Raw genomic sequence first — 117567 nt, 5'->3', positions numbered from 1 at the left:
GATGATAAGTATGGTTAAACTGGTTTGTTTAGTTTAAGAAAATGTTGTATGTTTTAATCAAGTGATTAAACTTAAATTGTTAATGAACTTTATTTAAAGATTAATCATTCAAAATACCCTATTTTACTTAAATTGATTAAACTTAAATTTGATGCAAACATAAAATAATCATCGATCAAATTTTACTTATTTTTTCGCTTAACTTCAAGTTACTAAGATACCCTATTTTTTTTTTACTTTTATTTTTATATTTGTTTTTTGTTAAAAATAATTGACTTAATTGCACTTTTCCCTCCATCTTTTGCTAATTGTGCGATTTTGCACCCCTTTTTTTTTTTAGCGATTTTGCACCTCATCTTTTGCTAATTGTGTTTTGTTCAAAATCATCATTAAAAGAGGGGAAATGAGGCAAAAAATGGGGTGCAAAATTACTCAAAAAAAAGAAGAGAAAGTGCAAAATCGCACAATTGACAAAAAGATAGGGGACAAAAGTGCAATTAAACACAAAGATGTGGTGCAAAATCAGAAAGGGGGCAAAAAGATGGGGTGCAAAATCGCTAAAAAAAAAGAGGGGGTGCAAAATCGCACAATTAGCAAAAGATAGAAAAAAAGTACAATTAAGCTAAAATAATTACACCAAAAAACAATAATTTTGTTTCGACCAGATGAATGAATGATAGGAGAAAAGAAACCCTGCACTTCACCGCAAAATGAAAGTGATGTTGTTGAACAACCTTAAACGACATTTCTGTTCCAACATCACAACAACCTTAAACTCCTCAAAAAAGGAAATTCCTTGTCGCTACAAGAAACTTGTAGTGTCACAAGCTCAAAAAGCACTCACTGAATATCTCCACTCCACAAGATCCATCCCTTATGCTTTTGCGGATCAGATTTCCAAAAACTCATTTCATTCTCTCTCTAATCTCATTTCAAAGTTGGGTTCCTTTTCACCAAAAAAATTGGATTCTTTCACCAAAAAAATTGAAAAGTTCTTAAGGTAATGTTATTAGATTTTCTGGATTTGTATGTTTCATTTCACGTTCTAGAGGTGTAAAATAGATTCCAAAATGGTTTGCTCTCTAGTAGAATTGAATTTTCCTCCAAAATTGATTTACTTAAGCTAAAATTAGTAGCTTTTGATCCTAGAATTGATTTTTAGGCACCCAATTGATTTACAAAATCAATTCAATTCTTGTCACTGCAGAACCAAGTTTCAATTTTGGAAGGGCCAAAATTGATTCTAGAAGAGTATAATTGATTTTGATACGTTTTGATGTTTTACAGTAGAATTGATTATACACGAAGCTAAAGTTTGTAGCTTTTGGCTTCTGCAATTATTTTTCTTTTGCCTCAATTTAACACCTATTTTTGAAGACTCAACAATTAGGCCATTCTATTTTATGTCAGGTCACCTCATAAATTGCCACACCATCAAATTGGATGGTCAATGTCATGTATTGATAATTTTTTTTGAAATGGAGGACCAAAATTGTGTAATTATAAATAGGGGGACCAAAACTGCATTATTGTCTTGAGTTTATTATAATTAGGTTGTGAGTAGGCTAGTCTTTTTATGTTTCTGATTCTCTGTATTGTTAACAGGTACAACCCCATCAATGAGTTTGAGTTTTTCTTTGAAAGCATCGGAATTCATCATACACATATTTCTAGTTTGTTGCCGAATGATAAGTTCTTTTTTTGCGATGATGGATCACTTCTTGATTCTGCTTGTGTGCTTTGTGAATTTGGGTTTCCTTGGGATAAGCTTGGTGTGATTTATACGGAGAGTGGTTTTATGTTTAGGAAAAGTGGTTCTGAGATAAAGGGTAGGCTTTGTTTGTTGAAAAGATATGGTTTTTGTAATGTGCAAATTGTTGCGATTTGTTTGACTTTTCCTTTTGTTTTTGGTGTGGAGGAAAGGGAATTTGTCGATGATGAGGTTGATAGGTTGCTTTCTGATTTGAGGTTGGTGTTTTTGGATTTTGATTTGGTAGGGTGTGTTGAAGGGAATGTGGATGTTTGGTATGATGTTTGTAGGAAAATTAAAGTGTTTTATGATTTGAGTGATGGTAAGGGAAAGATAGGTGAACTCATTGGAAGGAATAAACATTTGATTCTTGAGTATGGAGAAGAGGAGCTGATTGAAAAGGTTGAGTTTTTTTGTAGATTCAGTGTCGAGAAGGAGGAAGTAGCTCGGTTGATTCTACAAGGTTTGGAGTTGTTGAGTCTCAATTTGGAAGCGACGATTAACGTGTTGAAGCTGTTGAAACACATTGGAGTGGATTCTACAGGTCTTGGTGATGTGAAGAAGAACTATGCTTATGCGTTGGGAACAATAAAAATGGCGAATCTTCCCAATGTGATGAGGGCTATGGGTTTACGTGAATGGTTTTTCGATAAAATCAAGGATGGGAATCATAAGCTTTTAGTGGATTTTATCACAAGCTATCCCAATGAAGAGCCTGATAAAGGTTATCAAAGTGGTTTTAAGGCAATTCATGATGCAAGGTTACCGTCTCACAATATGAGTAAATTAAATTTCATGCATACTATTGGCTTTGGTGAAAATGCTATGACCATGGATATCTTAACTCACATGCATGGAACAAGTGAAGAGTTACATAAAAGATTTGATTGCCTTCTACATTTAGGGATTGAATTCTCAAAACTGTGTAAGATAATCACAAAGCTACCAAAGATTCTAAGCCAAAACCCTGAAACTCTAGAGAAAAAGATTAATTTCCTATGTCAGGATATGGGACACTCCTTAGAGCTTTTGGACACTTTTCCGGCGTTTATATCTTTTGACTTAGAGAACCGAATTAAGCCAAGGTTCAGATTCCATATGTGGGCTTTAGAAAAGGGATTGTATTCAAAAAACTATTCCATTGCAAGCTTGGTTGCGACTAGTGACAAGGGTTTTGTTGGCCGTGTTTTTAAAATTCACCCAGCTGCTCCAAAACATTGGTTTGAGCAATTCTATCCCAATAAATTTCGAGCTTCATGATCGTATCACTGTTGTGCATGAACTCTACCATTGTTTTCCAATTCAATTTGCACAGATCTCACACTAACCTATTCTTTGCTCTCTGATAAAAGTGACAAATTTACCTAAAAATATTTATCTTGCTTTACTTCATTTTCTAAAATCAGATGTTAGTTTGCAGACAAAGAAACTTCAAATTCTGTTAGTTAATACCTATGCTTATTCGAAGTGATTATATTAGAGGTATGATAGGTAGATAATCCTACTTTTTTGCATGATTTATTTCATTGTTTTGGTATTCTCAAATGAACTTGTTTTTTTTCCCTTTTTTATTCTAAAATTGTATATAAGACAGAAAGAAGTTACCGAGTTCTGTCATGATGTATAGGATAAAATTCCTTGGAATCTATACGACTTTTTGTAAGATAGTAATAGCCAAAGGTTGACTTATAATCTGGTACTAAGCGGGTAGGTAAATGACAAGAGCCCTACACACTTGTGCGTGCACACACATTCTACAGGCTTCTTATACATCGCCAATTGGGGTTGGGTTTCAGGGTTGATCTTCTTACTTCTATTCATTACAACTATATGTAACATTAATGATAGGTGCAGTTCAAATGGATTATATTTTACACTAAAACAGTCCAATGTTGTCAAGTAGTGGCTATAGCGCAGTGGAATTCAAACAAATTATTGTTGTTCTGCGATACGCTATCTAGTACAAAGTGTTGTCAAGTAGTGGCTACAGTAGCCCTATAGCACTGCATTGTGACAGAATTTGAACAAACTACTCCCTCCGTCTATTAATCATTGTCACATATGACAATTTCACATAAATTAGGAAAGCCTGATAAATAAAAGAGAATGGAGATTTTACTAATTTATCCTTATAAACTATTGGTTGTATTCACATAACAATAAAGTTGCATTTGAAACCAAAAAAGAGAATCTTTTTGGGACAAATATTCTTTGCAAATGTGACAATTATTATGGCACAGAGGGAGTACTATTTTCCGCGATTTGCAATTTACAACAATGAAGCAGTCTCATAAGTGATAGTTGCTCTATATATACTCTAAAATCCTTGGATGAACCATGTTAAGTGGTCATTATGCAAAGATACATAAAATGTTTGAATGGAGTAATTATTTCTTATGGTTTTCCTTTCAAGAGGTTATCTAGCATTCTTTAAATAGTGAATGGGTTACTATTTATGACTAGCATTCCTGAGTGTTGCTGTTCTAACCATATCTTTTGATGTTTGTTTTTTCTTCTTTTTCGGTTTACTTGGTTATTCGTATGTTTTTGCATATTACACTCACTCTTCTTGAGGTGTTAGAGAGTTATGCCCCTTTTTTACTTTAAAAAAAACAATTCACTTTGGTACTCTCTTCGTACCTTTTTAGTTGTCGTTTTAACGTTATTTACACATAAAAAAACAATTTTGTTACTTTTGATGGAATTATTTGCTTTTTTTTTTGCAGTACTCTTAACTATTTATTATCTCATTTCATCTGTTTATCTCATGTGATAAATAAGTAAGGGTTGCAGAGATGAGGATGTTGCAGTGGATGTGTGGTAACTGGTAAGACTAGACGGGATAGGATTAGAAACAACAACATTAGAGAGAGCATTCGGGTAACACCTACAGTAGAAATGATGGTAGAAATTACTAGGCTTAGGTGGTTTGGGCATGTATAGAGAAGACCTGTAGATTTTGTAGTAAGGAGGGTAGTCAAATCACTAGAAGCAGAGGAAGGCTTAGAAACACTATAAGAGAAACTATTAAGAAAGATCTAGAGATTAATGAGCTGGATAGAAATATGGCCTGTGATAGAACATAATGGCGTCGTTTGATCCATGTACCCGACCCCACTTAGTGTACTAAGGCTTGTTGTTGTTGTTGACAAAACAATAGTTCATGCTGCAGTGAGCTTTGAAAACCACAATTAAACAGAAACATGTTTTTCTACAAAAAAGACCATTGGAAAGAAACAGAGGGAACAATAATTTAGTTAAAGAGCCTGTAACTTGGGCTTTGTTTGCGAGTTTGGAGGGGAGGGGAAGGGAAGGCTTTGAGGAGTGGAAAATATGAGGGAAAATGGAGAAATCTTTCAATTTTTTTTAAAAGAGTAGAGTCTTTTAGAGAATGATAAATTAATGCATATGATTACTATATTTTTAATTTTTAAAATAATAGAACAACATAGATTAAATTTGAAGAGTTCATATAAACCGTCCAAAACCCTCCTCCAATACAATTTTTTAGTTCCCCCAAATGAGGAGGGTTTAGTATTATGAAGAAAACGTAACCCCCCAAAGCCCTCCCCTCCCATTTTCCTCTATTTCTTCCACTTGCTCGTTCCTTTTTTTCCCAAGCCTTCCCCTCCCTTCCCCTCCAAACTCGCAAACAAAGCCTTGGTGGTTCGATATTATCATACTAACCTTATTGCATAACTGAAACTGCAGTCCTTGGTTAACGCATACACTGAATGCAGCATATGTGTTATTGTTCAAAAGAGAAGATTGGCCTCCAAAAGTTTTCTTCGGCAGTCTCTCCTTCCTCCGTTAACAGATTCTGAGCTCGGTGCTGGCAAACCAAATTCCTCATATTTTTTAGCTCATTCATTTTCTATTCCTACATTCTTGCATCTGAATCAGTTCAGTCATTTTTTCTTTCTTCACTTTTTCTATAGTGTTGTTCTAACGATCTGCAGAATCAAGGCACTCATTGGCAACCTCTATGTTCCTACAAACCCTCAAGTTGAACCGTCGAGGTAGAAGACGATCCTTTGTTTTTGATCCATTACTATTGCAGCTCCATGTGCAGTGCAATATTGTGAGGTACATGTGCATTTCTAAACTTCTTTTGTTTTTGTGTTTAGGGTGCGCGCTTATGTTTTTGTAGATGAATGGAAATTGTTTTTGGAAATTCATATCTGCTGAGGTTTGAATGTTTAAATAAAATTTGAAGGCAGGCAGTTTAAGGATCGATATTTGTCTTAAGCTCTGATTGAAGTAGCAGTTTTTTTATTTTCTTCGAATTAAGAAAAAAAAGTGTGTTAAATATTTGTGAAACAACTGCCACTGGAATTTCGAAAATATTGAAGTTGTTTGAGCTTGTTGATTTGAGACACGTGATCAAATAACTCTGGCCTTAAAATTGATTGTTAAACTAACTGAGAAACATACAAGTGTATAAATCTAGGTACAGGTATCAAAGTTGAGCTACCTTGCTTATGGAACCGTTTTACTGTAAACTCTATTAGATTTAGACATATAGAATCATGAGTTTTAGGATATGACTGAATGAGTCTATACCATAATGGTCATTTTCTTGGGACATGCCAATAATGACAATGATTTACATGTTTTTTATAAAACTCAAAATGCAAAAGCTGAATGTTAAGGTTTCTTAAATGCGTAAACATAAATCTCATATTTGTAGCATTGAGCTCCACCGATGCATCTAATATGTGCTTATGGTGCTCTAGCTTTGTTTCTCACTCTATTATGCACCATCCTTATAATATAATGCAAAACCTCTAGGCTTATTCTTGGTTGGCCCAAGTTGGTTTTCTGAATTGCACAGAAAAATTGCTTTTCGCTTGAGTTTACGGTGCTCATTAAAGAAGCCTTGCAAAGTTTCACACATGCTTAATTATTTTTGAACTCTTAAGATTGATAAAATGCATTAAGTGCAGAATTTGAATTGCATAAAGTAAACCATGTCGGATCCATTCTACATCTCGAGTTGAGCCGCCTTGATAATTTCTTTGAGATCCTAATTGCTTCAAGTTGTATTATCTCACTATTGAGTGTTATCTCTCTTTTGTTATTGTGGTTTTTCTGTAGAGGGTGATCGGTGTGGTATCCATTTTTATTGGGTAGGTTGAGGTATCCCTATTTCCGTGTGATTTTTAGGATGAAATATACTTGAGGTTGTACTCGAGCGTGCTGTAATATGTTAGTTATAGTCGTAGGAAATCTTAGACGTTGTTTGGGGACAGGACGTAGGTCTCAAGTGTTTGGTGATTGAACTAGGATAAATCAAACTGCACTATGCTCTAACATTTATCTCTTATTTACTAAATTCTTGTTTTGAATTTTACGTATATATTTGTTTGTGAAAGTTGTGGTTTTTTGAGTACCTATTGTTATCATTAGTTCAGTCATTTCTTCAAATTAATAGTTTTTAATTTTCTAACACGAGTATCCTTCACATATTTTGGGAATACAGCATTGAGAGAAATTGACTAAAATGAAGATAAACAGAACATGCTATAAATAATAAAAATGTGGAGAAGGTGATTGATGTTGTGCTTGTTAGTTGTTACTATATTCCTGATGAGTGATAACATTGGTATCCTTTGATACACGTGATCAAATAATTTCTGCCTTGAACTTCGTTGTCAAACTCACTGAGAATCGTATGAGTATATAAATTTAGGTAATATGTATCAAAATTGACGTAAGTTGCTTAAGAAGTAGTTTCTTCGTAAACTTGGTAGATTCGTATAAACTTATAGAATCACGCGTTTGAGGATGACTGAATAAGTCTATAATGTAATGGTAATTTTCTTAGGAAATGACTATAATGACAGTGGTTCAGTGATTTTTAAAAACCTAAAAATAACAGCTGAATAATAAGGTTCTTTAGTGCTTACAACATTAATCTCTACAGATGCATCTTATGTCCCAAGTGAACCCTGTAACTGGACTCGATCTTGAAATCGATGTTTTAATTATATGCTTATAAAAGGCTCTAGCTCTGTTTGCACCATCCTTAAGTTGCCTCAAGTTGTTTTTCAAATTGCATAAAGAAATTAATTTTCACTTCAGTTAACTCAGCTTATAAAACACTAAAGAAGCGTTGTAAAGTTACTTATGTGTTTAGAAAGTTTTTTGAGCATGCATAATTTGAATTGCTTAACGTAAACCATGTTTGATCTATTCTACATCTCTTGAGCCTCCTTGATAAGTTTTCTGATGTCGCAAGTGCTTCAAGGTGTTCAAATAATGCAGAAGTATCTCTGTGATGAAGATGTTGAAATTCCAATAATTATTGTCCTGATGACACATATACATCCTTGGTATAATATTTAAATGTTCTGTCTGTAGGAGCTGAAGGGAAATATTTTGAATGCCTCCATTCATGCACCTCACTATCTTTTAGATGAAAGAGAAGCTTGCATCTGCTTAGATGCATTTCAGATTTCTTGGATTCTTTTTCACTATTTATACCATATATCATATAATATACTATATGATATGATAACAACATGACCAAGAATCACTTAATGAGCTCCTCAGGCAGAAAAACCATTTTGTATATTAATCACAATGATGTTATGTAGCTTGAGAGACCTTACCAATTAATCAGATATTTTGTTCTATTTTTTTTTTTTTTTTTTTTTGTTGTAAAGAAGAAATAGTCTTCAACAAATTAAGTTTTTTCATTCAACTCCACGTATGCTTCATTGTTTATGAGAAAACACAAATGTATGACAATTGAATAATTTTTCTTATAACTTGAATCAAATAAAATACCACTACATGATAAGCGTTTGGTGAAGATTATGCTATATAAAATTATTCAGCACTTGACCAAAAAAAAAAAAAAAAATTATTCAGTACTTTTAAAAAGGACCATTTCTTCAAAAAAATTATTTTATTTTCCATTCATATTATTGAATGAATTTCAATTACAGCCTGAAAATCAAATTATTAACTTCGTCAATGCCTACTCCAATCTCGGTCAGGGAACCTGGTTGACCACTTTTGTTGTAGCCTCTCCTTTCAATGTTTTTTCAATCGCTGTATTTGAATTCGAGACTTTGTGTAATTAACTTGAGTAGAGTTCAGTTTTTACTCGGAATGATGAGTAAAGTATCTACCATTGACAGTGATACAAAACAAGTTATTATCTTGAAAACTGTCTTATTACTTTCTCTCTATTAACTGATTGGATCACAAATCAATTCTTTGAGCTTTTTAAAAATGAACAAATGAAAATAATTGAATAATCTACGAGTCCACGTGTCAGTGAGATAAAAATCCAGGGTGGAAACACAATCAAGCAATAAGATGTTACAAACACATATGATTGGTTGAAACATGATCCAACTTATCCAAGTGGAAAATGTTAGATAAGGTAATGACTTACAATCACACACAGAACAATCATCATATTCATATATCTTAAACCTTTTCATCCATTACTTGTTTATTGTCATAAACACATTCTTCTATAGTTCTCTACAAAGAAAGTCAAAAAATGGCTCAAGCTATGGCATCAATGGCTGGTTGCTTACGTGGTTCATCATCTCAAGCTGTGATGGAAGGAAGTCTTCAACTGAGTGGCTCAAACAGGTTGAACATGTTGCATGGTAGCAACAGTAACAAGGTTACACGTTCATCAGTGACAGTTGTTAGAGCACAACAGCAACAGGAAAGTAGCAGAAGAGCAGTGATTGGTCTTGTTGCAACTGGTTTGGTTTCTTCCTCTTTTGTTCAAGCTGTTCTTGCTGAGGCCATTCCCATTAAAGTTGGTGGCCCTCCTGCACCTTCTGGTGGCCTTCGTAAGTATTCATATTTACTCACAAAATTTTAGACATATTTCATGCATTTTTTTTATTTTTTTTTTTTGTTTCTAATTTCTGTTGTCAATTCAAGTAACATGTTACAACCTTGGTATAAGCAAAAATACATGTTTTTACATTTATTAAGAATGTAACTCTGATGAGATGAGATGAGATGATATTGATATTTGAATTAACTGATTTATGGCATTCAGAACATCGGTGATCATTAGATCAAGACCGAACAGTTCAAAAAATTGCAGACTTTCATTTTTGTTTTATAATTCAAGATACCGAACTTGATTCTGAATTGTACCATCTTGATTAAATGGCCATCGATGTTCTTAATGGGAGAAAACGGTGAATCCCTACTGCATGGAATCCCATTTGTTTCTTTTCTTGTAATTGAATAGCAACTATGACATGTTACACACATTATGTCTTATTTGATTATGTGTGATACATACACAGTTTAACACTTAGTTGTAAGTGTTGTTTTTTTGACAGAACACTAAGTGTAAGTACTGGATGTTACCTTCCAATAATTTTTAGAATGTTGAATTAACTGATTTATGGAATTTGTCAGCTGGAACACTGAACTCAGATGAAGCAAGAGACCTTAAGCTACCATTGAAAGAAAGGTTCTACCTTCAACCATTGACACCAACTGAGGCAGCTGCAAGAGCTAAGGAGTCAGCAAAAGAAATTGTTGCGGCTAAGAAGTTCATAGACCAGAAAGCTTGGCCATATCTTCAGAATGATCTACGTCTCAGAGCTGGTTATCTTCGGTATGACCTTAACACCATCATCTCTGCAAAGCCAAAGGACCAGAAAAAATCCCTCAAGGAACTCACCGGAAAGCTCTTCCAGGACATCGACAATGTAAGTATACAATATTACATTTTCAAGGTTAAAAATTGTAGTTGTAGTACTGGTTGCACCGCAGTTCTTGAGACTGCAGATAATCACGTATTTGGATTGACTATAGTCAATAACCCACGCATTCATGCAGTCAGCACATTTGTGGTTGATGGATCGAGATTGGGCAATCCAGATTTTAAGCTCGATATTTTAGTTCTTTAGAAAAAAAATCAAAATATCCAATGAAATCTAGATTGTCCGATCTCGATCCAACTTTACAACCAATGTGCTGGCTATGGAATGCGTGACATTTCTGACAGTAGGCAATCTAAATTCGAGAATCGCGGCCAACGATAGCTAATGTCTCCATTGTGGTTAACAATATAAAAAGCCACGCTGTTGCGTCTTAGACTGCAGTCGCAGACCTTTTTTGAAAACATAATCCGATAGCTCTTTATCAATTTAGGGTTGTGGAAAGATTGGACTAATTGAAATTTGTCTTCTTTGTTCACAGCTGGATTATGCAGCAAAAGTTAAGAGCCCCTCAGATGCAGAGAAGTACTATGCTATAGCTGTATCTACTCTGAATGATGTTCTTAGCAAAATTGGTTAATATGAATGATTTCTTGCTTTCTTGTGTAAGCTTTGTCTGTGATTTTCTAAGACACTTTATGTTTAACTTCTATTTGAAGAAAATCAAATGAGAAAAAAATTTGCTATGAGCAAGCAGGAAATTATCATCACTTTATGCAATTCTTAATGGTTTAATTAATGCTGGCTGATAATATAGATGATGACTTGGATGATACTTATAAAATATGAAGTTTTCTTTCCTAAGTGCTTTGAGTTTAACATAAGAATTGTATGTTGTTTTTATTGTTTAAAGAAGATGAGAACAAAAAGAAGGAACAACGTCAATTTAATCTCCAAACTATCACCCCGTCTTCAATTTCATCTATAAACTATGTAAATATAATAAGAGTCCGTAAACCTTCCCAAGAATATTTACTCAAAGGACTCTGAGGTGGATGCTGAATGCTAATGTTTGCTGCCAATAAAAATAGAGACCATAGTACTACAAGCAACTAATGTAAGGAAAAACTCACAAACAGCAATTGTTTAATTTGTAGTTGGTTCTTTCTGCAACAATGCTATCAATTCAGAATCAAAATCAATTGCATATTTGAGCTTCAACTTACATTTACCACAAATGTACGTCATGCTAAACATCACAAAAAATTAAAACAAAGCTTTAGGGATGATTTAAATATAGCCAATAGGTAATGGCAACATTGATTTCAATTGCTACATGAACACTATATCACACCAAGTTTAACTCAAGGAGAAGAGAGCCAGTTTTTGATACTGACAAAACGTTGGACATCAAGAGATATTCCCATTTAGGGCTGTCTTAAGTTGATACAGAGTAAGACATTAATATGGCATAGACTTTGCAGCTACCACCCTATATGCTAGCTTTCCAATTCCACCACCCTACTATTGACAATAAGGCCAACAAGCCACCATGTTTGACATTTACTAGATTGTGTTTCCATTGATGTATTAATTATCAGCACTATTTCAGCTACCATATGGCCTCTAGGATTGCTATAAATAAGGCCACTTCCTTCATGTATTACCACAATTTGAAATATATAAAACTTGAGTTTCTCATTTGAGAGTTAGAGAGTGGATTCTCTCTTGGTTTCTGAGCCATATTGGCATCAGAGCAAGGTTCCAAATCCGGAGTTGAGTTTGAGTGAAAGAATCAACGGAAAGTTTGAGTTTTCTAAGGGTGTTCTTGAAGAAAAAGAGCTGCCACCTTCGAAACTCTACTTTGCGGCCATTTTTTCGCAAAACTAACGCCGCCATTGCGTTCGGAAGGCCGAAAAACCTTGGACTGGAGGTTTTTGTCACCAACGGAGCCTCCACGAGCCGCCAAACGACTCGCCGGACCACCACCCGCCGCCACTAACCACCGCCGGAAGTCTAGAGGTTGAAGACGACCAGTCAGCAGCCACATCACCAGCCACGTGTCACTTTCAACCAATAACTTACCGCCACGTGTCAACCTGACACATCACCACTGACATGTCCAGTCATCGACACGTCAGCCTCCACACCCCTGCCACGTGTCACCTAGTGCCACGTCATCACCCAAAATTTCCAGAAATTACAAATTTGCCCCAAACCTTTTTGAAATTAGAAAATTGCCCCTCAACTTTCAAAAATTGCAGAATTACCCCTGTACTTTTTGAAATTGCAAATTTGCCCCTATTCTTTCTGAAATTACAATTTTACCCTTGTTAAAAAATTGTGAATTTTCAGGAAATCCTTCCTTTTTAGTACTATTATAATAGACAATTCCTATTATGCTCTGTGGTTGCAGTTTAATCTGATCTTCCACATCAGAAAAGAATTATTCTATTTTATAGGACTTATACTCATTTCACCCTTTAAAAAAAAAAATATGCCTCCAAGCAAAAACGACCAAACACTTAGGGATATTCAAATGGAAGAAATGAGAAGACAAATCCAACAGTTACAAGAAACTGTAAATGCACAACAAGCACAATTGGAAGACCAACACATGCAATCAGACGTTGATGAATCAAGTAACGAATCATCATCATTAAGAAGTCGTCGTCCACAAAGACAATCATTTAGAGACAACGACATCAAGGTAGATATTCCTGATTTTGAAGGAAAGCTACATCCAGATGAGTTCGTTGATTGGCTCCAAACTGTTGAACGAGTCTTCGAGTATAAAGAGATACTTGAGGAAAAGAAAGTCAAGATCATTGCTGTAAAATTAAAGAAGCATGCCTCCATTTGGTGGGAAAATCTAAAAACGAAGCGAGCCCGTGAAGGAAAAAGCAAGATCAAGACTTGGGAGAAAATGCGTCGAGAACTAAGCAAAAAGTTCTTGCCTTCTCACTATTATCAAGATAGTTTTATTCAACTACAGAACCTTCGTCAGAAAAACTTGTCTGTAGAAGAATACACTAGAGAATTTGAGAAGTTAATGATGAAGTGCGACATTCATGAAAGGGAGGAGCAGACAATAGCTCGTTACCTTGGTGGATTAAACACTGACGTTGCTCATCCAGTTCAGCTCCAACAATACTGGTCATTAGACGATGTTGTTCGTTTGGCCATGCGAGTGGAGAAACATTTACCGAAGAAGCATTCTTATAGGAATTTTTCCTCCACTGAGAATTCTTCTTATCCCCGCAAAACAGACAACGATCAGCCTAGTACTTCTACAAAACCTTCTCCTAAAACCACTACAGAAAATAAACCCAAAGCTACCAAGTGTTTCAAATGTCAAGGTTTTGGACATATAGCTTCAAATTGTCTAACACGAAGAACCATCACCATCATCAAAGGAGAAGCTTATGAAGATGTTGATGAGGAAACAAACCGAGATGAACCAGAAAAAGAAGAAGTGTTAGAGCCAATTTATGATGAAGAGCTCATTGTTGCTGATCATGGCGAGTCTCTGGTGATCAGACGAAGCCTACACGCGATGTTAGCTCAAGAAGAGCATTGGTTGAGGAAAAACATTTTCCATACTCGTTGCACCACTGCTGGAAAAGTTTGTGATGTTATAATAGACAGTGGTAGTTGTGAAAATGTGGTGTCGAACTACATGGTAGAGAAGTTAGAGATGCCAACACAAAGTCATCCTCATCCTTACAAACTACAATGGCTCAACAAAGGTAGTGAAGTGAAGGTTACGAAGCGTTGCCTTGTGAGTTTTTCCATTGGTCAAAAGTATCAAGATCAAGTTTGGTGTGATGTCGTCCCAATGGATGCATGTCATCTTCTCCTTGGAAGACCCTGGCAATACGATCGTCGTGCCCATCATGATTGTTATGCCAACACCTACTCCTTTGTCAAAGATGGAGTAAAAATCAAGTTAACTCCATTACCACCGAGTGGACTTGATAAAAACAAAAATGAGTCCAAGCCATTAGTGTCTTTAATCACTAAGACTCAGTTCAAAGAAGCTGTGGACGAAGTCCAAACCATGAGCTTTATTCTAATGTTCGAAGAAAATGCAGAAACTATCCTTCCAGTAGAAATTGAACAAATGCTCAGTGAATTCCCAGATGTAGTACCAGAAGATGTTCCACAAGGATTGCCGCCGATGCGAGACATTCAACATGCTATTGACTTTATTCCTGGAGCTGTCATTCCTAATAGACCAGCTTATAGAATGAGTCCACAAGAGCATGCTGAAATCACACGTCAAGTTGAAGAATTGCTGAAGAAAGGACTAATACAGGAAAGTGTTAGCCCTTGTGTTGTTCCTGCAATTTTAGTACCCAAAAAGGATGGAAGCTGGAGAATGTGTGTTGATAGTCGAGCTGTCAACAAGATTACCATCAAGTATCGATTTCCGATACCTAGACTTGATGATTTATTAGATCAGTTGCATGGTGCCACCATCTTTTCAAAGATTGATCTTCGAAGTGGATACCATCAAATCAGGATTAGGCCAGGAGATGAATGGAAGACTGCATTCAAAACAAGAGATGGCTTATATGAATGGACAGTGATGCCCTTTGGGTTATCTAATGCTCCAAGTACCTTCATGCGTCTAATGAATCAAGTACTTCGACCATTCATTGGCAAATTTGTAGTTGTATACTTTGACGATATTTTGATCTACAGCAAACACAAAGAGGAACACTTAGAGCAGCTTCGACAAGTGCTACAAACTCTTCGCGAACAAAAACTCTATGCAAATTTGAAGAAATGTTCTTTTCTAACTAATGAGGTTACTTTTCTGGGTTACATAATCACTGCTAAAGGTATTCGAGTTGACCCCAGCAAGGTTGAGGCTATCAATAGCTGGTCTATTCCAAAGTCAATTCATGATGTGAGAAGTTTCCATGGATTAGCTTCATTGTATAGAAGGTTCATCAAGAACTTTAGCTCTGTTGCTGCCCCGCTTACAGATTGCATAAAGGGAGATAAGTTCCAATGGACCGAGCAAGCACAAAAGAGTTTTGACCACCTAAAACAACTTTTGACTGAAACACCAGTGCTAGCCCTTCCCAACTTTGACCAGGTGTTCGAAGTAAGTTGTGACGCTTCCAATTCAGGAATTGGTGCGGTTCTATGTCAAGAAGGTCATCCTATAGCCTTCTTTAGTGAAAAGCTCAACAATGGTAAACTTAGATACTCAACATATGATAAAGAATTTTATGCCATTGTCCGAGCCTTGCAACATTGGAGTCATTACTTGTTGAATAAAGAATTTATTCTTTATTCTGATCATGAAGCCCTCAAGCATTTGAATTCTCAACAAAAGATCAATCGCAGGCATGCCGCTTGGAGTGAGTTTTTACAAGCTTATCCGTTCTTACTAAAACATAAGGCAGGAGTTCAAAATGTTGTTGCAGATGCTCTTAGCAGGCGTCATACTCTACTTGCCACTATGCAAATGAAAGTCATTGGATTTGAGACAGTCAAAGAGTTATACAAAGATGGTCCAGATTTTCAAAAGTTTTGGAATGCCACTGATTCACAATCCTCTCAGGACTACTACAGACATGAGGGATTTTTGTTCAAAGGAAAAACCTTATGTATTCCTCTGTGCTCTCTACTGAAGCCATTATTTGGGAAGCCCATGATGGAGGATTAGCAGGTCATTTTGGACGAGATAAAACTGTTGCTTTAGTGAAAGAAAATTTCTATTGGCCAAGACTTGAAAGAGATGTCTACAAACATATTCAAAGATGTCGAATCTGCCATTTGGCCAAGGCCAAAAGCCAAAACACTGGTTTTTACATGCCACTCCCTGTTCCAGAAGCACCTTGGGAAGATGTTAGCATGGACTTTGTCCTTGGATTGCCTCGGACACAACGCCAGAAAGATTCTGTGATGGTAGTTGTGGACAGATTTTCAAAGATGGCTCATTTCATCCCATGCCAGAAGACTAATGATGCCGTTCAAGTTGCTGACTTATACTTCAAGGAAATTGTTCGTCTTCATGGAATTCCAAAAACCACCACTTCTGATAGGGATGTTAAATTCTTAAGTCATTTTTGGAGAACCTTATGGAAGAAGATGGGTACTAAACTTCAGTTTAGTAGTGCTAGTCACCCCCAAACAGATGGACAAACTGAAGCTATTAACAGGATTTTGGGAAACCTACTTCGGAGCTTTGTCGGTAAAAATCTAAAACAGTGGGATCTCATATTAGCACAAGTTGAATTTGCATACAATAATTCAACTAATCAAGCCACTGGAAAATGTCCTTTTGAAGTAGCATACGGAACTCGACCACACAGTCCGTTAGACTTGACTCCATCATCAGATAAACATCAGTTTAGTGCAGATGCAGAAAGCAGAGCAAAAGAGATCAAGAAACTGCATGAACAGGTTCGACAACGGATAATCAAGCAAAATTCAAGATACAAAACTAATCGTGACAAGCACAGAAAGCAACAAATCTTTAAAGTTGGAGATTTGGTATGGATACATTTGCGCAAAGAACGATTTCCCAAACAACCAAATGCCAAGTTGTCACCAAGAGCTGATGGTCCCTTCAAAATAGTTCAAAAAATCAACGACAATGCTTACAAGGTAGAATTGCCAGGAACCTATGGTGTCTAAGCAACCTTCAATGTTGCCGATCTTTCACCATATCTGGATGACGAACCAGATATGAACTCGAGGGCGAGTTCTGTTCAATCCGGGGAGGATGATACAGAGTAAGACATTAATATGGCATAGACTTTGCAGCCACCACCCTATATGCTAGCTTTCCAATTCCACCACCCTACTATTGACAATAAGGCCAACAAGCCACCATGTTTGACATTTACTAGATTGTGTTTCCATTGATGTATTAATTATCAGCACTATTTCAGCTACCATATGGCCTCTAGGATTGCTATAAATAAGGCCACTTTCTTCATGTATTACCACAATTTGAAATATATAAAACTTGAGTTTCTCATTTGAGAGTTAGAGAGTGGATTCTCTCTTGGTTTATGAGCCATAAGTGCTTGCAATTTGGAGCTGATATGGTATGGAGTCGTCCTAAACTCCTTGATTGCCAAGACCTCAGGCTCACTTTCTCGAAATAAGTTACCAGCAGCAGTCAGTTGTGCCTAATCAGCTGGTTCTTTCTTAGCTGCCTCGTCAACAGCGTGGTGCACACGATAAGTGAAGGCAAAGGCTGGAAAAGAAACCTCATTAGGAATGAAGCACGGGCTCCTTAGGGTCATCTCAGTGGTCATAGTTGTTCCTTCTTCATACTTATCTTCAATCACAGTCAAGCAAATTTGACCTAATGAACCAACAATTGTTTCAGGAATAGGGAGGACCTGTAATCTACTTTGAGCGCAAAGCATTGTGCGGATACCGAGGAGGATACTGACATTGAGAGGAACACAACGGTTGGAAGAAGGAAATTGCTTGCCAACGTGCACCCCATTAACCTCGAGTAAGTAGGGCTGGTCGCGTGAGAGGTTTTCACGGGGGCCATAGCCTATACATGCAGGCGAAGGACGTAAACCTCCAGCAATGACAGGTTGAATTTCAGCAGGAAAATTCCACCAAATGTCTTTACCACCCTCAAGGCTTGCGAACATCCTCGCCACATAAGGAAATAAATGTATTTATCCATTATGCCTATTCATATAGGATTATTATTAAAAAAAAATATATAAATGATTTTTTCTTTCAAATTATAATAGATGAAACTAACCATGATCTTGCGAACATCCTTCCTTGCCACATAAGGAAATAAATGTATTACTCTGTTACGCCTATTCATACACTGATATACCTATTCATATAGGATTATTATTAAAAAAAATATAAATGATTTTTTCTTTCAAATCATAATAGATGAAACTAAACATGATTATACACTATTCGATCACTATTATAAACAAAAATCAACAATTTAGATTCATTCATTTAATAATGTATGTAGTCTATAATGAAGGTCATACACCCTCCTGTCACTAATATAAGCAAAAGTTTGATTTTTAGATTAATTCGTTAAATGACGTATGTAGTCTTTAGACTACATACGTCATTTAATGAATAAATCTAAAAATCAAACTTTTGCTTATATTAGTGACCGGAGAGTGTATAAATGATTATAATGACACCAACATTTTTGCTTATAATAGTGATGGAGGGTGTATATTTCAATAAAACTAACAATATAATAAAAAATATAATCTAAATTCTAATTGTTTTAATGACACCAAAAACAATCTTTATTCCTTAAAAAAAACAATCTTTATTATAGAAAAAGTTATTGTTTAAGGGTATAATTGGGATAATGAAAATGTAAATATAGATACACTCATTTAAACTTTTTAAATGATAAAGAAAAATTTGGACATTTGTGTCTGTTACACTTTTATTTTAATATTTACATATATTCTTATCTATTTGTTACACGTGTTATTTGTATTGAAAATTGAGGCATTTTTTGAAAGAAAAAATCAATCCAAAAGAACTAAAAGATGTTATTTTCTTTATATACAGTATAGATATAGGATTATTATTAAAAAAAAAAGGATTATTATTAAAAAGAAATGGTAAGTAACGAAGATATGTTACTCTCGGTTTCTATTAGGTATTTCATTAGAGAGAAATTATTTTTGAGGTCCTGTAGGATTCACTTAATATTTCTTAATTAAGTTAACATGACAAACATGTATAATGATAGGGTATATAAGCATACTCCGAAGAAGTTGATGTCTGCTTGCAAATGATAGAAAGGAAGCTTTTCAGGAAGCTAACTTCACCATAATTTTGTCTACAACAGGTTGAATGTAGATAAATGGAAATCCAAGTTAGATAAATGGCAGGGTACCAAAATCCTAGGGATTTGATGAGGCACCTTTGCAAAACAACATTACATCGTAAACATATAAGATATGGGATGGAACATTACAAGATATGTTTCCCTTGATAAGTTTCAGCTGATCATTTCTCACCATCATTGAAAAGCCTCTACTAAGCACCTCTTCAACTAGGGAAAAAAGAAGAGGGGTAATGGATCTCCTTGTCTCAAACCCCTTGAACAAGCAAAGTAACCTTACTACTTTCCATTGACAGAAGTTGATAGTTTATCCAAATTCAAAATAATTTGAATCCATTGAAACCAAAAGCTTTTAATACTTTAATAAGAAAATTCCAGGCTATAATGTCAAAAGATTTTGCAATGTATATCTTGATGGCAAGACTGCCACCAAAAGACTTGTTCAAAAACTAGCTGATGGCTTCTGAAGTGAAACATATACCCGTAATATAAGTCATTTTTGGTTTCCTCCTGTAAAATATTTTTTTTGATTTACCCCTGTAATTTTTTTTTTTTTAAAATACCCTCCTAATAGGTCATAAAAAAACGACTTTATTTTTTTTTCTTCAGAATCTTTTCATAATTTTATTGTAATTTAGCATATATAAGACTACGACCCTTTTAAATTTGCATACACATTCCTTGCATGTAAAGTATTCATTAATGTGGATTATTTAATATAAATTTATCTTTATCTTGCATAATCATCTTTTGTTTGTCTTTACATTAATGCACTCTTTTTTTTTTTTTTGTCAAGTAGCCTAGTGGTTAGAGCTCACACAATTTAATTGTGGAGAAGTGGAGTGTCCGGGGTTCGAACTCCGGCTCCTGCATATAATATGCAATATCCCTACCAACTGAGCTAAGCTCACGGGGATATTAATACACTCTTTATCACAATTTGTAATGACTTTCGTTTTTACAAAAAGTCCAAAAAAAAAAAAAAAAAAATTCGATCAAATTCATCCCTTAAAACGTGTCATCTGACTTGGAATTTCATGTCATCATTTAACACCTCAAGTCAACGCTATTAACAACGAAACTTGATAAATAGACTAAATTGATTGAACATCATAAAATTGAGAGATGTTTTAGATATTTTGATTAATCTGAGAATGAAATTGATCGATTTGTGAAAATTCAGAGACGAAAAGCATATTCATTCAAAAGAAAAATATAAATTCTGCAAAAAATTCATTCCAAACTTTTTTTTTGAGCAAAAAAATATTTCAATTATGCTGCCAAACATGTAAAAGTAAAATTCTATTATCCTGTACAAATATTCAAGATATGTTGCCATTCATTAATGTCACTTTTTTTTTTTGACTGAATGCCACTTTTTTCTTTGAAAGGTAATGCTCACTTTTTTTAAAAGGTAATATTCACCGTAGTTATTTTAGATTTTTGTATTTATCTCCCCAATATAAAAAAAAAAAAATTACTTATTTCTCAATAAACGAATGTTACCTTACCTCAAAAAAAAAAAAAAAAAAAAAAAGAACTAATGTTACCTTTCAAAGTAAAAAAGTGACATTCATGCACATAAACAACATATCCTTTAAAAAAGCGTACAGACATATTATCATATAGTTAATGAATGTTTGTGTAGCACAATAAATCATTTTTATTTTTTATTTTTTATAACTTACCTATATTAAAATAATTTTATTTAAGACGTATCAACACTAAATTTAAACTTTAATCTTAGTTCGTTATGTTTTTGTGATATTAACCCCTACTGTTAGATCCAAGTCTTGTTGGTAGTATTATATATGAATAATAAAGCATACATTACATTTGAGATGATAGCCCAATGATAATAACTTAATCTTGTAACTTAAAAATACATTATTCAACGTAAAAATAAAAATAAAATTACATTGTTCAAATCCCTCGAAGAAGGTTATAAAATAGCTACTAATGTTATCTTAGTTAACAAACTTTTCTTCTTTCTCCAATTTTATAAATAAAATAAAATAAAAGTATTGCAACACCAACAAGGATTCAGATAAGTTACAGATGTAAACGCCTTTGTTCTATCACGCACAAAGGACATCTTGTAGGAGTGTAAGTTGGCTAGAACAATGCAACAAACATATCTTGTTCTTCGGCAGCAACAAGGCAATTTTTGTTGCAGAAAACCGTATGCAGGTAGATTCAAATGCAATATTGATGCATCCTTTTCGAAACACCTGAATAAAATTGGAATGAGTATGTGTATTAGAGATGAACATGGTGCTTTTGTCCTTGCCAAAATTGATTGGTTTAGTCCCACATGTGAGGTTCATGAGCTCAATTTGGGACCTACGATTTTGAGATGGATGCGAAGAGAGTGGTTGATAGTTTTTTATCTTCTCGGCATGATGTTACTGAATTTGGTATCATTATCCAAAATTGTAAAACTCTCTTTAAGCAGTATTATGAAAACTCAATTGTTGAGTTTGTATGTAGACAAACAAATGAAGTTGCTCATAAGTTAGCTAAGGCGACCTGATTGTCAACTAGTCTTCAGGTTCTATTTGAAATATCAGATTGTATTGAACACACTTTGATTAATGAAATGTTATAAGTTTGTTTCTCTAAAAAAAAGAGTGTATTGTTACACCATTAACACAAAATTTAATATAAAAAATCATTATAAACACAATTAAATACCTATTATTAAAAATATTTTTAAGATTTTAATTTATTAAAATATCTTACATACATATCATAATTAATAATTATTTATCACCATCTAACAATTAATAATTTAAATACTACATTCACATAATAATTGTCAAAATTTACATAAAATATTTCGCCTAAAAAGAGTATCATTTTTAGTGTCCAATATACTTTTTTCTTTCTTTCTTACGGTTGTACTATCTAATTAATATCCTTTATTTTATATTTATGATAATTAAAATATATCAATAGCTATTAAAGATGATTCAATAAAATTAAAATTCTTATTATTTTATTTATCATATTTTCTTAATTTGTGTGAAATCGTTAAATGCGATGATTATCGTGGGACAAATGAAATATCATAAAAAATATATATAAATACAATCAATAAACTCCATTAGACACCTATAAATATTAAAGAAAAGGTCTTGGTAAAAACATTAAGAGAAAACAATTATTAAGGATTAAAATTTTTAATAATTTAATAAAACTTGTCAAAATAAAGAATTTGATAATGATAACACTAATAGTAATTTTTTTTTTTTAAGAAATAACACTAATAGTAATAATCTTAATAAAAGAAAATATGAATGTAATAATTATATATGAGATTCTATCATCATAATATACTTTATATTCAATGTATTGAAGATTAGAAAATAAAAAAGTCTAAAATCCTTTTTTGTGTTCTTTTCACACATGCTAGATTCATTAATTTCTTGAACGATTTCCAATCTTGTTCATTTTTTCTATTCTTTCTCAATTTTGTCTTGCTTTGTTAATTCTCTTTATTTTTCCTCTAATCTATATAAATATGCTCCATTTCACTATAGTTATCACACTTTCTCTCCATCTTTCCATTGAGTTTCTCATTTTTTCCGTTAATTTCAAACAACAACATGGTTCTCGAACCAAAATCAAACACTAATACACCAGTTATCAACCCTTCTCCATCAATTCGAATGATATCATTCGAACAATCATCAAACAATGACACATTAATGGCCAGCCCTCCTCCTCGAAACATGCCAGTTGGACCAAAATCAAATAATGATAAACCAACCACCAATCCTCCTCCACCAACACGAAGCAAGGTACTCATATCAAAATCAAACAACGACACACCCCTTATCAACCCTCCTCCACCAACCCAAAATAAGGCGTTCAAACCAAATTCAAACAAGGCTACCACACCACATGTCAACCCTTCTCCTATGTCGTCGTTGTCACCACCAATGCCGACAACGTCTCAATTTTATTTCAATACACAAATTTCTCCTTTAAATCTGAACTTTGCTGAACAAAAAAATTTCGGATGGACTAATAACTACCCTAGCTTTCATCATAACTATCTTGGCATGAATCCGATGCCACAATGTGGTTCATCTTCCAACCGTCCTGAGTACGTAACCATGCCACTTCTCCACTTGGGCTCATATCAAAGCCTCCCAGAGACTGACCAAACCCACAACCACTCAATTTTTCAATTTGGGTCGGGGAAGAAACAAACTGAAAATACAAGTAGCTCTCTTTTACAGTCAGGTTCAGGGTCAAACCTTGACCTAAGCAAGACTAATTCAATTTTGCAACCAGGTTCTTCTTCAATTCCAGTGGATAAAAACGTTAGCCTCGAACTAAGCCTAGGGCTGGGTAAGAGTCACAGTTCCTCCTCCAACCGGCCCTTTGATTCAAACCGGGCTCAAAAAATTGATTTTATTGACTTCCAATTTAAAAGTTTAGCTTTAAACCCGGTCAGACCAGTGACCAATGCCGACAAAATCCTAAATCAGCTGGTTGGCGGTTTAGCTTTGAACCCGGTCAAACCGGTAATTGAGTCTGAAAAAACCGCAAATCAGCTGGATCAGATTCGAAAGGGTAAATCGATATTTACCTTTCAATCGCCCGCGAAGGCTAAGGGTTCCGGCGAGAACAACGACGCCGGAAAACGTGACGGCGGCGAGATCTATGGAGGAGATAGCGCAGAACGTGACGACGGAGAGGTTGATCTTGGCGGAGTACCTGTCGTCGGAGAGGTCGATGTTGGAGGCGGTGGAGAACGTGACGACGATGAGGTCGATGGTGGACAAGGAGGAGAACCTGACGGAGGAAAGATCAATGGAGGAGGAGAACGTGAAGACGGAGAGGTCGACGGCGACGATGACAAAGACGAAGAACAGGAAAAGGAAGTGGAAGTGGAGACAGAACGTTCAGATGAAGAATCGAACAATGAGTCGAAGAAATTATGGAATCTGAGGCCGAGGAAGCCAACCAAGAAGGAAGAGAAGAAGAGCGGCGGTGGAGGAAGTTCGAGGAAGCCGACGACTCGATCTCAGCGTAAGGCGGAGATGCCGCAAAGGATGGAGCTGAAGCTGACTCTTACAAATGAAGAGATCGAACATGATTTCTTACTCATGACTGGTCAGAAGCCGCCAAAGAAACCGATTAAGAGATCAACAAAGGTTCAGAAATCTGTTGAGGTAATCATATTCTCACCCTTGATGATGAATTCATGAAGATGATGATGATGATTATAGTTTGTGTGTTTTTATTTTTTTATTTTTTTTATGATGTTAATAATGCTTGCAATTGTTGTTGCTATGTGTTTCTGATCATGTATTGTTCTAAAACTGTTGGATTTAATGTACAATTTGACTAAGAACTAGGTTTTTAATTCATGAATTTGGATCTGATTTTGTGTTTGGTTGTTGAATTGAACATGTTTTTCTTAATTACATGATGATGTCGATTAGGTTTTTTAGAGGTTGTTGTGCAAGTGTTGTTAATTGTGATGTTCGAAGCAAGGATTGTTCTAAAGCTGTTGGATGTGATGTACAATATGACTAGAAATTCAATTTTTATTTTATTAATTTGGTTGTTGAATTGATCAAGTTTTTATATGGTTTTTCATGCATTGGTTTTATGACAATGATTAGATTTTTAAAGTATGCTCTAAAGGTGTTTTTGTGAGCAATGGATGTGATTTCAATTTGATTAGGAAATAGGAATCGAGTTTTTATCTGATGAGTTTGGATATTTGATTTGTTCGATTTGGCTGTTGAAATTGTATTTGAGTTTGGCTAATGCATGTATTGTTGTTGACTTTATTTTTGCAGGTTCTTTTTCCAGGCTCGAATTTGACTACCGTATCACCTAAAAGATATGCGGTTAAGGATGACCCACCTTTGAAGGTTTTTCCTCAATCTTATTTCCATGTCTTTTTAGTTTCCCATTTGTTTCGACGCCTGGATGATGGAATAAAAATACATGTTCTTCATGTATGATAAAATGGTTGTTGTTTTTCATTGAAGCAGCAAATTAGCCTAAGCCATTCAATAACTTTTTATTTGTTAAATTTCCTTGGCTATGATTAAGTGTTCCATTGTTATCTAATTTGACCTGCTACATTACAAAATAATATGGTGGCTGGACTGATGGTTCTTTATGTTTGTTGCAGAATTAGGACTTCCAGTTGCTCGCACCGGGGTTGCAGTGTTTCTTGAAACTGTGATGTCTTCTGATCGTGGAACTAGTTTTGTCTTGTCAACATATGCTGAAGGTATTGTCTACCGCATATCAACAGACCATATGAAGATGAGAGAATAAAATGTATTTTGTTTCTGTGCCTAGCTTTTGTGAACCGAGGCACCTAATAAATCGTTGAACTGTTGCAGTATTCCTGTTGTTTTAGTTTAAGTAGTCGGAGAACTACATGGTTTATGTTTTTCAGTTGGTTTATGTTTGTTTTTCAGTTGGTTTACCAAACTGAATAATGTTGGTTTATCTACATTTCTTTTGTCTTTATAATATATTTTCTAAGTTGGTTTCGCAAATAATTGTGGAAATATTGGTTTTATATACAGTCTTTTTCTTCATAATTATTTTTTGCATTGTTGATTTTAATTGGAACCATATATAGCTCATTGTTTTTGTTACCGGTTAAATCATGATGTCAAAAAATATATTTGAAAAACTGAGAAGGAGAGAAGAATAGGAGGGAGTAATTAGGCCTAATATGTAAATCAATTGTAGGGTGATAAATGTTTTGGTTTATTGAAGCTGATTTTCTCTTTGGATATGTGAAATCTGTCACTTGAAACTAAATACAACATTTGCCCGATTATGTTCGTTAGATATCTGGGTGTAAGGTTTAAATGCTGTCACTTTTTAGGTCTACGTGAAACTTAAGTGATTTACGTAGCCTATTTGGAATCTGGATTTTGAATTCAATTACAGAATCTGTCTAAGCCCATGCTTTAATTATTTTGGCTGTTAGGTTAAATGTCAATTCTATGTTTATGTTTATGTCTTTATAAAACCTAAGTAATTTAGATAGCATATGGTAAAGAGGGTAGACTATGGAGCATTGTATATGTGCTTTTGTTCTATATTTTGTGCTTTAAGAAATAGAACAAAACCAGATATAGGGCTCAAACAAGGGATACATTTTGGTTTCCACTAGCAGCTTAGAACTAAAGAGAACATAACAGAAACAATTCTCTTTTGTTCTGTTTATGTCCGTGTTGTCAAATATCAGCCATGGCTGCTCCGTAGCAGATATCGGTGGTGGGTTTTTGGCTTTCTGCCATGGCCAGTTTTGTGGGCGTCACATCATGTTGGCATTGGTGTGGCGGGCTTTTGGCTATCTACCATGGTCCGCCATTGACAACAATGATGTGCGTGCTAATTACTAACTTGGATTTTGTGATATTTCTCTTTATCTTTCTACTAGAACAAGCTACCGACTAATGCTTTTGAAAGAGTTCTTTCAAACTTTAAACTTGACTAATATATATCCATTATGGTTCTAATCATTCGATTGGCTCTGCCGTGGTGGGAGCTTTATTGGAGTGAATAGTATTATGATAATCACACACACGCGCGCACACACACATGTGAATGTATCTAGTGAGAGGATCATCTGTATATAAGAATGAGTGGAGTATACATTTACCCTACAAATATACATGGGTGGTCAAGATTAAAAGTTTATAATGGTGATGGGACCAGTTAAAAAGTCACATGACCATTGTTTTACTTTTTACCATTCATCATTAGATTCAAAGTTCAAGTTTATAATGGTGAAGGGCATTTGATTTAAATGGGAATAAGTTCAGTTAAAGCATGAGGCTTCTCCTTGATGATGAAAGGTGGCATTGTGCAATGAACACAACAACATATTTGACTAAAGATATATTGTTTTATTTTAAAAATTTGGTTATTATTGTTAACTAGCTCAAGCATCTTTTCACTTATCGTGAATAGTTTTCAACTTGGTTTATGTAGGTGAATAACTTCGTCGTAACAACTTATTTATCGAAATTGGTAGTTCTTTATTCTTTTTAAATTTGTAGTTGCATTTTGTCATTTCTAAGTCTCAGCAGGTACTTTTTATATTGGCCAAGATAGATCAAATTTTCAAATGACTGTTCTCTACTTGCTACATTTCTAGTTTCTCTCTTATTGTTCATTTTTCTTGCTGTCGTGTTGCATGTTTTAAAGGACACCTTATTGGTGCTCTCATTGAACTGTTGCCTTATTTTTTCAATATTCTTTATCCTATTTAGTAAATTGCTTCTGTCATGCTGAGTCCTCTTGTTTCATGAACCATACCAGTGCATAAAAAAGAAACTGTTGAGAATATTATAGTAATGTAATAAAGTTTTTTTATATCGAATCTTTCCCACTGGCATATTAGCTAATAATATTTCATTTATAGCTGTACATTCATGCATTGCATGAATAGGAAACTGGTGAAATCATTACACTAAGATAATACATTTTTTATATCAAGTCATTACGACAAGCATATTAGCTAATAAGATTTGATTTATGTACAGCTGTACATTTATGCATTTACCTTTTATGTACTTCATGTCTGTATCTATCTGGCCAATTTTGTGATTTGATATCTGACCTACTAAATGGTTACCTTAAATCCAATGCACTAATGTTGCTAATTGATTTAGGAGTAATGATATTTGTACAACCATTTTGTTACAACTTTTAGGCCAACCTTCTTTTCCTCGCTTCTCATAGGTCAAAAACAATAGAGAGTAAAAACACAATCTGAGTATGAGAGAAATTTGTCCAAAAGTTGTCACAAAATGGTTGTTCAAATATCATTTGTCTTGATTTAATGTGATCTCATCTCTTTGTTCATCTTTGTAATGTTGTCTGGTTCCATGTTATGATCCTCTCTGATATGTCTCTGGGGTGTCGCATGTCTGAAAAGAAATTAAGACTTGCAGTGTGGAAGGACATAATGCTGATGTGCTAGGATTACAATTTTTTTTTAACTAGGAAATTCAGTATAGTAAGTAATATATTTTATTTTGACGTAAGCATGCTCTTGTTCGGTAATTTCCGAGTGATATTGCAAATGCTACACGGACCTGCAATGGATTAAAACTTGTTCAAAGTAGTTATTGTCAAATGGCGCGGTTTGTAAGTTGTAAGTGCTTGTTGATTTTGATTCTAGTAAAAAACTTGCCTAATATATTTAACCTGTGTTTTCCACAGGACAATTACGTCCTTCATTTTTTATGGGCGAGAATCTTGATGATGCAACTTTTAATAACGGATAAGAATGACCCCACAATTCCAGCAGTGCAACAGGTAACAATATTTGATCGCTGATATATAAACTGAGTATTGCAATCAAGTATTCTTGTTTAAAATTTTTCCATTTTGGTTCTTGGTCTTGTGGTCTTATCATTTTTATTGCTAGGGTTTAATGCTGGATGGTATAAAAGAGATGACTGATATCCTATTCTAGTTGTCAAATATGTATATGTATATCCTTAAAAAAAATGTGTATATGTAAATGACGCAAATGTTAAGCATTCAAAAGGTTTTCAACATGGCAGTCAAATCGGGATACGTATCGTGTATCGTTCGACCATCTTTTTGAATCGTGTATCGTATCGTGTATCGTAAGTTACATGAACAAAAAAAATATGACTTAAAGTATCATATATAAACTCCAAAATACTTCAAATATCATATATAAACTTCAAGATACTTCAAAACTCAAGTCATAAACAAAAGTAAATAACATAAAACATCCTTAATTCAATCAAAATCAAACATATAGAGTGTGTAGTGTAGAGAAACAGCGTGTATATGTGTTGGAAGCCGTAAAGGAAGAGAAGGTGAGTGGCTTTGGGGAATAGCTCCAAATTAATTGGTAGGCTACAAAACAAAACTCTTGAATACAAAATGGTTCACTTGCAATATCTGATGGGTCACATAAACCCGATCCAAGAAAACCAGGTAAATTTGGGGTTTTCTGATGGGTCATGCAAAACCTGACCCGGCTCCAGAACTGATACATAAAAAAACGGAATTTTTTTTTTGGAATTTTTGCCGGGTCGTGCAACCCACCTGGTTTTTGCAACTGAGACGCAAGTGTCAAAGTATCGGATAATACTAGATTGAATCGGGATACATGGGATACAATGTCATTTGGGATACAGACCCTGATACGTATCGCCCATGGCTGTTTTCATATCGTATCAGGATACGTATCATGGGATACTAACTACACTGGTTTTCAATATGATGCTTTAAATGTCATAGGATTTTAGCATTTTTGTAATTTATTTAGTTCCTTCTATATTTGGGCTAATTAGATTTATGAAAATTTTGGAAGTAATTATAACATTTCCATTCATGTATGTTAGTTAAATTCTGTAATGGAAGTACGCATATTTTTATAAGCACTAATGTTGTCTGATCTGTGTTTTTCTGTATATTATCATCTGATATTTTTCTTTTAGATGAAATTCCCCTGGAGGTTGTGTTCTTCGTTAAGGAATTAGCAAAAGTTCAAAAGCTATACTATTTTCCAGAGTGATCCAGCTTTAGGCTCTACTGCTTCTCCATGGCTCTGCAGAACAATATGTTACAAGACAACATGGGATATTTTCCAACACTAAAAACAAGTGTAATTTAATTTACTTTTACAATTGAATAAAATAGAATAGCTGCCCTTCAGAAGTAGGTTGTTGATAGTGGTGCTATAGCGAGCAATAGCGGAAAGTGTAGGGGAGCCAATGGCCGCTGCGAGGCTCCTTCCACAGTCGTGGTTGTTGTTGCCGCAAATGGTGCAAAACCGTATTCGGTTCGCCCAAACCTGATATTGCGTCCGCTTTTAGGATTTCAGGGCCAAAATTTTAAGTGAGCAGTACTTTACTATATCAATTCCCACATTTCCTTTCATCTTATTGTCATTTCCTCATTTGTGTGCTCTGCTGCGTCATCCATCTTCATCGTTTTGTTCTGCTTCTCTGTTCGTGTTCTGTTATGATTGTTTTGAATTTATGTTCTTCGTACTGTTCTTTTCCTGTTGCTCTGCTTTGTTCTGCGTTGTGTTAAGTTGTGCTCCTTCATTACTTTTAGAACTTGATTTTGCTGGAATGTCATTTTGATTACATTTAGAACTTGATTCTGATAGGAAATGACAAAGTTGATTATAATTTACTATCAAGTGCAACAATCTCTTCAATTGTGTTTTTTCTTTCTTTCTTTCTATTTTTGAGTATTTATGTTAATGTTGTACACTGATTTTCAGTCTTTGCAACAGCAGCTATCCCACTATCTGCTCCGCTATACCATTTTGGGATAAGTCTGTAATGGAAAGGCCTTGATTCCTAGGAGCAATGAATGTCTGGCCTTCTCAGCATGTAACTGATTACTCAGTTGGAGATTCCTGATTACTTACTTTTTTGTGCAAGTATTGCTAGGTGAATGGATTGGTGATTTTCGCATCTTGGAACAAAAATAACTTGCTTCAACTTAGGTTTCCCAAATCCATATAATTACTTTCTAATTCCTTACTGTATATATCTAATTCTAGTGACCGTTAGTGCTTGTTTATTTTAGTGAGTTACATTTCACTTTCAACCAAAATTTATTCTTTATACTTGGTCATGGCTGGCATAAGAATAAAGCTAGCTACTAGCTATTATGTTCACACCTATTTGTATTATATTACTATATGGGGAAATGATAACAAGTGTCCTTGAAAGCATTTTTTAAGTAATCGAAAGTAGTAATTTTTGCAAAGAAGTATGTGTATTTATTATTTTTTCATATGTTTGACTTGTGTTTTCAAGAGAATATTTTTTTATTTATGATTTTCTTAAACAATGCGTTCAGGGCATTTGTTAGTTGTTAGCGATTCCCTTATTAATATATTATGGGATAATTAGGACGTGAAGAGAACTGAACAGTGCTACACAGCTCCTCAAACCAAAAACAAAAGTCAAATAAAAAAAGGTTAAAATCCAAAGTCAAAATATTTTTGTTTAAATATTCCTCGTATACTGAAAATGATGCATGTGGGGAACAAGACAAATGAGTCAGATATTTGGTATACAACCTGTTGCAAGTGGGAATGTAAAATAAAATAGCAAGTAGGAACTAAGAAAATAGATAGAAAGTGGGAGTAAACTAAGAATAGAAAATAGAAAATTAATATGACAATGATAGAGAAACAGACACAAATAATTTATCAGAACAACACGATTACGATTTGGGAAGGACCCCAACACAGCCTCGCAACATTTTGAAAGAAAAAGAAATTATATTAAACAACCCAAGAAGTTTTCACTATCTTTTCAATAGATGTTACCACAACTCTCTTTAAGAGCAAATTAGTAACCAATAGTGATGGTTAAATTAATGCAATTGAGACAAGAGAACACACCTTCATTATTAGGTGAACAACACAATTTCATTATTAGGGGAACAACAAGACGAAGACATGTGGAAAATTACAACAAAAGAAATACAAGAATTTAGTAGTATCTTGGGTGATATATACCAGTAACACGAAGAAATTGGGCAATAGCAAATAAGAAGATAAAAACACCAACAATAGTTGAGCTGAATCTCCAAGGATCACGAAAATAAACTGATCTCAGCATTCCCATATAATGCTTCCAATAGTTATAGTAATGATCATTCAAATTCTTTGAGGTTTTTCCATAATAATTACATGTTACCACAACATTCTTACAAAGACCATTTATCATAGTTGCCAATTCTGCATGACTTCCAAGTTCATGAACAATGATTTCCTTATCAACCAACAACTCCACATCTTCTTGAGTGTTGATAAGAAAGTCAATTAGAGAAACATAATTGCATATGAAAGGTTGGTTTGAATAATGACATTGTTCCAAAGCAATGAGGTTCCTAAGAACACATTCAGTTGTTTGGTGTACTTTGAATTGAGGAATTTGCAACTTTGTTTTGACAAATTTGAAACATGGTAAGCAACCTAAGCATAGAAACCAATTGAGAACTTGAACCTTGTTAAACTTTATTTCTAATAACTTTTTGTGATGCACTTTCTCAAAGCTAACACCTGCCTCGTTCAACCTTGATGCCGTCTTGAGGACACATTTATCTTCACTATTAATGTGTTTGAAATGTAACGATGGTGACCAATCGTCGGCATACACTTCTTTTGGAAGATAGAAACATCTTACCAAATCAGTGAAGTGTCTGCATGATTTTTTACAATATTTGATCATCTCTTCATTTTGATCTTTCTTTGACCTTTGTGGATTGTAATCTTCAAAGTAGTTAAATGCAAGTTCAAGAAAACTTAGATCATTATTATCCTTGCAAACCTTTTGATATAATTGTTCCAAGACATAAAATGGAAGCTGATTTTCAAGGAGTAACAAATCTCTTTGTATACCCTTGTAAATCCATGATGTTGTGAACATGTAATCCTTTTCCCTTTCAGATTCCTTTGATTTTCTCAAAAATAGCTCTAAGATGAAGACAGAATCTAACATGATCATGTCCACAAACTCATCATCCTTGATGGTATGATCAAACTCAAAATAGAAATTTTTTATCACTTCAATTTTTACTTTGAGGAAATTTTTATATTTTACCAAAGCCTTTTTATTTGTCATTCTTTCCCAAAAGTAATGAAAATACCTTTGTTTTTGTGTATGCATTGAATTTTCTTTGGTGTGATGAAAAGGCCCAATTGAGATCAAATATGGTGTATAAGCTTCTCCATTATTCAACTTTCTAAGATTGGGAGGTACCTTGTAAATACAACAAATACCATGCTTTGCATCCTTGATCTCTTTAGGAATGTCAATTATTATGTCTTCTATTTGTGGTTCTGTTTCAGGTAAAGGAGTAGAACTAGTAGCTGAAGAAGCCATTGAAAAGTCAACAAAGATGAACCTGATCAATTTACAAGAACTCACTTGTTATTATTGACACAAATCTTAAACACATATATGTAGAAATAACCAAAACATCAATTTACCAAAAGAGAACTTGACACAATAAGGCTTACAAACTTCAAATTCTACAAAAGAAATGAAAGATAACAAGATTTAGGTGATTGTTGTTAATTACCTGCTAATATAGATGAACTTCCTTAGAAAATGCTGTGAGGCTCTCTATGTTAGGGTCCTTCTCAAACTCTATTGTGCTAATAATTTAGCTGTGTTTGTTTCTCTACCAATGTGACATTAACTTCTATTTTTATTCTTAGTTTCTTCCCACTTTCTTTGTAGTTTCTTCCCACTTTCTTTGTAGTTTCTTTATTCCTGCTTGCAATTATTTTTCCATTTCCCACATGCAGTGACAATATATATATATATATATATATATATATATATATAGTTATAGTTTTTCTGTATACCAACACTGTTTGGCACACTACTATAGTTTTTCTTTCAACATCAACTTGCATTCAGTATACAAGGAATATTTAAACATTAATATTTTGACTTTGAATTTTAAATATTAATATCCTTCAAAGAAAAAAAAATACTTCATCCAATTATATTTATAAATAAAAAATTACTTTTTAGGTTCATTGAATATATGATATATTTGGTCTATATATAGACCAAAATACATTAATTATCAAATGAATCTAAAATATACTTTTTTTGTTTATAAATATGACCAAATGGAGTAATATTGTTAGAGTGTCTGCATCATTTCTCTTCTTATATACTGAGAAAATAAAAATTATGGGTTGGAACCTAAATCTTAACAATATTAAATGTCTTTACGTTTACCACCTATGTTTCACTTGCATGACATAACTGCATACACTTGTTTATTTTATTTTTTTAAGAACACTCATAATTTTTGACATATACTTGTCGTATAAAATCACAAAGTTCTAACAACAATCAATATAATTATTCTCTAAAAAAAAAAAAGTCAAACATTATAATTATAGTTTTTTCTCTTCTAAATTTATTTTTGAGGCCTAATTATACTAAGAGAGCCGGGCCTCCAGTTTCATAGGAACGGCCCTGAGACTTACCCATGTAAAAAAAATCATTATTTACAGCAATAAAATTAGAACTGAGGATACTCTTCACTTTAGGAGCTTATGACTTTGGAGAAATGTTGAAACATAAGCAATGTCGGTGTAAAATCATTTGAGGGTTCTCTTGAGTCTCTTGTGCATGTAGTTGTACTATTTTATTCTAATTTGGGTTGTAAATGGAAGTTAATTTTAGGGTTAATTTTAAGTACCTTGTGTTGGTTTTATGCATATGTATGCTACTGCAGATTTTTTTTCTTGGTTGGTGCAATTGCTTAGAGTGTGAGAGTGATGATATACTCTAGTCTCTACCGCAAGTTTGTGGCTGTGAAGTACCAATTAATTTTTTCTTGGTTTTATGCATTTGAGGTTTGATGACCGCAAATTTAGTTGGCCCTTTAAAAAATTAAAAGTAAGAGCATGTAATGAATTAGAATTTACAATTAAAATGAAATTCATTTTCCTTCTTTTAGTAACAATAGAATCAATAAGTTATACTTTTGAGTTTTAATATTATAAAAGTTTAGATTTTAGTTTGATATTTATATTTTGCTTGGTATAAGATATTAAAAATTATGAAAAATATATTATTTCATTACAACCGGCCCAACGCTGGTCAAACCTTTACATCCTGAATTCATGACTGCATCGGTTTTGATTACCTTGAAAAGAATAGATTAACTAAATAATAATTGGGTTAAATATGTTTTTGGTCCCTATAAATATGTCAACTTTTCGTTTTAGTCCCTCTAAAATTTTCCTTCAACTTTTAGTCCCTATAAAATTTTCAATCACTATTTTTGGTCCCTATTTTTAATTTAATTTTTGTATTTTTTAATAAAATTGTGCAGAAATATGTCAAATATTCTAAAAACAATTCCTAAAAAAAATTAGATTTTTTTAACAAAACACAAATTAAATATGAATTTTTAACCATAAACAATATAAAAATTCATATTAAATTCATGTTTTGTTAAAAAATTCTGAATTTTTTTTGGAGTGATTCTTATAATATTTTGAATTTTTCTGGAAAATTTTATTAAATAATATGAATTCTACATATGAGTTTACTTTAAAAGAGGGACCAAAAGTAGTGATTGAAAATTTTATAGGGACTAAAAATTGAAGGAAAATTTTAGAGGAACTAAAACGAAAAATTGACATATTTATAGGGACCAAAAACATATTTAACCCATAATAATTTTATGAATTTGGTTTTAGTTAAACACTTTCTTCACAACTATTACCCCATTCGCTACTTCCTCCGTTAGACTATGAAGCTTGTTATATTTTCGTTCCATGAAATTAAATCATCTATGGAGGATTTATCAATGAGTTGATACATTTTTGTCAGATACTGCGTTGGAATTAATGGACCTCTGAATCCGTTGTCGCTGATTCACCCATTTAATTTGTACCACAACTAATATCGCCATCAATTTTGTTTATAGTTCGGGCCTAATTGTCACCAAAAATGTTTCCGTTCTTGATTACAAGAGCTTTTGAGAATTTTTTTTTGTCTCTTTTTATTTACATGCTCTTATTTATTATACATATTTTTTTTCAATCACCAATAAATAACATGTTAAAAACATAAACCAACCCTCTCTCTCTTAAAGGATAAGATTGTAAAAACAATAGTAATTACAAACATATTTAATACAAATATCCACGATCTTAATTCCCATTATTTTTTCAAAAGGGTCCTATAATTAGGGACGAATGTAGTAATTCATAACTATTTCGTAATGGAAGAATAATACTTCCAAGAAGAGAATTGTAATATCAAAGGGAAATGTCAACCAGTGCCTCCGGGGTACTGATTAAATTAAATATATTAAAAAAGAAAATTATATAGTAGTTATTATATTCAAAATTGTGTAATCAATCTATCAAAAGTAAAAAAAAAAGTTTTCTTTTTTTAGTAATAGCTTCCTTTTTTGGTATCCTTAACCACTGTCTGGAGTCACCGGTTAGCATGACCCAATATTTAATACAGTCTACCTATTGTAATCTTATATTGTACTAAGCTAACTCAGATTCCGCTGATTTTTTTTATTTTTTTTTACGAGAGATTCTGTTTTTTTGTTGTTGTTTTCTTTTTAAATAGATGGAATGATAATAGTCGTTGGAAGTTGAAACACCCAAACAGAGGAGTCAAAATTCGAATACCGATCACGAAACCCAACCTAGCAATTTAATTTTTTTTATCAGTTGAACAACGACATGTGGAAGGAGGTTCAACTTGTTATTATTCTCAAAGTATACATGGATATAGTCAAAGATAAAGTTTAGACTATAATATTAATTAGGGAAAAATAAGGAAAGATAGTTATACTGTTTTGTTCATACCAAAAATAAGGAAAAATAATTATACTGTTTTTTTCACACCAAATGAAGGAAAACTAATTATATGCGTTATTAATTGGTTACCTTGAAAGAAAAGGAGTTTGTTGACTAGGGTTGTCAAATGAATGAAAACCTAATGAAATCACGGCCTAATAAATACATAGACAAACTATTAGCATGAACCGACATCTATATATTCAAAGTAACACTCTTCCCTGCAATCACCCCTTACACTCAATGTCCCTCCCTTATCGATCATGACTTTATCATATCATATTATTCTTTTCATGATTATAGGTGATCATAATATAACTTAATCATTTCATATTTAGGCTTAAAATAAACGAAAAGAGAATGAATTTTTTAGGGCTAAGATTGAAAAGCTTCATGGTGAAATGAATATGTACGGGAAGGCCAAATGTACTTGTCACAAAGTGTGTGAAAACCCAACTGCCATTGCTCATCATGAGACATTTGACCAATGGCAGTTGAGCTTCCATACACTTTGTGGCAAATACACTTGGTCTTCTTATACATATTAACTTTACCATGAAGCTTTCTAACTTCAGCCCTCAAAATTCATTCTCATCTCGTTCACTTTGAGCCTATACGAAATGATTATATTATATTATGATCACCTATAATTATGCTATCATATCATGTTATCACACCTTAAATTCACTCATTTCAATCGTACTTTACTGTCATAATTCGATTTCGATCGTGTTATAATATCCTAATCCCTCCGATCTCGAATGTAAGAAACAAAACAAAAGAATTGTTGGTCTCAAATGTAAGCAAAAGTATACAAAAATCATCCTATTAAATGTTACTATTCCAATTTTAACCTCATTTACTGTATCCAATTTGTTTCACATTCCCATGTTTAACGCATTCCAAAGATTTTTCATTGGTGGAGTTCAAAAGTCATGTTTCCAAGACAAGGGCATAACAGGAAAAATGGTATTTTTTACAATGACTCAATTCACTTTCTTAATATGTGTGGTTTTTTTTTTTTTGTTTCTTACATTTAAGACCGGAGGGAGTATTTTTCTTCAAAATTGCCACAAATAACCATGATGCTCTAAAATTATGGATGCTTTGCAAAAGGGGACATGCAAAGGATGCAACTGTAGCGGCTGCTCTTTTGAAAGGAGGAGATTTGTTGCTTTGCACATCAAGAATCACAATATGTATTGATCATTTTCTTACAACTTAATCATTAATCTTTCGTACCAAAAAATCATAATCATAATTTTCTCCCTATAATCATGATAATGATGGTAGCTAGTCTTAAAACATAGAACCAGTTTTTAGATTCGTTGAACTTTAGAACATGATCACATGATATCATATTCATGGAAAAATTGAAACACTATTTAATTTATTATTACTAAAAGAATATGAGAATGATGAAACTATTGATAATATTTGAATGGTCGTTATATTTTTGTGGTGGTTCAAAATAATTTTCGGAGTGTTGATTTAACTTAATAAAAAATGGTTTTAGGACATTTCAATTACTACAATGAAATTAAAGTAAAATTTTAATACTCTGAAAAATTCTTGTTTTGTAAGGGAACTAATATAATTGTTGTCTACTAGGTTTTGGCAAATTGAGACAACTCAAGGTGAAGTAAGGATATAACGTTAGATAAAATGTTGCTAAAGGGAATGGAGTTTGCATGTGGTACACGTAATATTCAATTCCTTGTTAGAATGATGTTGTAGAGATTTATGACAGCACACATGGTACAAGTAAAATATTCAACTCCTTGTTAGAATGAACTAGAGATTTATCTACATATTTTTAAAAATCGTCAAAAGAACTACTAGAGATGTTAGCTATGTAATTTTTTTGTTTCGTATGTTCATTGCATGAATGTATATATAATAAAATTATTACAATTGATTTTAGTCGACTTCTTGTGTCGTTGAGAGTTATCACACGATGCATAATCTTCATAATTTTTGCATTATAGATGAAATATTATGTCAATTTTTTATTTTATATTACCGAAGGCTTAGTTGTGGGTAAAATACTCAACAATCACATACCTTTCACAGGGCTTGACCGTGGGTAAACTCATTAACAAATATTTTGTTAAAAGAATGATTAGCAACAGATTACCTATACTATAGTATGACCGATGGTAATTACAGTGGGCTTTTATGGTCGTGGTTAATGTTACTGATGAGACTTATTCCCACGGTCCCGTGGCCCTCGGTAAGCCTTAGGTAACTAAGAATACCTTCGTATTATTGGGTGTAAAAGGAGTGAATTTAGTTTCACATTGCCTAGATTTTTGAAAGATTAAGGATTGAAAATATTTCGTTTATCCAAGTTAAAGAAGAGAATATATATTAAGAAATATAGTAAAGACATGCTACTTCAATAGTAGCATGGTGTTTAAAACAAATTTAGAAACCAATTGAGAATTTGAACCTTGTTAAACTTTATTTCTAACAAGTTTTTGTGATGAAATGCCTTATTCAACCTTTGTTCCGTCGGCATAAACTTCTTTTGGAAGATAGAAACATCTTATCAAATCAGTGAAGTGTTTGCATGATTTACACAATATTGGATCATCTCTTCATTTTGATCTTTCTTTTACCTTTGTGGATTATAATCTTCAAAGTAGTAAAATGCAAGTTCAAGAAAACTTAGATCATTATTATCCTTGCAAACCTTTTGATATAATTGTTCCAAGACAAAAAATGGAAGCTGATTTTCAAGGAGTAACAAATCTCTTTGTATACCCTTGTAAATCCATGATGTTGTGAACATGTAAATCCTTTTCCCCACGTGAGACGTCTTGCTATCTCTCCTTTGTGAGAAGTTATGGTTGTGCTGTTTTTTTTTTACTTCAGAAAAATTGTAAAAAAAAAAAAAAAAAAAAATCCCAACAAATTTCACATTTTTCTAATTTTTAAATATTTATAATCATTACGAGAGCCATTATCTATAGAATAAGATAAATGATATTTGAATAACCATTTTGCGACAATTTTTTAACAATTTTCTTTCTTATACTCACATCGTGTTTTTACTTTCTCTCTATTGTTTTGATTTCGATGTCAATACTTATATTTCTTTCTGGGTCATGCTAACTTATACCCTAAGGGCAAAAGTTAAGAATCTAAAAGAAGAATTAAAACATAAGTTTTGTATTGAAAAAATAAATTTTTAAACTTTCAAAACATTGAATGTACGACTTCCAAAATTAAGTTTTTATACTATTTGACTTCTGAACTTATGCCTAAAGAACACAAATTATCATTTTCCTTTTTTTACTACTCATGTAGAAAACCATCGGTATGTAGGACTTTAAAAATTAGAAGTGAAGATACTTTTCACTTTAATAGCTTATTATAACCTTTGGAGAAAGGATGAAACATAAGTTATGTAGGTATAAAATTGTTTGATGGTTCTCTTGAGTGTAATTCCACTGTTTGATAATAATCTGGGTCGTAATTGGAAGACATTTTTAATGTAATTCTTTGTTCGGTGCAATTGTTTGGAGTGTGAGAGTGATGATATGCTTCAGTTTCTATAGTAAGTTTGTGGGGTGTAGTTTTTTTTTTTTAAAAGAGCTTGTACCAATCATATTTGCTATTTTTTGATAAAATTTATCTGGTCTTTTAAAAAATTAAAAATATAGAGCCTATAATGAATAAGAGTTACAATTAAAAAGAAATCTTTTTTTTCTTCTTTTAGTAACAATTGATTGGTACAAATCAAAGGACCTAAGAGGGACTTAAATGACAAACTTATTACAATTAATTAACTTAAATGATCTAATAGTTATGAAAAAAACTTAAAGACCAATTTATTACAATAAATTACTTAAGGAACTTCAGGTGTAATTTAACCTTCATTCTAACACATTAGGAAAAAGTTATTCAATACATATAATTTTCAAATAACTAAAACATTAGACCAACAACGCGACGAAAGTTAAAGATAGTGAATATTAGAACAACTATCCCGATTATGGTAGAACTGCTTCTCCAAGGATCACGAAAATAAACCCACCTTAATGTACCCATAGCCCTTTTCCACTCACTGTTGTAGTGTTCATTAAGATCTTCCATAAGTTGGTAATAACACGACGAATTTGTCACAACATGTTTGCATAGATTGTTAACAAGGCTTGTTAATTCCTCGTTGCTTCCCAGATCGTGCACAATCACTTCTTTCTCAACTAGCAACTCTGCGTCTTCTTCGGTGTGAATAAGAGAATCAATCAAAGAAACATAATTGCAAATGTAAGGCTCATCAGGATAGTGACACTGCTCAAAAGCAACTATGTTCCTCAAAACACATTCGGTCGCATGATCTACTTTTAACTGTGGGAATAGAAATCTAGCTTTGAAGCACTTGCAACACGGTAAACAACCTAAACAAAGAAACCAACTCAACAAAGGTTTTTTCTCAAACTTTATGTCAAGCAATGATCTGTTATGAACCTTCTCAAAGCTTATACCAGCTTCATTCAACTTTGTTGCAGTCCTTACCATCAAACATTCTTTGTGAAAATCATTATACTGATTTTTTAGTTTCATAGGGAGATAGGAATATCTAATCAAATCAGTGAAATGACGTGATTTCTCCCATTTCTTTGCCTCAAACTTTCTTTCTGAAGATTCCTTGTGATGCGGGTAACAAGATGCAAAATACTCATGTGCAAGCTTGAGAAACCAATTGTGCTTTTTGACCTTGCTTGGAACAATTGTGTCATATAGTTTTTCCAACACATAAATTGGAAGCTGATTCTCAAGAAGCAACAAATCCCGCTGGATACTTTTACTTACACAAAGTTGAGTTATTATATAATCATCTTTGTGCTCCCATTTTTTATTTTCTCTTAGAAACAACTCCATGATGAACACAGAATCCAATAGTATCATGTCAACCAATTGCTCACTGTTGATATCTGTGAATTTCTTTTGGTAACATCGGCGTATTTTTTGCTCTTCTTGTTGAAGGAAAACTTTGTAGTTCATGAAATCACTTTTCTTGTCTAGGCGATTCCAAAAATAATGGAAATATCTATGTTTGTACTCTTGCATTTCCTCAAGTCTTTCGTTGTTATGGTGGATAGGTCCAATAGATATGATTAGAGGTGTATAAGCCTCCTCTTTCACATTCAAAAGAGTAGCTGGAACTTTGTAGATACAACATTGAGGCCAATGGGAAGGCTCAATATTGTCTGGGATGTTAATTATTTGTTGGATATGATCTTCAACAGAAGATGCCATGAAATCTTCTTTTCCTGTAGATCAACCAGCAGAGTAAGACCCTGTTGGATAATTAAGCATTTATCTTACAAGTGTTTATATATAAGTTATTTTTATAACAAAATACAATATCATGTTAAACTGTTTTTATATAAGCTATAAGCTATTCTTATAAGTTACCTTAAAAAGCTTATGAAAATCATCTGACTACAGTTCATCGACATGTTAAAACTTGTTTCCATAAACTCTAAAAAAGTCTCGCAAATGGCTTTTTAAGTAGATAAATCAGTAAATAAGCTCAAAAACTTTGATTATTTAGGAGATATTGCACTCATCTTCACCAGGAATACTTGAATGAGACACAATTTTCTTCTATATTTAAAATAGGGTTAATAGTGTTTTTCACCCCTGTAATATATGTCATTTTCAATTTTCGCCCTTATAAAATTTTCGGTTTGATTTGCATCATCGTAAAATTTTTATTTTTCGGAAAACACCCTTAATAGGCCATTCAAAAACTAAAATTTTTTGAAATTTTTTTTCTGAAAATGGCCTATTAGGGGTGTTTTCTGGAAAATAAAAATTTTACGAGGGTGCAAATCAAACCAAAAATCAAAAATCGAAAATAAAAAATAATATATATTACAGGGGTGAAAAACATTATTAACCCTTTAAAATAAGTGGTGCATATGTCATTTACACATGACTAAAAAAAGCGAGTGAAATATACAATTTTACCTAAAAAGTATGAATCATGTTTCATTACCATATTTTTTTTTGCTAAAAAAAAAAAGTTACAATTTTTTTTGTTTGCCTTAATACATCGTTTGATCCCTTAACTTATTTTTGGTTTTCATTTTGGTCCCCTAATTATAAAATGTTTCAATTTGATCCCATAAATCTTCTGTCGTTTATTGTTTTGGTCCTCTCCGTTAGTTTTTAACATCAAATGTCTAAGGTGAGTCATGTTTAAAGGTGGTCCACCATAGACCTTACTAAATTTTAAATTTTAGCCTTTTGATTTTTTCTTTGAAAGAGGATTGTTGGATCATATAGGATCTATTGTATTTTATTGTAAACCACCAACATTTAATATTTGGTGACAACTAGGCTACCCATGAAAGAATGATGAATAATTTACCCGAACCAATACACATTAGCCACATAAGCACATATTCATGAACTATCTTGACCCCACAAATAAATTGCTCATTTTCATTGGTTGGTGGGTAAATTACCCACCATTCTTCAAAGGTAATTTAGAAAAAATCTTAATATTTTTCTCACCTTCTTCATCTTCTTCTCCTATCTTCATCAACAAAATGATTCTTAAAAAAAGTTACTACCAGAACCATAATTTCAAAAAATCCCAAATAAATCAATAAAATTTTATTTTTTATTTCTTCATACTTTCAAAATTAAAGCTCATAAATTATAACTTAAATTACTGAAAGCAAGAATTAAAATAAACTCCAAAAACCCTCGTAGGAAAAAAAAAATACTTGTTTACAGGAAGAAAAAAAAAACTCAGAAGGGGTAAACATTCTTAACATAAATTTGTTAATAATAATAATATTGGGCAAATTCTATGGTACACCCACTATATTTGAGTGTACCGGTACACTCACTCTTTAAATTCATAGTTAAATGAGTTGTTTTTTAAAGAAAAATATTTTTTTTTTATCATTTATTATAATAACTAAATCTTATTCATCAAAAGTGTCAACAAGAAATAATTTTTTATTTTTTTAAATTTTTATCACTCATAATTGAGAACATTCATTATTTTTTACGATAATATGTAAAAAAAGTTACTATGATACTTATAAACAATTAAATTATGTTTTTTCTTATGAAATGGTGTTCTATAAAATATAAATATTGACAAATAGCTATTTACTACATAAAAAATGATCGTTCATTTATAGAATTAAGAAGCAGGAGTACCGGTACACCTCATTTTGTGAGTGTACCATAGAAGTTCTCATAATATTGATAGTAATAACTTTTTAATTAAAATCAAAGGTTGAAATCAAAAGGGAAACCTAATTCCCAAATCTTTTCCATAGGGACCTTCGTTCCTCCCTCCCTCATCTTCTTCGAGTGATTTCAGACCCCTTTTTCTCCATTGAATTTGTTGTCGTGCCTTCTTTCGTCATCCTTTTAATCGTCCGTCTCCCTGTTTTCTCCCCCATCCATCTCTTAGTACGTTAGCCTTTTCTCCCCCTTTGTCTTGTCAAATTCTAACTATTCTCAGTACTATGATACATCAAGCCATAATTTTGTGTATAAAAGAGTTGTTTTTGTAGGCTTGATTCACCATTATATATAAATTCCTTGATATGATTTCAGTTTTTTACGTTTGACATTTTGTGAAGGTGTTGAAATCAAACACGAATTTGCGTAACAGAGCAATTCGGATATGGGTTCGCGAGGAACCGAGTACTCGTGAAGATGAAAAAAACAGGTCGTTAATGAGCATGGAGTTAAAATCAATCATAATTCGTTTTTGGTTCCCATCAGATTTTCATTTTTAATTAAATACATTGTTATTGAAATTGAGATTGGGGTGTTTATGGTTATGAAAAGGTTGATGTTGTTGCTAATTGTGATGAAGAAATTTTCTGGATTTTATATGATAAATGTTGAAGGTGATGAAGATGAAAAGGAATAATAGGGAAGGAGAAGAAGAGAAGGGAAAAAAAATCAGATATAGATTGTTCACTTTAATATACTATGGACCTGCAATCAAATGATTATAATCATATTAAAATCATTAGACATCAAAAAACTAACTGTGATGATCAGAATAGGTAACCACAATATACATAAGGGACCAGTTTGAGACACTTTATAATTAGGGGACCAGAGAGTGAAAACGAAAAAGCCTAAATTGCATTTTTGGTCCCTTAACTATTTAGGTAGTATTACTTTGGTCCCTTGATTAAAATTCGATTTATTTTGGTCCTTAACTTCTCTCTGTTACACATTTTGGTCATTTCCGTTAGTTTTAATTCAAAAACGTTAGGTTTTCTTCATCTTCTTCTCCTCTTTTTCATCTTCATATCATCTCCATCAACCTTCAACAATAAGAATCCCAGAAAAATTTATGAAGAAGATGAAGAAAACCTATTATTTTTGAATTAAAACTAACGGAAATGACCAAAATGTGTACCGGTGAGAAGTTAAGGGACCAAAATAAAGCAAATTTTAATTAAGGGACTAAAGCGATACTACCTAAATAGTTAAGGGATCAACAATGCAATTTAGCCAACGAAAAATAAGTTAAGAAACCAAACAATGTATTAAGCCTATTTTTTTGATAAAAAAATTATGAAACATTTTTATTTTATTTTTTGCTAAAAAAAGTTCTTTACCACACTTAGCAGTGGAGAGAGATATGAACTTCAAAATTACAATACTTCACCTTACTTACTCATCAATAGCTCATTTTAACAGACAACTATTATTTTCAAAGGTCATGTAAGTAAACATCAAAATCAATAAATCCAGTTAAATGAGTTATCATTGGTGGATATATGCTTCTTTCAAAATAAAGTAACTGTAAAGATTTCAGAAGGTGTCTTTTTTTTTTTTTCCACAATAAAATACTTGGATATATACAAATAGTCTGCTCACCTTCATGTGCAGACCATGATCACACAGATTACTTTGTCTTTTATATTATAGATTTAGTAAATATTTTAAAGGATTGGAGATATTTCACTAAACGACGGTAACAAATTGTAGTACATAAGCATAGCAAGACTAAAAAGATTTCACTATACAAGCAGAAACTAAAATGATAAAAAAGCATAGCATAAGTTTACAGTGAAGTCTAGTGACTCAACAAGAATCAAACAACCATTAACAAATTACTGAATAGAACCTGAAAGTATGATTCCTCCAACAACTTCAAGTTCCAAGCTCCTGGCTCTCAAAGTTCTAAACTATCTTCTTTTAAATCCTTTAACTTTAGAGGTATGCTTTATAGAAGTAGTACTAAGCAAAACTTAGAAAAGTCAAAGAAATTAAATTGTAATAATCCATTAATAAAATACAGTGGACTCCCTCGTCCTATATTAAGTTACACAGTTGACTCTATCAAACACACCAATATATATTTCTATCTTTAATATCTTTAATTATCTATTAAAGAAATTGAAAATTTAATATTTTAAAATTATTCATCGAGATGAATCTAACAACATCTTATATGATATTATTTATTTTTGTATAATAATAGAAAAATATCGTCAAAATATGCCAGATCAATAGTGCATATTTTTAAATATATCATCTAATATGAGACGGAGAGAGTGTTTATTATGTCCATGTGATCAGGGTTTCTTTGAAATTAGAGGCTCGACTTTCATAGTAATATTATTAGTCACCGAAATTAAAATTTAATTATTTTTACTAAGGAACACGCTTTTTTTTACTTAAAAATAAAAATATGAAACATGTTTTCTTTTTTTCACTTAGAAATAGAAATAAAAATATGGAACATGTTTTTTTTTTCTTCCTTTGAGTGGGGTGGATATTAAGCAATACTCTTTTTTATTGGGGCTCATCACTTTGAGAGGTCGAGATCAGTAAAACTAATGTTAGCCGCAAAACAATATGTTTTTTTATTTAACTATTTTATAATTATATTGAACCGATTAAACTATAATATAAAGTCTCACTGTTGTTATTATTTTGTACTATGCAAGCAGTAAATATACGGACGTACAAAATACTGTGACGAAATCAATGACCGTAATTATTGGTGGGTATAAAGAGAAAGGAGCAGAATACCATTAATACTGCAGAATTATTAATACAGCAGAATTACTAGATTTCTAAAGAAATTCGAAATTATTGTTTGGACAAAGTAATTCGAAATTTAAAGAAACTAGATTTCTAAATAATTCAAATGTTTTTATTTTGAAGTGGTCCGGAACCTTACATATATTATGCATTGAGCTCACGGGGACAAATAATTCAAATGTCTTAATATAATTTCTTTAATTTCTAAAACAAATTATTTGAATAGAGTAATAAAAAAACTTCACTCAACTTTATTGAACTATTTTTATGAAATTTCAAAAAGTTCGGAGACCAATTTGCAATTTCATGATCATTTATCAGAACTAATTTACAAAATATATTTGGAAAGTTTAAAAGGAATTATAAAGACCAATTTAGGATTCACATTCTTTAGAGTTAAGAATAAATTTTAAATTTTAAATTTTTAGGTGGTATTTGATTTTTTTTTTTTTTTAAATTTACTCGTTCAAACAATATTACTTCGTAAAATCCATTCATTTTAAAAATTCTCCATACTTCTCGTCCAACAATTGAATTTACATAGAAAATTTGAAATACCGCATAAAAGTACATTATTTAAAAAAAATATGATTCAATATTTATGAGTGTTTCATCACTTGTGGGATTAGCGGTTAGGACTTTTACAATATGATAGAAATTCCTAGAAGCTGCATCAAGTAAAGTTGTCAAATATGATAAAATGTGTTCGCACAGTCAACATGCTTATATTATTTGCTTTTGAAACTTTTAACTTCCTAGCCTCAGAGATTGTTGACATTCTACACAAAGTTTAAAAGATCATGCATATCAATGTCATGTCATCTAAGTCCATGGATGTTGTGTTTACGAGGATTGATTTTGACATAAAAAACGCATAATGGCGTAACTTGTTGTTTGCTTGCCTACTATTCATATGTAGTTAATCTTTGAAGTAGTTTTGAATCATTCTTTAAAAAAAGTAGTTTTGAATCATAGAAAAAAAATGTAATTTTCAATAAAAGGGATTTTAGACAATTAGTTTGATTAGAATTAAATCCAAGTTTAAGTAATTTTTGTTTAGATTTTTTTTATCTAAAAAAACTTTAATGTAAAATCAGTGTAACATTTTCAACCTATAATAACACAAGATATATTATTTTTATCACCTCTAATGTAACTCATAATTTGGTGATGCAAATGAATCATACCTACCAAAATCATGTTTCTTACGAAGAAAATTAATACTTTTTTATTTTTTTGTTTTCAATCAGCTTTTCCTTGAAATTATGGTCAAAGATTTATAGTTTGAAAATTGGTTGTTGCACTTGCACTTGCTTCATTGCATTCACTGTTGTGCAAACCTGCTCACATTTTTTTTTCATAGGTGAGTGATGATATGGTGGGCCATTCTGCATAACTGCGATCTGTTTTTACCAAATAATATAGGTTTGAATTGAACAGGGTAGAAAGTCATATGTTTTACTTCCGAATTTATATTGGTTGGTCAGCTGAACTTACAGGTTCAAAGATAATAATAAGATAAGAAGAGCATCTTTAGGTTTAGGTTTAGGTTTTACTATTTGATAATTAATGTGTTGAAGGTTTAATTTATTCAATCTTACCATGCTTTTCAGATTTTTTATGGAATATGATTTAAATGCTGAAATGCTGATTTTTTATTTTATTTTTATGGATGTTATTTTTTGCGTCTTATGAGCACAATTCTTTGGTTTTTCTTCTTCTTAATTTTGTTTTGATTTTGCATGCTTTAACTATCCATTTTGGATGATTTGGAAGTGTAGGAATCTTAGTAAATTTGAAGACAAAGTTATTCGCATGCAATAAGGGATTAACATTGGAACAGATGAGGTGGGGTTTGGTATGGACAAATATACAATTTGTGCACCATGTACAAATTGTGCATTTTCAACCTGAAAGCAAATCTGGACCATTGATTTATTAATATAATATTCCGACGGTCCAGATCTGGCAAAAAAGGGCAATGGGTGACCTGCTAGTGCTTTTGCAGAAATGGAACAGCGGACCCCACGAATTGAATAAAAGATCATATTATATTCCTTTTTTTTTGTGACTTTTGTATTGGGCTTGGGCCTTGTTTAACCCTTTTATTCCTTTTGATTTAATTTATGTTAGTAGAAAAATTGCTGTTAATGTCACTAAAATTTCTTGTGCTGCCACTTTAATTTATTTAATGTGTTTGACAGCTTAATTGTTTTATTATTTTTTAAAGAATCAATATATCACAATTTTTTAGTTATTAAAATGATTATGTTGGCCGTTCAAAAAAAACACTCGTTACTACTGGAAGCGTTTTTTTTATTATCAAAAAAATGACGGAAACATTCTTTAAGTCCATTTTTGTGGACTATTAATGTTAATAATTCTTAAATCTATTTTAATACCAAAACATGATTATTAATATGGGTTTGATTTTCGCAAGAAGTCAATAAATTTTGAAATTTAAAAATATGGAAAAATGTGAAAATGAAATAATGAATTAAAATTTAGTAGAAGTTGTTTTAGTAAATTGGACGCAGTTGAATTTTGTTTTATTGGAAAAAATTAGAAGATGGATAAATTGTGTGTAATATTTGGCTAATAAACTCACAATATGAATACTATTATAAAAAATAAAAAAAAATTAACATTTTTTGAATGAATATAAAATAGGTGTATGTGATGTGTATTAAAGAGAACATACATCAATTATTGAATGAGTATAAAATGGACATTCAATAATCCGCGACGATAGGATGTATATGATTGTCGAATGGGTCAAGGTAAATGAACATTAAAATAGGCAAAACATTTTTTAATTATGGAGTTTGAATTTTGGTTATTGTCGTTTTAATATATTAAAGTTAATGTTGATTTATGATGTAGTATAAATTAATTATAATGATAACCATAATATTAATCAAATATAAACGAATGTTTGAAGTAGTTTATGTCGAAGAATCTTGTCATTGGGGTTAGAGTTTTAAGCTTGATTAGTCGATAAAGAATTTGATTAGTCGTTGAACATTCATCCAAGTACTTTCACTGCAAGATTCTTTCAGTCAGGGTAAGAGTTATGAGTTTGATCAGTCGTTCTGAAATCTTAGAAGTAGCTTAGTCAATTAAAAATTGGATTAGTCATTTCAATCTGTTTAAAAAATAGTTGTAATTTGTTATCTATATTGAATTTATAAATTAGTTTTTCCATTAGAAAATAATATTATTAAAGTATATTTATAATAATAACGATAAAAAAGTTTAAGTACAATCCACATAGTGATTATATTGATTAATCAATTACCATTTATCCAAGTACTTTCCGTATAAGATTCTTGTTGTTAGGGTATGAGTTGTGGGTTTGATTAGTCGTTGTGACCTCTTGATCGGTCACTAAGGAGTTTGATTAGTCATTGAACGTTCATCCAAGTACTTTGACTCCAAGATTATTTCAGTTAGGGTAAGAGTTGTGAGTTTGATCAGTTGTTTTGAAATCTTGGAAGTAGTTTAGGTTGAATAATCTTGTCATTAGGGTGAGAGTTGTCATTAGGGTGAAAGTTGTAAGCTTGGTTAGTCGATAAATATTTTGATTAGTCAGTGAACGTTCATCGAGGTACTTTGACTCCAGGGTTCTTTCAGTTAGGGTAAGAGTTGTGAGTTTGATCAGTCGTTCTGAAATCTTGGAAGTAGTTTAGGTGAAAGAATCTTGTCATCAGGGTTAGAGTTGTCAATAGGGTGATAGTTGTAAGCTTGATTAGTCGATAACAAGAGTTTGATTAGTCAGTGATCGTTCATCCAAGTACATTGACTCCAAGATTCTTTCTGTTAGGGCAAGAGTTGTGAGTTTGATAAGTTGTTATGACATCTTTGAATTAGTTTAGGTCTAAGAAACTTGTCATTAGGGTCAGAGGTGAAAGCTTGGTTAGTGGATAACAAGAATTTGATTAGTAAGTGATTGTTCATTCAAGTACTCTGACTCCAAGATTATTTAAGTTTGGATAAGAGTTGTTAGTTTCATCAGTTGTTCTGAAGTATTGGAAGTAGTTTAGGTCGAAGAATCTTGTCATCAGGGTTAGAGTTGTCCTCTAAAAAATTTTCATCTTCACTCTCCGTCCCTTCTTTAAAGTAAACTCATATGTAGAATACATATTTTTGAATAAAATTTTGGAGAAAAATTCATAATATTATAAGAATCATTCCCAAAAAAAAAAATTAGAATTTTTTAACAAAACATGAATTTAATATGAATTTTTATATTTTTGACGATTAAAAGTTCATATTTAATTTATGTTTTGTTAAAAAATTCTAATTTTTTTTGGGAAATTTTTTTCCAATATTCTTCACATATCTGCAAAAAGTTGAAGGAAAATTTTAGAGGGACTAAAATAAAAAGTTGATATATTTATAGGGACTAAAAACATATTTAACCATATTATTTATTATGTGGAACGTAAATATTAATAGAAAAAGACACTGATTTTAAAAAATAATAATTAAGAGAATGATTTTTTTTTTCTTCGAATAAAGGTTAATTTGTTTTAATTTTCATGACTCCAAAATTTCCCTCTATTTAACTTTCATGATTTCACTTTCCCTCTTCTACCAAAATAATCAAATTTCATCTTCCTCCTTATTCTACCTCTTTATTTCACCACTTTCATGTGGCTCCAATGTTTCCCTCCATCCAATTTTCAGGAAAATCCCAAACTGAAAGACCTAAAATAAAATTTCCATCTGTTTTGTTTTTCTTCTTCAAATTAAAACCTAAAAGCCTCTCTTATCTCCTTCGATTCCACTATCTCTCTTTTTCCCCAAATTAAAAGCTAAAACTTTTTCTCTTCTCTTTTTCGATTCAAAACCTATTCTTCTCTTTTTCACCCTTTTCACAACTTGCTGCTACAGACTTCTTTGCTGCAATTTAGGGTTACTCGCCATGAATATGGATAATTTCAAGAAGGACATTGATGAACTTATAGCTCAATTCACACAGGTATTCTTTATATTTATCATTCATGCTTTCCTCATTTTGAATATAATGACATTGTTTCTTGTTGTTGTGAACATGCTTATTGTTTTCAGTTTAAAACCAATTAGCTTTAGAATTGTTTTGGAACTGTTTGATGTTAAATATAATGTCCAATTTTGGTATGGAACCTCTAGAGTAAAAAGAGTATCAGAACTACGGAATGAAACCTAAATGCAACATGGTTTCAGTGTCATCACCTAGATTGTATTGTATTGCTTCGTGGGATTACATTCACGGACACTCCTCGGATTAGCCGTGTCCCGGTATTGGACACGTGTCGTGTCCGACACTGACACATATAATTACATTTAATTGTGTTTTTTTTCTTCAAATTATTAGCGGTGTTGGCGTGTCAGTATCCGTATCGTGTCCGTGTGCGTATCCGTGCTTCATAGCCGGTGCGGTATTTTTTGTTCTTTTTTTCTGCTAGCACTTCATTCTTGACAAATCTTAGCAATGTTTTAACTCACTTTGTTTACTATGTTCTGTTTTTCATTCCATGCAGAATTTAACCAAGTATGCGGATATATTTCATGAGGTTCAAGGTACGACTTCATCTTGAAACTATCCATTTATAAAATCAAAAGCTACTATACCAATTTCTGTTGAAATTTCCTGCTCACTTCTTTTGTCATTCTCTCCTTTAAAGGTTGTGGTATAGGTAAATTGAAATGAAATGCTAATGTTGTAAGGATTTGATTTTGATTTTTTAACTGCAAACATACTTCAATTACTTTTATGAGTATTTATGACATCTTTTCTTCCTATGTTATGAGTATTTATAGCTACATTATGCAGGGAATGCTGATGACCCCCACAAATCCAGCTTATCTGTATGCGATTCAGAACAGAACTCTACTGCTTGTTTGCAGAATGCATCTATGCTTTCCGATCAGTACATTCCAACTCATTCTGCTTCAGAACCAACCCTTCCTGGTTTCATGTGAGCTTCTCAAAGTGGCTATTTTATTACTTTCAGCATGTACTGTTTCTATCTCTTTTTGTGTGTCAGTATACCACCTTTGACGTGACATACTTGGGTTGGCATTCTACTTTAAAACCGACTTTCGTTTTTTGATTGCAGAAAACTGGAGGCAATCTTTAGTTACGCTCACCCATTCTTCCGTTGAATCATCTGGAGCTAATAACTGCTCGAGTAGTGAAAATCAGCAGTTAACTTGTACTGACGTTTCCAAGCCTGATCCAGTAAAGATGGAGCACTGGTTAGGGAAGAACAAATGCAACTTACAGAATTTTATTCAGAAGATGAGTTGGAGTGATCTTATATATTTTCAACATAGACTGCTGCAGGAAGCAGTTGCAAAAAAGAGGCTAGCTGGTGTGTGCATCATTTTGTACTGAATTGACAGTATTGGCGGTTTCGTATTTCACAATACATTGAAGTTGGATGCCGTATTGACAGTAAAATATGATTTTTCAATTTCGTTTAACAGTTTGCATACCGTATTGACAGTAAAATATGATTTTTCAGAATTCATTGAAGTTGGATGCCTTAAGTGGGCGGACTGGTCCATGTTCTCAGCCAATGCCCCGTGCCAAAAAGACTCTTTCTAGAGTTGCTGTCACAAGAGCTTCGTCAGAGAAATATTCAGATTTTTCTTTGCCAAGATCAGATATTTCTAAGGAGCAACGTAAATCATGTGATATCTGCAGACGATTTGAGAATGTGTTAAATCATATCCCAGTATGCTCTGGTTGCAAGGTTTTAGGACTCATCCCTGGTCCTTTTTTATACTTCGCCTATTTTTTATACTTGCTTCTTTATCTTTATTCTTATTAATATTATCATCATCATCATTATTATTGAATGGTACTTAATATAAAATTTTGTTTCTATGAACTTACAGGTTTTGTTGGAGATATATAGAGTGGTAAAGGTATATTCGGGATCTGTTGAAGATATATAAGATGGAATCTTATGTTATTTTCTTCTATATTGTGTTTTGTAGCAGTAGTTTAAACGCTGAAAGAATTATAATAATTTCTGAATAGAACTTTTTGACAATAATCTATATATTTAGGCCGGCTGTGGAGGATGTGCGATAACCTCTTCAAAAAACTATTCAGGTGTACACGGGAATAAAAGTAGTATAATGAACTCGTTCTCATAAATGTTATTTACGTTACCCATTTTTGAATTTGTGAAAGGTTGTCATATTAAAAAGCCAAATACTAGGCAAATTTGGTTCATTCTGTCCAAATACTAGCAGATTTTGTGCTATTATTTTCTTGGAATTTACATGTTATCTATTATCATTTTGAATCTTCCATGTTATCTTAACTTATATTGACTTCAGTATTTAAAAAAATAACGGAAAAATGGTGCAACCAAAGTTTGAGATGAAAATTAGTCTCAAAGTTCAATGTATTATTAACTATTACTGTTCTTTTGTAGCAATACTCTTAACAATTTATTGCAACAATAGGTCAAAGGTATTACAGAAAAAAAAAATTCACTATAATCAAATTTCATTAAAATATAGTAATACAACTCAATTATTCTCTTCAATTCAGTCTACGAATAATATCAGGTCTTCTCTCCTCTTCAACTTCATCATTCCCATTACAATTTCACAATACTACTCAAAATTACTAATTCTTATCATTTCAGTCTCTGAATATCGTCAATCTTCATTCCTCTTCAGCTTCATCATATCCAAGAACCTGTTCCTGTTTTAGTTTGAATTTACCATTAAGAATCAGTCAAGCAACTCAATGAGCTTCAAATTTTTGTTCTGTTTAGAAATTACAAATGGAAATCTGTTTACTTGGACAACTTAAGATATAAAACTAAGATGCTTACAGCTTTATATTGTGGACTTAAAACAGAGCCACATAACTATTAACAACGGTTCTTTAAAGTCAAACCATATTAACCAGGGCCTACTTGATTTTGATTTAAACAGTGCACTTTGAATGATGTAATAATAGACTGAAGAAGTAAGCAGATAAATCATTAACCCCGAAAAGAAAAGTCAATATAACCTGATATACGTAATAACTACCCTACTTCCCCTCATTGTATTACTATCAGGTAAATAAAGGAGAAGAAAAATAAACACTTACAACTGATATGCGGAGAATACTGAGCAATGTTCTGATAGTTGTATAGGAATGTGGAGTGGTGGACTTTGCTTCTTCTTGACGAATGTTGGAGTAAGCATTAGCAATATACTCTTCCAGTTCCCCTGGGACAGTAGGAGACAATCTTCTAACAGTTGATATGTATGCACTACAGGAAAACAACACAGTTTAATTTGTAGTAACTTCTTTCTAGCAAATGATAGAACATTTCACACAGACCCTATGTGAAACTATTTGAGCAGTCAGACCCAATGTCAGTAACTAGCGCACGACCATGCCAATATATAGCACGACCGTGCGTCAATAAGTTTCAAGCTTCGGGTCGAATCTTCCAGTACAGACGGACATGACCGTGTCATAATTGAGCACGACCGTGCGTTACTGAAGAACAACAAATCGAAAAACGAAAATGGAGAGCACTCAAGAACAACAATTTCAATGGTGACCACCTTCTTCTAAATGCATTTCAATAATGAAAACTACTACTAGTATTCAACAACCTTACATCATAATAAAGAATTAAATATGTTTAACAGATTCTTATACATACCTTCAAGTTCAAAGATTTCAGAAATCAACAATGAGATTCAATGAATCCAGATCTAGAAACCAAACTAAGTTGCAATCTCCAAACTTCAATAAAATTTAACAATCTTGTTCAAGAAGATGAAATTTAAGTTTATGGGTAGGTTGATAGCGAGTATCAATTTATGAAAATATGAAGAAAATGGTGGTAGATGAAAATGATTCTTTGTGAGATTCAAGTGAAGGAAGAGAGAAAGAAGACTCACGTGAGATTCAAAATGGGGGTTGATGGTTAGTAAGTGTGAATTGCTACTCTGCATTTTCAGATTTTGGGGGTGTCACCAGCAAAAACAATAAAATCAATATTTTCAATTATAATATGTTTTCCCAGCAGGTAACCTCATCCCCAAAACTGCCAGCTATCCTTCCATGGGAAAATTGTGCATGGTGCACAAATCTATCATTTGTGCATGCTAAATGCCACCAACAGGTGATGTATCTTTGTTGGTCAATCATTTCAAAGTGAGCATGTATTCATCAATTCATGAGTTTTTAAATCTTAAGGCTTTTGATGTTAAATGTTTCCCTCCTTTAACTTTCAAAACAATTCAACGGAATTGGTCTCGCCCCTCTATACTGTATGGGTTAAATATAACAATAACAATGATAGAACATTCAGAGGTTGTCCTTAGCTTTCAGGTTGTCGGGGACGACAAACCCAGGAATGTTTAGTGTGGGCAACACATATAATTTTGCGAAGATAAAATATTTATGTGTGTGTCTATATATATATATATATATATATATATATATATATATATATATACTCCAAATTTTATTTTTAAAAGAATAAATATACATTATAATTATTATTCTCTACAGTTTTTAATTATATATATTGAATGATTCTTTCATTTATAATGTTAATTAATGAAAATCAACGGATTGAGAAGGAAATCAAAGCTCATGATTCCTTGTGTGACAATGTGACCGTTGCTTTTGAGTTTCTCATTTTTGTTTATCGTTCTATAATTTGTTGATTTCTAAAAGTAAATTATTATTAGTTTTGATTTTTTGTAGAAAGACAGAGTAAAAATATTCACTTAAAAACCCACACACATAAGTGAGAAACCCGAATTCTAACTCAAATCATGACAATTAGTCTAACCAATTATTAATTAGATAGATTTTTCTTATAATTCTTTTGTGTAGATCTCAATAACTTAATTAAACTTCACTATCATTATCTCCTTTTTTTTTTTTTTCCATAATATATATAAGTATTGTTTTTCTTTTTTTTTTCTTCCTAAAGTTGTGAGGACCAAGGCCCACATACCCTTGTATGTGCGGCCGTCCATGCAGCTTGTGGATGATTTTTCAGAGATCTAGGTGAGAATTTTCTAGCTTGGTGGTTTATTCTAGGTTCGACGAAGGCGCGAGCAATATGAAACAGGTCATGGTCATGGCAAGGACACAGTAGCTTCAAGCCCGAGCAGCAATGTCAGTGGCATAAATCGCTTTGTAATGCAACGTTGACACATGAATCTCTACGGAGCAACATAAGTATAATGTTGAGATGAGTTTGGGAGACGAGAAAAGTGAGTTTGTAGTAGTAAAGACTTCTTGGTTCCTAGGACTAACACAACCTCGCGGGGCGGAAGCTTTGTGACTTAGAGGAAGCAATCAATGAGTTCGCTTTGTAGCAGAAGTTTAGCAAATTTCAGATCTTGGACCACTTTTTTAGAAAAAATTGTCAAAAAAAGAAGCTATTTCCAGCAAATTTCACATTTTTCTGAATTTTAAATGTTTATTAGTCACTATGAGAGGCGAGAGACATTGTTTAGAATAAAAAAAAAATCATCCATTATCGCTCTCTTTAAATTTCTTGACAGGTTCAAATCAACCATATCTGATGAAAATGCAACATAAGTGCATATTTGGTAGTCGTATTCAGCCTAACCTAAAATTACTTTTCGTCCATTATTTTAAAGGCCCCCTCCCAGGGAGCTCGAAAGTATCATGTTGGAGGACATTTTCGAGGCCTGGATGCCTAGTAATTTTCGTTTAATTTTGAGGCTTCTTTTTGTACCAAAAATAAAGTGGGAGACATTAAGAACATACTACTAATGTAGGCAACATTTATATATAGTATTATTTGGAACTTAAAGAAATTATAATTGAGGATACTCTTAGCTTTATTAACTTACTACCTTTGGAGAAACGATGAAAGATAAGTGATGTTGGTGTAAACTTGTTTAAGGGTTCTCGTGAGTTTCTTACAATTGTAACTCTACTTTTTTATTCTGATTTGGGTTATACGTAGTTACTCCCTCCGTTTCAAAATACATGTCCACTTTTTGCAACGTGCACTATTCACTTGACTTACTTTGATCATATTTTTTAACTAATGTATAAATACAAATATTAGCATGTAAGATGTTGTTTGATTTGTCTCGACAAATATTTTCAAAATATTAAATTTTTATAATTTTTTACTTTAGATAATTAAAGATATTAACGGTCAAAATTGTACATTGGCATGTGTGAAGTAGTTGACTTGGACATGTATTTTAAAACGGAGGGAGTATAATTGAAGCCAATTTTAAGTACTAGTATCTTGTGTTAGTTGTACGCATGCCGCTACTACAAATGTTTTTGTTGTTGGGTGCAATCGTTTGGAGTGTGCGAGTGATGATAAACTCTTGTCTCTATTGTAAGTTGGCTTAAATGCACTTTTGAGTTTGCCGTCGTAGCAAATTTGGTCCCCTAATAAAAAAAATGCAATTTTAACCACCTAATTTGTCATGTTTAGGAAAATATGCTCTTCCGATCCCTTATTTTTGCAAAAAAGTTGCAATTTTGGCCCCTTTTTTGGGACACGTGGCGGCTTCTCAACATAGTTGCGAAAATTATGGGGCCAAAATTGCTACGACGGCAAACATAGGGGTCAAAAATGCATTTAAACCTTGTAAGTTTGTGGTGGTGCAGTATCATCCATTTGTTTAAAAGAGCTTATACAAATCAGAATTGTTTTTTCTATAAAGTTTATTTGGCATTTTAACAAATTAAAATAGTGGAGTTTGAATTAAAATTAAAAAGAAATACTTGGCATTTTATTTGGCATTTTTCTATGAAGTTTATTTGGCATTTTAATATTTGGTCTGTTTCTGATTAACTTGAGTAGAATAGATTAACTAAATGATAATTTTATAAATTTGTTTCTAATTAAATACTTTCTTCACAATTGTCACCCCCTTTGCTACTTACTTTACCTGACAATGAAGCTTGTGTTATCTTTGTTCCATGAAATTAAATGATTAATGGAGGGATCATCAACGAGTTGATACCTTTTTGTCAGTTACTGCGTTGGAATGGATCTCTGAGTCCATCGTCGTTGATTCACCCATTTGTTCTATAAGTAATGTCGTCATTCAATTTGTTCCAGATATGGACCTAACTACCACCTTAATGTTTGTACCTAGTTTAAGACTATTTCATAATGGAAGAAAATTACATCTAAGAAGACAATTGTGATATTAAATACGGTCTCTACCTATTTTAATCATATAATATTATAATGTACTAAGTTAACTCAGGTTCCTTTTTTTATTTCTTATTTTTATGAGAGGTTCCGCTTTTTTTTGTTTTGTTTTTTAAGATAAACGAAATAATAATAATCATTTGTAACTAAAACATCCATATAGAGATGTTGGGATTCGATCCCCGTGAGCTTAGCTCAGTTGATAGGGATATTGCATATTATATGCAGGAGTCGGGGTTCGAACTCCGAACACTCCACTTTTCCACAGTTAAATTGTGGGAGTTCTAACCACTAGGTTATTTGTCAAAAAAAAAAGATGTTGGGATTCGAATACAAATCACGAATCCCGATGTAACAATTTTAAATTTTTTATCAGTTTAGCCACGACTTGTGGAAAGAGGTTTAACTTGTTATTATCTTCAAAGAATACATAGATACGGTCAAAGATAAAAATTAGACTATAATATAAGTTAAGGAAAAATAGTTATATTGTTTTATTCACACCAAAAATAAGGAAAAATAGTTATATCATTTTGTTCACACCAAAAATATGGAAAAATAATTATATTGTTTTGTTCACACTGAAAATAAGGAAAAATAATCATATTGTTTTTTTCACTAATAAAAGGAAAAATAATTATATGTGTTATTAATTGGTTACCTCGAAAGAAAAGGAGTTTGTTGACTATGGTTGTGAAATGAATGAAAACTTAAATGAAATCAAGACCTAATAAATGCATAGACAAGCCATTAGCATGAGCCTACTTCTATATATTCAAAGCAATACTCTTTAATGCAATCACACCTTACACTTAATATTCATCCCTTCTCCATCACGATAATTGTACTTTGAATTTTTAAATCAAAAATTACATGTTCATTTGTTCTTCTAGTATGTTTTCCATAATTCGATCACGACATTATATTTTTATTTTCATGATTATCTGTGATCATAATATAACATAATCATTTCACATATAGGCTCAAATGTAGTTGGGCTTCCTCAAACATTGCATGAATTTTACGGCCTTCTTATATGTAGGAACTTCACCATAAAGCTTTTCAACTACCGCCCTCAAAATTCATTCTCATCTCTTTCATTTTGAGCATATATGAAATGATTATATTATGATCACCTATAACTATGCTATCATATCATGTTATCACACCTTGAATTCATTTGTTTCAATCGTACTTTATTGCTATAATTCGATCATGTCATAATATCTTATTTTCTTTCAAAATTCGAGCATGAGCCTACGTCTATATATTCAAAGCAACACTCTTTAATGCAATCACACCTTACACTTAATATCCCTCCCTTCTCCATCACGACAATTGTACTTTGAATTTTTAAATCAACAATTACATGTTCATTTGTTCTTCTAGTATGTTTTCCATAATTCGATCACGACATTATATTTTTATTTTCATGATTATATGTGATCATAATATAACATAATCATTTCATATATAGGCTCAAATGTAGTTGGGCTTCCTCAAACATTGCATGAAGTTTACGGCCTTCTTATATGTAGTAACTTCACCATAAAGCTTTTCAACTACCGCCCTCAAAATTCATTTTCATCTCTTTCATTTTGAGCATATATGAAATGATTATATTATATTACGATCACCTATAACTATGCTATCATATCATGTTATCACACCTTGAATTCATTTGTTTCAATCGTACTTTATTGCTATAATTCGATCATGTCATAATATCTTATTTTCTTTCAAAATTGACACTAACTGTCATGATGCTCCATGGTTAGGATGGATGTTATCCATGAATAGGGGACAGGCTGCAAATGCAAGTATGGCAGCCACTCTTTTGAAAAGAGGAGAACCGTTGCTTTGCGCATCAACAATCACAATATTTATAGATTATTTCCAATCATCTTAATCATTATTCGTACACGTAAAAAAAAAACTTAATCATTATTTTCTCCCTATAATCATGATAATGATAGTAGTCACCACGACACCTATTCAAACTTAGGTGACCTCTAGCCGCCTAATTGCACCTTTTGAGTTGCCTTCATTGCAACCTCTAACACCTTCTTTTATTGGGTGTAAAAGGGGCAAATTTAGTTTCACATTGCATGGTAGTCCTCAAATTTTTTTAGATACCCCTCCTACGGAGCTCAAGAATATGTTGGAGGACATTTTCGAGGTCTACATATACCTAATAATTTTTATTTAATTTTTGAGGCCTCTTTTTGTACCAAAAATAAAATCAGAGACTTTAAGAACATTTACTAATGTAGAAAACCTTTATTTATTGCATTATGTGGGACTTTAAACATTAAAATTGATGATACTCTTAACTTTAGCAGCTTACTACGTTTGGTGAAATGATAAAACATAAATGATGTTGGTGTAAAATTATTTGAGGGTTCTAAGTCATTGGGAATCGCTAACGCTTTTCCAGCTAAAATTGAAGGTGTTATATGTGTCATATAATTTGTTTCTAGGAGAGGTTGAGGAAATCTTTGACTTGAATGTGACTCCTCTTTGACTATTCAAGTTTTTAGTAATTCTTCTTTGGTTCTTTGGTGATTGCAGAATCGTTGGTAAATTGTCTCAATATCATTCAAGAATGCCTCTTTCAAGTATCTCATATATACAAATAAAGGCCTAGGGAAAGCTTTCACCTGCACAAGTGAATCAATTGGAGCACGTGCGAGGCGCATGTGTCCTGCACCAGGTGTGTGTCTATTGTACTTTTAGATCTCTATATGTTTAGAAGGCATGTTCAAGGATTGAGAGAAACCAATTTTCAAGAGTTAAGGAGATGGGGATTCACCTCGAAAACAAGATTAAAAGCATTTTTTTCATCATCAATCTATGTATAATTTCTCAAACTTATTGATAGTGTTACTCCCTTCGTCTCATATTAAGTGGTCCAGTTGAGTTTTTACGGATATTAATGAAAAGATTAATAATATCGATTTTAATGATAAAATATGTGTCATTTGCTAAAACACTATTATTAATTATAGTTAGTGGAGTAGTTATAAATGATTAAAATGCAATAAATAGAGGTATATTAGTGTAAAAAAATGTTGTATTTGTATTATGAGAAGGACAAACAATTGGGGACAAACAAAAATAGTAAAGATGACACATTTTAAAACAGATGTAATATTGATTATTACCCACTCCGGTCTTGAATGTAAGAAAGAAAAAAAAAAAACACACCTATTAGGAAAATTGATTGACTACATTTAAATCATGATAAAAAAATTATATTTTTCCAAGTTTTCCCTTGTTTTGCAATTATACATTTAAGTCAGTACATTTAAGTCTGACTTAAATGTATAATTCCAAGACAAAGGAAAACTTGGAAATACACTTAATGTATAATTGCAAAACAAGGGAAAATTTGGAAAAAATATAATTTTTTATCATGATTTAAATGTAGTCAATCAACTTTTTTAATATGTGTGATTTTTTTTTCTTCTTACATTCAAGATCGAAGGGAGTAATAATGAATACTCCATCTGTTTTAAAATATGTGTCATCTTTACTATTTTTGTTTGTCCTTTTTATAATACAAATACAACATTTATTTTCTTGAAATATAAAGTTGAAATTTTTTATTCCAAGGTTATCTCTATTTATTGCATTTCAATCATCTATATTTTTTTTTTGAACAATAAAAAATGGATTATAATAACAATGCAAGATGATATCAAAAGCACAAGGTGTGCCAAGATACCACCGCACACACCAGTTTACAACAAATACAAAGTGTCTATCCAATGCCTAAACACGACATAGGACTAGACCACCACATATGGTCACCAAAAACAAAACAAGCCTTTTTGGCTTTCAACCACCACAAGGAATAAAACTTTACTTTATCTAATAACTGATCTAAAGATGATTCCTTTTGCTTAAACAATCTAGCGTTTCTTTCATTCCATATAGTCCAAACGGTCAAAAGGCAAATAAGCTGAAGAAAAGACTGTCTTGATCTCACACCACCTGTATAGTGAATAAACTGAAGGAAAAAAAAACTCAAATATTTTAGTAAACAAAACAATCATCTATACTTATTCCACTAACTATAATTAATAAAAGTGGTTTAGTAAACGACAAATATTTTATTATTAAAATCAACACTATTAATCATTTCATTATAATACCCATGTAAAACTCAAATATATAGGACACCTAATATGACGCGGAGGGAGTAGAAGTAAAGACGAAAAATAAGTGTGTTTGATAGTATTTAAATAAATAAATAAATGTTCTATAAAAAATAATATAAATAAATGAGTTAATATTTAGATTTTTTTATTTATAGTTGAAATTCAAAAGATATAGTGCTATAAACTTAAGGATGGATATAACCTTTCGTTCTTTTGTAATATATATATATATATATATATATATATATATATATATATATATATATATAACCTTCTTTGCAGCTCCTTACATAATAACCATGAGTTCAATCTTACGAATGACAAATAAATGTCTTACATGTACTTTTGGTACTCTATTTTCATATATCTAAAATTTGGGTACATCTATTTTAAAATTAAGATTTTTTGTCCCTCTATTTCAATTTTTTTATGACTTATAATGCTCAAACAATTTTGAGGTCAACATTAATGATGTGCGAACATATTGAATAATCATTAATAACGAGGTAAATCACATGTTCACAAGTCACAAAAAAAAGTCATAAAATTTTATACATGTGCTTTGCCATATTATTGGTGATTTGATAAGTCATCAAAGTTGACCAAAGATGGGATGGCCACTGGGGATCAAAAGTTAGAAAAAAAAAAATGAATTAGATGGATAAAAAACTTAGTTTTAAAATAAAATTATTGGAAAAATTAATTTTTTTCTAAAAGAATAAAAAAATTAATTGAAAGGTGAGGATTCACTTTATGTCTCACAAATTTTATGGTCGTTGTTGTCAAACAATGTGAAAATTTCAGGTAGCACTTGAGTGATATTGTGGTTGGTAACATTGATTAATCAAGTGTCTTTCTTCTCTCTTTTTCACAAGATTTTTCTGATTTTTTTAGACTTATGACATTATGGTTGATGAATATCACCAATGTGACCAACCACTATGTCATTCAAGTGTTATCCGAAAATTTCATCTCTATAAAAAAAAACAGCATTCTTTGTCTCTTGCTGCTAGGGCCAGAAGGTTGGAAGAAAGTCATGAGGACCACACCTTCCAAGTCTAAGTTGAATAATGGATGGGAGATTCCAACAACAAAGATGGATACAAAATAATACAGTACGGAATGTTAATCTTTGACATGTACGTACGTAGTGCACTTGCTTTATTCTATAAAAATAAAAATTAAAAAGAAGAATACTTTATGTTTGATTGTTTTCTTCTATGGTATTTTCTAATATGCATGGAAGATAGAACTTTAAGCTATATTATTATTTATTTTGAAATGGAGTAAATAATAAGCAATTTGAAGTGAATGAATTAAATTATTTGTCACATGGTAATTGCTGCAGTGGGAAGGTGCAAGAAAAAATAGCAAGTGACAACTGTGAATGATAAGATGAGACTAACCTGAGTTATTTTTTATAGAGTTGATACTTTTTATTTCATGATATATTTAGGTCATTACAGATATATAGGACATTACAAAATAATAATAATACCTTTTCTTTGAGTAATTATAAATACATGTTCTTACATATATAACACTATAAATTAGTTTATTTTACAAATAAAAGTCCCATGCATATAAAATGGATCGGGTGATCTGAAGACCTGATTTTTCCATGATTAATAGTATTGATAATTGATTTATGAAGTCGTATCCTACTTGAATTTTAGTTTTATTGAGAGAACCAAATTCGATAACCGTACACAATTTAATACTCCTTTCGTCTGGGATTAACTGAGCTATTTACTCATTTCACATACATTAAGAAAAAATGTATAAATGAAGAAGAGAAAAATGATTTTAAGTGTTTTTGTTATGTATTGGTGGATTTTCTTCTATCATAAATGCAAAGTGGAATATATTGAATTAGTAATGATGAAAGTAATATTTATAATCAGAAAAAATAATTAATATTGTATTGAAAAGTGAAATGACTTAGTTACTTTAAGATAATATTTTTTTACAAATTAAAGACTCAGTTATTATGGGAGAAAGAGAGTATTTATTATAAATAAAATAAAAGATACTCCATCCGTCCCATAATAACTGAGCCATTTGCGAAAAAAAATGTCCCAAAATAACCGAGTCATTTCACTTTTCAATACAATATTAATTATTTTTTCTCTAATTAATACTAATTTCATTACTCACAATTCATTATATTCCACTTTGCATTTATGATAGCGGAAAATGCACCAATACTTAACAAGAGAATTTAAAATCATTTTTATCTCTCATTCATTTATACATTTTTCTTAATATGTGTGAAATGAGTAAATGACTCGGTTATTTTCTATAATTAACATAGTAACTTATACATAAATGAAAGACAAACGTGTAAAAAACTGCACCACATTTTTTTATGGCAAAACCAATCCTCTTAAATACAACATTCATAGATACAATATTGTTAGACATGACATTTTAAGCTCCTTATAGAAGGTTAGTAGCTCTAGTGCTAAGAAGCCAATATTGTTAGAACAAGTTTTTCCCATGTTTGACCAATTTGCTTGAATCAGTTTTAAATGTTGCATGTCTCACAATAAAAGCTATGGTCAATAATCACCCAAGCGGGGATACTCTAGTCAAGTCCACACATAGATGTTTCCTTCCTACCCACCCGTACACCATAAGATTTGCTCAACTAAGTGACGATCTTCCTTCTTATGGGTCAGTAAAAAGTTCACATATGTCTCATTCTTCACAGATACTCCTGCCCGCCTTAACATATAAAAAATGACATCTCTAACAAAGTCACGACGATATTTGAATTTGGGAAGCTCCTTATAGTGAACTACATGCTCCCCAAAGGTATCCAAACATGCTTTAGGGCAAATAGGTCACACCTCGTCAATAGGAAATAATGAAATCATGAGACAAAATACGAGGATAGTATGATACTCTACTGATGATATATGTTGGCATAAGCCATCAATATGGATAGTTAAAAGAAAATTTTGAGCATGTTTTGTTCGCAAACAACCAAAACTACTTTCTATCTCGTGGTCATGTCAAACTTCACTTCCACATCCTTAACATTTCTACTAAAAAGGACACTCACCAAAACATGTTGTGCTTAGGAGGAACAATGTCATTGCTAGTAAAACTGATAAAGTCAAAATCGAGAATCATAACACAAATACTATCCAAAGCATGGTCAAAATCAGTGTCCATACTGCTTATACCAATGTTTCTCAATATATGATCTTTAAGCACCCTATATTGATCCCTAGAAGTCACAAAAGTTGTATAAGGAAGCCAATTGTCGAGTATATACCCAACCCTAATAGGTCAAGAAACCACCCTACATTAATTGAAGATAGTCAAAGAAGGGACCTCCACCAACAAAAATGTATTCAACCAACCCTCTTAAATCTTTATCAAACATCATAGCCGCCTCCTCTATGTAAATCGGTTGGACGTCATTAGACAAAATAAAAGTTTGGTGATACCCATGCATGATCGAAGTAGAAGAAGCTCACTCTAAGGATCACTTAGCTGTGGAAGAAAATGCATTAACTCAACAGTCCTGGAAGCTCTCTTCATTGTTGTCCCTCGGATAAAACCTTGATCTCGACTCACAACCCTTCCGAGCAATTTCACCCGCAATGTCAGCCTCAGCCTCCTAATGTCCAAAGGAGACAACATTCACGTTGCTTATTTCCATCACATAAAGGCCAAAATATTTTAGTTTTACAAATATTCAATTCAAAACCTAACCTTGGCCCAAACTCTTGAATGATGTTAATTATATTGTATTAGCCATCCCATCCGAACCTCCTACAATAGTCTCATCATCAAGATATAAGCATGAAGAAGAAGCTTGTAAATGTCTCTGATTTGATGTATAAGAGGGTGTAACACATGAGCAAAAAAGAGTGGCCTCAACGGGTTGCCTTGTTGCACTCTAGTGGCTGACATAACGTGTCCAGCTCAAATGAATAACCTCATTGTCTTACCATAAAGAGACTCAACCCATAAAGAAATATACGAGCATCTCAGACTCACCTGATGCAGCAATGCCGACGTGTCTATCAAGTTGAAAGCATTCGAGAAATCTATCGTGAGCATAGATAAAAAACCATCTCCATGTTGTTAGCTCAACACCTTATTGATACTATGCAAAATGGCCTTGCACCACCTGATATGCTAATATCAAACTGAAAAGTCATTGAGATATTGTCCAAAACCATCCAACATACCGTCAATCAACTTAACAAGGCCGTGTGATTAATTCGTTGCAAATCTATTTGGTGATTTTGTTAAAATTTGTGACCAAATTTATTTGTAAGAATTCTATTATTAATTAATTACCTTATGTGAATGATTAATAAATATTTTATTCATACATCTTATTAATTACATTGCAACACATTATATAATTTTGTTTTAACTATTAGTAGTCTATGACCATAACCAAATACATACTCAAATAACCTCGTATAAGAAGGGGTAATATGGCGATCTAAATTCAAATATGCACTCTACATTAAAATATTGTCACAACCAAATCACTTACCACAATCAAATATAATAAAGCACTTGTGTAGAACTTTGTCACCGTTATAACATCTTCCCTTAAAATCTTGAGACCAATAAAAAAGAAATTAAAAAAAAAAATATCGCATGACCAAGTTGTTTTTAAAAGATAAAATATCCCTTTATAAAATTAATTTCACAAAATTCGTGATTCCAATTTCCAAATAAAAATAAAAAATAATGTCACAACAGCACATGCATAAGCAGAGAGCACAAACAGACAAAGAGAGAATCAAAATCAAAATTCATTCATATCACATTACACAAATATCAATGTAACATATTTATTCTATATGAAATAGGTAGGTTTGGTCCCTTTCAAACTCATGTAACCATAAACCATTCTAGGTAATTATTTATTACCACCAACAACTCTTGTTACTCTCAAAACCTAACAAATTTTTTAGTTCTTTTTTGCATTTGGATCTCTTCTCTGTTTTCCACCTTCTTTCAAGACTTGTAAGTTCCGTGTAACTCTCCCTTGTGAGTTTTCAAGTTATTTATATTTATTTTTATATGATTGAGATATATTTCATCCTTCAAAGTTTAACCTAATCTTTATTAGTTCTCTCTTATTTTTCTTGAGCTTCTTTATTTTTTTTTTTAACTGTGAAATCTTGCTAGAAGGTAATATATATTGCTAGTAATTTATTTTAATGTAATTTTGTTAGAGCTTCTGTTTTTAGTTATGTGTTATTTTTGTTGAACTTCTTTATTTTTATTTTTCTACCTTTGCATGCTATTTTAATCTGTGTTACTATAATGTAATATATTGCTAATGATTATGTTTAATTTGATTCCTATAGGTAAAAAAAGGAAGAGAAATTCGTGTTACTATGAGTTCTGAAACTATACCACAAATTCAGCACATAATCAACATTCCAGAAATCATTGAACCTATGTTACATGAAAAATGTTGCATTTACAAGGTTCCTCACCATGTTCTGAAGTTGAATGAAGATGCTTATACACCAAAGTTTATCTCAATAGGTCCTTTTCACAGTCAAAATCCACAACTAAATCAAGAGAAACAGAAACAAAGGTATTTTCATGCATTTTGGAAACGTTTATCTAATAAACAAACTTTAGCTTTGGTACAATATAAAGCTTTTCTTGAAGAAAACCGAAAAAATATTTGTAATTGTTATTCCAAACAAGAACTTTGTACGGATGAGAAGTTTTTGGAAATGATTTTGTTAGACTCAGTTTTCATAATGGAACTTTTTTTGAGAAAAGTTAAAGAATCTGAACAGGAAAATGATTTCATGTTTAAAACATCATGGATTTACAAAATGACACAAAGAGATTTGTTGCTGCTTGAAAATCAAATTCCCATGTTTGTTTTGGAGGAATTACACAGAGGGGTGTTATTAGTTGAAAATAATGGTTGCAATAGCAATAAGGAAAATTGTGTTAGTTTTATTGATCTTGCTTTTAAATACTTTGAAGATTATTATCCTCAAAAGTTAATAAGTCAAAAATTGGAGTTGACTCAAAATTGCAAATCTTGCAACCATTTCACTGATTTGATTAGATATACTTATCTTCCAAGAGAAATTCAAGTAAAGGGTGTGAATCCATCAAAAAGTTTCGCACCTTTTAGATCGGAATATGTACTAAGAACAGCTACAAAGTTGAGTGAAGCTGGTATTAGTTTCGAGAAACTTCAAGGTAGAAGCTATTGTGACTTAAAGTTTAAGAAGACACCAATTTTGAGCTGGTTTTTGTGCTTAGGTTGTGTACCATGTTTTAAATTTGTGGAATCTAAGTTACAAATCCCGCATTTGAATGTAGACCAAGCAACAGAATGTGTTCTTAGGAACCTAATCGCATTTGAACAATGTCACTATTCAGAGCAACCTTTCATATGCAACTATGTTTCTTTAATTGATTCTTTGATTCATACACACGAAGATGTTGAGTTGTTGGTTGACACAGAAATCATTAGCCATGAACTTGGAAGTCATGCAGAATTGGCAACATTGGTTAATGGTCTATGCAAATATGTTGTGGTGACATCAAATTGTTATGGAAAGATCATTAAAGAAATGAATGAACATTATAATAACTGGTGGAAACATTATATGGGAATGTTGAGATCAGTGTATTTTCGTGATCCTTGGAGAATCAGTTCAACTGTTGTTGGAATTGCAATTTTCTTATTTGCTGCTGTCAATTTTCTTAGAGTTATTGGTGTATTTCGTTTGAAGTAGTTCTTAGTACTAGTTGATTTTGTTAGAATTTCCAAACATATCTTATTATTTTTCATGAATTATATGTTATGTAATGTTAACATTCACAGTTTGTATGAATATATTTCTTAGTGAAAGTACTGCATTTGCATAGTACAGATGCTGGTGATTAAATCATGTATGAAATTTTGGTCCTGGCTAACGATGAAAGAATCAATTGATTTTCACATGTAGAATTCTTTGCCGTTGTGAAAATAGGACTTCCATCTATACGAATTAAACACTATCATTGTAGCATAGCATCTCACGCTTATGCTTCGTTGTTGTTTTCTTCTCGCATATGTAATATGTTTGATCTTTAACCTCATCTCATTTTCCCTCAATGGAAAACGCCTCATTTTGTTATGAAATAGAGAAATACTACATTCTTTGATACTAGATATATAAATAACAATATAAATTATTCAAATTAAATCACCTGGAATTACATAGAACAAATTTGGTATAATGTTTTGTTATTTCAACAACCATTTCTATGATAATTTTTGTGATAACCATAAATTTACAAAGAAAATCAGATATTAACAAAAGAACCAAAACAATAGAGAGAAAATAGAAACATAATGTGAATATAAAAAAAAAAGTTGTGGAAAAGATATTATATAAATACCATTTCTTCTTTTATAATTACATCTTATGACCAGGGGCGGACTTAGACTTTCAATATTGGTGTGGCTAAAATATCAAAGCAACTATGACTCCGTTTGGATTGACTTATTTTGAGCATATGTGGACTTATCTACTCCCATAAGCCTTTTTAAAGGTGTTTGGGTAAGTAAATAAAAATAGTTTATCATAGTTTCATAAGCTGCTTATGCCATATTTTAATAAGCCTAAATTTTCAGCTTACCCTCCGGCTTAACAAGGAGCTTATGAATTTATGTAACCTCCTTCGATTCTCTCTGGATCCACTTTTTCAAAACATATATTTTAGTTATAATGTTAGTTATCTTTGCCAGTGCATGAGTAACAAAATTGCTATATACTTATCTTACTAAATTAACACACGCAACTAAGATTTTTTTTTTGAAGTAAGTTTTTTATTATTTTTTTTGTTACGTAACAAAATGAAACTGAATATTAATATTTTTCCTATATGAATATTTTTTTTGTTACGTAACTATACTTATCTAATGTTAATTTTGTCTTATATGAATATTGATATTTTTTTAAGGACGAATATTGATTATACTATATAATTATAATTAATATATTATAATATTGTTTTTTACATCTTGATTAATTTTACAAAAAAAAATCTTGATATTCTGGTTCGATTCTTTGATTTTTTTGTTAAATTAAAAATATTTAAAATTTCGATAATTGCTTATGTGATATCACATTCAAACACTTCAATTTATGTAAGTACTTTTTTGTGTACATATTCAAACATAAATAGCTTATTAAGTATAAGAACTTATGATGTAAACTCTAATGTTATAAGTCATAATGCTATAACCATCTATATAAACTGTGTATCTAAACGGAACCTATATATTAACAAAGCGAATTAATCACAATAGCAAGATTGGGTTGGACGTGTCCTATTTATCAATATGCCACAAGTTCGATTTGCTGCAACCATTTCTATGTTAATCATTTAAAAAAAATGTTAAAAACTAGAACTAGAATACAAAGTGTTGGACCCATGGTGATAGTACAAGTGCTTTTTATCACCACTAGACCAAGTAAGAATAGATGAAACAAAATACAACATATTTTATATATTATTCATTATTTAAGTCTAATATATGAAAGAAAAAAAATTTATTCTCTCTTATCCGAATAATTTATTTTAATCCTTTATTCATTATCTATTCTCAGCTAAAATGAACTGATGGTACCAATGGCACAAATGGCCAACAACACCCAATTATTTCCCCATTACCGAATAATCAAATCATGTGAAATGGGGGGACCCTAATAATGAGATCCAGCAGAAAAGGGAGAAATAATAGTGTGGAGATGAGTTCTAGACTCTAGTATGCTCTATTTAAATATATAAGTGTTATTTGAACAGCTATTTTTATTGATAATTTAAATATACAAAGAAATATAAGTGTTGAAATAATATAATATGAATATGAAACATAAAATTGTCATAAAAGTTGTCACAAAATAGTTGTTCAAATAACATTTATCATTTAGATAATGCTCAATTTAGTCCAATTAGATCCATGAAAGCAAGACATGTGGTTAAAAACAACATCCAAATGCTGATATTTGAAATTAAAACAACAAATATTTGTGTTGATAAAAAGAATTAACGAATTACTTATCCTTTCTTCCTTTTATCGCCGTCTCTGGCTTCCTCCTCCGTCACAAACAATCCATTGTTGCCCTTCTCCTCTTCCACACCCTTCTTCTTCAACCACGTTCAAGCTACATCCAAGTTTCAATTCAATTCATCAATGAATTTCTCCTTTTTATATCTCTAAACCTTCACCAATTATCGTTTCTGAATTATTGTTATAGAGAGAGATGTTACATGATTTGTTATGTTTTCATTAAACAAATAATTGTTGTTTTAATTATAAATCTCATCCATTATTATTTTTTTTTTTTTGCCACTTATGCATCCATATTCTAAAAGAACTAAATACAGCATTGCATAAATGAAGCATATCGGGGACTGTTGCAAAGGTCACAAGAAAATGGAGTTTCTTGTTTCTTCCATTTACAAACAATACTATTATTATATTCAAAAGTGTAATAAAACTCGTCATCGCTTACCTACCATGTTTTAGTGAAAAAAAATAGTTTTAGTGAAAAACTTTTAGTGGTCAATATGTTACCTACCATGTTCCTTAAAAAAAGGGACTTTTTACCATGTGAATTTAATTTTTTGATAAACCATGTGAATTAATTACCACGATCATTTAGGAGTATCATATTTAGTTGTATATTTTAATATAGACAATGCTAATCGGTGCCTCCGGGACACAAGATAATGAACAATAAATAGCCATTAAATAAATGGATCTCACTTTATTAATCTCAATTAAAGTGTAATATATGTCAACTAATTAAAATTAATAAAAACTATATTCAATACTCTTTTCAATTCTCAAAGCCACGACTATTATTATACAAACGCGTCATTTCCATTCCATCTGTTTATACAACCAAATAATTGTCATCATCATCACTACTATATTCAATTCTGTAAGTATTATTCAAACTTTTTTTTTTTTTTACGCTATTTCTTTCATACGCTCAATTTATTGGAAGTCCTAATTTATTGGAAGTCCCAATTTATTAGGTATTATTCAAACTTCTTTTTTTTTTGCTTCTTGTTTTTATACGTTGTTGTTTTTACATCACGTAAAAAAAATCCCTTAAGTACAATTTGCAGGGAAAAATTATTAAGAAATGAAGGGCGGATATAATGGGAGTGCTTTCCGAAATTCAAATCACAAAGGAAAATAATGAGAAGCACGCGCGCATGTGATATTTAGCTGTGTAAAGGAAAGAAAATTTGAGGTATTCTTATTTTAATTAGTTGACATATTTTATATTTAATTAAGATGAATTAAGTGAGATCCATATATTTAACCTGTGTCCCCGGAACACTGATTAGTAGCACCCTTAAATATATTAAAAAGTTTGACTAATGGTTGAGGTTAAAATTTGTTAACTAATCAATGCACATGTTTCCTTTAGATGTGCTTATAAATAATGCGCCAGTAAGTAGATAAGGCATTAAATGGGACGATTTCACGTGGAACACACTTTCTCATCCCTGTTGTTGCGTGTAAGTGTGAGTTATATGTCCCACATCGGATAAAAGAGTAAAGGTTGAACACCTTATAAATAAGAGGACCCATAAACCTATTGCCTTAAAGTTTTGGGTAAGAGTGTGGCGTCTCTCTTGCTTGTGCGGTAGTTCTAGCATTGATGTGGGTGGTCCCCCATAGCTCCCCCATGACCCAACAGTGATATCAGAGCCCCGGTTCGACAAAGGGTACGATCGAGGCAGCCAGTCCGTTTGCGCAGAAAGCAGCAACAGCGGTACAAGCAGTGTCGGTCCGTTTGCGGAGAAACCAACAACGACGATACAAGTAAGAGCTTCCGCTTAAAGGGGGAGCTGATGAATTGATGGACTCACACTTGAGGGGGAGTGTTGTTGTGTGCAAGTGTGAGTTATATGTCCCACATCTGATAAAAAAGTAAATGTTGAACAACATATAACCCATAAACCTATTGCCTTAAGGTTTTGGGTAAGAGTGTGGTGTCTCTCTTACTTGTGCAGTTGTTCTAGCCTCAATGTGAGCGGTCCTCATAGCTCCCCCATGACCCAACAACCCCCAGACTCCAACCATTTATGTATAAAAAGTTATTCATTCATCTCATATTAGATGACATGTTTGATAACGTGCACTCTTGATCTAATAAATTTTGACCTTATTTTTCTAATAATATTAAAAGATAAATATAAAGTGTTGGTTCGATTTGTCTCGACAAATATTTTCAAAATATTAAATTTTCATAATTTTTTTAATAGATAATTAAAAATATTAAAGATAAAAAATATGTATTGATATGTGTGACAGAATCAACTGTATCACTTAATATGGGACATATGAAATATTTTAGGCAAAATTACACTTTTGGTCCCTTAACTTAATTTTAGGTAACAATTTGGTCCTTTATCTTTTTTTCATTTCAATTTGGTCCTTTTTGTCCATTTTCATATACATTTTCAAGCTTCAAATTTAATATTCTTATGCAAACATAGATGAGGATCATAGATTTGAAGACTGAAGGACCATAAGAAAATAAAATAAAAATGGACAAAAAGGACCAAATTGAAATGAAAAAAAGATAAAGGACTAAACTGTTACCTGAAATTAAGTTAAGGGACTAAAAATGTAATTTTATCAATATTTTACTACCATACCTACGCACTTCATTATCCGGTCCCACAACACTTTTTTTTTTGGTCAAAAAAATCATAAACTTTACAAATTATTCTTCATTTTCGTAAAAAAAAAGGCAAGTTTGACAATAAAGACAACATTTCTTATACATTTTAGTACTTAATTACGTTCCTTCAGGAAAAAAAAAAAAAGTACTATTACGTAAGTATTTTTCAATTAAAGTGAATAAGCGGTTATACCAAAAAAACACGAATAAGCGAAGTGTTTGGAGCATACTTGTACAACATTTCAGATTTGTCATATAAAACAATACTTAGAATAACGAATACAAACATTCTAGAGTTGGAGCTACCACACTAGAGAACTTCCACCACTCATGTTTCATTATATAAGTGAGATTTATATGTCTTGAGATGTTAGATTTTGTCTTGGTTGTTTCTCGTTTTGGGTTTTGAGTCGATTATATAATTTTTTAATGCTTATTAAACATTGCATTATATATAGAAGGGTTTGAACTACAAACACACCGCTTATTCATCTTTATGGATGAATTTTTAGTTGTTAGATTACTTGGTAAAAAAAAATCTAGAAGTTAATATAGAGTTAGTTAAAATTTAGTTAGTTAGGGTTTATTATTAGATAGTTAGAGCATCCACCAAGAAAGTAAATATGCATCTTTATTGTGAGTGAAAAAATTGAATACTTGTAGATTTTAGAGAATAATGTATATGGATCTTAGATTTGAAATTAGAAAACCTATATACAAATTAATTAAAAAAACAAAAATGACGTAAAAATAAAACTAAATTGTTGCATGAAATTAAATTAAGAGATTTTGTAAAATAAAAAAAAAACTATTTGAGGTGCTGGATTGGAGTGAGTATGTGTTTATTAAGTATTAACCTTAAAAATTTGAAAAATAAATGACGTGTAACATATAAGGCCTACTTAAGCAATTAAAACAGATGGCTCTATTATGGATACTTAGTTTGTTAATTTCTCAGAAACTCTATATATAGAATTTCATGAATCCATTTACCATCTTTTATCAAATCATCTGATATGAATTATAAGGAATTTTTCTTTGTATCAAGCTCTCATGCCACTTCACAATAATTCCATACCTCATGTGAACAACATAATATGGAGAGTGAAGGAAGAGGTGATGATAATTGATTGCATATAAATGCTCCTGAGCAAGGGATGTCCCATCCATCTTTCCATATGACGTATCCATATAATCTCATCCCACCTCATCACACATACGAAAGCAAATAATTATTGAGCTATATTTGTGAATTGGTTTTATTTCATGATGGATCGATCATGGTCAAAATTGTAGTAATTAGATTAATTAATTTACTCCGTATAGCGCATTTGGAGGCAGTGGTATGAAGACTTAATATCAGTCAACACTCATTGAGTCTTTTAGCAAACAATAAAAGCACACAACCATATATAGTATACCTGGTCACAAATATTGCTCAAGTGAAGCTCACTACGATTCCTATCTACCAACCAACAGGTTCAAAATCTATGTTCATTTCTCATCTTGTTTTTCAATTCTTATTCTATTTTGGTTTTTCATTTTATTCTACTAATTAATAATTTCTTGTCCTTACATATATGTTTTGTCATTAATTAGCAAGTTTTCTTCAGCATAATATATATGTGCATGCATAATTATTTGTCAATAATTCGTTTGTCTTTTATATAATTGATTTAGAGGGTATTTTAAATATCGTTAGACATATTAATTTTAAAGTGATTGAGTTAATAATGAGATAGATATGTGATTTCAGGGGGATATATATATTTTTTGAATTATAAGATAGGTAATGGATGATAATGTTTAAAGATAATAAAAAATAAGTTGTCTCTTTAGCTCATTTGATAGGAACATTGCATAATATATGCAAGGATATAGATTCGAATCCCTGACACTCAACTTCTCCACATTCAAAATATGTGAGCTTCAGCCACTAGACTACTTAAAAAAAAAAACTTAATTGTATTTTTAATCTGTCCTATTTTATCATGTTCACGAAAATAACCTCCCTATTTAAATCAATTTTGGTCTCTCAATTCTCATTTTTGGCATTTTGGTCACAATTCGTATTTTTACCCCCAAAATGATGCTCCCCCCTCCACCCAAAAAAAGTTAGTAAATTTTGGCCTCAAAAAATGATATTTTCTCTTCGAATTTTGTTCTTCTCCCAATTGTTTTTGCTCGCTCTCAACTGAAAAGACGTAATTGCTCATGTACGACTTAACTCACGCTAGTGTTAATCCTGTTGTCTTCGGATATATCAGTAGCTGCTTGAGTTAAATCACGCAAAGATATACACTAGCGTGAGTTAACTCACGCAACGTGAGTTAAGTCACGCAGAATTAATATTAGCGTAAGTTAACTCACGCTGGAGCATTTTTGGAAGTTTGATTGGGAATGAGCAAAACAAATTGGGAGAAGAGCAGAATTCTTTCTCCTCATATTCAAAATTCAGGCCATCATTTTTACAGGCTAAAAGTCTAAGTTGTGACAATAATTGCAACATAAGTGATATTTGAGGGACCAAAAAGTTTAAGGAGAACTATTTTTGTAAGCGTGATAAAATAGGGGAATCAAAAATAGATGGCATGAATAAAACTATGATTAGAAAATATGGGAGTAATGCCCAGCCGACCTAAGATATCACCCCATAACATTCACTTACAAATAATTGAGAAGATAATCACATCCTTTCCCAATTTTCAAAAATTAAATCTTTATTTAACTTTTTTTTTTTTGAAAAGTGAAGATACTCGTAAAATTCATTGCGTTAAGTGAAAAAGGAGTCATCGACTTGGGTTCCTAAGATAAATGAGTTCGGACGACTCGACTAGTGTACACCCCTAACTAAAACGTAATCAATCGGTACATATACACTACAAATAACCATCTATATATTGATATGATACAAGTATTAAAGTTTTCTGGTTGCTCAAAATGATCCTCACATGTCACAGGGAAAAATAATATTATGGCACATGCTAATACTTCTGCTGCTGGTTTATCTGAAACTGAATATGAAATGGTGAAACAAATCATTGACATTGGAGTCCTAGAAAAGTTAAGTTTAGCAGAATGTAGCATCTACAAGGTTCCTCACAATCTCCGAAAAGTGAAACAAGAAGCTTACACTCCTGAATTAATCTCAATTGGTCCAATTCACCTTGGAAATGAAGAACTTCAACCAATGCAAGAACACAAAAAAAGGTATTTCCTTTTCTTCTATGAGCGTTTATCTCAATTCAATCAACAATCCATGATCAAGATCTACAAACTCTATCTCGAAAGCAAAGAACAACAAATAAGAAAATGTTATGCAGAGAAATTTCCCAACATAAGCAAAGAGAAATTTGTGGAAACAATTTTGTTGGATGCTGTTTTCATCATGGAACTTTTGTTGAGAAACAGTTCATGGAAGTCGGATACATCAAAACATGAACATGAATACAAGCAATCCAAGTCATTTAGATGGAAACATAGTGATGATTACATTCTAACACAAGCTTGGCTCAGCAAAAGCATCACAAGGGACTTGATTTTGTTGGAAAATCAGATACCATTTTTTGTATTGATGGATCTTTACCAAACTGTCGTCCCTAACGGCGACAAAAAAGAAGACCATGCAAGTTTTCATGATCTTGCACTTGAGTATTTTGCATTCTATGACACTCAGAAATCGGCATCACTTGAAACTAAGCTTGGTGATGTTGGTAGTGGTAATTCAGTTTCCAAGAAAAAACATTGTGATAAATCTATGAGCAGTAACCATATGTTTCAAGTTCCTAAACATTTCACTGATTTGATAAGGTTTTTTTACCTTCCAGCTGATTTAACTGATTTAGAAAAGAGTGGTAGTTCTCATACTTTTCCAAGAACAGTAACAAAGTTAATAGATTCTGGTGTGAGTTTTGAGAAATTCCCGGGGAGAAGATTACTAGACATAAAATTTGAGAAGAAACAGTTTCTAAGTTATTTTCTCTGCTTAGGTTGTTTACCTTCTTTTTCATGTTTGAACAATTTCAAAGCACGTCTAATGATTCCGCAATTGAAGGTTGATCACACAACAGAATGCGTTCTAAGGAACCTCATTGCCCTAGAACAATGTCAGTATCAAGAACAACCTTATATATGCAATTATGTTTCACTTGTTGATTCTCTTATACATACACAAGTTGATGTTGATTTGTTGGTCGAGAAGGAAGTGATTGTGCATGAAATGGGAAGTGACAAAGAAGTTGCAATGCTTGTTAATGGTCTTTGCAAACATGTTGTTGTGAATTCAACTTGTTACTATGATACTATTAATAAGCTTAATAACCATTATCAGAATATTTGGAACCGTACCATGACTACATTATGGTTGGTGTATTTTAGAGATGCTTGGAGAGCTAGTTCTACTTTGGTTGGGATTGCTTTTCTTGTTTACACTGCATTCAACTTTGTACGTCTTGCCAAGATTCTTTTCTACTAGACAAACTTGAAAATGTATAATTCATGGTTTGAATTATTATCATAACTAGATTTATGTGTGTGCGCGCACGCGCGGTATGGATAGTTTTTTTGTTGTTGTTGAAGTGTTATGTGTTTGCTTGTTTACTCTATGAATTAATGAATAAATGGTATCTATCTATCTATATATCTATATATCTACTAATGCTTGGATTATGCCTACGTGACACCTCTATAAATCAATTGCACTATGTTTTTAAAATTACTCTTATCTCTTTAAAGAATAGTATTAATTAGTTATTGTCAAATTCATGAGTTATAGAAGATCAACAACCATAACCAAATAACATAATTAATTTATTTATATTAAAATGAGATACCTTTTTCTACTTAAAAAAACATACCTCAACATGTAAAAGATGAAGAATAAAATCCATCTCACTCCAAAATAAAGGAAAGAAATTCAAAAAAACAAATTTAAGGAGGAAAGAAATTAAAAAAAAAAAATTGATAAAAGAAAAAATTCAATTTTAAATGACAAGGAATGTGACATAAGTAGTTGCAGAGGATAAAATGTTTCTATATTTACTTTCGTTGCATCCTTGCAGTTTTCAAAGGCTTCTATTTGTTTTGTTACTTATTTTTCGAATACAAACATTCCAGAGTTGGAGCTACCACACTAGAGAACTTCCACTACTCATGTTTCCTTATATAAGTGAGATTTATATGTCTTGACATGTTAGATTTTGTCTTCGTTGTTTCTCGTTTTGGGGTTTTAGGCGGTATCCCAAAAACCAACAAAAAAGCTGCTTTTTAAGAAAAGTCTTTGTGTTTGTGTTTCTAGTTTTGTGTTCTATAGATAAGTAAAGTCTGTCAAAAATTTATTCTATCGGAAAATTGAAATTCCACGTCAATTAAAAATAAAAACTACACGGGCAAAAGATAATCGAAACATAAAATATTATGTGTAAATTGAATTATTTGCCGATCGATGGAACGTAACAAAATAAAGAGAGACGAAAATAGAAAAGGAAGAAAGATGGATGCGAATATAAAAAATTAAAAAACTTTTCAAATTATCTGCAAAATAGTTGCACTCAGTGTAGAGCAGAAATAGAGTGAGATCGCAGAAAATGAATAAAAACAAAACATGCAATTGTGGAAACAGATATTTCAGGCACAAATGCACTTACTTTTCATCAATGATGGCTCAACTTAAAAAAAGAGACATTTGTTAAAGAGAAATGATATTTGTATATTCATTTTATGATAACCTTCTCTCTCATACACACATCATGCACTTATTCTCTCTCTATTGTTTTTGACCAATAAAAAGAGAGAAAATGAAAGTTGTCACAATAGTTGTCTTAATTGGTTGTTCAAATATCACTACTCTTTGTTAAATATTAGCGAGACAATTATATGACTTTTTAATGTTTATTAAACATTACATAATATATATAGGAGATAGACAGAGTGAAGAAGGCGACTGCCGTATGCCCCAAAAAATAAGTACGAAATTTGGGCCTCAAAATTTCTTTTTAGGGATCTATTAGACCCTAAAAAAATTGTTTAGTTTTTTGAATCAGGTTTGATGATTATATATATTTATTAGTTAGGATCCAAATTGCAAGTTCTTTCTAGGCTAGACCACCAAAATCTCAGAAACCATCATGGGATAGATTCCTAATGAGCATGTGCTCTCATGCTACTTCACAATAATTCCATACCGCATGTGAACAACATAATATGGAGAGTGAAGGAAGAGGTGATGATAATTGAGTTGCATATACAATTGAAGATTACAATATACAATTGAGAGCAAGGGATGTTCCTTCTTTCCATAGAAAAATACAATTTATGTAGTATCCATATAATCTCATCCCACCTCATCAGATATACAAAAGCAAATAATTATTGAGCTATTTGTGTAGGGTCATAAAGATCAAATCTACACTGTTTAAGCGCACGCAAGATTACCGATGACAATAAATAATATAGGTTTTTAGTCAAATAACATCACTTTTGCAGTAAAATACGTAGTTTTAGTATGGAATTCTATTAAAAAGTCATGAAAACCATTAAGATGGGAAGAATCCATGAAGCCGTGAAAATCCATCCGAATTAGATAATTTTGTAATCGTGCTATGTTTTTTTTAGAGGTTTATCATTGATTAAGCTTGGGGCATAGTCATTACGGGCGTTATGGTGAAAAGAAATGGAGCAAAGAGCAAATAACCCAAGGATTCAACTATTGTCTAACTCGTGTCGTGGCCTATAAGCCTCGCATCGCGAGAATGAAAGGAAATCTATTATGATCACTACTGTCTATCTCGCATCGCGGGCTATGCGGCGTGCATCACGTTCACGAGATATATGGATTAGGTCAAAAGGGAGCGATCTCAACACCTATCTCGCATTGTGAACCATCCCTAAAACTTTTGGAAATGAACACCTATAAATACTGACCACCTAGGTAAGTAAAAAACAGCTTTTGACGAGAACAAGAAGGTAAAAATGTGATTTCTTGAGGAAGGAAGCGACCATAGCCAAAGAATCATCAATTGTGATCCTTTTCTCATGTTCTTTTATTCATATATATCAATATGTGTTTAGAAATCACGAGAAGTTAATTCATCCCTAGGTTAGGTCATTAAAAAGAAACTTCCATGTAATCACATAATAAATCACAATGATTACTAATTCTAATTTTGCTGGCTAGACAAAGTTTAACTATTTTCATCGTTAATTAGATTTAGCCAAACAAATAGTAATTGTTGCTTACTTTCATGTTCTTAAATTTTTCGTTTCCGGTTATAGCTCCTAGGAGTAGGTAGTGTGACAGATCGAAGAGTGTCAACGACCAAGACATGGACTTAACTATTTTGATCAAATATATATTGAAAATAAGTAATCAGTAGTACTTTGTATTTATAGTTTGTAATTACTCAATTAAGTTAGAGAAGAAAATCTACCATAATCTCTCTATTAAGGTCATTCAACCAATAATTTGTCACGAGCTAAACCCCCTGCTATTTACTAATAACCTAATCAAATTTGCGATAGTTTAGTTGAAGCAGGGCAATCTTTGTAGATACAAACTCCTTCTCGGAAAAAGTTACTCCCTTCGTTTTATAATGAGTATCACTTTAGCCAAAAAATTGTTTCAAAATGAATGTCACTTTACATTCCCAATATAACTTTAATTTTTTTCTCCCAACTTTACTTTCCACTTTTCTCTCGCACAATTTTCAATACAACTTTAAGTTTGTCCTTTTCTTCGGCAGTTTAATAAAAGTGTTATGTCTAATGATTATTTCATTTCAATCCTTAATTTATGTGTAATTAACTAAAACAACACTCATTTTAAAATGAAGGAGTACTAGTTACCCACAAACTAGTACACTTGCTAGTTTCTTTGTAGGGATCGTACAACTAATTTTTGTTCATCAATTATCTCTTAATTATTATTGACTATACAGCTGTCATATAACATCAAACTTTTATGTTTTGACTGGCATAGCAAACTTTATTACTTTATTGGCATATGGAAAGGAGAAAGCGTCATTCAAAAACAAAAGCTAATAATCAGGTTTATATTCATCCTTTAAAATAAGAAATGATATCTATACAATTATTTTTAAATAATTTTTATGACAATATTTTCTTTTATATTTGTATTATGTTTTTTTTCATCGTTTTATTGTTTTCGGTTTTGTATAAATACCTCATCTTCTTTATAAAAGTAGGGTTGTCCTAAAAGTGTCATACAAATGGTTTTTAAAATAACATAACTCTTCAAAATAATAGATATGTATGTAATAATTTATTCATAATAAGTGAATTAAAATAATACTTGGGGCTTATATATTTTTAAAGAATTTATAGTTGCTATAGCTTAACTGTAATCTATTTATTTTTTATAAAAAAAATAAAATTACGATAAGCTAGAAGATGGTGTTTCGGTTTAAGACAGAGAAAAATCTCAAGATAAATGATATTTGTACAACCATTTTGCGACAACTTTCTCTCTCATACTTACATTATATTTTTACTTTATCTTCGATTGCTTTGATTTTCGTGTCAATATCTACTTTTTTCTTTATAATTCTATGCTTGTCAAATAAGTTGTCAATCAAATTGTTGTTCAAATAACACATCTTAAATTCTAATTCAAAGAACACAATACAAAAATATTTACATTATCCTTTGTTTAAGGGGCTTAACAAGCTTAAACTTAGGAATCTCTCAAACAAATTCAATGTTTGTCTTTTAACCACTAGACGTGACGCTTGAAGTTTTGGGTTTACTTTCACTTAAATCAAGAAAAAAAAACGTAATAGCCGTTTTGTCCTTCATGCTTTAAAATCATAAATGGATTCACGAATAAAATATGAGAATTGCTCTTTTCACATCTATTTTTGCTCATTCCCATCTAACGTGAGTTAACTCACGCTGAAAAATACACCTACGTGAATTAACTCATATTGAAAATGCACATGCGTGAGTTAATTCACGTTCCACTATTTTGACGGAACGAACAAAAATAGGTGGGAGAAGAGCAATAACCATAAAATATATATTTTCAATTTATTTACTTAATAATATATATTTAAGAACACTAACTTGACTACATAATACAAAAAGAAATACTAATAAAAAAAACATATTATTTGAAAATATCTTATCAACAAAATTAGACAAACTTTTGCAGCTTCAAAAGTAAGATATATTTGGTTTCAAAAGCAGCACTGCATGATTAAAGTTAAGTGGCAGTGGTATGAAGACTTAACATCAGTCAACACTCATTGAGTCTTTCAGCAACAATAAAAGCACATACATTGCACACAAGCATAGCACACCTGGTGACAACTATTGCTCAAGTGAAGCTCACTAAATTCCTATCTACCAACCAACAGGTTCAGAATCTATGTTCATTTCTCTTCTTGTTTTTCAATTCTTATTCTATTTTGGTTTTCATTATAGTCTACTAACAATTTCTTGCCCTTACATATGTTTTGTCATTAGCAAGTTTTCTCCAGCAAAATATATGTGCGTGCATAATTGATTTTGCGTTTGAAAAATCTCAAATTTATACCATGATGATTAGAAGATTTTATAACACAAAATCAAACACTGTTGGTTGTTGTATTCACTTATTATTATACACTAACTGGAGTTAAACTAATGGCCTTATATATAATTTTGTGTCCATGTATATTTCTTGATTAGCAAGTTCTACAAATGCATGTGATCGTTCACTTTAGGCCATTTGGGAAACTCATATCATTGCTTCATTGTTTCATAAATATGATACCAAATTAGGATTAAGTTTAGCTTCAAAAGTAAGATATATTTAAGAAGTAAAGCAAAATTTCACTTTTTAGATACATTGAATAATTAATGTATGTAGTCTAAAATAAAGATTAGAACAAAAACAACTGCATCAAACTCCAACAAACTATGTTGTGCTCACAAAAATGCATGTGATCGTTCAAATGCATGTGATCACATCGCAAACTGCAGTGTAGATAGTGCAACGACCGCATCAAACTCCAAAAACTATGTTGTGCTCACAAAAATTATTTGTCTTTATATAATTGATTTAGAGGGTATATTAAATATGGGTTAAATAAGTTTTTCGTCTATGTAAATATATCAAATTTTGGTTTTGGTCCCTAAAAAATAAAATGAGATGTTTTCATCCACACAAAATTTTTTGTTTTATTTTTTGTTCCTAATGGATATAATTTTGATATGTTTTTGACATTTTTTGAACATAATAAACGGATATAACATGATACAATTTAAACATAAAAGAGTTATAATCTTGAAATTCACATTAACATAAAGTGGTCTTTAAGGACCCAAAAACAAAATAAATTTTTTTGTGTGGATGAAAACATTCAATTTAATTTTTAAGGGACTAAAATAAAAATTCGTTATATTTATAGGGGAAAAAAAGATTTTTGAATTATAAAATAGGTAATGGGTAATAATGTTTAATGATAATAAAAAAAAGGTCATGTAAAGACACAAGTTAAGGAATTAAAAAAGGAAATAAGAAATAAAAGTTGTATTGAAAACACAAATAATTAAACTTTTACAATATTGAATACACAAGTTTCAAAAAAATATTTCTATCTTTAGTTTTTTAACTTATGTCTTAAGGGCACAAGTTAACATTTCCTTAAAAAAAAAAAAACTTAATGTATTATTTTTAGTCCTTCCTGTTTTATCATGTTCACGAAAGTAGCTTCCCTTTTAAAATCAAAGTTTTGGTCACTCAATTCTCATTTTTGGCATTTTGGTCACACAATTTGTATTTTTTTCCCCAAACTGATGGTTTTCCCTCCTAAAAAAAGTTAGTAAATTTTGGCCCAAAAAATGGTATTTTCTCTTCATATCCAAAATTCAAGCCACCATTTTTATAGGCTAAAAGTCTAATTTATGACAATAATTGCAACATAAGTGATATTTTAGGGACCAAAAAGTTTAAGGAGAACTATTTTCGTAAGCGTGATAAAATACGGGAATAAAAACTAGATGACATGAAGCAAACTATGATTAGAAAATACGGGAGTAATGCCCAGCCGACTTAAGATATCATCCCAAAACATTCACCTACACATATTTGAGAAGATAATCACATCTTTTCCTACCTTCCAAAACATTCCCAAGATAAATGAGTTCGGTCGACTCAACATGTGTACACCCCTAAGTAGAAGAGTGAAGATGCTCCTAAAATTCATTGCGTTAAGTGGGAAAAGGTGTCATCGACTTAGGTTCCTAAGATAAATGAGTTCGGTCGACTCAACTAGTGTACACCCCTAACTAAAATGTAATCAATTGGTACATACACTACACAAATAACCATCTATATTGATATGATACAAGTATAAAAGTGTTCTGGTTGCTCAAAATGATCCTCACATGTCACAGGGAAAAATAATATCATGGCACCTGCTAATACTTCTGCTGCTGCTTTATCTGAAACTGAATATGAAATGGTGAAAAACATCATTGACATTGAAGTTCTAGAAGAGTTAAGTTTAGCAGATTGTAGCATCTACAAGGTTCCTCACAATCTCCGAAAAGTGAAACAAGAAGCTTACACTCCTCAACTAATCTCAATTGGTCCAATTCACCTTGGAAATGAAGAACTTCAACCAATGCAACAACACAAAAAAAGGTATTTCCATTTCTTCTATGAGCGTCTATCTCAATTCAATCAACAATCCATGATCAAGAACTACAAACTCTATCTCGAAAACAAAGAACAAGAAATAAGAAAATGTTATGCAGAGAAATTTCCCAACATAAGCAAAGAGAAATTTGTGGAAACAATTTTGTTGGATGCTGTTTTCATCATGGAACTTTTGTTGAGAAACAGTTCATGGAAGTCGGATACATCAAAACATGAACATGAATACAAGCAATCCAAGTCATTTAGATGGAAACATAGTGATGATTACATTCTAACACAAGCTTGGCTCAGCAAAAGCATCACAAGGGACTTGATTTTGTTGGAAAATCAGATACCTTTTTTTGTATTGAAGCATCTTTATGACACTGTCGTCCCGAACGACGACAAAAAACCAAATCATGAAGATTTTCTTGATCTTGCACTCGAGTATTTTGCATTCTACGACACTCAGAAATCGTCATCACTTGAAACGAAGTTTGTTTTGGATAAGAATCAGACAAAAAAATATTATTATGTGAGTGGCGTAATTGGTGATGTTGGTAGTGGTAATTCAGTTTCCAAGAAAAAACATTCTGATAAATCTATGAGCAGTAACCATGGGTTTCAAGGTCCCAAACATTTCACTGATCTGATAAGGTTTTTTTACCTTCCAGCTGATTTAGGAAAGAGTGATTGTTCTCATATTTTCCCAAGAACAGTAACAAAGTTAATGGATTCTGGTGTGAGTTTTGAGAAAGTTGTGGGGAGAAGATTACTAGACATAACATTTGAGAAGAAACCATTTCTAAGTAATTTTCTCTGCTTAGGTTGTTTACCTTCATTTTTATGTTTGAATCATTTCAAAGCGCGTCTTAGGATTCCGCAATTGAAGGTTGATCACACAACAGAATGTGTTTTAAGGAACCTCATTGCCCTAGAACAATGTCAATATCAAGAACAACCTTATATATGCAATTATGTTTCACTTGTTGATTCTCTTATACATACACAGGTTGATGTTGATTTGTTGGTCGAGAAGGAAGTGATTGTGCATGAAATGGGAAGTGATAAAGAAGTTGCAATGCTTGTTAATGGTCTTTGTAAACATGTTGTGGTGAATTCAACTTGTTACTATGAGATTATTAATGAGCTTAATAAGCATTATCAGAATATTTGGAACCGTACCATGGCTGCATTATGGTTGGTGTATTTTAGAGATGCTTGGAGAGCTAGTTCTACTTTGGTTGGGATTGCTTTTCTTGTTTACACTGCATTCAACTTTGTACGTCTTGCCAAGATTCTCTTCTAGTAGAGAAACTTGAAAATGTATAATTCGTGGTTTGGATTATTATCATAACTAGATTGATGTGTGTGTTATGTGTATTTATTTATTTTGGTCTAAGTATAGTTGTTAAGATTCACCCTTAAAGTGAATAAGTGGGTAATTTAGAGTTCGAAATCCCACTGGTATATACTATAGTGTCTCTGCATGCTCGCGGGAATTGTGTAGCTTGTTTATTGTGTACGAATTAATGAATAAATAGTATTAGTGTGTCATGTAAGTTTGCCAAGTATTAAACTCTGAATTTTAATTGTACCACTATATAATATTTACGGTATTGAAGGGTTTATGCAAAGATATGAATGATTTTGCAATTAACGTGAGGGGTTTAAGGTTTTAAATTGAGTAGGTTATCACGAATTTGTAGAGATAATTGGTAAGAATTCAAATCGGAATACAAGCGAATCTTCCTAAATCATTAATTTTTTTTTTTTGAACTGTATTAACTTAAAACAGTATTTTGCAAAAGTGTTTTTCGTTTATGAGATCCAGTAGAAATGAAGGTGACAGTGTCAATAATTCAATATTATTGTGCAATTTCATTCACTTTAGAAAAAGGTACAGCATTTGTCAAAAAGAAGAAGAAAAAGATAAAGCCAAAAAAAAAAGTAGTAATAATTCGCAGTGTCGTGGATTGGAAAATAATTGCTATGGTATATTAGATATATATATATAGGCTTAATTACTCTTTTTGGTCCCTTAACTTATTTTTTGGTTTCGTTTTGGTTCCTTAACTATTAAAAGTTTCGTTTCGGTCCCATAACTTATTTTTGGGTATTCTTTTGATCCCTTAACTATTAAAAGTTTCGTTTTAGTCCCTTAACTTATTTTTTGGTTTCGTTTTGGTCCCTTAACTTATTTTTTGGTTTCATTTTGGTCCTTTAACTCTAATACATTCATCCTAACATAAAGGACCAAAGTGGTTGACGGAGGAAGAGTTAAGGGACCAAAACAAAACCAAAAAATAAGTTAAAGGACCAAAACGAAACTTTTAATAGTTAAGGGACCAAAACGAAACCAAAAAGTAAGTTAAGAGACCAAAATGAAACTTTTAATAGTTAAGGGACCAAAACGAAACCTAAAAATAAGTTAAGGGACCCAAAGAGTAATTAAGCCTATATATATATATATAGGCATAAAATAGACTCATCAAATATTTTTTGTCAAAAAAAAGACACATCAAAATACAACAAGAAATTGACTTCAATAGTTATCCAAAAATAAACCTCAAATTCTATGCTTTTTCAAGCCCTAAAAACAAGAGAGTTATAAAAGTGACAAAAATTATTACCAATTGCTCAACAAGTGCAATCCCTAATTTATCTCATTTCCTCTTTCAATCCCTCACTTGATAATTTCCACTCAAGAAGATACTATAGAAATCTTAGATCATTCCTCAAATGATTCCTACCTATCCAAGGTATTTGCAATGTGCATGTTTTTCAATCATAACATCTCACCAAAATTGTCTGCAATATGATTCCTATATTAGATCTTTTTAAGTGATCACTCTTTTGAGAATTGAAGCACTTCAACTTGTCACTGCTCCTTGATTTAGCCGAGTTCCCTTTCATCTTACCTTTTCCTCTTGACATACTCAAGGCTCCACACTATTCTCAACCTTCAAGTCTTTAAGTATGGTTAGCTCCTTGGTCCTAATTGCTAATTAAACCTCATCCAAAACAATAATGTCTTCCTTTGCATAAAGGAATGCATCCTTAAAGTGCTCAAACAATTAGGTAACGAACTCAAAAAAGCAAGGTCTTATCCTCTAACCAAGCTTCACTTCATTATTCACCAAATCATCGATGGTTCTTGCATTTTATCAATTGACCCACTATAGATTTTGACTCTACCATCTGAAATGAATAAAGTTATTTCAGATTTAACCTATGAATCAATGATTTGGTCACATATACCACGTCTAGTTTAGTCCACATGGTCGTCACAGTCTTCTTTAATGCGGCTTACCTCAACATATTTCCTTATATATCATTTATGTCTTCTCTATTTGAGTTAGACTCACATGCTACCTAGCTTCACCATTCAATGCGTCAATACACTTTTGTTGAATCAAAGTTGCTTCCATCTTCACTTTTTAGAACCCAATGTCATTGTTTTTCAAAAATATCTCGATGTCAAATTTAAAACGCGTGATGCTCACTTTAAAGATTTATTCATGCTTGTTGATGGCTGCCACTTGTTATGAAAATAATCAAATCATACAAAGATAATGATGTATGATATATATATATATATATATATATATATATATATATATTATTGTGGTAACCAAAACAAAATAGCCCAATAAAAAATTGTATCAACAAAGAATAAACCTCTATGTGTAATGAAATGAAAATGTAAACAATCAAGCTAAAGATAAACAAGATATATAAATAGAGTATAGGAAAAACATACCAAGATATTATTTACTCAGTTTGACCCAAATTAACCTAAGTCTAGGGATAGAAGCTCTTCAATCTACTAGCAATGAGTCTATAAGAGATACAAAAGAGTTACATAAATTGAGTTGAATAGTACTCAAAAAAAAATTCCAACTTCGACCCTTTCTCCATCTTTTTGGTGGCGTAAACCTTTTTTTGTTGGTGACCCTTTATCAATCTGTCAAAACAAGAAAGTTCCAAAAATACCAAGAAATTATCTCAAACTGCTTACATAGAAAAATTCCTAATTTATCTTCTTTTCCCTCACTTGATAATTTTACTTAAGAGCTCACTAAAGAAAACTTAGATCCTTCCTTCAATGATTCCTAGTTAACCCAAGTGTATGAAAAGTGTTTTTCAACCATAGAATCTCACCCATAACTCCATAAGGCATCAAGTTTTAATCCTTTTAAGTTTTTCTCAAAAACTTATTCTTTTGGTTTCTCAAGATTGGTCATAGAATCCACAAAATTCCGCTATTTTTATAATAGGTCCCCAACCAAGGAGCATAACACTGACATAACAATTAACATACGCATGTTTGTTTATATACAATTTATATCCTTGGGAAATTTCAAGAGTGAGATCATGTGAGATGCTAATGCTAAATGTTTTTAATACATTACCTTTTTAATTTATAATTTTTTGATTTTATACAAGGTTTTTTTTTCTCTCTAGATTACCTTTAAGGAATGATGGGTAATTTATCCACCAACCAATAAAAATGAGCAATTTGTGGTGGAGTCTAAATAGTTCATTGAATGAATTGAAACAATTTTTTACTTTTTTGGTGAGAGGTAAAAGCCCGTTTACTTTGTAAAATTGTATTTTCGCTTTAAAATAATTACGTGTGATTTTTAAAATTAAATATAAATGGATAAAACATGTTTTTATTATTTTTAGGTTTAATTGTATGTTTGGTCCTTATATTTTAAGTTTCATGTTGGTCTCTTATGTTTTAAAAGTTTTAAGTTTGTCTCTTATGTTTTAAACATTTTAAATCGGTATAAAACGTTACTCACATTTGAATAAATTAGACCAATATGTCACTTGGTCGTTGGAGATCTGGTATGAGAATATGAATGTTGAAATTTAACCTATTTACAAAATAAGTTTTAATTAAACTCAATATTATTTGGTCAAAGGGACTAACTTATTTCAACGTGAATAATATTTTGAACCAACTTAAAACTTTTAAAAGATAAGGATCAAACATAAAATTAAGCCGTCTTATTTTTACCAAAGCATCATCTATAGCTTTCTTTCCTAGAGTTGTATCATTTCTAGCAAGCATTTATTTTATCTCTATCACAATTGTTCATTCAAGAGTCTTAAATCTTGTAACAAAAAAAAAAGAGTTTTACATCGTATTATTATTAGAAAGTTAAGATGAGCTCATATTTTAGAAAATGAAAATAGAAAACATTTTCACAAAATAAAAGAGGCATAAGAGTCAACTTACATAGACAACATTTTGTAACTTCATTTCTTCAAATATATGTTAGTTGTAGGAAAAAAAAAACAAGACACTATCAACAATTATTTGGTGGCTTTGTCAGACCAGCTATTTAATTATTTTATGAAATGTGTTATCCCTATCTAGTATTTTATCTTCCCTCAATAATAATGATCCACTTCAAAAGTCTTTCCTCAAATTAAGATGAATACCAACACATTTTATGAAAAATTAAAGCAAAAAATATTTTCAGTTAAACGGGTTTCATGGTTATTTTTAGGCAATAGAGAAAGAACAGTGATATATAGTGGAGAGAACAACTAGAGAGAGATAGAGAATGATTAATAGAAAATAAAGAAAGAACGTAAAACGTATTCTAAGTGTATGTTTGAATTGAAAGTTTTGAAAGGTTTTCGAGAATAACATAATAGATGATTATATACAACATTTTCAATCACATTAAAAAGAGAAGAAATCTATATTATTTTTTTATATATCAATTATAATTTATACTGAAATAGAAGGTAAAGAGACAACAAGTTGCATTAGTATTTTTTTTTCACTCACTTTTTTTGCATGGCATCCCCTTAAATACAATGTCCATAGACCTAGGTGAGACCAAATTGTTATGCATGAGTCTTTGAATTCTTTTTAAAAGGTCAACGGTCTATGGTGCTAGGAAGCCAAAAATTTCAAACGTAAATAGTATGAAAATATGTTTGTTGTCAGAACACGCTTTCTCATGATTGGACACTTTGTTTGAAGCGGCTTTGTTGGCCGCTTGTCCCACGACACAAAACTCTGTCCTGAAATTCTACAAGCGGGGATACTCCATTCAAGTCCACACAAATATGTTTCCCTCCCACCTACTTGTACACCATAACATTTGTTGACTTAAGTGTCAATCTTCTTTTTTGTGGACCAGTCAAGAAGTTCACAAACGCCTCATTCTTCATAGATATTACCGTCTGCTTAAATATATCAAAAACAACATCCCTGAAAAAGTTGTACATGTAATTGAAGCCGGATGTTCCTTACAATGAACGCATGCACCTCAAAGGTATCTAGACATGTCTTCCAACAAACAGGTCACAACTAAACAAATAGAAAATAATGGAATCACATTTAATTTACTTTTAAAAACATTTTCTAGTTTGCTTAAATTATAATGAAAAATAAGTAATTAATTTCATTAACGTATTTAATGTAATAATATTCAAACCCAGGTGAGGGTTGTTGGTCTGAGACCTTAAAATATACTTCCTTCAAGGTCTAAGGTTCGATTCTCTTTACTGATAATTGAGGTGGGCTAGTTATACTTCTTAAGAAAAAACAAAAACTCTATTATAATCATCAGTTTTTAAAATTTGCACGAGCAACTTAATTAACAAATCTCAAGTACTTCTATTCACATCACCAGCTTCAGAAGTGATAACAAGTCTCAAGTACTCATGAACACTAAAACATGCAAAATCACAGCAAAAAAAAAAAGTAAAAATCAAATGGGTGCTCTCCTCTCTTGTGCTCATAAGACTCAAAATGTAAAAAAAAAAAAAAAAAAAAAAAAAAAAAAAAAAAATCAATCCATCATTTCAGGATTTGAATCATCTTACACAAAATCTGAAAATATATCGAAAAATTGGATAAAACTTTCAATACAATAATTATCAAATAGTATAAAACCTAAGAAAACTCTTCTTAAAAGTACGTCGGTGTATTTAAAAAAAGTGAATTAACAAAAGAGAAATGTTAATGGATGTCTCTAGGGCATTCTTTAAGCACTTTAAATGGTACTTCCTCCGTCCCAAATTGTATGACACTTTAAAAAAATATGTCTTAAATTGTATGTCACTTTACAATACCAATATAAAACATTAATGTTATTTTTCCTATTATATCCTTAACTATTTATTACTCTTTCTTCTTTCAATTCTTCATTTATCTTTCTCATACTACCTCTGTTCCTTTTTAATTGTCACTTTTTTAACATTTCACACAAACCAATATAATCAATAAATATTACTACTTTTGATACAATACTTCAACTTTTACTATAATAACCTTATTAATTTAATATCTCATTTTATATATTTATCTCTCCACAATAAATAACTAAGGATAATATTGGTAAAACAACATTTAATGTTGCATTGAACTTTGAAAGTGACAGTTAAATTAAAACAAAATTTTTCTCCAAAAGTGACACTTAAAAAGAAACGGAGGGAGTATCATTTATTAATGATAATTTTGTAAAACAATTCATAATATTTCTTTCTCACACAGTATTAATTACATTTCTTAATATGTGTGAAATGTCCAAAACGTCATACAATTTGGGACGGAGGGAGTAAGTTTTAAATGAAAAGTTATGTAATAAATGCATTGGAAATTATAATAGTTGACTTTTTAAAAGAATAATTTTTAAATTTGAGATACTTAAAGAGTGTCGGGGGCACTCGCTAACAAGACTTGTTGTAGCCCGTAAACCTGTAATTAAGTTGAGCGGACCAACCAATATTAAATTTGGATGTACTAGACATATGACTTTCTTCCTTATGTAAACCATAATATTGACTAAAACAAATCGCAATTATGCAGATTTGTCCTAAAGCATCATATCATAATCACACCCATGCATAAAGGTACGCACAACAGTGCATGCAATTCAACTACTCTTTAAATGGAAAAGCTAATTGCCTGTCCTTTTTCTTCTGTTCCTTCTCTTTAAATGCCAAGTTAGGGTTAAGGGCGTCCATGTGACCTAAATTGTATGAATGTGGTGAACTAAAATTGTTTCGTTAAGGTTTCTGTGGTGGTTATTGAAAAGCAGATTTCTTGCAAGGGAAATTTTTTCAAATCGTGGATAAACCTCTTCATAATTACATTAAGTTAGTAGTTGTCGATTAATTGAATTTTCTCAACAATAATTGGTTGAATGCTAGTAGTATAATAGAAAGGGAAATGCTAACCGGTGCCTCCGGGGCACTGGTTAAGGGTATGAAAAAGGAAATTATATAGTAGTTAATGCATTGAAATTGTGTAATTAATTTATAATAATGTCAAAAACAGTTTCCTTTTATGGTAATAATTCCATTTTATGGTATGCTTAACCAATGCCCCGGGGGCACCGGTTAGCAGGACCCTAATAGAAAATAGTGTATCGAAAAGCTCAAGATGTCATTATCTTTCAACATAAAAAGCTTATCTTAGGTAACCTTGTAGAATCTATTAAATAGTGATCATGGTGGTGGTTTAAAATACATGTCACATGATTCAAGTCTGAACTCTTCATCAATGATGAACGCAACCTATTATGTGGTTGACATCCTCCTTAGTAGTTTGTCTTAATTGGGTCCATTGCGACTTGTAATTGAATATTTTTATTTTATTTCTGACACATCTTGTAACTTGGATAGTGTTTCATTAATATATTTATTGGTCTTTCTTAAAATAAAAAATAATAATAGTGAATGACTAAAAATTGCATATAATCTTATCACAAATAAGTGTAAAGAAGTGTAAAACGTAAGGGTTATAGTGCATGAAAAGTAAATTTGCAAGAACTTAAATATGCAAGAAAGTAAATGTGCAGAATATTGAAGTACGAAAATTGTAAATGTGCAAGAAATTTTAAGTGCAAAAAAGATAAATGAGTTTGAAATAAATAAGGAAAATAAAAACGAATAATTTAATCGATGGTCGTTTTATGTGTTAGAGGTGATTTCCGAAATACACTAAGCAACCCTTATTACATTGTCTCTAGACCCATTTTATAGAAAAATATGGTAATTGTCCATGCAAATATAGATTAGTTGATAATAACAATGCATTGTAATATGTGGAGATTCAAACCTTAAATTCTCTGCTTATTTACCATAAAAGTGAATTATAATCACTAAGCTACTTAAAAAAAAAATGTTAACTATCGCATGCATGCATGTTTATCACGTTTTATATATTTTGATAATCTTCGACGGTGCATTGTTATGCAATGCTGACTTTATTTGACACACGTGTATCACAGGTTGTAACTGTTGTGCTACTATTTGTTGAATAAGGCCTGTTACTTTTTATGTATGTAATTAGGTACCGTTTGATCACACTCTTTTTCGGTCTAAAAGCTACTTTAAAATAAAGTTAAAATAAAGTCCTTTAAAAAAAAAGGCTAAAGCTGTTTGGTTTCTTTATTTCTTTTAGTTCTAAAGTTATTTTTAAGTTAAAAACTGTTTGGCAAAATATTGTACAAAACTTTGAATATTTTTTTGGTGGTGTATGGGGTTTGAACCCGGAACCTTGCATATATTTATGCATTGTCTATAAATAAATAAAAAAACTTTGAATTCATTATGAATTAACATAATAAATAAAAAAATGTCTAAAATATTTTTTGAAGGGAAAAAATGTTTAAAATATAAAAGATATATTTTTACAAATACTATATCTACTCAATGACGTTTATTTTGTGTAACATGAATACAAATTTGTATCATCATATAAATGACTTGTTAAATATTTGAATAGGAGAAATAATTTAAGGAGGCTCAAATAATATCGAAGTAGTTTGGAAAATTAAAAACAATAATAATCTTTTTGAAAAAAAAAACATAAATCATCACAAACTCAAACATTTCTACTCTCCATCAACGCAACTCATATTTAATTTCTAACTTTATTCATGTAGGCTCCATCTTGTACTCTTCATGGATTATATGAACTGATTTCTTCATTTATATTGCTTTATTCGTCACGCTCAATCATATGTTCAGAGATAACATCTATATAATATGTATATGTGTGTGTATATATAATGAGAATAATTGGTTTTTTCTTTTCCAATTATACTCAATAACAAATTTTGTTATAAATTTTTTTTTTATATAAGAATACCATATTTTTAGTGTCAATCAAAAAGATAAGAATTTATATTATATAATATTATATTTGTTACATTGCTGGTGTCATTGGAAAATATATGTTTAGTTTTTTTAATAAGAAAAAGGTATGCATAGTTTGTTACAATACAAATGTGTAAAATATATATAAGTATAATTTTTTTAGGCAACTACACTTGTACTTTTAATTAAAATTAAAATTTTATAAAAATAATTATATACATTACGCATTACGCAACACTAAAAAAAATTATACGCATTTGCGTAACAAAAAAAACAGACAGACGAACATAAAGTATTACTATAAACACTAATGTGTGTGTGTATTTTCGAGGTTCAAGAAAGGGAATAAAAATATTCGGTGTCATTCATTGACAGCGTGAATAAAAATATTTGCGAGGTTGTGATAATCAAAAGATATTGAAATTAATATATAAGTGATAAAAAGATAATAAAATTCCTTAAAAAATAGATAATAAACTTAAATGGACCGTCATTAAAAAAAATTAAATGGATCGATTCAAAAAATAAAATAAAATGGAAGAAAAAAGTATATTGAAAAAATAAAAGAAAATGTTTCCTTTTTTTTTTATTTTAAGAAAAATCTTCAAGTGTTATACTGCACTTCATATGCAATTTTTTTTAGCATTGTATATGCATTTATTTTGTTGAATGCGAGTTGGTTTTGGCACTAGTTTTGTTGAATGCGAGTTGGTTTTTGGTACTATATATGCATTTGATTTCTCCTTTGTTGTAGGAACAAATTGAAGGTTAATACGAATCATGGTCAAAATTATGCTCAATATAACCACATTAACTAAAAAAATGTCTCCGTGAGCATAGCTCAGTTGGTAGGGACAATGCATTACGGGGTTCGAACCCCAGACACCCCACTCATTCATTTTAAAAGTAAATTTCTAGCAACTACGCTACCTGACAAAAAATAATAATAATAACTAGGAGAAGTCACATTAACTAGCCATAATTTTAAATATGAATTGAATTAAGAATCTACTCAATTGATTTAAACGTGTTTTTACACCTAATTAACTAGGTGTCGCACCCCTAAAAAAAACTAGGTGTCGCAGATATATGAAAAATGTGCAACCAAAAAAAGATATATGAAAAATGTGCGTCGATAAAACATTCTCTTTTTAGCATTTTTTTTTTTTGAACAGGAAAAAATGAGATATATTAAAACGGATCCCGTAATTGTTACCGTACAAGATGTGCCAAACAATCACAAAAATGTCAGGGTCTAAATAAAATTACAATCAAATCAGTCAACACCCAAACATAAAAGCGGGCTTGACCACCACTGTTGAGTGCCAAAACTAAATACAACATTACTAGCCTTTAACCATCACAAAGAAGTTGATTTCACTTTATCTAGCAATAGTGGCAAAGTACTCTGTCTATTTCGAAAAAGCCTATCATTCCTTTCATTCCACAACACCGAAACACAAAGCAACCAAATCAAGTGGAAGAAAGACCGTCGCCCTCTCGAACAACCGGCATAATTAATAAATTGCACAAAATAATCTGAAGTTGATTGAGAGTCGACCCCTACCACTCCTAACCAATCCCGCACCATCGGCCATAATGCGTCAAAAGTTGCACAAGACAAAAACAAATGAGAAACATCTTCGACATTACCACAGCCAGAAACACATAACCGCTCCTCCATAGATAGAATGTCACGGTTTACCAAATTAAGTTTTGTGGGTAACCGGTCCCTCAGAAGTCGCCAAGCAAGGATAGATACTTTGAGAGGAACCTGTTTATGCCAAATTAAGTCCATGTTATGGTGGAACTGGATCTGCTCCTGTGATGTCAGCATGTCATAGACTCCACGTACAGAATACCCATCATCATTATTAGGTAACCATAGCCATCTGTCTATCACTGATTCCTGCAAAGAAACTATTAGTAACAAAGCCCTACACTCCTCTACCAACTTCTCCTCCCAGGCCCACAACCGCCTACGCCACCTCAACGCCTCCCCGCCCACATCCACCCTCAGCAGGAACATATTCCTAACTGAGACTGATTGAGTATGAGGAAGGAGTATGGAGGGTTGGGGTTTAAGAGGTTGAGGGAGTTTAACATTGCTTTGTTGGGTAAATGGTGCTGGAGGTTGTTATTGGAGAGGGATGCGTTGTGGAGAAAGGTGTTAGTGGCTAGGTATGGTGTGGAGGATGGCGGTTTGGAGGATGGGGGCCGGAGTTGTTCTTCGTGGTGGAGGGAGATCGTGAGGATTAGAGATGGGATAGGTGAGGGTGGAGAGGGATGGTTTGGGTCTTGTGTTAGCATTGTATATGCATTTAAAAAAGAGAACGTATAAGAAAACAATTTTCATATTATTTAGTATTAGAGGAAGGTAGTGACCAAAAAAGAGTGTTTTCTTAGTTCAGGTTTTCCCTACTTATCTAACATTAGAGGAAGATGAATGGGACTCATTTGTGAGCTTCATTAATTAAAAATGAGATATAAAAGAACAATAAATAGAACATATATAAATAGAGCAAACTCAAATTCATTATTTTAACGTTTCTTTTTAGTTTGTATATATATATATATATAAGAAAAATATCATGCATTTAATTTATTGAGTTTTTAAATTACCATTTTAAAAAAAATGGAAAATGAGAAATTAATTTTATTTAAGAAAGAAAATGAAAAATTATTATTGATAATAGTCACAATAATGATGATTTTAAAATTGTCCATTGAAATTACATCAAGCCTTCACCACAGTAATTTGAAACATCATGAACATAAAATACCAGTTTGTATAAGAATATATCCAATTGTGAGTTTCTGATAAAAAATATTCAATTCTAATTCTTTATTTTATAGTTTAATCAGTTTAGGTTATTGTTAAAGTATAGTTAAATAATACGTAAAAAAAAAAGTATAGTTAAATAAAAGAATAACTGTTTTGCATCTAAACTACTACTTCAATTTTACACAATATATATTTCAAGGTTAGAACAATAAAAAAAATGATGATATTGTAAAGCAAATGCAAACAGAAATGAAAAAAAATTGTAAGCAAAGCTAAGAGTTACCAAGATTTTCAATCAATTGAGTTTTGGCTAGATGAAATATCTGTCCTTAAACCACCACGCAATTGAAAGTTTTAAATAAACTACCCTTATTTAAATAAATACATTTTTCAAGAATTCCTAACAAAATACACACTGTTAGTTTCTTTGACTTTTCTAGGTTTTACTTCTATATAAAGCATAACCCTAAAGTTTAAAGAGTAAAGGGAGATCTTAGAACTTTCAGAGTTAGGAGCTTGGAACTAACAACTTTTTGGAGGAAACATACTTTCCAGGTTCATTCAATTTGCAGTTACATATTCTATTATATTATATTATATGTTAATGACTGTTTGATTCTGGCAGTGTTAATTGTTGTTTAAGCCACTTTTTTGAGTCACTAGACTTCACTATAAAATTATGCTATGTTTTTCCTATCAGAAAAAAAAAAAAAAAAAAATACTGTCTAGCTTTATATGATTATATATCCCTTTGTGTTCTGGTTTAGTCTTTCTGTGCTTTGGTACTACTTTATGTATTTAATAAATTAATTTTATATTTGCACAACAAAATACCTTTACCAAAAGTGGCAATGCCATTTGTCTATACATGAAGATGAGGGGATATTCTGAATAGGGTCATGCTAATGACATTTATGTAAAAAAAGTAATTTTTTGTTTTTTTAATGTGTTAAATGCATAATTCTCAAGATAAAATAGTTACTTTAAACTTGAGAATACACCTTGTATTTGAAAGAAGCGTATATACATCAATAGCAAGGTTGTCAAAACCGGACCGGACCGGCCGGTTCAACCGGTTGGACCGGGAACCGGACCTATGTTCGGTCCGAGTCACACTAAAAACCGCCCTAGCAAAGAACCGGATAGAAAACCGAAAAGCCGGACAGAAACCGGGAAAACCACTAAAAACCGGAGGTCCAACGGTTTTGGCCGGCTCAGACTATTTCTTTGCTTTTTTGCAAAAAAAAAAACTTTAAACTATTTTGTTTCAAATAGGATAATTTTTTTAAAAATATCCAAGTAAAACTACTGTTCCAAACGTCCAATCTAGGTGGAACTTATGGAACTGTTGCGCTGTACCTGCAGCCCTGAATCTACTTTTATAACCAAAGTTTGAAGAATCTAGTTTAAAATTCTTCGATGTGGGACTTATTGTGTTGTGTTTACATCATCAAACATCAGTAGTTTTTCACTCTTCCTGGTGCATTCACGTCACAAACACACACTATAATTTTGGTTGACTAGGAAACAAATTTAACAACCTTCAAAAACTCTTGATTATCTTCAATTAGACTATGATCAAGAAATAAAATATTCATTCCACTTCATTCAGAAAAAATACATACTTCATTCCACGGATATATCATTTAAGTAATATATTCATCCTTTTTTTTGTATAATAAATTTTTTTGGATTTATGAAATAAGAGTTTGGATAAAAAAAGTTTTTTATTTATTTATCAACACTTTATATATAATATTTTAAATAAAAATTTATATTTTACAATAACCGGTTGAACCCTGGTTCGACCCCGGTCGAACCTTCAAACCCTGAACCCAAACCTACACCGGTTCGATGTCCGGTCCGGTTTTAATTACCTTGATCAATAGTATCTCTTTTTTCCCTCAAAAAAATCAATAGTATCTTTTAACTAGATTTTTAATTCCAATAATTATTTACATGATTTTTGAAAAAAAGAGTTCTCTCTGAAATGCATTTACCTCCATTCCTGTGCAACTTCTAAGCATTTTAGCATAGTCATTGGCAATGGCATATGTATTTATAAGACTGTTTGCAAGGACAGCGCCACTCACAACACAGTGGGGGCACGCAGAGCCGTCTTTGAGGGGGTGCAAACAACTCTACTGAACTGTGCCTTCAAAATTTGGAGGCCCAAATTTCATTTTTTTATTTATTTTATAATTTCATGTAAACAATTCTTATATAAATTCTGCTCTCCACCCAACACAAAACACTCACATCCTGCGGCCTTTCCTAAATTACCCTTGCTTTAGTTAACTCACGCCGCGTGAGTTAACTACCACACCTTTTAAATTTTGTTCTGCTTAAAACATAAACTTGCACACTTTCTTGAACAACTTTCCTTGTTGATCTAACCACCACTTTCTTAGCACTCTTTGGAGCCATTCACTGTCCCTTTTAACTCACCTGACAAGTCCACAAACGGAAGGAAATAAATAATTTGACAACAATTAATGTAGTATTTAACTTTTATAAACAAAACCAACCCAAGAGCTGATGAATCAAGTATATACGTGGGCTATAATGATGCTTGTTGTTTTAAATGCGTGGAATACCATTTTATGATGTTTTTGCATGGAATACTATTTTTACTGGGCGTGAGTTAACTCACGCAGTGTTTTACACTTGCGTGTCTTAAGTCATGCCGCTTCACGTAACTAACGCACAAATTTACACTTACGCTAGTTACCTAACACAAGGGTAATTTGGGCAAGGCTGCAGGGCACAAGTGTTTTGTGCTACGTGGAGAGCAGAATTCTTATTCTTATTATATACAAGCAGCGTGAAATATAAGTTAGTTGTTGCGCATTGTCCCAGCAGTACAAATGTTTCTTTTTATTCCCATGTCCCTAGTTCATCACTCAGTAGGCCAGGATTCACTTTTTTGTTAATTAAATTTTCCTTTTATTCTTTTTTCTTCTTTGATTAATTTATCTTTTTCTTGTCTTTTTCTTCTTTGATCAATTTTTCTTTTTCTTTTTTCTTTTTTCTCTTTTAATTTTAATTTATTTTTAGTATCAGTCAAATTCTCCTTAACATATTGGATTATATATATATATATATTTTATTTGCGCACTTGTAATTTTTAGTCCATATTTATCGTATAAATAGTAAAGCTCTAAGTGTCAACAACAAACATTGTTTTTAAAAAAAGAATAAACATTATAAATTATTCTCTCAAATAAAACATTTTAAACCTTTTACGGATCTTATTTTAAATTTAAATAGATGATTGCTCTTTTAAAAAAATTTATTTTTATTTAGTTAGGGGCCTATATTTACTGGAGAGCCGAGTCTCCAGTTATATAGGGACGGCCCTTGAGGACACGTACCTGCACTTATATTTCATGTCATACTATGTGTGTGTGTGTGTCTCTGTGTGTGTGTATATATATATATATATATATATATATATATATATATATATATATATATATATATATATATATATATATATATATATATCATAAGGTTTAATATGATTTTGATCTTTATAATGTATGAACTTTTCGTTTTAATCTTCCGGAAATATTGGTTAGACTAGTAGTCTTCGAAAAAAATTCATCACCATTTTTAATCCTATGTTTTAGTCAACTCATATTTAACTTTCATATTTTTTTAATAAAATTTTACAAAAATGTGTAGAATATTATAACAATCTCTCTCAAAAAAAATAATTTTTTTTAACAAAATATAAATTAAATATACATTTAAATTTTTTTCGTGCCTAAAAATTAAGAGAGGAAATCCACTCATGTTTACTAGTAGATTTGGTTTAAAGACAAATAGTTGGTTTTGTTAGTTCCTCAAACATATTATTCAATGAATAAAACAAAACACTAACAAAAAGAAAAAAAGTTAAATTTAAAAGAACTATCAAAAAAGTTAAATTTGCAGGAACTAAAAACAAAAATATTTTTGAAGGAATTAAAAAAAATATTGTATATTTGCATACTATTTGTTGAATATGCCACGAATACTTAAAATTGTTTGATTTGTCACTGACTGTTTGAAAGTTTTTGAAAATAAACTTAAAGTTGTCTTTAGTTTATTTTTATAAACTTTATAAGATAACTTATGAAAATAACTTGTATGATTTTTATTTATACAAAAAAAAAAAATTATATGGTTTAAATAAAACAATTTTACATGATTATATCTTTTATTATAGAAATAGCTTAATTATAAGTCGTACATGATAAATGTTTATGCTATATAACTGCTTAATTAAGTTTTTTTTTTTTTTTTTATCCAAACAGAGCTTTAGTCTGCGGGTTGACCTTCTTACCCAAGTGCAAAAAACAAGGTGATCTCATGAGACCTTCTGCTGAATATCACATCCAACACGTAATCAACATCCCAGAAATTATAGAGCCTGCAACTTGGCCTCAATGTTGTATCTACAATGTTACTACTATTCTTTTGAATGGGAAAGAAGAGGCATATACACCTCTGCTCATATCAATTGGACCTATCCACCATAACAACAAAAAACTTGAGGAAATGCAAGAGCATAAACAAAGATATTTTCATTTTTTTTGGAATCGCATAGAAGAAAAAAATGATTTAATTAACTACAAAGCTTTCCTAGAACAAGAAGAGAAAAATATTCGCCATTGTTACCAAAAGAAGTTTCCTGATATCAGCCATGAACAATTTGTTGACATGATATTGTTGGATGTTGTGTTCATCATGGAGCTGTTTTTAAGAGAAGCTAAAAAATGGGAACACAAAGATGATTATATAGTAACTCAACTTTGTTTAAGTAAAAATATTCAGCATGACTTGTTGCTTCTTGAGAATCAGATTCCAATTTATGTGTTGGAAAAACTATATGACACAGTTGTTCCAAGCAGTGACAAAAAGCACAAATGGTTTCTAAATCTTGCACATGAATATTTTGTATCTTGTTATCCTCATCAACATGAATCATCTTCAGAAAGTATGTTTGGGTCAAAGAAGTGGGAGAAATCACTTCATTTCATTGATTTAATTAGATGTGCTTATCTCCCCATGAAAATTAGCACTAAGAACTCTGATTCTCATAAAGAGTGTTTGATGTTAAGGAGTGCAACAAAGTTGAATGAAGCTGGTATAAGCTTTGAGAAGGTTCATAACAGATCCTTACTTGACATTAAGTTTGAGAAAAACCCTTTGTTGAGTTGGTTTTTATGTTTAGGTTGTTTACCATGTTGCAAGTGTGTTAAAGCTAGATTTCAGTTCCCACAGTTAAAAGTAGACCATACAACTGAATGTGTTCTTAGAAACCTAATCGCTTACGAGCAATGTCACTACCCTGACGAGCCTTACATTTGCAATTATGTTTCTTTGATTGATTCTCTTATTCAAACCAAAGATGATGTAGAGTGGCTTGTTGAGAAAGAAATTGTGGTGCACGAACTGGGAAGCGACGAGGAATTGACGACACTTGTTAACAGCCTATGCAAACATGTTGTGACAAATTCATCATGTTATTACCAACTTATAGAAGATCTTAACGAACACTACAACAATGAATGGAAAAAGGCTATGGGTACATTAAGATGGGTTTATTTCCGTGATCCTTGGAGAAGCAGTTCTACCGTAGTTGGAATAACTATTCTAATATTCACTATCTTCAACTTTCGTCGAGTTGTTGATCTAATGTTTTAGTCCTCTTATAATTATATGTATTGAATCACTTTTATCTATATTCTAAATAATTTTTAGTGATTGCAATATAACTCTTTTCTCATTAGTCATTTTCATGTACAAGAGTAAATGTTGCACACGTTTGATGATTCTACATCATGAACTCTTGTATGTTCTATAATGAATAATGAATGATAATCTTTCTAAAGTAAGCTAAGTAATTTACTCTTACAATTTCACTTGTGCTGGAACAACAGGGTTCCAACAACTTGAATCTAAGTAACCACTCCAATCATATGATTCACTACAACAAAAAACAAGCTAAAATCACTTATCATTAATAGATAATTCAGTATCCTTCAATAATCTCTATGTCAATTTTCTTCCGCTTGTGATTTCTTGTTGAACAATTTCTATGTTCATCATCCTCTTGAATGAAAATTTGCACGATCATCAATTTTCTATAGTGTGTGCCATCTCATATGAAAAAAGTTTTTGGCAAAACTAAAATCTTATAGTGTGCATGCTTTGGAAAATATGGAGAAACTAAAATCATGTAACCCGTGCTACTAAAGATATTTTAGAATATAGTCTTAAATTTAGTATATGTCAAAAGCAATCATCAAGAAGGTCTAGGGTGATTGCTTACTTCAAAAACTCAATGCAATTATATGTTTCATTAATCATGTTATAACCTAACAAAAATAGTTTAGAATCTCAGTTATATGTCTTCTCTAAAATAGTTTATTCCATTTTTACTGTTACACCAACAAAATAATCCTAACGTTAAGGATAGTGATCTGTCATACGCTCAATACATATCTCTTGTTATTATTTCAAATTTGAATTGCATAGCTGTTTGTTTGTAGATAAAGTTGTTACCATAAAATAAGCTAGGTAGTTATCTCTTAATGCTAAGGCATATCGTTGTACTTAAATACATGTATCAGCAATACATAATTCAATACAACAACTCTTATATTCAAACTCTTATATGGTATCAGATTTTCTTGAAGCTTAACAGCACCATAAGATCCTATTTTCAACAACATGGCCACCAACCCTTCCAACACCAAATCATATCTTATTCTAAATGCCTCAATCACGTTCAAATTGTCTAGCAAAAATTTTCGTGCTTGGAAACGTCAAGTCACTACCCTGCTTGCTGGTATCGAAGTTATGGGTCACATAGACGGAACCACACCAATTCAAACAGAAACTATTATCAACAACGGTGTCTATGCTCCCAATCCTGAATACACAAAGTGGTTCACTCTTGATCAGCTAATCATCAATCTTCTTCTCTCCTCCATGACAAAGGCTGACATCATCTCCTTTGCTTCCTATGAAACTGCTCGAACCTTATGGGTTGCTATTGAATCTCAGTTCAATAACACTGCACAAAGGGTGATAAGTCCATAACTGATTACTTATTTTTAGTTAAAAGTCTTGCTGACGAACTTGCAGTTATTGATAAGTCTCTTTCTGATGATGATATTACCCTCTTTGTTCTCAATAGACTTGGTGTCGAATATAATGATATCACTGCCTCCATTCGCACACGCCAACACCCTTTTACCTTCGAGAAGCTTCATAGCCCTCTTCTCGCACATGAGGACTACATGCGTCGAGAAGCTGTTCAGGTTGACATTCAAGTACCTACAGCGAATTTCGCTCATCACACCTCTCCAAATCAACGCAGCTCGAAAGATGATGGTATCCTTCCAATTCCATCCCCGGGGCGTGGTAACAATTTCTCTAAACAATCTCAGTACCATGGATCCACTACTCGTGGGTCTAACTATCGTGGTAGAGGTCGAGGTTTCAACTCATGTGGAAATAGACTTCCACCAAGATGTCAACTCTGCTCTTTCCTTGGCCATATTGCTAAGTAATGTCCTCCGCTGCGGCAACGCAACAATCAACCAATGGCAAATTTCGCTTCTACTTCACATTCGGCTGCTCCTAACTGGGTGTTCGACACTAGAGCCAGTCATCATATAACATCAAATCTGAACAATATGCAGCTTCACTCCGAATATGATGGTCCCGAAGAAGTTCAGATTGGTGATGGTACAGGTTTGAATATTTCACATGTTGGCTCTATTACCCTCCCTACCCCAAATATTACTTTCAAATTAAATAATGTGCTTTGTGTCCCAAATGCTAAACATAATCTCATATATGTTAAGAAATTCTGCAAGTCTAACAATACATATCTTGAATTGCACCCTACCTTTTTCTGTGTGAAGGATCAGGTCACGGGGGTGACGTTGATGCGCGGTTCCAGTAACAGTGATCTCTACACCTTTCATTATATGTCTCAATATCAACCCACTGCTCTTGCTTCCACTTGCTCTGCCTCACCTTCTATATGGCATGCTCGTTTCGGGCATCCCTCTTTCAGAGTTCTTGCACTAATGATGTCTAGTTGTGGCAATTTTAGGAACTTAGAAAATAAAAAATTTCATTGTAATTCTTGTCATATTAATAAAAGTCATAAGCTTCCTTTTTCAGTTTCTTCTATCAAAACCGCAGCTCCTCTTGAACTGTTATTTTCTGATGTTTGGGGACCTTCTCCTTTGAAAGGGAATATTATATTTTTGATGCAAATATTCTTTCACTAAAGGAGAAGAAAAAAACGTATCTTCAGTGTGGTATTCGTTCCAAATTTATGAGTTATACTTTTACTATAAATATAGACTTTGTATCAGACTAAACTTTGAGATAGAGGGGGCTGAAACAAGGGCTTAGAATGGCAACAATAAAACTAGGGTTTGAAGGTTGATTCACCTTGGGAAACACTATTTAGGATTAAGTCTCTTAGTTACGCGGGAAGAGAATGGGACTTTGGGTAGAATTAGGCGGAAGACTTATTCTTGTAACCCATTGATATCTCTTTGTAAAGTTACTCATCATAGTGAAACAGATGACTGCTCTCTCCCCCGAACTGGGTCAACAAATTCTTTTGTGTTCTCTCTTCTTTTCTCTCGTTGTTTTCTACTTTTGGCTTGTGTTTATAATTGTTTCATACACTTTGTTTTGGTTGTTTGTGAAGTTGAAGTAAATGTCACTAGAAGGAGGGTTGAATAGTGACCCTTTAAAAGTTTCTCTGTAATACTAAAATAAACAAAACAGAAAGTAAAGAGTAGGGTTTAAGAGAGATCACACATAGAAGTTATCCTGGTTCCCCCAATATGGGTTAGTCCAGTCCCCACAGCTTTTTTAAGATTATCCACCAATTCTTGGGAGTTTCCTCCTCCTCTTTGCAATGTGCAAAACAATATGTATTCTATAAGCCTCACCAGGCTTACACTAACTCTTGAACTCTCGCTGAGCTTGAGGCTATACAACTATGTATTCTCTTAGCCTCACCAGGCTTACACCACTGATATTATTAGCTTCAGTAAGCTTACAGTATCACTCAAGATTTTACAGGCTTGAGGATGTACAATCAAAATGAGATTTGATGTTTGGATCTAATTACAACTTTCAAACTACTAAGAGAATGAGAGATTGTAGTTTGTAATACTTTTAGAAAGATGATCCGAAAATATGATTGAGTTCTGTAAGAGTATTTTTGATATTGAGATTGATTGATGAATTTATTGCTTGTGTGTAGGCTTGTGAATGTATTGGAAATTCATGCTTTCTTTGTTGAGAGAAAGCTTATATTTATAGCCAGCCTTCATCCTTCAATATCTGCAGCTGTTCATTCTTGTGTAAACGCCCTTGCTGTTGATAGGAATTGCAAAACTGCCATTGTCCCATCTTTTGTACGTTGAGTTTGAGCTTGCCAGCCTCAGCCTCAACTTTTAACACTAAGAGCTTGAGCTTGAAATGGACCAGGAGCGTGTTTGAACAGTAAAAAGATATTTTCTTTTTACTACTGTTTCTATCTTGTTCTCCAAGATGCATTGTTGTACCTGTCCTTGCATTTCTTTGTCTCCAAGACACCATTAATTAATCATATTAGCATACTTGGTCACCAAGTCTTGTTACTTTATGACATTTTGCTTGCTTGCTCATCAAGATACACAATAGGGCTTATGTCATCATCCTTGTCTTGTCCAAATGATTAGCATATGATTGAAGGACAATTTTCCGTTTCATTTGCGCATGGCATTTCCTTTGTAATGCTTTATGGATTAAATTCATAATTATCCTTTCTTTATTAATAATGAATTATCATCATATTCTTCTTGAAAGCTTGAGCATAATCATCCAAGGATACATGGCTTTAATAATGTGTGAGAATTGGACTTTCCTATCCTTAATAAAATTCACTCAAGAGCACACATTAAATAACCAAATAAAATTATAATCTTAATTTTAATACAAGAGTTTGTTTATCATTTAAAAACAATTTCAAAGGGATTTTTGCTTCAACAGTTTGACTATCCCTTGCTCCACACATCAAGTTTGTTATTGGTGTGTTTTCTCATCGAATTCACAACATAAGGTGCCTAATTATTGTGAAATTAACTCACATGAACCGTTCTCCACTTGATCCCCGCTAATCTGCACACTCAAACCTTCTCCTTTGCGCCAACTACCAAAGCTTAAAAGAACAACAATGAAAGCTTATTTTTCTTATCAATTATCTCAAATCCTGCCACTCCTTATTCATATCCAACAAAGACAACGCCAATTAATTTCTATGCACATCGATAATTGGCTACCACACAGTTTAATTCAAAGGGTTTTCTAATTTACTATAATCATAAAAATTGATTTTATATATTGATATAACATGAATCCAAATATGTATTTGCTTTAACGATTCACAAGCCGATCAATTGATTTATGAACCCAATTCCTAGACTTATAATCCTGTCTCAATTTGCTTACGATTTCATGAGTTTTGCATAAAAAATTGTCATTAATTTGCGATTAATATATGGAATTAACGAAAGGGAAATGAAGATTGCAGATGATGAATGAATTCTAACAATTGGATGTTTGGATCTAGTGGAGAAAAACAATTTGTTAGCTTTCAGGTAGAATTTAAATCTAGTGTGTCTTGTTAAATAGATACATACGTGAGTTAATTTTACAATAATCAGGACACTTGGATTAAATGTATTAAATAGTTAAGATTTGGTGTTAACGAATTCGTTGACATCTGGTATCAACGAATCCAATCTTATATATATATATATATATATATAGAGTTTGCTAGGATACACCCACTAGTTTTTTTTTTTTTTTTGAAGGGACCCACTAGTTTTTATTAAGGTGTGTTTTAGCAAAGATATAACTAAAAAGTTGTTAAATACACCTTAAAGTGAATGTTGCTAAAACACACCTTCTAAAAAATAAGTGGGTGTATGTTAGCAACCCATATAGACATTTGCTAGGATACACCCACTTATTTTTTTAGAATGTGTGTTTTAATAAGTTATAACTAAAAAGTAGTTAAATACACCTTAAGGTGTAGCTTGCTAAAACACTCCGAGAATTGTTGTTCCCACATGTTGTTTGGCTGTGCCACACGAGTAAAATACGAAAATGCCCTTCGGCAACTGCCGAGGAAAACCTCGGTAGTTAACTACCGAGGAAATATGAACTTAAACAATTTCGGCAGTTAACTACCGAAGAAAACCTCGGTAGTTAACTGCCGAGGAAATCTTCATCATTCTAAAAACTACCTGTGGTTCTGGGTTCTGGTTATGTTGAGTTTTCCTCGGCAGTTAACTACCGAGGTTTTCCTCGGCAGTTAACTGCCGCCGGTTTCCTAAAAACTTCGGCAGTTTACTACCGAAGGGCATTTCCGTAACTTACTCGTGTGGCACAGCCATACCATATGTGGGAACAGCAATTCTCAAACACTCCCACATAAAAATTAGTGGGTGTGTTCTAGCAAATCCCTATATATAATATATATATATATATATATATATATATATATATATATATATGAACATAACTATTCAAATAATAATTTTTTTTAGTTCCTCGAGTATTTAACAACTTATTAGCAGTTAAGTCCCTATATTTTAACAATACATTCATAGTTTTTATATTGGCCTGTATATTTTAATGAATCTTTTTAAAATACACATAGTCTTCACGATCTATTTAAGAGGCTATATAATGTCGAAGACTAGTGATAGATGAATATTTAACTAATTTGAGTTAAGAGAAAAAGAGTTAGAGGTTTTTTTTGTTAGGAAAGAGTTAGAGGTTTTGATTTTAAACTCAAACCAATAAATAAATATTAACTATTAATATTTATCTTTTAAAAGAAGGAAAGAAAAAAAAAATCACACACGCTTGTGGTTTGCTAAGAAATTTTAATATTTACGTGCAACTATTATATTCATTGCTTATGCATATTCTACATCTACACACGTTACCCACTCAAGAATGGTTTTTGAGAGTAGATTATTTTCTTTCATACATGCATCCTTCAAGCATTAAATTAATAACTAAAAACAAAAACTAATATAAAACGTAAAATGAAAAAGGCAACTTGTTCTGAAAGTCCTGTTGGTACATGCCTCAACCTCCCGTAAAAACGCAAGAAGCATAAAATGTTTTTTTTTCCTTACCAAAATAAAGTTAACTATCATTAATTAACCAATGTGCAATACAAGAAGGATAAGAATTAAAAATGCGGTGACTATCCAAGATCAGGTCGCCCTAGCTAAACTATGACCAACTATGTTCGCTTGTCTCCTAACAAACTACACCTCGAATGTGAATGTAAAGATAACTGATAAATAATACTAGAAACAATAGCATAGAATTCTGAATCACCATGGTCCGGAGACGAAAGAGCTTGCACTAAAGTAGCAGAGTCAGACTCGTAGACAACCCGGTTCCATCTATTCACATCAACAAAGTGAATAGTATCGAGTAAGGCTACTTCCTCCCCTCCAAAACTGTCATATTTGCCCGTTTCCATTTCGTTTGAGCCCAGATAAATTTCCCTCGGAGTCTCTTACACAACGTGCAGAAGATGTAAGACGGTTCTGTTGAACAAGTGACTTCAAACACACAAGAGGGGGTGTGGTTATGGTGCATAAGGAAATCCTTATGCACTCTGCATAAATTCAGAAATGGTTTTGGAGTACAACTCACAGAAACCATTTCCACAACAAAATGGTTTTGGTATAATTTTATACAAAACATACTATGATATATGCAGGGTGCTGAAAACCATTAAATACATCTAATGATTTTGAAATACAACTCACGAAAACCATTTCTGGATTTATACAGGGTGCATAAGGATTTCCTTATACACCATAACCGCAACCCACAAGAGGGGGGTGAATTGTGTTCTTTAAAAAAAAGATTTAAAATAAGCATTTAAAAAAGATTTTAATCAAATAAAATAAAGTGCTTATAAAGGGCTTTAATAAAGATGAAAACTAGTGACTTTGCGCTAAAATAAATAACAAGTAAAGTAAAAGAGATAAAGGGATGAGAGAAAAGGACATAAGAAGTTTATTCTAGTTCAGCCTAAAACACCAAGGTCTACGTCTAGTCCCCAAGGAAAAGCCCCTTGAGATTTTCACTAACTTAGCTTTTATACGGGATAAACTAGTAAACCTTTACAAAATAGCAAGCACTCTCCAAACAAAATTACCCTTTATAGAAGAGCCTCTAAACTCAAGAGATATTTTTTTTGGTAAGCTCAAGAAATATCACCTCTCTTGAAACTTTGGGATCGCACCCAATACAAAAGAAATGTAACAATTTGAATGATTACACCAAATGTGTAGATAAAAACAAATTGACGCTCAAAAGATTACAAAGTAACACTATATAGTATAAGGGCAATGCTAACCGGTGCCCCCGGGACATCGGATAAGGAACAATAAATAGCTAATAAATAAATGGATCTCACTTGATTTATCTTAATTAAATTGTAAAATATTTCAACTAATTAAAATTAATAAATGTTATATTCAATATCTCTCTGCCATCATCAATACCATAATCAATCTTTTTTTTTTTATCTTCTAAAAAATAAAATATTCAATCTTTTTTTTTTTTTTACGATATTATCAATTTATTAGGTATTATTCAAAAAAAAATTGTTCTTTTTTTTTACATCTTGTCTTTATGGTTTTTTTTTTTTATATTATCGTTTTTATTTGTAGATGATAAATAACATAATTGATGATGTTAGTGCTACAAAAACAAACAATAAATACAATTATATCTTATATAATTAGTTGACTTATATCTCACTTTAATTTAGGTAAACTAATTGAGATTCATTTATTTATTGCCTATTTATTATTTCTTATCCAGTGCCCCCGGGGCACTGGTTAGCAGCACCTTATGTATAAAGGTCTCAAGTAAAATAGAAGTGATTTAATGAGAAAATTGCAATGCACGTTTGAGAGGGAGAAAGAGTTTTTGACTGTAAGTTGCAAGTCAAGGTGTGTGTAAATGTGTTTGCAAGGCTTCTTATTTATACTGAAAATATGATAGAGGAGCGTTGAAAAAAATTCAGCCAATGCACAATTAAAACCAATTTCCGTTGCACTTCAATGGCCATAATAAAATTGATTATATTGAAACAAGTCAATTGCCATTTCAAAGTCAGAGGCTGTGTGTCAACGGTAATTAGTCATGGCAATTGCTGATAGCAATATCACTTAGACAGATGTTACTTGCTGTGCAAGTAACTATGCTTAAGTTCATGTTCCTCTATAGGTAGATCATTATAACTTCTCATACATCTTGTTATTAGCATATATATACTGTTGTAAGCTCTATTCTAAGTAATGATAATTCATTTCATTCCTTTTCCTTTGATTTTTGATATGGTATCAGAAGCTCTTTTCAAAGAGGAAAGGTTTGTTACGATCCATAACGGTTTGTAAGCGTTTTTCCGCTGTGCAAGTAACTATGCTTAAGTTAATGTTCTCTGGTTTTTGTGTGTTAACTCTTCACGATTTCACACCTTGATTCTTCATTCTTGTTCTCGTTTTCTCGGATTGATTGAATTTCTTCAATCCTAGTTATACTGTGTTTTCTTCCACATCAATTTCTGATTTGTTATACTCTGTTCTTGTTCATCTTATGTTGCATCCATGGCGCCAAGAAACGTTCAACCAGATACTGAATCGGTGTTCTTCGTTCATCCTAGTGAAGGTCCTAATTCTCTTTCTATTACTCCTAAACTCAACGATTCCAACTATATTGCTTGGAGTCGCACTGTTGAACGTTCTTTGGGAACGAAGAATAAGCTTGGTTTCATCAATGGTTCCATTCCTATGCCTGATGATGATGATTTGAACTGTGTAGCATGGGAACGATGCAATCATTTGGTTCAATCTTGGCTTATCAACTCGATCTCTGAGTCCATTGCTCAAACCATTGTTTTTTGTGATTCTGCACTTGAGGTTTGGCTTGATTTGAAAGAACGATTCTCTAAAATTGATCGTATTCCCATTGCAAATTTGCGTTCTAATTTCAATAATTTGAAACAAGGACCCAAATATGTTTTGGATTATTTCACTGAAATGAAGTCCTTATGGGAGGAGTTATCTTCACATAGACCTATCCCTAATTGTGCCTATGTTCATCCTTGTCGTTGTGCTGCATCTAGAGTTGCTAAGATTCATAGAAATGAGGACCAGATTATGCAGTTCCTCACAGGATTGAATGACCAATTCTCAGTTGTTAGAACTCAAGTTCTTCTCCTTGATCCTCTTCCTTCTCTGAACAAAGTTTAATCTTTAGTTGTTCAGGAAGAGAGTAATCATGCTTCCATTACTTCTTTGAGTGTTTCTAAAGATACCTCCATTCAAATCAATGCCACTCATAACAGAAAACCTCAAGGTCGTGGCAAAAGATTCTCTTTAAACAAGCCTACTAGACTCTGTACCTTTTGTAATCGTACAAATCATACTGTGGATTTTTGTTACATGAAACATGGTTATCCCGATGTAAACAAATATTCACCAAGAGTGAATTCTGCTTCTCAAGAAGACTTTGAAAATGGTGCAATGTCTTCTTCTGGTTTGGGTACTTCTGCAAGCTCTTCTTCTGCTGGTTTTTCTCAAGAGCAACTAGCTCAACTTGTGTCCATGTTACAACAATCAAATTTGGTTGTTTCAGCACCTTCTTCTTCTCAAGCTACCTCAAACCACATTGCATCTACCATCATTTCCACTTCTGATCCTTCTACGGGTATATTTGCTTCTATTTCTTCTTTAACAAGTAAACCTCCTTTTTGGCTTATTGATTCTGGTGCTAATGAACATATATGTTGTGATATTGCTTCATTTAGTTCCTTTTATATAATAAAACCTGTTTATGTGTCTTTGCCAAATGGTAACTCTGTGCTAGCTCATTTTGTTGGTAATGTCTCTTTCAATTCCAAGTTTCATTTGAGTCATGTTCTTTATTCACCTCATTTTACTCTGGGTCATGATGTCGAGGGGTGCTACGCTTTGAAGTATATCGTGAAAAAGCTCATTGATCAAGGAAAGCTGACTTTTGAGAATAATGTCCCACACGTCCTCGACAATCCTCTTCCAAATCATGCCACTGTGAATATGATCGAAGTATGTGAGGAAGCTCCTAGACTTGATGTCCGTAACGTCGCAACTCCTCTGGTGCCTCTACACATCAAGCTGTGCAAAGCTTCTCTGTTCAGCCATGATCATGCCAAGTGCCTAGGATGCCTTCGTAATCCTTTGGGTCGCTACACTGTTCAAGATGACATCCAAAGCTTGATGAATGATAATTTTTTGACTGTCAGTGACGTCTGCGTGATTGTGCCAGTTTTTCACGATCCGCCTGTCAAGAGTATACCTTTGAAGAAGAATGCTGAGCCTTTGGTGATAAGGTTGCCCGGACCGGTATCGTATACTTCAGATAGGGCTATCCCGTACAAATACAATGCTACCATAATTGAAGACAGAGTAGAAGTGCCTCTGGTGTCCTTGGCTGTAGTGAACAATACTGCCGAAGGAACTTCAGCAGCCCTAAGAAGCGGAAGAGTCCGTCCACCATTGTTTCAAAAGAAGGCAGCTACGCCTACCGTGCCACCCATTGACAAGCCAACCCCGACTGATGTTTCTCCCGTTAACAGAGACGCGAGCCAACCAGGCCGGTCTATAGAGGATTCTAATATAGACGAGATTTTGAGGTTGATCAAAAGAAGTGATTATAAGATTGTGGATCAGCTGCTGCAAACTCCGTCGAAGATATCCATTTTGTCTCTACTCCTGAGTTCCGCTGCCCACAGAGATACCCTTTTGAAAGTATTGGAGCAGGCTTATGTGGATCATGAGGTAACTGTGGATCACTTTGGTAGCATAGTGGGAAACATTACCGCCTGCAGCAATCTGTGGTTCAGTGAAGATGAATTGCCCGAAGCAGGAAAGCATCATAATCTGGCCTTGCATATCTCCGTAAATTGCAAGTCTGACATGATTTCAAATGTGTTAGTAGACACTGGCTCATCTTTGAACGTGATGCCCAAGTCAACGCTGGATCAGCTGAGTTATCGGGGAACTCCTTTGAGGAGAAGCACTTTTCTGGTCAAAGCCTTTGATGGAACCCGCAAGAGCGTTCTCGGGGAGATAGACTTGCCAATAACTATCGGTCCTGAAACCTTTCTAATCACCTTTCAAGTCATGGATATTAATGCCTTTTACAGCTGTCTCTTGGGGAGACCATGGATACACGACGCGGGAGCAGTGACCTCTACTTTGCACCAAAAGTTGAAATTTGCAAAAAGTGGAAAGCTTGTTACCATTCATGGAGAGGAGGCATACCTGGTTAGCCAGCTATCATCTTTCTCTTGCATAGAAGCAGGGTCTGCAGAGAGGACCGCTTTTCAAGGATTAACTGTTGAAGGTACGGAGCCCAAGAGGGATGGAACTGCGATGGCTTCTTTGAAGGATGCACAGAGAGCCGTCCAAGAGGGTCAAGCTGCCGGCTGGGGCAGGTTAATACAGCTTCGTGAGAACAAGCATAAGGAGGGTCTTGGCTTCTCCCCAACTTCAGGAGTTTCCACCGGGGCGTTCTGTAGTGCTGGGTTTGTCAACACAATCACAGAAGAAGCAACGGGATTTGGCCCGAGGCCTGTATTTGTTACACCAGGAGGCATTGCGAGAGATTGGGATGCCATTGACATTCCCTCAATCATGCATGTTTCTGAGTAATATACCTTGTTGCTTAAGTATCTTGTTTTTTCAAAATAACAATCCTCTCGCTCTGCCCAAAGCGAGAGTGATATTTTCTGTAAGGGCATGTTTGTTTCGGCATTGCCGTTGATTAATAAAATTTTTTGTCGTTTCTTCCACGACTGCTTTTTTTAGAGCTTTTTCCCTTGGAAATAATGGTAATGCCAGAAAAAACCAAAACATCTGTATTTTTCTTATTAATTTCAAAAATCTGCATAAAAACCCTCTTTCTAAAATCATCCAACCATTTTACGCAGATTGAACTATAATAAACCCGTTGGGCACAGTAATCCGGCATTCTCTCCGAATTTTGAGTTTCCAGTGTATGAAGCCGAAGATGAGGAAGGTGATGACATACCATATGAGATCACTCGGTTACTTGAGCAAGAAAAAAAAGCCATTCAGCCTCATCAG

General features: G+C 32.1%; 11 protein-coding genes and 1 long non-coding RNA gene across 32 annotated transcripts; 9 read left to right on the top strand and 3 right to left on the bottom strand.

The window, feature by feature from the left end:
* Positions 1-655: 655 nt before the first annotated feature.
* Positions 656-4591, top strand: LOC25499985 (transcription termination factor MTEF18, mitochondrial). Its single transcript, XM_013588292.3, has 2 exons — positions 656-1000; positions 1606-4591. The coding sequence occupies exons 1-2, from the start codon at positions 711-713 to the stop codon at positions 3008-3010; spliced, it is 1695 nt and encodes a 564-aa protein (XP_013443746.1). The 5' UTR covers positions 656-710; the 3' UTR covers positions 3011-4591.
* Positions 4592-9191: 4600 nt separating this feature from the next.
* On the top strand, positions 9192-11187 carry LOC25499987 (oxygen-evolving enhancer protein 3-2, chloroplastic). Its single transcript, XM_013588294.3, has 3 exons — positions 9192-9573; positions 10160-10455; positions 10949-11187. The coding sequence occupies exons 1-3, from the start codon at positions 9270-9272 to the stop codon at positions 11045-11047; spliced, it is 699 nt and encodes a 232-aa protein (XP_013443748.1). The 5' UTR covers positions 9192-9269; the 3' UTR covers positions 11048-11187.
* A 1759-nt stretch (positions 11188-12946) lies between these two features.
* On the top strand, positions 12947-16090 carry LOC120577386 (uncharacterized). Its single transcript, XM_039828679.1, has one exon. It carries the CDS (start codon positions 12947-12949, stop codon positions 16088-16090), a length of 3144 nt encoding a protein of 1047 aa, XP_039684613.1.
* A 6852-nt stretch (positions 16091-22942) lies between these two features.
* On the top strand, positions 22943-31015 carry LOC25499988 (uncharacterized). 15 transcript variants are annotated; one of them, XR_005643429.1, is made up of 5 exons: positions 22943-24426; positions 25063-25137; positions 25404-25505; positions 28469-28564; positions 29728-31015. XR_005643429.1 is itself a non-coding variant. In XM_013588296.3 (3 exons), the coding sequence occupies exons 1-3, from the start codon at positions 22951-22953 to the stop codon at positions 25407-25409; spliced, it is 1557 nt and encodes a 518-aa protein (XP_013443750.2). In that variant the 5' UTR covers positions 22943-22950; the 3' UTR covers positions 25410-31015. The 15 variants fall into 15 exon arrangements, 1 of the variants encoding a protein (XP_013443750.2); XR_005643435.1 differs by having other exon boundaries at positions 25404-28564; positions 29728-29894; positions 30537-31015; XR_005643434.1 differs by having other exon boundaries at positions 25404-28564; positions 29728-29894; positions 30534-31015.
* Positions 31016-31515: 500 nt separating this feature from the next.
* Positions 31516-33518, bottom strand: LOC25499990 (UPF0481 protein At3g47200). Its single transcript, XM_013588298.2, has 2 exons — positions 33344-33518; positions 31516-33166 (listed from the first exon to the last, which is right to left on the bottom strand). Exon 2 carries the CDS (start codon positions 33142-33144, stop codon positions 31750-31752), a length of 1395 nt encoding a protein of 464 aa, XP_013443752.1. The 5' UTR covers positions 33145-33166; positions 33344-33518; the 3' UTR covers positions 31516-31749.
* A 6969-nt stretch (positions 33519-40487) lies between these two features.
* On the bottom strand, positions 40488-45905 carry LOC25499991 (UPF0481 protein At3g47200). Of its 2 annotated transcripts, none has more exons than XM_013588299.3 (2): positions 45754-45905; positions 40488-41899 (listed from the first exon to the last, which is right to left on the bottom strand). In XM_013588299.3, the coding sequence occupies exon 2, from the start codon at positions 41883-41885 to the stop codon at positions 40551-40553; it is 1335 nt and encodes a 444-aa protein (XP_013443753.1). In that variant the 5' UTR covers positions 41886-41899; positions 45754-45905; the 3' UTR covers positions 40488-40550. The 2 variants fall into 2 exon arrangements, with proteins under 2 accessions (XP_013443753.1, XP_039684381.1); XM_039828447.1 differs by having other exon boundaries at positions 40488-41926; positions 45754-45840.
* A 5375-nt stretch (positions 45906-51280) lies between these two features.
* Positions 51281-53980, top strand: LOC25499992 (uncharacterized). 2 transcript variants are annotated; one of them, XM_024772116.2, is made up of 5 exons: positions 51281-51660; positions 52202-52241; positions 52495-52639; positions 52781-53419; positions 53565-53980. In XM_024772116.2, the coding sequence occupies exons 1-4, from the start codon at positions 51604-51606 to the stop codon at positions 52824-52826; spliced, it is 288 nt and encodes a 95-aa protein (XP_024627884.1). In that variant the 5' UTR covers positions 51281-51603; the 3' UTR covers positions 52827-53419; positions 53565-53980. The 2 variants fall into 2 exon arrangements, with proteins under 2 accessions (XP_024627884.1, XP_039685438.1); XM_039829504.1 differs by lacking the exons at positions 51281-51660; positions 52202-52241; positions 52495-52639 and having other exon boundaries at positions 52826-53419; positions 53565-53594; positions 53739-53980.
* A 173-nt stretch (positions 53981-54153) lies between these two features.
* On the bottom strand, positions 54154-56056 carry LOC25499993 (uncharacterized). The gene is made up of 3 exons (XR_003007652.2): positions 55352-56056; positions 54784-54949; positions 54154-54387 (listed from the first exon to the last, which is right to left on the bottom strand). It is a non-coding gene; the product is annotated as an uncharacterized lncRNA (long non-coding RNA).
* Positions 56057-67830: 11774 nt separating this feature from the next.
* On the top strand, positions 67831-69944 carry LOC25499994 (UPF0481 protein At3g47200). 5 transcript variants are annotated; one of them, XM_024771858.2, is made up of 3 exons: positions 67880-68034; positions 68382-68617; positions 69110-69944. In XM_024771858.2, the coding sequence occupies exons 2-3, from the start codon at positions 68412-68414 to the stop codon at positions 69786-69788; spliced, it is 885 nt and encodes a 294-aa protein (XP_024627626.1). In that variant the 5' UTR covers positions 67880-68034; positions 68382-68411; the 3' UTR covers positions 69789-69944. The 5 variants fall into 5 exon arrangements, with proteins under 5 accessions (XP_039685604.1, XP_024627626.1, XP_013443756.1 ...); XM_039829670.1 differs by having other exon boundaries at positions 67831-67923; positions 68382-69944; XM_013588302.3 differs by having other exon boundaries at positions 68382-69944.
* A 6136-nt stretch (positions 69945-76080) lies between these two features.
* On the top strand, positions 76081-79398 carry LOC25499995 (UPF0481 protein At3g47200). The gene is made up of 2 exons (XM_013588303.3): positions 76081-76232; positions 77714-79398. The coding sequence occupies exon 2, from the start codon at positions 77728-77730 to the stop codon at positions 79225-79227; it is 1500 nt and encodes a 499-aa protein (XP_013443757.1). The 5' UTR covers positions 76081-76232; positions 77714-77727; the 3' UTR covers positions 79228-79398.
* Positions 79399-83967: 4569 nt separating this feature from the next.
* Positions 83968-88010, top strand: LOC25499996 (UPF0481 protein At3g47200). Its single transcript, XM_013588304.3, has 2 exons — positions 83968-84124; positions 86148-88010. Exon 2 carries the CDS (start codon positions 86162-86164, stop codon positions 87698-87700), a length of 1539 nt encoding a protein of 512 aa, XP_013443758.2. The 5' UTR covers positions 83968-84124; positions 86148-86161; the 3' UTR covers positions 87701-88010.
* Positions 88011-99808: 11798 nt separating this feature from the next.
* On the top strand, positions 99809-105030 carry LOC25499998 (putative UPF0481 protein At3g02645). The gene is made up of 2 exons (XM_024771991.2): positions 99809-99871; positions 103618-105030. Exon 2 carries the CDS (start codon positions 103673-103675, stop codon positions 105008-105010), a length of 1338 nt encoding a protein of 445 aa, XP_024627759.1. The 5' UTR covers positions 99809-99871; positions 103618-103672; the 3' UTR covers positions 105011-105030.
* Positions 105031-117567: the final 12537 nt, after the last annotated feature.

This window comes from Medicago truncatula, chromosome 8, assembly GCF_003473485.1.
Source record: "Medicago truncatula cultivar Jemalong A17 chromosome 8, MtrunA17r5.0-ANR, whole genome shotgun sequence".
NCBI classification, from domain to species: domain Eukaryota; kingdom Viridiplantae; phylum Streptophyta; class Magnoliopsida; order Fabales; family Fabaceae; genus Medicago; species Medicago truncatula.
The sequence above is the reverse complement of the archived record's forward strand: the minus strand, read 5'-3'. Positions and strand labels throughout refer to the sequence as shown.

Bases quoted from the DNA above. Each gene is read 5' to 3' on its own strand.
- LOC25499985 (XM_013588292.3), top strand. From the start codon at position 711: ATGAAAGTGATGTTGTTGAACAACCTTAAACGACATTTCTGTTCCAAC. The intron at 1,001-1,605 runs GTAATGTTATTA...TATTGTTAACAG, and splicing joins AAAATTGAAAAGTTCTTAAG to GTACAACCCCATCAATGAGT.
- LOC25499987 (XM_013588294.3), top strand. From the start codon at position 9,270: ATGGCTCAAGCTATGGCATCAATGGCTGGTTGCTTACGTGGTTCATCA. The intron at 9,574-10,159 runs GTAAGTATTCAT...GGAATTTGTCAG, and splicing joins TGCACCTTCTGGTGGCCTTC to CTGGAACACTGAACTCAGAT. The intron at 10,456-10,948 runs GTAAGTATACAA...CTTTGTTCACAG, and splicing joins TCTTCCAGGACATCGACAAT to CTGGATTATGCAGCAAAAGT.
- LOC120577386 (XM_039828679.1), top strand. From the start codon at position 12,947: ATGGAAGAAATGAGAAGACAAATCCAACAGTTACAAGAAACTGTAAAT.
- LOC25499988 (XM_013588296.3), top strand. From the start codon at position 22,951: ATGGCCAGCCCTCCTCCTCGAAACATGCCAGTTGGACCAAAATCAAAT. The intron at 24,427-25,062 runs GTAATCATATTC...TTATTTTTGCAG, and splicing joins AGGTTCAGAAATCTGTTGAG to GTTCTTTTTCCAGGCTCGAA.
- LOC25499990 (XM_013588298.2), bottom strand. From the start codon at position 33,144: ATGGCTTCTTCAGCTACTAGTTCTACTCCTTTACCTGAAACAGAACCA.
- LOC25499991 (XM_013588299.3), bottom strand. From the start codon at position 41,885: ATGGCATCTTCTGTTGAAGATCATATCCAACAAATAATTAACATCCCA.
- LOC25499992 (XM_039829504.1), top strand. From the start codon at position 53,177: ATGATTTTTCAGAATTCATTGAAGTTGGATGCCTTAAGTGGGCGGACT. The intron at 53,420-53,564 runs GTTTTAGGACTC...ATGAACTTACAG, and splicing joins CAGTATGCTCTGGTTGCAAG to GTTTTGTTGGAGATATATAG. The intron at 53,595-53,738 runs GTATATTCGGGA...CTATATATTTAG, and splicing joins AGATATATAGAGTGGTAAAG to GCCGGCTGTGGAGGATGTGC.
- LOC25499994 (XM_039829670.1), top strand. From the start codon at position 68,412: ATGAGTTCTGAAACTATACCACAAATTCAGCACATAATCAACATTCCA.
- LOC25499995 (XM_013588303.3), top strand. From the start codon at position 77,728: ATGGCACATGCTAATACTTCTGCTGCTGGTTTATCTGAAACTGAATAT.
- LOC25499996 (XM_013588304.3), top strand. From the start codon at position 86,162: ATGGCACCTGCTAATACTTCTGCTGCTGCTTTATCTGAAACTGAATAT.
- LOC25499998 (XM_024771991.2), top strand. From the start codon at position 103,673: ATGAGACCTTCTGCTGAATATCACATCCAACACGTAATCAACATCCCA.